The sequence below is a fragment of the Hemiscyllium ocellatum genome, chromosome 34 (assembly GCF_020745735.1).
Source record: "Hemiscyllium ocellatum isolate sHemOce1 chromosome 34, sHemOce1.pat.X.cur, whole genome shotgun sequence".
Lineage (NCBI taxonomy): Eukaryota > Metazoa > Chordata > Chondrichthyes > Orectolobiformes > Hemiscylliidae > Hemiscyllium > Hemiscyllium ocellatum.
The window spans coordinates 11,457,710-11,601,888 of record NC_083434.1 but is presented as its reverse complement, the minus strand read 5'-3'; the positions used below and the strand labels follow the sequence as shown (position 1 = coordinate 11,601,888).

The 144,179-nt window shown below is 42.4% G+C and overlaps 1 protein-coding gene across 1 annotated transcript; it reads right to left on the bottom strand.

The window, feature by feature from the left end:
* Nucleotides 1-50,078: 50,078 nt before the first annotated feature.
* LOC132832186 (E3 ubiquitin-protein ligase RNF144B-like) lies at nt 50,079-138,849 on the bottom strand. Its single transcript, XM_060849952.1, has 8 exons — nt 138,544-138,849; nt 89,677-89,889; nt 86,789-86,893; nt 71,251-71,311; nt 65,676-65,880; nt 60,844-60,988; nt 59,800-59,889; nt 50,079-55,394 (listed from the first exon to the last, which is right to left on the bottom strand). The coding sequence occupies exons 2-8, from the start codon at nt 89,842-89,844 to the stop codon at nt 55,254-55,256; spliced, it is 915 nt and encodes a 304-aa protein (XP_060705935.1). The 5' UTR covers nt 89,845-89,889; nt 138,544-138,849; the 3' UTR covers nt 50,079-55,253.
* Between the last annotated feature and the right edge of the window lie 5,330 nt (nt 138,850-144,179).

Sequence of the window (144,179 nt, the reverse complement as noted above, 5' to 3'; positions counted from 1 at the left end):
TGGTGGAGGCAGAGGAATTGGCAATACGGAATAGCATTTTTGTAGGAGGTAGGGTGGGAAGAGGTGTAATCCAGGTGGCTGTGGGAGTCAGTGGGTTTGTAAAGAATGTCAGTGTTAAATTGGTCGTCATTGGTGAAGATGGAGAGGTCCAGTAAGGGGAGGGAGGTGTCCGAGATGGTCCAGGTGAATATAAGATCGAGGTGGAATATGTTGGTGAAGTTGATGAATTGCTCAACCTCCTCGCGGGAGCACGAGGTGGCTCCAATGCAGTCATCAATGTAGCGGAAGAAGAGGTGGGGAGTAGTGCCAGTGTAACCGTGGAAGATGGACTGTTCCATATAGCCAACAAAGAGACAGGCATAGCTGGGGTCAATTGCTACTCGTTTCATCTGGAGGAAGTGGAAGGATGCGAAGGAGAAATTAAGGGTGAGGACCAGTTCAGCCTAATGAATGAGAGTGTCAGTGGAAGGATACTGGTAGGGACGTAGGAAGAGAAAGAAGCGGAGGGCTTGGAGGCCCTGGTCATGGTGGGTGGAGGTGTAGAGGGATTGGATGTCCATGGTGAAGATGAGGCGTTGGGTGCTGGGGAAACTGAAGTCTTGGAAGAGGTGGTGGGCGTGGCTGGTGTTTTGAATGTATGTGGGGAGATCCTGGACGAGGGGGGATGGGACACCTGCCAATCTTCCTTCCCACCTATCCGCTCCACCCTCCTCTCCAACTATTACCTTCATCCTCACCTCCATCCACCTATTGTGCTCTTAGCTACCTTCTCCCCAGCCCCACCCCCCTCCCATTTATCTCTCCACCCTGGAGGCTCCCTGCCTCATTCCTGATGAAGAGCTTTTGCCCAAAACGTTGATTTTCCTGATCCTCAGATGCTGCCTGACCTGCTGTGCTTTTCCAGCACCACTCTAGAGACTGAAATTGGAGGGTGCTCCGTCGCTGTCTGGAACCAACATGCCACTGGTCAAAAAATAAATGTAAGTGCTTTACTCAGTTACTGGAATGGTCAGTTATATACTTTAGTTATATTAGATTTTGGAATAAAAACATTCATCAATAGATTCCTTTAATAATAAACAAAATTATTAATTTATTATAAAAATAGGATTTATACAATAAGGATGTAAAGCTGATGAACAGTTTGAAATCTGAAAATATAGACATATGCCTTCCTAAATACCTCAACACATACTTACAAATTAAAGGGAAAAGATTAATAACAAAAGAATTTCAGCTTGAACGAAAAAAGGAAACAGCATGAAATGATGAAGATGGTTTTCAGTCAGCATTCTGGCACTAGTTGCAGGTGTCATTGCATCTTTGAAAACACAGTACAGTCAGGAAAAACTGGGAGGAACACCTTCAGAGACTTTTCAGGGGAATGGCTGAATCACAAAAGACCTACAAAGTGGTTTTGTCACAAAGGAAGGGGATGAATTTGATGACTCTGCCCTCACAGCTGGCTGCACCCCAACTGGACTCTTTAATATTCAAATCAAAGTCTAACTCCTGGTAGCTATAAACCCAGATATGTGATTTCTATTAAATCAGTCAAAGCAACTAATTTAAGGTATGTGGCTTCCAAGAGGTGTTTTAAAAGATATCCCAATGTCCTTTAATGACTCCTATTAGAAAAAGCCAGTTCACAAATTCTCAGTCCTGTCAAATGAGCCACACCCACAGTTCTTTAATCCACTAATCATCAAACAAAACATTTAAATGCCTTCATAAATTATTTTAGCCCATTTCCTTAACTGGTTAGGATTATGTTGAATGTTAGTTTTCTCAGCTATAGCTGTCAAAAAAAAATTTGCATCCATTTACTTCCATTTACAACTTAAGACTTCCCAATGCTTCTTTATTACCCGAAGTAATTTTAAAGTAGTCCCTGTTGTAATGTCAGAAACCAGTTTTCCACACAGCAAGATCCCACAAAGAGCAACAAAATGTTTTATGTTCTAAACTTTCTATGAAATATGAAATATTTCATATGAAATATGAAATATTTCATATGAAATATTTGCTAAACTTTCATAATCTGAGGTGGTATGTGGGATCTTGGTTTAATACAACATTTCACAAAGCTGCACTTTTGAAAACTCGAGCACATAACTTGGGTTACGATATTGATAGGGAAGTTACATAGATAGAAAACAGGCTCCAAGGTCTGAATTGTCCTTTCTTGATTTTCCATCTTTTCATGTGCATTAATTGGCTGATTGATTGATTTATTGTTGTCACACGTACCGAGATAAGGTGAAAAGTGTTGTTTTACTTGTTACACAGGCAGATTATACCATACAAAGTGAATCAGGTAGCAAAACAGAGTGCAGAATACAGTGTTATAGCCAGAGAGAAGGTACAGAGAGAGAGAGAGAGAGAGATCAGGATTAACATTTGAGCGGTCCATTAAAGAGTCTGTTAACAGCGAGGAAAAAGCCATTCTTGAATGTGTTCATATGTCAATACAAACGTGAATATCTTCTGCCCAACAGAAGAGGGTGGAAGAAAGTGTAAGCAGGGTGGGAGGAGTCTTTGATTTTGTTGGTTGCTTTCCTAAGGCACTGGGAAGTATACTTGGAGTCAATGGATAGAAGATTAGGTTAGTTTGCGTGATGGAATGGGCTGTCATGACTCTGCAGCTTTACATTGTAACATTACAATCCGCTAGAATGTGAACTCATATGGCAGGGGTGAAAATGGAAGGGTCACTCACACAATTCAGCAGCAAAAGATAGAGTTGCGTCACTAAAATCTGACTCAACTGCCTAAAATCAGCCTGATATTCCTTGATTTGAAATTCCTTCACAGATTGTTTCCCAAATTAAAGTGTACAATTCAACATTTCAGTCAAACATCTCAGTCTGCCAGCCCCAATAATATAGACACTGCAGCCCCAATACTTGCTTAGGCCCCTGATGGATGATCACGCGCCCAGCTTTGGACATCGAAGGAAGGAGGGCAGAATCCGACTTAAATAAAACTTTGACTCTCTGTCCTTGCACTAAGTAAAATTCTCGTGAGTTCATGAGTGGCCAAAAGTGGTTGTAATTTAAAGCAGATTAAGCTGATCGGGCGAGTGCCGATCCAGTGACCTCAGAAAATGGCTGAATGAATATTTATCATCATTAGCATCATTACACAGCACAGAGCTCCAACGGTCGAGGGCAGCTGTACTACCAACGGCTGTGCTGCTGTGGGGGAGGGCTGATTTTATTTTCCCTTCTTCTTCTTCGAGAACCTTGTTTTCAACAATAACCTCTCTGTCCTGAGGCACATTCCACCACCACACAAGTGTTTTGTCCCCACAGAATGGGAGTCAGTAGCGTGTACGTGGGATCTTTCTTCTTTGTATCCAGGACAAGGGACCGAAAAAATTCTTGCCTTTTCATAATGGGCCTGACTCATCTTTTCACTAAACTATATTAACATTCCCTTGATTGCATGCTGCAGGACATCTGGCATATCAATGCAAACAACTAGGCTCTCTTTAGTCCAATTTTCAGTGGAAGAGAGAACACTTCTCTCGATTTTTTTTCCTCCCTGCAGAAGCCAATAATTGCTGTATGATTAAAACTATTATGATCTAATGGCAGTCCCAAAGCATTAGTCACTTTGATGTCTCCTGAAAACAACACATGGACTTCTTGTCTCTTGATGGCACAGATGAGGCTGATGGCACAGTTCAGCAGTGGAGTGGGGGGGGCGGGGGGGATGTCCGGCCTGTTAAATCTTCAAGCTGCTCCTTTTCCACTACCATTTACTGTCAGAATTGGCATAAAAGCGCAAACTCAGACTTTAAATGGTCTCCAGCATCAGAGAAGTCAGCTGCAGTCATTCAGATTACTCAAGGACCAAGGAACAGCAGCAGTTCAGTTGGTGATGATTCAGCTTCAGCTAATTGTGGCAGGCCATTGATTATTTTGACTGGATTAACCCTTGAGGACTACTCATATTCATTGATACAAATATATAAATTGATGGTCCAACTTTAAATTTCCTCAGAAAATATGGTCAATCAAGAGACACTTGCTATTATTTGGTAAGGATGCCTATGAAGAAGAATTTTCAAAGTGATATATTTGAAGTTCTGACTGCTGAACCATTAAAACTGTAAGGTACAGCAAAAAGGCTTTTTGATTTACAATCATTGGTGAGAAATGGATTTTCTTTCCCCCAAAGGGTATAGGAAATGACATTGTAATAGGCTTAAGTTGATAACTGCTTCAGAGAGTCAAACCAGGTGTGATGGGTTAAATGACCAGATCGTGTACTGTAAGAACCCAATGATATAGAGATATTGGGTATCTCTATATACCCAATATAGAGATATTGGGTATAGTAGTGCAGTAACCATTATACTTGGTTTGCAGTGGGCCAATGTAATCCTGAATCCCTAATTGCTGCCTGTTGTAAATAATCAATGTTGGGCTGAAAGGATGGAAACTGTCTGACAACTCTTCAGTGAACTTTGTACATACAATATTTGTATCAAATCAAGAAGTCTTTTGACAGCTTTGAGCGTAGGTTGACCTCTAGTGGCTATTCAGTGAATTACATTCAGTAGGTATCAATGTGCTGTGATAATGGGATAAGCCCTTGATGGAAATAGGACAGTCAACTGTATCAATGTCACAAAATGATTTTGTAGCATGACACATTTCTAAAACTACAACAAGGTTATGATTTAAGGATCATTACCTGGTTTTGTATATGTTTTCTTATGATTTTAGTCTCTTTGGGAAGGTGTGGTTATGAAGGGTAATAAATGTAATCAGGCCATAGGAGGCTGTTTTGGAGATGGGAGCATGAAAATTTGATGGTGGGAAGGTCAACAGAGTTTTACCTAGATGTCGGTTTGCTCGGTGAGCTGGAAGGTTCATTCCCAGATGTTTCGTCACCCTACTAGGTAACATCTTCAGTGGAGATGGTACCTAGCATGGTGACGAAACATTTGGAAATGAACCTTCCAGCTCACCAAGTAAACTTACACCCAGAACATCAACTTGAGCTACAAATCTTCTCAAAACTCGCTAAGAATTCCATTAGATCAGTATCCTCAGGTGATCCCATGTACTTCTGGCTTTCCTGGTGGGGAGGGGCATTGCTGGAGCAGGCAACAAACCTTATGGTTCAAGCAGAAAGGCAAATAAACTCATGAAGGGGAAACTTAAGAGGGAATTTCTGGGTCAAAGCCGTCCTCTTTTTCTGCCTTTCTATGAGCTCACAACTCTCAGGTTGACTTCCAGTTGAAAGTGAGAGATTTTGGGGGCCATATGGTCTGCTGTCTTCACTGTTTGCAGACAATACGAAGACTGGTGGAGTTGTGGATAGTGAGGAGGGCTGTTGTTGGCTGCAAAGGGACTTAGATATGATGCAGAGCTGGGCTGAGGAGTGGCAGATGGAGTTCAACCCTGTCAAGTGTGAGGTTGTCCATTTTGGAAGGACAAATAAGAATGCGGAATACAGAGTTAACGGTAGGATTCTTAGTAAGGTGGAGGAGCAGAGGGATCTTGGGGTCTATGTTCATAGCTGTTTGAAAGTTGGCACTCAGGTGGATAGAGCTTATAAGAAGGCCTATGGTGTATTAGCGTTCATTAGCAGAGGGATTGAATTCAAGAGTCGTGAAGTGATGTTGCAGCTGTACAGGACCTTGGTAAGGCCACATTTGGAGTACTGTGTGCAGTTCTGGTCGCCTCAGGAAAGATGTGGAAGCTTTGGAGAGGGTGCAGAGGAGATTTACCAGGATGTTGCCTGGAATGGAGAATAGGTCGTATAAGGATAGGTTGAGAGTGCTAGGCCTTTTCTCATTGGAATGGCGATGGATGAGAGGTGACTTGATAGAGGTTTATAAGATGATCAGGGGAATAGATAGAGTAGGCAGTCAGAGACTTTTTCCCTGGGTACAACAGAGTGTTACAAGGGAACATAAATTTAAGGTGAAGGGTGGAAAGTATAGGGGGGATGTCAGGGGTAGGTTCTTTACCCAGAGAGTGGGAGCATGGAATGCGCTGCCCGTGGGAGTGGCAGAGTCAGAATCATTGGTGACCTTTTAAGCGGCAATTGGATAGGTACATGGATAGGTGCTTAAGTTAGGACAAATGTTTGGCACAACATCGTGGGCTGAAGGGCCTGTTCTGTGCTGTATTGTTCTATGTTCTATGTTCCAGTGAGTGTGCTGACTAAAACATCAATGATCCTCAGAAACAGGCAATGGTCCCTTTCAGCACAGTATTTCCTACGACAAAGTGGCAGTGTTGTCCCTGCCACCTTCCAGTATGCTGAGAAACCAGGATGTGGGCCTTTAATTAGTTTGTTCTGGAAAAGAATGTCCTGAAAATATCTGTCCAGAAAATAAACTAAGTGAATATGATTCCATTAGTCCTATACCTCTATCCTCATTACTATGCAAAGTCATTTTGTAAAAAAATTATTAATTCAATTAGCAATATTTATATTACTAACACTGACAGATCTTCCTTAATGTCGCTCAAAGTGAGTCTCACAGTGTGGTCTACAAGTGATGGCTGTCAAATTTACACTCACTTCCTGAGATGTGAACATATGAATCCACCCTGATACGTGTACAACACTTGGGATCCCCCGAGGTTGTGATGTGTGCTGTATAAATGTTGTTTTGCCGAATAAGTGTTGCACTGCCAATGTTCAGATGAGACACTAAACTGAGATCTTTCTGGTATCACATCATTTCCTGTACAAGTTAGCTCAATTGACAGCTGAAAATGTGTTGCTGGTTAAAGCACAGCAGGTTAGGCAGCATCCAAGGAATAGGAAATTCGACGTTTCGGGCATAAGCCCTTCATCAGGAATGAAGCTTATGCCCGAAATGTCGAAGTTCCTATTCCTTAGATGCTGCCTAACCTGCTGTGCTTTAACCAGCAACACATTTTCAGCTGTGATCTCCAGCATCTGCAGACCTCATTTTTTACCCCCAGCTCAATTGACAGAACAGGGTTTTGTTTGACACTGGGGGATCTCCACCTCCCCCCCCCACTTTGAAATATTACATTGGACTCTTCTACATCAACCTGAGTGAGCCTCAGTGAAATGTGGTTTCTGAAAGCCAGTATCGCTCATGATGCACTATCTCCTCGAATCTGCACAGAAGTGTTAGCCTGGATTCCATACTTTGGATAGTGGACTGTTGTGATCCAATGGCATATGGAATCAGTTTTATTGGTTGCTTTTGGACTTGTTTTCATTTCTTAAAAATAAAATGAAACCTGCAGCTGCGTTTTACTGAGATAGTATAGTCTTGTCAGCAGGGTTGAAAGTGGGATGTAACTCCACTTTGACAGAGGGAGATCCAGGATTCATACAACCAATTAAGGACTCAAAATCCACCAGAACAATTAATGTAAGTGACCATTGCTGAGGCTGCAGCTACAGGGAGAGATTTCTTCAATAGGGTTCCCCCATAGAGGGGTAGACGGGGTCAAGACAGGCTCCAGAAAATAGAAGGGTCCCAGTCACAGTGTACGAATGGTACATGGATGAGGGGATGGTTATTGTTGCAGGAGGTGAGGTGAGGGGTGGGGGACAGTGGTGCTCAATGAGCCATTGAGTGCACTAAAGCAGCCACTAGCATTCACTGGGCGGTCTCTCCATACGAAGACAGACCTCCCTAGCCTCCACCAACCCTTCCCTGACACAGGCAAAGTTCTCCAAGAGGTGGGAAGGTGCCTCTGAATTGATCTGCCAACTTTATGACCTCTGACAAAATGGCGTGACAGCAGGAAGATCTTGGGCACCTATGAAAATTCCGATACTTAGGGCCTGATCAGCTGCATTCCTGATGAAGGGCTTGTGCCCAAAACGATGATTCTCCTACTCCTTAGATGCTGCCTGACCTGCTGTGCTTTTCCAGCACCACACCTTTTGACTCTGGTTAGCTAGAAGAATAACTATTAATTAATTAAGCATTTTCTCTAGTAATGATATTAACCAGGAAACTTGGTGATCTCACATCCCCTTCTCATAGGAATGTTGTGGGATCCACCTGCTACAAGAAGTAGGCAGGACCTCCATTGAACATGTCATTATAAAGATGCCATGTCTTGATTGCTGAGAACTCTTTCAGTGTTACACTGAGTCCAAGTCCATATTGTAACCTAAACCTACAAGCTTCTGTCTTTCAGGTGACAGGAATTCCAATTAAGTCGATCTGTCCAACATTCTTAATGATCAATGGACCAACTCCCAGGACTGTATTCACTCCAGGCCAGATTGCTTAAAGGGTTTGATAAACAGCCCCTAGACATGACAAACCAGACCCCTGACTGCTGCCCATGCAGCTCCCAAGAAGCTGATTTATTCCCCTGACTGCAGCTGCAAGTCCAATAAGACTGAACATTGCCCACTCCCTGGACTGTAGTCAGACTGGTACCCTGACCACGAGCATGCCAAGTGGGTGACTGACTGTAGCCGAGCCCCTGGACAATGTGTGGACTGTGTCCATGACTGATCGGGATTCCTTGACTGACAACAGCGCCCCACCTTAACGAGACTGAGGACTAATCCCAACCCATTTTCCAACATGGCCATTTGCTTGAATAGATGTGCAGTTGCTTTGCTGTGCTTTTGCTGGCATAAGCTGTAGGGATTGGGTTGACAGCTCAATTGCCGTGGAGGATGACGTGATCGCCTCCCCCCACCCTCAACATGGACAAATCCCTACTGACAAGCAGCAACACTTAAGTATAGCAATACTGACAGCCTTTGACTCTGCCTGAAGCAGTGAGCAACACCAGGCAAGCTATATCAAGGCATGGAGATTGCGAGCATGCAAGAGAGCAAACATGAGATGCAGCTTTGTCTAGTCATGGGCTGAGTGCCTGTTCCTGTGCAAATTGTCCTTGCTGCAGCCTTTCTGTTCGAGTTGCTGATGTACCCTACAATGCAGCTCTGATTCCTATGTGGCCTACAGATGGATCAGAGAGGGGTCGTGATATTTCTGAGGGATTGGCAGATGTTGGATGCCATTCTCTATGAATGAGGGGGTGCATGCGGCAGGTACTCCTGGATCATATTCTGCATGATGGTGGTCAACATGGAGGTTCCTTACAGCAAGCAGTGAGCTGAGGTATCTGCTTTGACGACCATGTTGAGAATTGTCAACGTTAGCTTTATTGGCACATTTGGTAAGAGACACAGCTAAATATTAAGACATTTAACAAACTATAATCTCCCTGAATTGACAACTTGCTGCTGCCTAGTGAGAAACTCTCATCACCACGTGGCAAAAAAATCAAAGGTATAAAGACTTGCTCCCAATGTCAAGATAAGTCTTGTCAGATTACTCACTCAATTCTGCCTCAAATCTTGCCATATTCCATGTTGCTCAAGCTCCTATAAAGTACAATTCTGCGGAACAATTCTTTACGTTAAATATACTGTATGAATCCATGTTGCTTTTCCTATTGAAGTAATGAGAGGTTAAATCCACCAACATCAAGCTTGCAGTTTGGGGTTGCACACTAAGGAGAATGAAGGTTGGAGATAGTGTGTACAGTGCCAGGGTATTATAGATAGGCAAAAGTGAGGACTGCAGATACTGGAAACCAGAGTTTGGATTAGAGTGGTGCTGGAAAAACACAGCAGGTCATAGCAGGTCCCCATTCCCGATGAAGAGCTTTTGCCTAAAACGTTGATTTTCCTGCTCCTTGGATGCTGCCCCATTCCTGATGAAGGGCTTTTAGCTGAAACGTCGATTTTCTTGCTCCAGGGTATTATAGATGCCAGTATCATCATTGTCACCATATAACCAGAAGTCCAGGATAGTATTGAGGGACTGCAACTCAATAAGCGGTACCATCATATTGTATGACTATTTGTGGAATCTTTCTGTGCACAATTTGGCATGTGTTTCCAAATTGTGCACAGAAAGATTCCACAAATAGTCATACAATATGATGGTACCACTTATTGAGTATACTAGTATACTAGCAGGGAGTATACTAGTTCTATCTGTTCATTGGATTTCATTGATTCTGACATACTCTACAATGTACAGAGTTGATTAAAGGTGCTTTATAAATAAAGGCTCTTTTTTACAACATGTTGATGATTTCCTGACCTACATCCCTTTCATGCCTATGTGTCCAGAGGGGGGAGAATCCACTTTTAGCCAGTCGTGCACCTCTACAATCACATGGCTTGCAGGTCATTGTGATCACGCAACAGGAACGTAAGTTTTCGTTTGTGAAAGCTGTGACTTTAGGATCTTAGTCTCTGACTCACAAATGCAACGTCAGTTCTGATTCTGGTTGTGAGCTGCCATTGTGACCCTGCAAGGGGGAAAAAGCAGAAGGTGTGATATACTTTGGGCTGGAAGGAATGTCGAGTTTGGTATGAGGGGGTTGCTTTCAGGTAATTCTGAATTCTTCTAAACTCTGCTGCCCTTATCCTAACTGGCACCAACTCCTCGTCAGGCCTTCATTAATTGATCTACAGTAACTCTTTGTCCATCAAATCAAGACTTCGATCCTTACGTTCAAACCCACTCATTGCTCATTGTTATGTTCTGTAACCTCCTCTATCCCTACAACCATGTAAGAACTTTACATTGATCTAATCATGGTCCCTTATGCACCCTACTTTCACCATACTATTTGATAGCCATACCTTCAGCTGTGTAGGCTTTAAGCTCTGAAATTCCCACCTGATATTTGGATGTCTTTCCACCTCTCTCTCCTCATGTTACTTAACTCATTGATCGTGTTTATGATCTACTATAGTATCTCCTTAGAGGGTTACATGTCAAATACTGCTTGTCAATATTCCTCTCGAACGTTTTACTAATTTCTAAGTGCTATCTAATTGCGAGTTGATGTTTGCAGACTGTATTCATTTGGTGCATGTATTAGGGTAGTGCTGCAGATGTTAATGTTGCCAAGAGATGCTGGGTGGAATGGGCCCCTCGACTCTGCCACCTGCAAGATTCCAAAATTGTTTTTGGGCATTTTGAGTCGAATGTGTGGATCCTGTGAGACTTTCTCCAGTTGCTGTCGAGAACTTGGAACAGCCCTGGGAACCTATGTGGAGAGATGCAGCTGTTGCCGGGAACGGTAGTCCTGACAGTAGCTCCAGGCATCTTGAGGCCTGCATGATAAATGCCTGTTATCACACATGTGGGCAAGAACAGGAATCTGTCATAGCCAATTTCTCCCTGCACTTTCAACAGAAACTTGGAGCTTGGTTTAATTGTGTGTCAAAATGGATGCCAAATGAATCCTCTCGTGCAAATTTCCTTATTAATTTTATGCCAGCAGATATGTTTCAGTGACAGAGGCGCTACTGTTTGTACATCTGATCTTGTGACTATTTCCAGTGAATTCCAAAAAACTCTAAGCTTGTCCTTTTCACTAGGCATTTACTTCTCTGTAGCTGTAACACTACATTCCACATGGTGTTCTCTTACCCTGATATACTTATGTAAGGTATGATTTACCTGGACAGCACACAAAACAATGCTTTTCACTTTATCACAGTACATGTGGCAATAATCAAATTGTCAAAACTGAAAATTAGACTGTGAACAAAACAAATCAACTGCCTAATATTTTGTTCTGTTTAGCACTTGACCAGCAATTTTCTTTTGATTTTGAAATATTATTGGTACACAGCATTGACCGTTGTTATTCAGAGGTCTCCTGAAAGCTTTGTGTGATTACAATGGGTAAGACTTCACTTTTATCAATCAATTTATCTCTCCACCCTTCAGGCACTGCCTGTATTCGTGATGAAGGGCTTTTGCCTGAAATGTCGATTTTTGCTGCTCCTCAGATGCTGCCTGAACTGCTGTGCTTTTCCAGCACCACTCTAATGTAGAACTTTTATCAATCAATGTCAGTCAACAGAGGTTGCAAGTGTCATCCATGTTCTGTGGTCAAAGTCACAGGCAGAGGTAGAAGATCCCCTGGTATTACTTTGAAGAAACGTGGTAGCACCATACTGGGTATTCTGACCTAATCTTATTCCACAACCAACATCACTAGACAAATTTGTTTCATTAATGTTTGTGAGATTGAGATGTGTGTAAATAGACTGTTGTCTTTCTTGCGTTACATCAGTGATTTCATCACAAATTTACTTCATTGCATTTACAAATCATTGAGGCAGTTTGAGGCTTTGAAAGCTATAATATAAATACAAGATTCTTTTATTTACAATACTTTTTTTTCATATTTGTGAATGGTGAAGCACAGTATTGCTCAAATTCAGTGCCCTGCTGCAAGTGTACAGCGCTGTGACTTGTTTAAGAATGCATTTAGGATTAAAGGTAAATTTAGATTAGAGTAGGTTACTTTTAGATTAGATTAGATTACTTAGTGTGGAAACAGGCCCTTCGGCCCAACAAGTCCACACCGACCCGACAAAGCGCAACCCACCCATTCCCCTACATTTACCCCTTTTACCTAACACTACGGGCAATTTAGCATGGCCAATTCACCTGACCCGCACATCTTTGGACTGTGGGAGGAAACCGGAGCACCCGGAGGAAGCCCACGCAGACACGGGGAGAATGTAAAAACTCCACACAGTCAGTCGCCTGAGTCGGGAAAGATTTAGTAAAGATTTTAGAAACAGAAGTTATTTTCATTTCCAGTGGATCCAGTTATTCTAAAGGGCTAATATTTGAATGGAACAAAGTTACAGACAGTGGGGGTTAAATTGGGTACAGGATTAACATTCACTCATTTCATTATTTTGCAGGTAGTTGGTCAAATTTGTGAAACCTGCTGTTTTGAATGAATGCTCCGTGTGACCAATTTGTTGCTGTTCATTCACTTCAAGCAGCAGCAGAGAATCTGATGTCACAGGTGGATAGGATACTTTAAAGGTAACTGCATCTCTTAAAGGGGTAGACCACTGTGACTGCAAGACGTGACAGGAGATATTTGCAAACTAAATCTGTACCGTGAAGATCGAAGAATGGTTGTGCAAACACGAAAACCGTGCATCATGATTTCACAAGAATGCGTTGAAAGCCTTGGTAGAAGAGATGGAAAGGAGGCGTGGTATCCTTTATTCCATGCACAGGAGACAACTGGAATAAAGAACTGGAGCCATCAATGTTATGAGTGCCACTACAAGAACGTGGATATAAAGTTGGAGAGTTTTAATAATTTCATGAGTGTCAACAAGGTCAATAAGTTCATCTTTAAGAGGTATGCCTCACCTAATGTACCACTCACCTGCTGTTCAATTTATTACACCTCATCACCATCAACCAGCAATCTCCATCACTGAATACTCAACCTGAACATTTCTCTGCTTTACTTCACGTCCACACACTTTGCACACCTCACTCATGGAATTCGCAACCCTCATATAATAATAGAAACAAAATACTTCCATTGCTGAAGATCTGAAATAAAAACACAAAGTGCAAGGGAAACTCATCTGGCCTGATGACATCCATGGAGAGAGAAACCAGGCCTAAATCTTGTGGGTTTTTTTGGCTTGGTACAAGTTCTGTTGAGTTTTTGATGAGGTACTTTTGCCATGAGAACTAGTAAGATTTCTTGCCAGACCTGAGCTCACTAACAGCCTATTCCAGCTTTATTATGTCCCTCCTATGCAATGCTATCCCAATCTCACAATACACCATTTCCAGAAGAATTTACCACTCACCAGATATCTACCAAAAGATCAGCATCCCTTGTATCCACACCATTATTGAGAAGCCATTGTCCACATGGACAAGTGTTGGCAATCTGGTGTTGCCCTTCACCAGCATTATGATGGTATACCATACAATGCTACTCATAGCATTTAGAAGCATGACTGACTCACCCTCACACATATGACCTCACTCTCACCCTAGTTGCTGTTTAACCACCAGATCACACAATTTACCTTATACTTTGATACATTGTGTCTAAACATTCTGCCTGAGTCCTCAATACCCTTTCTCCAATAACCAGTGGGGAACACTGGCCCTGAACTCTGACCTTACATCTTAATGCTTCCACCTGCTCCTCTGTGCTTCCTCTGTGGAGGCCACAATGATGGTCACTGCCAAAGACACCCATCCTGTAGCCTATCATGCCCTGTGTAGACATAGCCCCGTAGACCCTGCCTTCTCAACTAGCACTGTTCTTGTTCCCACCTCCACAAATGCATCTGACTTCCTCCTAAGGGCTTGACTTGCCCTCCCCTTCTGGCAGTGATCTCCTCACTACCCTTCCAGGTCCCCTTTATACCCTCCTGAGCTATCAACGATGGATGCTTAGGTCAGCATTCACCTCAGACTTCTGACTTCGATGAGTAGCCCCAGACTTGATTAGTCAGACCCTCGACCACAATCTTTGCTGTTTCCTGACTGATGATACACAACTCCCTTGACTGATGCTACTGGCACTACAGGAAGGAGCCATTGCCCACTCCCCAGCATGTAGCCAGACAGATCCCCTGACAGTGAGCATCTCTGGCTGACAACTGACATGTCCGTGTCCCTGGACTGTGTGCAGACAATGTCCATGGCTGACAGTACTTACTGCTCATCTGCACCCCCTCCCTGACTGGACTGGGGATGAGCCCCTACCCAGTTTCCAAAATGGCCACTTGGTTGAATGAGTGTGCAGCGTGTATGCTGTGCAGGCCGTAGGCACGTGCTGTATGTGTTACATTGACATCTCAACATCATGATGTTCCCCATGCCAGGCTGGCATGACTTTGTGCAACTGTGTAAAACACCACAGTAATACGGCAGTACTGAGAGACATTAGTTCCGATTGTAGCACCAAACTGCTAACTGGCATGGCGTGGCAGACAGGGCAAGTCATAGTATGGACGCTGCATGCTTACAGGGAGGCACCAAGTGAGTGAGCACTAAGAAAGCAAGCGAGCAGCCCTCAGGTACAACTTGGTCCATTCCAAGAGCTGGGTAACTGTCCCTGCGCATAAAGTGCCCTTATTATAACCTTTCAGTGCTAGTTACCATTGTGCTCAGCAAAGCAAGTCTCTACCTGCAGCCTGCAGGTGGATCAGAGAGGTGGCATGATGGCCATTGGAAAATGTCTGATGCCAATGTCTGTGGATGAGGCATGTGTGTATACCTGTGGGCTGTGCCCTGGTCTAGTTGTAATTCATCAAGACAACTCTTCAAATGAAGATCATATTTTAAGGTACATGGGTATTAGTAAACACACTGTTAAAACATTTGGAATATTGTTCAATTTACTGAGAAACTGACATCCATGAAGCTAGCAAATGGTTTAGTACAGACTTTGTTTTATCATTTTCCCTTACTTAAAGTCAAATTACTCATAGGGAGTGAACTTGACACTTACTAAAATTGCTTATGTTAGTAATAAACCAATTTTAATTGTATTAATAAAATTATACTGAGTGACCACTGTTAAGGGTATCAGTAATTTGTTTTAAACCCAAGATGAAGTAAACAATTATGTTCGATTATGTCACCCAGTGGAAAACTCCAGATATTCTAATTGTGTAATTGTGTTTGACTGTAAATTTGAACCATAGTTTCATATCAAAAATCCAACGTAATTTTCAATTGCAACTAAAATGAAAACTCCAACTCTGCGTTGCTCATGCAATGGTTTGGAAAAACGCCGAGTACTCAACACAAAATAATCTGGAGGTTCAGTTAACTTGGAAACTGTTTAAAGTATTTTAAAAATCTCATATCTTATTGTACTAAAGAAAATCTCCAGGTTGGCTGTGAGAAGAGGCAATTTATTAAATAATCCCTTTCAGTTATGAAGTTGTTGATTTGTTAATCTCTCTCTGTGCAGCTGCAATGCTTTTCTTTGCATACTTTGCACCCTCGAGAGTAGTGTCAACTAGTGGAAGGATTCATAGGATGGACAAGAGGCTGCTTCATGGTTGTAATCATCTCTACAGCAGCCAATGTATGGTTTGACGTGCACAGTGTGAAAATTTCTTGAGCTCTCACCGTCCATGTGTTGAAGAGGGGAGGGAGGAACCACCCAGACTCACACATTATCAATCGCCCACTGGAAACCAGCACAGTCCATTCATTGGAACTGTCTGGAACAGAATTTGAACAACGTACCTTCATTGGTAGAAATACAATCATTTAACTAAAGTCCAAAGTGATTTGATAAAGGTTTTTAACATTATAAAGGAATGCTAGAGACAAAGAGAGAATAGTTTGAATCATTGAAAAACTCTAGAATAAAGTGGCATTGTTATAAAGTGAATTGTAAGAGGTTTAGTTCAGACAGCAGAAGAAACACATTTGTTTACTACAGAGAGCTGAGAGGTTCTGAGATTTGATTTGATTTATCATTGTCACATGTACCTATGTACAGTGAAAAGTGTTGTTTTGTGTGCAGTACAGGCGGATCATATCATGCAATGTGCATAGGGCAATTGAACACAGTGAGGCATACAAAGTTGTGGCTGCACAGAGGTGTGGAAAAAGCAAGGCAGACCTAGGAATGAGGTTTAGAAGTGCAGAACGATGGTAAGAAATGTGAGGGTAAGATCTGCTGTGGAAAGCTCACAAATCACCCTGTCTCAGCACCATCTTGAAATTTTCACTACAAGACAGCAATTGGAGCAGACACCATGTCAGTTTTAAAGATTTAGTTTGATCAATAATTGAAGGTAAAACGAATAAAAAGTCAAGAAACAAAAACAGAAAATGCCAGAGAAACTCAGCAGGTCTGGAAGCTTATATGGAGAGAGAAACAGAGTCATTGTTTCAATCCAGTAACTCTGAGACAGACACAGTCATAAAGATGTTTCTTAATTCATTCATGGAATGAGGATGTCTCTAGCTAGGCCAGCATTTATTTTCCATCCCTAATTACCCAGCAGGAAGTTAAGAGTCAACCACATTGGTGGGGTCTGGAGTCACACGTAGGCCAGACCAGGTAAGGATGGGAATTGCTTTCTCTAAAGGTCGTTGGTGAACCGGATGAGTTTTTCCTACAATTGACAACGGATCCATGGTCATCGTTAGACTCTTCATTCCAGATTTTTATTGAATTCAGATTCTGCCATGGCGGGATTCAAACCTGGATCCTGAGATTATTACCTGGTTCTCTGAATTAACAGTCCATTGCCTTCCCATAGCGTAGGACAGAAAAAGGCCCTTCGCCCCATCATGTTTGTGCAAGAGAAAAACAAGCACCTAACTATTCTAACCCCATATTCCAGCACGTGGCTCATCCCGTTTTAAGGTTTGGCATTGCAGGTGCTCATCCAAACACCTTCTCAATGTTATGAAGCTTTCTGTCTCTACTGTCCTTATAGCAGTGAGTTCCAGATTCCAACCACCCTCTGAGTGAAAAAAACTGAAAGAGTTCAATCTGTTTTAATGAAGTGTTGGACTGGATTTGGAACAATACCTGTTTCTCTCTCCACAGATGCTAGCAGACCTGCTGAGTTTCTCCAGTATTTTCTGTGTTTGTGTCTGTTTTCCAGCTTCTGCAATATTTCATTTTTGTTAAAGGGATAATGAAACTAGAGTGAACACATGGGATTGGGGTTCCTGCTTTTGTTGAGAGCATGTTGTGTTGAAGAGGGGCACTTCAACACAACCTACTAGTAGATCAGAAGTAATAATCATCAAGGAACTTACTAGCACAAGTCTCAACCTATTTTCACAGGTTCCAATTTTGACCTGGTCATCTGAGCACAAAGGGACATCAGCTGAAAAATGATCCTTTACATTTGCAGGTCCAGCTCCAATAGCATTATTCCAGCCCAATAGTTATCTTATTCAGAGGGCTGGATACAGAAACAATTATGAATTTACTATTACCCATTCTATCAGAAAGCAGGATTAAGACTAATTTCATTTTACTGTCCTTGTTGTAGGGTCAGGAAGAGGAAGAGTGCTCCTCTCTGCCCTGTAAGTAATGTTTAGACCTCCCTTTGTTCAGTGTTTACCGACTTTCCTGATCTGAAGGCTCTTCCAAGTCTTTGGTCACTTAAGTGAATGCTGGGGCAACTGTTCTTACAATCCCTACAACATGGAAATAGGCCACTCAGCCACACTGCTCCTCCAAACAGCATCCCACCCAGATCCAATCCCCCACCTATCCCTGTAAGCCTGCATTTCCCAAAGCATATCCACCTAACCTACACATCCCAGTACACTATGGGCAATTTAGTGTGGCTAATCCACCTAACCTGCACATCTTTGGACTGTGGGAGGAAACCAGAGCATCTGGGGAAAACCCACACAGACACAGCGAGAACATGCAAACTCCCCATAGTCACCCAAGAGTGGAATCAAACCCAGGTATCTGGCTTTGTGAGGCAGCAGTGCTAACCACTGAGCCACAACGTCACCCTGTTCCTTTCTTTTATTCACATTTACTGAACCAGCTCCTCCTTCCTCTTGGACTTCACTATGCAGCTGAGGGTTAGGGGCTTTCCATCTTGGCCAGCCCCTCACCCTCATGTCTGCCTGACCATGGTTAAAATCAGGTTATGTTGTATGTGAATCTTTGCATTTTGTTTCCAAGTACACAATACGATTGCATTTGTAGCATCAAAATGCAAAATGGTATCGCTGGCACCTAGATGTAGGCAAATTGGCAGCCCGTTTTATCTTTAGTTAAGCTTAAAACAGTGACTCAATGGCCAACCAAGGTTGCGAGGGTATTCAGATCCTTCCCACTTGTCCTTCATACCTGCCCTCAAGGACACTTCTTCAAACAACACTATCGAGGTCAGTATTGACCAGAAATGCAAATGGAACCAGCTACATACCTATCATGGATGCTCGAGGAGGTCAGAGGCTGGGTCCTCTGCATAAAGTGATTCCCCTCCTGATGTCTCAAAGCCCCTCAACCACCTACAAACACAAGTCAGAAAGTGATGACATTTCTTTCATTTGCCTGGATGGCTGCAGCTACAACCATTCATAAGCTCAATACCACCCAGTCAAAACAGTACACCTGATCAGCGCCTAGTTCATATAAAATAAGCATTGTTCCCCCATTGTTGGAATATGAAATTGCAGTGTCTCACCCAGATTTCTTGGACACTCTTACTCTTGAGATGGAAGGTTGTGGGTTAAAGTTCCACCCAGTAACTTGAAATCAGAAATCACTGGCTGACCCTTCAGTGTAGCACTGAAGGATATTTGCACTGTCAAAAGTGCTGTCCTTTGGACAAAGTGTTAGACCATTTTCCTAGCATCCCGCTAAGATGAATCTGCAGTTCAAAGGTCCATACTTTCCATATTAACCCCATTGTAACTAAACCAATAATTTAAGTTCAAATATTAGTCTCAGTATCTAACTAAAACAATTTCAAGCAGCCATTTCCATCTCTTCTGCATATATCTGAAACAAATAACTCAAAACTTAGAATCACCACAAACTTACTGAAGATGTCACCCTGGTTTTACCAATAAACATTGTTTGTTGTAATTCAAGAAGATTCCAGTGAATTGGGTTCTGTTTGGTATAAGTCATGCCACAAATTATGAACAGCTTCCGACTCACTCATACCACAGTGACATCAAAGAAAAATCTTTCGTTTAAACTTATTTATTGCTTTACATTTAACTGTTTTTATCCACTGCCTCTTCATTTGTGAAGCTTGTTTAAAATTGCTATTTTATCTGGTGGCAATGGAGCAGGATGTTGGCAAAGCGAGTGGTTGCTTTTACAGGTGCCCAGCAGTATTGTATAAGATCCCCCTCCCTTACTTCACCACCAACCCCCCTTCCATCCGCTCCCTCTCCTGCCCCCCCACCCCCACAACCGACAACAGTGCCACACTCTCCTAAATCAATCACTAATGACTTGCAGCTGCCACCAGCCTTTGGGGCAGTGCCATGCATTATTAATATTGGTGAGTAGCCAAATGCCAGGTGTTGGCACTGTTAGTTCCAGTGTGAGGGAAAGGCCCACGATTGCGCGCTTGTACAAAATGTAACGTCATTTTATGCAGAGTTGTGCCTTGATATTTGGCTTTGAGTGGGCGGGCAGGAAAGTGAGGGAGGAATTTTGTCTTTCAGATTAGATTTTTTAAAATTGTCTGATTGTTGTATTTCTATCCTTGAAACCCAAGCCACTGTAATCTATGCTTGTTATCTGATGGCCTGCTAACAGCATAGTTACTGGTTAACCACAGAAGTGCCATTGTTAAATGAAAAGTACTTCATTTTATTTTCAGTCCCACAATGGCAGACAGGATAGAGTGGCAGACTGTTATTCATGAGCCCTTCACAACTCATTGTCTTCACTGAAATGTTCTTTCATTACAACAAGCTGTGGTTGTTGTTGAGCTCTTGTTTGAAGTCCGCCTTTTTCTTTCTCTCTCGTGTGATTTGACTTCTTTTAATTTCAATTCAATTCATTCTTTTGCTCAAATTGTTTCTGTTTCGCAGAGTCAAAGTGCAGACCTGACCGCCTACTTATTGCCCCAGATATAGAGGACAGCACTCCTCATTAGTAAGTACGTGCTTGTCTGACTGTCAGCTTTTCAGAAAGTTTAGCATATCAATACTTCCAAAAGGCACGGTGGGAATGATATCATTCCTGACTGGAACTGTGGGAAATAATTTTAAAATGCTGTAAAACATCTATTTGCCCATTTTCAATTTGAAGCAGTCTTTAGATAATAGAACAGAACTCTAATCTCCAAACCACCCACTCGACAGAGTGGGTTTAAACTCCAGCACAGATGACTGAGGGTGGAAAGATCTGTTCACTGGCATCAGGACAGAAAATACTGGCAATACTCAGCAGACATGGAGAGAACAGGTTGTGACCTTTCAGCACCATTCTGCAGATTAGCAGAGATTGGATTTCAGCCCTAATAACACAGTCCGAGCACAACCGGCCAGCCATTTGGCACGAGAGATAGAAAGGACGCACTTAGCCATAGTCTTACCAGACCATAGGGGCTGCTCTCTTGTTAGAGAGAAGCAACTGGTGGTGATTTAACCTGAGGGCCACCAGACTTCAGGCAAGAGAAACAGAGCCCTTCACGGTAACCTCAAACCACTGATGGGAATTGAACCCATACTGTTGGTATCACGCTGATCTGTAAATCAGCCATCCAGCCAACTGAGCTAAACCAATTCCCACCTGGGCTCAGGGTATACTGTAGCATCAGAGAGTCTTTTGACATTGGAGGAGGCTAGTCAGCTCATTGTAGTCTTTGGAAGTGCTGTCTAATTATACAGTAAGACAGTGAGACCTTGATCATTGAGCCCATTAAGTTTGCTCTGCCAGTCAATGGCTGATCTGGTATTCCTCAACTCCACTTTCCTGCCTTTTTCCCTATAAATCTCGATTCTCTTACTGATTAAAAATTTATCTATCTCAGTCAAGCTCTCTTCCTCCCTCTACAAGGATTTCAGTGAGTCCCTCTCTCACTGTACACCCCAGGTCATCTCCTCTGCACAGAAGCTCTTCAGCCAAGTTCTCAAACAGACTCGCTATCATAGCCACATCTCCTTCCTCCCCCAAGTCCCTCCTCCGTACCTTTTATCTTAGCCTGCTGGACACACTTTCCTCATTCCTGAAGACGGGCTTATGCCCGAAACGTCGAATCTCCTGTTCCTTGGATGCTGCCTGACCTGCTGCGCTTTTCCAGCAACACATTTTCAGCAATATACTTAAGGGGCCAGCCTCTACAACTCTCTGAGAGAAGAAATTCCTCTTCACCCCTGTCTTAAACACCTTAGTGTTTCTTCTTTCTCTATTTCTTTGTAGTCCCACCATTGTTTCCTTTACGAGGAAATTTTTAATTCCATTGTGAAAGTTACCATCAAATCTACTTTCATTATCTTTCAGGCAAATTGCATTCTGGATCAGAACAATTCACTGTCAATTACCTTGAATGTGTGTCCTCTGATCACCATCACTGAACCTCCTGCCATTCAATGGTGAATCTTACATTTTCATTCGGTTAGATGCCAGTTTTGTTGAGGTTCATGGAGAGTTTTTGTCTTTGGGGCCCGGCAGATTTTCTTACCAAATTCACCTCATTGGCAATCTATCCTGGACCCCCCCTCTTGCCCAGTTCAAGCCCCATTCTACCACCCATCTTACCCAGGACAACTCACCACTGCTGAGATACCCTGGAATGGACTGCCATTGGTACCATCTTTAAGAGGCTAATGTGTACCCAGACAAGCACGGTCAGTCCAAAGCCGCTTTGCATGGTTCCTAATATTTGTCCTGCCTATGACAGAGATGGGAATACTGTAGCATTGCTTTGTGGCCAGGGATGGAGCTGGCCTGCTGGACAGGGTGATACAGATAAGCATGTCCTCTTACCTCAGGATCAGCAAAGGAGGCCACAACACCAGACCCTGACAAACTGACCTGAGGTTGCCACCCCAAGCTGAAGGAGAAATGTCCAGTACCATTAGAAGACAATCACTCCAAGTGTCTATGCGACCAGCTTCTCTCTGAAACCACACACACAATCTATCTCTGTGACTACGCCATAGCTCATGCTCCACCACTCTCACTATTACCTGTGACAACTTCCCTCACTCATCTTCACCCAACCAACCCCAAAGATTGCTCACCTTGCAATGTCCTCTGGGTTTGCCTACTCACTTGCTCAGGACATCTCCAAAAGTAGCAGAATGCCAACCACTTTCATCTCCCTTAATACTGGTCTCTCTCTCTCTCTCTCTCTCTCTCTCTCTCTCTCTCTTCAGAGGAAAACAGCCCACAAAAGGGCAGGAGACTCAGGATGGGTGGTGGGCTGCCTGACCTTTGACTCCTCAGCTTCTAAAGAGGAGAGGATCCTAACTCTGACTACCCTGACTGAGCCAAGCCCCTAGACTGGCATCACAGGATTACTGTGTGTGAAGGGATCCTCCTGATCAAAGCCTATCTCCCTTAACTTAATTTAACTGAGGACTGCTGACAACCATGACAAATGTCCTGGCTTTGTGCTGTGCTGAACAGCAAAGCAATACAGCAGCACTCTGACCCTGGTATCTTCGGCTGAGGGAGCAACTGTGAAAAGACGAGGCAAGGCAGCGATACAGTGAACAAGGAGGTTGAGAGTGAGTAAGCACTAGGAAAGCAGGTGAGCAGCCCTGAGATGCAGCCTGGTCCAATCCACGAACTGGTTACTTGTCCCCGAGTGCACAATGTTCTTGCTGCTGCTTTACAATGATAGTTGCCCGAGATGCAGCACTGAAGCACAGAAGCTTACTGACAGTGGATGGAGATGTGCCCATGAGGGTTGTTAGAGGTTGGCACCTGTTGGATGCCAATACTCTTGGAACTGTGGTGCATGGCTGGTGTCATGGAGTGTGCCTGAAAAGATTAGTGCAGGTTATCCAATGTGGAATTCCTTGGCAGCAACAGTGAGGTGAAGTTATGGAATCATACAGCATAGAAACAGGCCCTATGGTCCAACCCGTCCATGCCATCCAGGTATCCTAAATGGAACCAGTTCCATTTGTCTGTGTTTTAGCCCATATCCCTCAAAACCTTTCCTATTTATGCCAGATTCCCGTCCTGACTTCCACATCAACAATCCTTAGAGTGCAGTTTATTAATGGCAGGTGATAGGATAGCAAGCTGCATATTGATAAGTTGAGATGTGAAGTGAATAAGGTCGTTATCAAGCACCAATCTCCCTTTATATAGAACTCACTGCTGCCTGGCAAAAGCTTTCCCTTGAGGCCTGGAACTTAGTTAAAAGGTGCAGCAAACTGTTCCCAATACTGATATAGGCATCACTGGTCTTCTCCTGCAATTAGAATCCCTAAAGTGTAGAAACAGGCCCTTCGGCCCAACAAGTCCACACCGACCCTCTGAAAAATGACCCACCCAGACCTGTTCCCCTACCCTATATTTGTCTAATGCCCTAACCTGCACATCCCTGAACACTACAGGCAATTTAGCATGGGCAATTCATCTAACCTGCACATTTTTGGACTGTGGGATGAAACCAGAGCGCACCCACTCAGAGAATTTGCAAACTCCACACATTGTTGCCCAAGGCCGGGATCAAACCTGGGACCCTGCTGCTGTGAGGCAGGAGTGCTAACCACTGAGCCACCATGTTGCCCATGTCATTCAGGCCTCCTATAAGTTTCCCAGCCTCTCTGTTGACTCTTGCTCATAATTTTGAATGTGCCTGTTAAATTTCATCCTAACCTTCCCTGGTTTAAGAAAAACAATCTCTGCTTCTTTAGACTCATCACATCACTGCTGACGTTAGAGCAGTAGGAACTTTACTAGGCATTTAACCTAGTTCCACTTTATTCTTGCAGCATTGAGCTTTTTCTTAACCTAATCCTTCTTTTACTATCCATTGTTTCCTGAACCAAATTAATTTTAAAAAGCTTCCAATATCATCTTCTTCCAGTCTGGAACTAGAAACCATTTGAGTGTTCCACCTTCACCTGTTTGCTGTGCATCTTACAGGGATGACACTTGTTCTAAATTTATTACAGTTAGGACACAGGCAGGAATTTCTATATACATCCAGTCACTGCCACAACCTGTGGCCTTTTCCTGCTAGTTTTCAGGCTCCCTGATAAAGTGCAGAAAGAGGCCATTTAACCCATTGATTCTGCATCAATCCTCCAGACCACCCCACCCTGACCCAGCCTCCTACTCTATCCCTGTAACCCTACATTTCCCATGGCTGATCAAACTAATCTGCACATCCCTGGACACTGTGGGACAATTGAGCAGGGCCAGTCCACCTGATCTTTGAACTATGTGAGGAAACTGGAGCACCCAGAGGAAACCCACACAGAAAGGGGGAGAATGTGCAATCTCCACACAGTCACCCAAGGCCAGAATCGATCTAGGCGCTTGACATTGTGAGGTAGCAATGCTAACCACTGAGTCACCCAAGGCCAGGAACCACTAACATAATCAAGCACAGATTAATCAAACTCTTGGGTGCAAGAGGAAAAAAAATATTTTGAATGGTTGTAAACATTGCATTGTTTGAGACACAGATTTTTCTTAATCAATTGAAAGAACAAAGTGTAAGAATGATCATAGCCATGAAGGAGTTATAGCCCAACTTTTCTAAAACACATTTAATCACAGCTGTCTCTGGTTGATACAACATGCCCTGTTGCTGCATTTGGGGGAGTTATGATTTGGAGATGCCGGTGTTGCATTGGGGTGGACTAAGTTAAAAATCACACAACACCAGGTTATGATCCAACAGGTTAATTTGGAAGCACTAGCTGCTCCTTCATCAGGTAATTGTGGAAAATAAGATTGTAAGACACAGAATTTAAAGGAAAAGTTTCCAGTGTAATGTAACTGAAATTACATACTGAGAAAGACCCGATTGTTTGTTAAGTCTCTCATCTTTTAGAATGACCATGTTGGTAATGGTTCTTTCATATGTAAACTTTTTTAAAAAAGTTACATTCTCAAGTGCACCTTAACAATTGGTCCTTTTTAACTTTGAAGGAGTTCTCCCTCTATCCTGGCCAATACTTATGCCTCAAGCAACTCCACAAAAAACATTTTTTTTTTAATTTACCTCATTTCTATTTGTGGAACCTTACCATTCTATTTCCTTACCAAAGAAAGTTTAATTATATAGTGCCTTTTCTTTCCCACAGGACATTCTGAAGTGCTTTACACTCAATACACGAAGTAACATCAGTAATTACAGCTAAAAAGTATTTAGATTACTTACAGTGTGGAAACAGGCCCTTCGGCCCAACAAGTCCACACCGACCCACCGAAGCGCAATCCACCCATACCCCTACATATACCCCTTACCTAACACTATGGGCAATTTAGCATGGCCAATTCACCTGACCCACACATCTTTGGACTGTGGGAGGAAACCAGAGCACCCGGAGGAAACCCACGCAGACACGGGGAGAACGTGCAAACTCCACACAGACAGTCGCCTGAGGCGGGAATTGAACCCAGGTCCCTGGCGCTGTGAGGCAGCAGTGCTAACCACTGTGCCACCGTGCCACCCTTAATCAGCTATGAAACAATTTGTAACATCCTGAGAATGTGAAAGGTAACATACTGATGCAAGTTTTCTTTTCATTTAAATTTAATTTCAACTATGAATATACAACACTCTCAAATCATATGGTATACACAAAGTCAGCAAGCTCCCCACCTAGTGGAGCAAATGTGCTATAACACTTTTTTTAAAACGTCCCTTATTTCAGGCCCACAATGGATCCTAACCATAAGGGAAAATAACATAATAATAGATAACGCTGGCGCTTGTAATGTCTACATTACAGCATGATCACCGTTCAAAAAGCACTTCTTGGTGGTAAAGCACTTTGGGAATATCAGAGGTTGGAAAAGGTGTCGTACAAATGCAAATCCTTTTCTCAATATCACACTGCGATTCTCATCTTTTTAAAGAACTTCGTGCAGGGACTTAGCATGAAGTGAGTTTACTAAAGTATGTTGGCAAATACAGCAGTCATAGCTTTGAGATGAACAGGGACAGGTAAGAGCTAGGTACATTCAAACTAAGGGAATCAAAATCAGGGCACCTTGGATGACAAGGGAGTTGGAGAATATGATGAAACAATAACATCTTATATATCAAGATAAATTTTCAGTTGAAAAACTGACAAATGCAGAAAATTGAGAAGGAAACAGAGGACAAAAATAAAACTTAGTCGAAGTAAAAGGAAACCCAAAAATCTTTTACTTTCAGTTAAATAGTAAGTAACGTGATTTTTTTTTGTCTTTGTTCTGTAAGTTAGCCATTCGTGGAGAGTGACAGTTAGTTGATTGGATCTTGTATCATTTGAAACACCAAATGTTCCAATGGTTAATACATTTGAATCTACCTACAAAAGGAATGGGTCTTTGTTGGGGGTTTTAAAAAGCAGATGGATCAGTTTAAGGGCCATTGAACAGCAGAGGAAGTTAAAAACATTCGGTTCCATACACCTCAATGTTGTTGTTAGCTCTGGACGAATGTGGTCTTAGTGAGGCCTAGAAGCCATTTGGTATCTCCTTGCAGTTGGAGCTCAGAAAAGCCTGTCAGATGCTGAAAAGTTGATGGAAGATAGCAGGCTGCTCTCCAGGGATCCACGTGGCTGAACAACCAGGGCTCAAGGAATCCCTGCAGCATAAATGTTGCTGTCTGTCAGAGAGTGAGACTTTGAGCAAAGGAAATCCTAGAAGCAGTGATTTTCTGTCAGTGAAGCTGGCAGCTTCAAAGCAACACCTGGGAGCAGTGAGGCTTGACTCCGAGCAGCTGGACAGCAAGAACTGTCCCAGCGTTTAGATGATGGAGTGCAGGCTAATGAATCCTGTAGGACACAGTCTCGGGAGAAGACACAGTGCACACTAATGGGTGAACGGTCACTGAGTCAGTCCAAGTTGAAGATACACTGAGGGAAACGAGAGGCCACATCTTCAGAAGAGAAGAACTGACATCCCTCGTGAGAGGATTGTGTTGGGTTACCCGGAAATTTATGCGATACATCTTGGTGGTCTGTACTAGTTAAAAGGTAGTTTTGGATGTGTTAAACTAAAGTTTGCCTATTAACTCAGTTTCTCTCATGTTAAGTCTGGATGTTAGAGTATAAGATATATACTCTTGCTTGTTTGCTTTGCTGACTTGCATATCGTAATAATCTCATGTCATTTTATGTTGAAACTTGGAGCTGTTTTCACTTAGTAATAAACTGGGATTTAAAATTTCATCTACTTTAAACAAAAGGTTATGATGCAGATTGTAACCAAATTTAGGGATCTCCTCAGTGGGTAGTTAAAGGTATGGATTAAGTCTCTCCAGGGGCAAAGAGGGTGATATATACTTACAGGCACAGAGCATACTTGACAAGTGGTTTGTATTACTGTTTACTAAGAAAGAGAAAATGGCAAAAATATCAGTAAAAGTTGAACAGGGTAGTGCTGGAAAAGCACAGCAGGTCAGGCAGCATCCAAGGAGCAGGAAGAATCAACATTTCGGGCATGAGCCCTTCATCAGGAATGTGGAGTGGGAAGGGGGATGAGAGATAATTAGAGGGTGGGGGTGGGGTTGGTGGAAACTAGGTTGAATGGTGATAGGGTGGATGCAGATGGGAGGGGGGTAATTGCGATAGGTTGGTGGGGAGGGTGGAATGGATAGGTGGGAAGGAAAATGGGCAGTCAAGAGGGCTGTGCTGAGTTGGAGGTTTGATCTGGGATGAGGTGGGTGCCAAGGCGAAAGATGAGGTGTTCTTCCTCCGGTTGTTGGGTGGCTTGGCTTTGATGGTGGAGGAGGCCCAGGACTTGCATGTCCTTGGTGGATTGGGAGGGGGGGTTGAAGTGGTTGGCCACGGGCTGGTGGGGTTTTTGGTGTGTGTGTCCCAAGGATGTTTCCTGAAACGCTCTGTGAGTTGGCGTCCTGTCTCCCTGATGTAGAGGAGACCACATCGAGAGCAATGGATGCAGTAGATGAGATAGGTAGATGTGTAGGAAAATCTCTGCTGGATGTGTAAAGATCTTTTGTGGCCTTGAATGGAGGTGAGGGGTGAGGTGTAGGTGCAGGTTTTACATTTCGTGCAGTGAAGGTGCCAGGTGTGGAAAGTGGGTTGGTGGGCCGAATGGAAGGAACACAGATAGGGGTGGGAAGAGAAATATATCCTTGGGGTTGGAGTCTGACTGAAGGTGGCAGCAAAGGACAATGCACTGTATCCTGAGATTAGTAGAGTGGAACGTGAGGGATAGACAGTAGAAGTAATGGGTGAGGTGCAAATTGAGAGGGATCATATATAGGTCAGATTGAGTTCTGCTTCTAATGGTGTGGATGGCTTAAGTCTCATCATTATTTTCCAATCTCCCCTAGACAAAGGAGTGATGCTAAAGGATGGTGAAGTGACAATCATGACACCGTTATTCAAGAAAGGATTTCAGGACAGTTCCAATTATGCAGGCCAGTTAGTTTAACGCAACGGATGGGTACGGTTTTAGAAATTCTGGAGTTAAACAATGACAGGAACTTGGAGAGGTTTGAGCTAATTATGAAAAATCAGCACAGATTTTTCAAAAGCAGATCACAGCTGACTAATCTAAGGCAGATTATGTTAAAGTAACAGAGAACATCGAATGTTGTCTGTCTGAATTTTAGGAGAACGTGAGGACTGCAGATGCTGGAGATCAGAGCTGAAAATGTGTTGCTGGAAAAGTGCAGCAGGTCAGGCAGCATCTAAGGAGCAGGAGAGTCGACGTTTCGGGCATGAGCCCTTCTTCAGGAATGAGGAAGGGGTGCCAAGCAGGCTAAGATAAAAGGTAGGGAGGAGGGACTTGGGGGAGGGCCGTTGGACCTATCGCATTTTCAACGCCCCTTCCCCAAGTCCCTCCTCTCTACCTTTTATCTTAGCCTGCTGGACATACTTTCCTCATTCCTGAGGAAGGGCTCATGCCCGAAACGTCGATTCTCCTGTTCCTTGGATGCTGCCTGACCTGCTGCGCTTCTCCAGCAACACATTTTCAGCTCTGTGTGAATTTTAAACAAGCAATAAACAAAGACCCATATCGAAGGCTGGTTTACAATTGAGCCTCAAGAAATAGTGACAAAGTGAATTAAAAATGAGCTTGTGCAAAGAAAACATTAAGTTGTGGTGAATAGTTATTTTTCAGTTTCAGAGATGATCAATGTTCAGACTTCAGTTTATAACTTTGCCAATGACACACCAAACTTGGAAAGGTGGCAAATAATAATGATGATACTAATTGAAGGAAATAATAATGAATAGTAAAATAAGCACACAAATTTAATACAGATAAGAGTGAACTGATGCATTTTCACAGAAGCAATAAGGAATAGCAATATAAAGTATTGTGGACCAGGCCAGGCCCCCTCAAAGTATTTCAGGAAGGTAACCAAACCCTAACCCTTCGAGCAGTTTTGAGCAGTTCCAGGACTGATGTAGTTGGTCAAAACCCCTCGGTTTTAAACAAAACAGAATTTATTTACAGAGTACAGGATGAAAACAAACAAAAGAGAACAGAATACACAATAACTTAGCCTATCCGAAAACCCAGTAGATTATTCCAACTTAACGATGCTGCTCCAAATACTTGCAACATCCCTATAAAAACACCCCCTTGGCAAAAAAAAAGGAAAATCAAACACAGGGTCTTACAGGAGAGCTGAAAAATGAGGAAGGTGTGCCAAGCAGGCTAAGATAAAAGGTAGGGAAGAGGGACTTGGGGGAGGGGCGATGGAGATGCGACAGGTGGAAGGAGGTCAAGGTGAGGGTGATAGGCCGGAGTGGGGGTGGGGACGGAGAGGTCAGGAAGAAGATTGCAGGTTAGGAAGGTGGTGCTGAGTTCGAGAGTTGGGGCTGAGACAAGGTGGGGGGAGGGGAAATGAGGAAACTGGAGAAATCTGAGTTCATCCCTTGTGGTTGGAGGGTTCCTAGGTGGAAGATGAGTTGCTGTTCCTCCAGCCGTCGTATTGCTATGGTCTGGCGATGGAGGAGGCCAAGGACCTGCATGTCCTTGGCGGTGTGGGAGGGGGAGGTAAAGTGTTCAGCCACAGGGTGGTTGGGTTGGTTGGTGCGGGTGTCCCAGAGGTGTTCCCTGAAACGTTCCGCAAGTAGGCAGCCTGTCTCCCCAATGTAGAGGAGGCCACATCGGGTGCAGTGGATACAGTAAATGATGTGTGTGGAGGTGCAGGTGAATTTGTGACGGATATGGAAGGATCCCTTGGGGCCTTGGAGGGAAGTGAGGGTGGAGGTGTGGGTGCAAGTTTTGCATTTCCTGCGGTTGCAGGGGAAGGTGCCAGGAGTGGAGGTTGGGTTGGTGGGGTTGGCACACCTTTTCCAGCAATACATTTTCCAACTCTGTTCTCCACTTTCTCCTCACTTTCTCCTTACAGGAGAGCTGTCAGAAAGAGAGATGGCAAAGAGATTCAGCATGGAACACCTTCTTCCATGCAGCTGTTTCTTTGACTAGCAGGTTCCAAAAAAAGACTGCTTGCCCTGAACAGCTAGACTGCTAAAACCAAACCAAACCAGAGAAAAGCTGAGCTGGGAGAACTGGCCACTCCCCTTTCATTGTACAGGGTTTTTTTTTAAGACTCTTCAAGTAGATAAACACAGGAGCCTCTGTTTTTATGACCCCCTCTAACCTTGTTAAAGGAGCAACATCGTCACAACAGATACAATGACACAATTTGAAAGAGAATGTGACAAAAGTGGAACATAGAGGTACAAATATGTATCAATCTCGGAAGGTGGTAAGTCATATTTACAGTGTGGTTAGCAAGGCCTATGAGATCTTACAATTCATCAACAGAGGCATTAAGTACTATGTAGGGATGCAATGATGAATCGTTATAAAGGTGTGGTTCAAGCACAGCTAAACTATTGCATCCAATTCTGCTTACCAGATATTATGAAGAATGATCAGTTGATTATTTTTTGTAGGTATTTAGTTAAGGGAAATATGTTACTAAAGCAGGGAATCTTCCTGTTCCGCATTGATCCTTCTATTTATGCTTTTCACACAATGTCTGTGCAACAGACATCTTACACAGCACCCATATGTTGTTGTGGAAAATGATGATTAGTTGTGGCATAGTTCTTGCAGCATTATAAGTTAAAGAATTACAGAAGGTTTTAATACTGATGGAGGCCATTCAGGTTAGCGAATCTGAGCCTGTACTTATCACCATCAGTTCAAAATTAATCCCACTTTCTCTGCATATTTCTGTATTATTATTCTCTAAAGATGAAATCACGTCAATTCCATAGCAAAGACATGATCCCACTGGGGAAAAAAAGTATGGGCACTGTTATGCTGCAGAGAATGGACTAGTTAAGTTTGAGTTCTGAAGTAAGGTCACTGGACCCAAAACGTTTACTCGGGTTTCTCTCCACACATTCTGCCAGACCTGCTGAATTTTTTTTCCAGCAATTTCTGTTATTGTAACTTTTGGAGAAGCTGAATTTGATACTTTTGTGAGACAAGCACTTCCAACTCAAGCGAAGACCTCGGTCCAACTGACCAGCTCGTCAATTGAGGATTTGTCCATAGAATCCCTACAGTGCAGAGAGAGGCCATTCAGCCCAATGGGTCTACACTGGAGAGCTATCAATCCAGACCCAGGCCTATCACCCTATCCCTTTAACCCCACATTTATCATGACCAATCCACCTAGCCTGAGCCTTCCTGGGCACTAGGGGGCAATTTCGCATGGCCAATCCACCTAACCTGCACGTCTTGGACTGTGAGAGGAAACCAGAGCACCCAGCAGAAACCCACACAGACATCAGGAGAACATGCAAACTCCACACAGCCTATCACCCAAGGATGGAACTGAACTCAGGCCCCTGGCACCGTGAGGCAGCAGTGCTAACCCCAATGTGCTAACCATTCTTTACTGTCGACAACATAGTATTGTTGCTAAAAACCAAAAGACCATTAAGACAGTCACCCATTCTTGTGGTTTGGACTCTTGATCCACAGAATTTGCTTCTTTTTGCCTAAGCTTTCAACCCATAAAATTTCTACAGAATTCTCTGTGTCTCTGCTGTTTTTGTGAATGAATGTGTGGGTGCTCAGGTTTAAAGACAACAGCTAAAGCCAGCAAGTTGATTGGTCATTTCTACATTTGCGATAGCTCATGAATTTCTGAGACGTGATTTTCAGTGCACAGTTCCCATCAGTGTCACAACAATTGTGTCAATGTTAATATGATCATTTATAATATTGACTAACTAACAGAAAGACTAGCTTTTCTCTGTTCATTCTATCAGCATGTCATCAGTTTAAAGATGGCTTCGGGTGGCACAGTGGTCAGCACTGCTGCCTCACAGCCCCAGAGACCCGGTTTCAATTCCCACCTCAGGCAACTGACTGTGTGGAGTTTGCACATTCTCCCCGTGTTTGTGTGGGTTTCCTCTGGGTGCTCCGGTTTCCTCCCAAAAATGTGAAGGTCAGGTGAATTGGCCATGCTAAATTGCCCGTAGTGTTAGGTGAATGGGTAAATATAGAGGAATGGGTCTGGATGGGTGGGCTTCAGCGGGTCGGTGTGGACTTGTTGGGCCGAAGGGCCTGTTTCCAACTGAATCTAATCTAAGATCGTCTTGCCTTATCAATTGTGCAGAAATAGTATGAGCTTTATAGAGTCAAACAGCACAAAAACAGACCCTTCAGCCCAACTTGTCTATACCAACCAGGTTTCCTAAACTGAACTTTAGTCCATGTCCATCTAAACCTTTCCTCTCCACGTCTCTGTCCAAATGTCTTTTAAATGTGGTAATTGTGCCCACTTCCAATGGCTGTTCATTCCATATACACACCACCCTCTGTGTGGAAAAGCTGCCTCTCAGTTTCCTTTCAAATCTTTCCCCTCTCACTTTAAACCTATGCCCTCTAGTTTAGGGCACCCCCTACCCTGAGGATAAGACCTTGGCTATTCCCCTTATCTTGCCCCTCATGACTTTATAAACCTCTACAAGGTCACCACTCAGCTTCCTACGCTCTAGTCTTCAAAAGTTTAATTACTCCTGATACCAGCTTTTTCAAAGGACGACTTCAAGATGAATCCTTAATGGAAACAAGTGCTTCCTGATCTAACTGGTCCAATTTGAATTTTAAGATTGCAGCCTTTTGTTCTGAAGCCTTCCACAAGGGAAAGTATTTCAGCTGGGTCTACACTCTTCAGTCACTCAACTTTCTAAACTTAAAAAGCCATGTTTATTCCAATGTTACCATTTTAGGAAAATCCTATTGAATCCTTAATACCCATGTCTTCAAATAATGCATTTAAAAATTAAAGTACTTTTTAATAAAATTATATATAAATATATATTTTAAAATTAGCTTAAAAATATCTAAATGCCGATTTTCTATAAACACAAGAACAAGGGTTAACCAAATCTGCAACAAACTATGTTGTTAACTGGAGTTTATTTATTAGCCACTAGAGGGTAGACTGGGTCCATTTATAGATCAACAGCCAATTAGTGCTGTGGCTGGTTTTTGGGCAGCTGTTACTAGATCATGTCCTATGAATCATGTCATGTAAATTATTAAAAATAGATATTTGCAATCACAAATACATCACTATTTTTAAAGTGAAGGGCAAGGGTGTCAATGCTGTCAAGTGTAAAGGCATTTTGGGGCACAGAGTCACTGGAACTGAAAACTCTTAAGTTAAAGTCCATAAATTACACTGATATATAAAAAGGATAATAGCTTGATGGTTGGTTTGTAATGCAGAGTGATGCCAACAGCATTCAATTCCTGCCACTGGCTGCGGTTACCATGAAGGAGTCTCCTTTTCAAATTCCACCCTCACCTGAGATGTGATGACCCTCAGGTTAAACCACCATCAGAGTCAGTCTTATTAGAAGCAGGCCTACGGCCTAGCTAGGATAATCGTGACTTTACATAAAAAGAGAGGAGAAACAAAAGTACTGCGACAATAATGTGTGTGAATAGGTTGAATGACGTATGTCCTGCCTAAAGAATTGTGATTTGTTTTAAAACTTATTCTTAATTTTCGTGGCCCCTGCTTGGAAGATCGGTGTTGGGTTATCTCACCCTTGCTGAGCTGACTGGTTTATGGGGTCATTTAAGGGAATAGCAAAGATGATGGCATGAGTCTGGAGTTACAGCAGGCCCCAGGCTGGGTTTCCTCTTCGACAGGACTGGAGAGAAGCTGGTGAGTTTTTACAACAACCCAATAGCTTTGTGGCTACTTTTACTGATCAGTTTTTTTATTTCTAGATTTTTAAAATGGAATTCAGTTCTCAAACCCAATTATCAAAATGACATATATAGTTGAATATATTTTTTATGAAATTAACTTATCCACTAAGTTATTGGTGACAACAACCCTTTAGAAATTGGTGGTTAAATGTGTGGGTTTTTTTAAGAAAGACTGGAGTTGCAGATATTTCAGATGTCCGTACACCAATTCCAACTAGCATGACTCTTTATTTTTAATGAAGTGCATTTTCTTCCTACATTACAGCAATTACCATACTTGGAGACTGCTTATTAGCTGCAAAGCGCTTTGGAATTTGCCAAGGTTGTGAAAGTTGCTGTGGAAATGTAGAATTTAGCTTTTCTAAGCTGAATAGGCATCTCACAATGTGTGTTATAATAGAATTAATTTAAAACAAAAAGTAATTTTAAATCCCTCTATAAATGTGCATTTTCTATTTGCACACACCCCACAGTACTGCATTCTCCAATGGAAAATTGTGCTCCCATCATTTGGATTTCAGATGAGAAGCTGAAAGTCAACTATCAGAAAATCCACTTAATAGTTCAAGCAGCACAGTTTTGCTGTGCATTTGGTGCTTGAATATTATAAACCCAGAGTCCTAGACGTTTTGTAAAAAATCTAATTTATAGGGAAATCCTGATTGAGAAAAATTGTTAGATTTGAGAGCCCTTTATTAAGAAATAATTGGCAACCACTTGCTAAAAATGTTACAGACCAGTTCACAGACACAAATGGTTTCATATGTTTGGTTGCCCAACCTCCTAGCTAGTTGGAGCACTTGGCCAGACTGTGGCCATTGACGTCATGTGTTTGGTATTCAGGAAAATGTGGGAAGCCTCTTAAAAATTGGTTGTCTTGTAAGTACCATAACTGGGTTTAAATGGGCTGTTTTAAATTTGACGAATATTAAAGGTACTAACATGTTTTCTGGAGCTTTGAAAAGTGAGAGGTGATCGAATTGAAATGTAAAAGGTTTTGCAAGAACGATGTTAGGGAGACATGTGAAGAAACTGGAATTACAGGCCATAAGTTCAGAATAAGATCAGGGATGGGGAGAGATTCCTTTATACAGGGGGTTTGTGAAATTTCAGAATTCATTTCCACAGAGGATTTTGGACACTCCGTTGACAAGTAAAGTAAAAGTAGTGACTGAGAGGTTTTGAGCCATTAAGAGAATCAAGAAAAATTGAATATAAAGTGGGAAATTGAAGTCAATGGAAACGTTCAGTCATGCCTGTTTTGAAAGATAGAATTGCTTCAAATTCATATATTGTAATTTCTTCCAATTTCTCAAATCCTGTGGATGATTGCTTTATTAGCATGGTAAAATTTGGCTCTCGGATAGGAGTGGCAATGTTTTATGATTCACAACACAATGAAGCAGTTGGACTTCTAATCACATCATGGGATTGTCATATGATAAGCTAAAGTCCTCACAAAGCAATAGAAGGAAGAATGAAGTCTTGTAAATCTCACCACATCCACCACAAACTTCAAATCCTTTTAAATAGTATTATTTCAAAATGATAACCCAATGGAAGAGTTAAGATTGTGGAGAAATAGAATCATGCGTCCTCAGCATTACCAAGGAGTCGTATATGTGTACTGGAAACGAGGAGGTTTCTCTATCAGACATAAGAGATTACAATACCCAGAATAGGAAGAGGGTGGGGGAAGATTTGACTCATAGGGCAAGTGCAGGGAGAGAAACAGTAAAAGAGTTGGACACGAGGTCCTGAACATGACTGTAAATATGGCTACTTTGTATTTGTAGGTGTAATTAGAAGGTGGTGTTTGAGGGCATTATTGATGCAGAAAAATCAGTGTGATACTTCATTTCCAGGATGACCCTGAAGTATGCTGGCTTTAGAAAATCAATATGAAGCTTGGTAGCCATTTGAACCTGAAGATGGATAGCTAAATCGCATGTTGAAAGGAACATTTGACCATATGCAAGCAGTGTAATTGGAGAGAAGACTAAGAACCCAAATGACTGCGGAAATCCAAAATAAAAACAGAAATTGCTGGAAAAGCTCAGAAGGTCTGGCAGCATCTGTGGAGAGAAATCCGAGTTAATGTTTCGGGTTCAGTGACCTTCCTGTTTTGTGGATGGGTCACTGGACCCAAAATATTAACTCTGATTTCTCTCCACAGATGCTGCCAGACCTGCTGAAATTTTCCAGCAATTACTGTTTTTGTTTGTAATTTGAAAGTAAACGTGACTCTGCGAGTACCTTTGAGGAGATGATCCATCTCTTATCAATGTGTAACCAAGAATCAGTCAAACCCTGTCAGTAATAGCCAGCACACAATCATTAATTACTGATAAACGCAGCACAAAATGGGACTATTGGAGCAGTGTTTTTTATTGGCAGTAGGAGTAGAGAACTGTACAGATGTGCCTTTCACAGGGAAAGGTCACAGGTGAAAACCAAACACTGTTGAACCAGATTGATAAGGACAGAGTTATATGGACATCAGTAAGACATTCGATAGGGTTCCTCACGGTGGACTGGTTAGCAAAGTTAGATCACATGGCATACAAGGAGAACTGATTCCTGATGAAGGGCTTATGCCCAAAATGTCGAATTTCCTATTACTTGGATGCTGCCTAACCTGCTGTGCTTTAACCAGCAACACATTTTCAACTGTGATCTCCAGCATCTGCAGACCTCATTGTTTACTCATACAAGGAGAACTAGCCATTTGGATACAAAACTGGTCGAAGGTAGAAGACAGAGGGTGGTGGTAGAGGGTTGCTTATCAGACTGGAGGCCTGTGACCAGTGGTGTACCACAAGGATCGGTGCTGTGTCCACTGCTTTGTGTCATTAATATGAATGATTTGGATATGAACATAGGAGGTATTGTTAGTAAGTTTGTAGATGACACCAAAATTGGAGGTGGAGTAGACAGCTAAGAAGATTAGAGCTAAAAAAATGTGTTGCTGGAAAAGCGCAGCAGGTCAGGCAGCATCCAAGGAGCAGGAGAATCGACGTTTCGGGCATAAGCCCTTCTTCCTGAAGAAGAGCTTATGCCTGAAATGTCGATTCACCTGCTCCTTGGATGCTGCCTGACCTGCTGTGCTTTTCCAGCAACACATTTTTCAGCTCTGATCTCCAGCATCTGCAGTCCTGACTTTCTCCTATCTAAGAAGATTACCTTGGAATATCACGGGATCTTGATCAGATGGGCCAATGGGCTGAGGAGTAGCAGATGGAATTTAATTTAGATAAATGTGAGGTCTTACATTTTGGAAAATCAAATCAGAGCAGGACTTACACATTTAATGGGAAGGTCATGGGGAGTGTTGCTGAACAAAGAGGCCTTGGAGTGTAGGTTCATAGCTCCTTGAAAGTGGTGTCATGGGTAGATATGATAGTGAAGAAGGCATTTGGTATGCTTCCCTTTATTGGTCAGAGCATTGGGTGTCGGAGCTGGGAGGTCATATTGCGGCTGTACAAGACATTGGTTAGGCCACTTTTGGAATATTGCATGCAATTCTGGTCTCCCTCCGATCGGAAAGATGTTGTGAAAGCGTTCAGAAATTATTTACAAAGATGTTGCCAAAGTTGGAGGGTTTGAGCTATAGGGAGAGGCTGAATAGGCTGGGGCTGTTTTCTCTATAGTATCGGAGGCTGCTGGGTGACATTATAAAGGTTATGAAATCATGAGGGGCATTGATACAATAAATAGACAAGACTATTCCCTGTGATGGGGGAATCCAAAACTAGAGGACATAGGTTTAGGGTGAGAGGGAGTAACTTTTTCATACGGGGGTGGTGCGTGTATGGAATGAGCTGCCAGAGGAAGTGGTGGAGGCTGGTGCAATTATAACATTTAAAAGCCATTTGGATGGGCTTATGAATAGGAAGGGTTTAGAGGGATATGGCCCAAGTTCTGGCAAATGGGTCTAAATTAGGTTAGGATATCTGGTCAGCATGGACAAGTTGGACCAAATGGCCTGTTTCCATGCTGTGCATCTCCATGACTCCATGTTATTGAAAGCAGTATGAAGAATCTAATGTATGAAGTCCATCTTTTGAGCGATGATGTCAATGCCATAGCAACCTGTGTGTCCTTGAGCTCAGCCAGTGAAAAAGGAGACAGTAGACAACAAAGGTTGGATGTTTTCAGCAGAAGACAGTATCAGTCGGTCTTTTGTACAAATAACAAAGCAGGTTGTTTTTTTAAACGAATATCTGAAAGCCTTAGAATTAAGTTTGTATCTTAACCCTTTCCCTTACAGATGATGCATGCCAAAGGACAACCAGAAGTAAAATCACAAGCACGGCTTCACAAAAATGGATAGTTTGAAATGTGAAATGAGACCATAAGACATAGGAGCAGAAATTAGGCCATTCAGCCCATCGAGCTCGCTCCACCAGTCAATCATGGCTGACAAGTTTCTCAACCCCATTCTCCCGCTTTCTCTCTATAACCCTTGATCCCTTTGTTATCCAAGAACCTATCTATCTCAATCTTAAATATACTCAGTGACCTGGCCACCACAGCCTTCTGTGGCAATGAATTCCATCGATTCACCATTCTCTGGCTAAAATGGGCACTGTGACTCCTCCATCCTATAGGGTTAGGATTGTAGTCCTGAGGGACAATTACATTTTCAAGATAGTGATAGATTTTTATTCAGGAAAAGGTATGAAGGAGTTTGGAAAAATTGTAGTCAAACGAAGTTGAACCACTGACCAGCAACAATCTACTTGAACAGCAGAACACAGTGACCTATTTCTACTCCTAGGTCAAAAATTATCATAGAGCAAAGAAATTGAAAATATGTTCCTTAATTCTTCTTAAAGATCATTTTACCTCAAATGTTGCCAAATGATTACATGTCAGAGTTGGGTTGTATGTCCAGCAAAGGGTTCCCTGTGAAGTAACTGAGATACAGTATGAAACTACTACAGCCAAAGTTACGTCCACTAGAGATCATGGAGACTCCATCATAATCAGTCAAGAACCTTAAACTTATAAACAAATTGCCCCAAGACCCAATTAACATAGGATAAGTTGAAGGGAAGGTTAAGGTAACAGCAGTTTTGTTTGATTGGAGGTGCAGAGGAGGGGATAAGGGCCGTGGTGGGGATTGGGGAAAGTGGGGAAGGATCTGAAGCCAGGGGATGTGAATAACTGATTGATCCGTGGAGTGGTGACCAGATGTTGACAAAAAGTTCCTCCTGCCTACCAATAGCAATGCGCTGCTCTCCCAGGTGGCTGAAGAGCCTGAAAGTGAACAATATGAGGAGAAACCTTCAGGCCTGTAAAAAAAAGATGATGTCTCTCCTTTCTCAGCAGTAAAACAATACCTAAAGCAAGCTATTTATTTACTCTCAGTTGGTGTAAACTGTTGTTTTTAAACCATAACAAAGACAATAAACGGTTAGAAACTGTGAATCAGTCACTCTGTGCCTCCTATGAGCAAATAAAAGGTACCTGGAGAAGAGAGATTGAGAAATAGCAAGTCTTTGCAAAACAAAAGAATCATTTTGGTGAACCCCCTTATCAGGGACTACAATTGCCTGACCAGTTATTTCTTTTTCCCTCCACCCAGAACACTAATGCTTTTTATCTCTTTGTGGGAGAAAAGGGGATTAGAGTTTTAGCTAACAGAGGTATTTGTCTATGGTTCATAATTGTTACTTGTGAAAAGTCTATTCATTTGTATTAAATGTTCTTGATAAGAACCAAAACCTGGTCTATACTTTGTCAACCTGCATCCAACAAGATACAAAGTGGGGAATTTTGTGCATTTTTATAAAATCTTTGACTATCGCGCCAACTCCAGGAATCATGGGGCTATATTTCCAGCACACTATTCCAGTGAGATGTGGAAATCTCTGCTCTTCTGGCATAGGAATCATATTGGTAACTTGCAACTGTGTTCACTATAAATGATGCAAGTAATACCTCAGAAGTAACCGTAGACCAGGCTATAGAAGGTCTTACATGCATTTTAAAAGTATGGACTGGGCAGTGTTAACATAAATAATGGGGAAATAAAAGTTGGTGAGAGCCAACTTTGGATTAATTTAAGTTTTGGAGGACAGACGATCAGCTAGAACATGCACTAGGGGGACAGTCAAAAAGAGAAGATAAATGAAAGGGGGAAAATATAGTAAGAAAACCAGACCAACATCACAACAAACACAATTGAAAAGCAGAAGACTGCAGAAGCTAGACATCTGAAATAAAAACAGAGAATGCTGGAAACACTCAGCAATTCAGACTGTAGATGTGAAGACAGAAGCAGAGTTACTGTTTCATGTTGATGACTCTCCATTAGCGCTCACCAACGTTAGCAAAACAGTTATAGATTTGCACCGGTCCCGGATGCAACAAAGACCAAAGGAAGGTCTGTGATGGGATGGAAGACAGGGGGAAATATAATGATAGAAATATTAACTCTGCAGGGCCAAAGTGAGTAGCAATGGAGGAAAGAAAAACAAAGAAAGAAAAGATATCCTAGCCATCCAATCCTCAAAGGCAATTGAATTTGGACTACCAGTGGCTTTGTCATTAGAATATGCAGGAAGTGGAGTATATGAGTTTCAAGGTGTATTGTTGGAAGGGGACACCCTCGCCAGGCCCTACTTAGCTTGGGGGACATCACTTGAGTGAAGGCAATTGCATAACCTCACTCAAGACGTGGCCTGAATAGTGGGACTCTAGGTCAACCCACAGCAAAACCCTAAGACAAAGCCAAACTCTCGGCCAAACGGTTAATGTTTCTTTCAGGATCCAGGCCAGCAAGCCACTGTAGTTGCTGCTGCTGCGATGTGGATTCAAGGCAAGAAGAGTCCCTCTAGCCTCAAATGAGTAAGAGAACTGATAGGCCAGTGTCCAGGTGAACGCACACCCTGCAAAACCTGCCTACAGCTGGCTTGGAACAATTAAGTTGCTCAGCAACATCCGAATCAGAACCAATCATTTGGTTAAATGGTCACCCAGTTCAAATGGAGGTTGATATCAGTGCAGCTGCATCAGTAATTACAGTCTTTAACAAAATTCACTCTGGACTCCAACCCTTAAGTTTGCATAAGATCTTGGCTCGACTGAGCACCTAGACTGGGGTACCTTACAGATTACCGATACAACTTCGGTTCTGGTCTTATATGAGGAGGAGCTGGTTCAGTTCCCACTGATTGTATTAAAAGGCTTGAGCTCAAGCCTGATGGGGTGAAATTGGTCGGGGGAAGTTTACCTATTTTTTGGTTCAACATTTTTTGATTAGAAAATGGATGCCTGAGTGAAGTCCTAATTCAATACCCGGAAGTCTTTCAGGAAGGTCAAAGCAGCCAAAGCCACCTTGCAATTGACCAGAAAGTAATTCCATGACTCTGTAAGGCCTGCCCAGTGCCATTTGCCTTACGGGCAAAAGTAGGTGCAGAAATCAGAAGGCGAAGAAATCATCAAAACAGTACACTTTGTAGAATGGGCAGCGCCAGTCATAGTGATTGTGAAGCCTGATGGGTCAGTTCGCCCTTGTGGACACAGCCTGAGAATTAGAGGGGGTCAATTCAGAACAGAAATGCAGAGACATTTCTTCAGCCAGAGAGTGGTGGGCCTGTGGAATTCATTGCCGCAGAGTGCAGTGGAGGCCAGGACGCTAAATGTCTTCAAGGCAGAGATTGATAGATTTTTGATGTCTCGAGGAATTAAGGGCTACGGGGAGAATGCTGGTAAGTGGAGTTGAAATGCCCATCAGCCATGATTGAATGGCGGAGTGGACTCGATGGGCCGAATGGCCTTACTTCCACTACTATGTCTTATGGTCTTATAAACAAACAGTAAACAGTTTCTTGCCATTGGATAAATAACCAATCCTTCACAGAGAGGACTTGAATGAAAAGCTGGCAAGGGAAAGGGTGGGCTGTCCTTCATGAAACTAGCCATGAGCCATGCAAACTTGCAATTGCAGTTCGATGAAGATTCCCAGAAGTATACTACAATTAATACCCAAAAGGGTTTGTACCAATATACAAGACTGCCATTTGTGGTATCAGCAGCCTATGCCATTTTTCAGCAGATGATGGAGAATATTTTATTAAAGTCTATCTATACCAGGTCGTCATTTATCTGGTTGACATGCTAATAACATGGAAGACCAAATAAAAAGCACTTAGAGAACTTGGACATAGTCCTAGGACCTTGCTACAAGGTGGGTGTACACCTTATAAGAGAAAAATGTGGTTCCAGGAACTCTAAATGACCTACTTGGATGACAAAGTCAACAAGATCGGGTTACACTCATTGTAAGATAAAATCTAGGGCAATCAAGAGTGCCCCAGCTCCCATGTCCATATTGGAACTCAGGTGTTTCATTAGATTGGTGAATTATTACAGACTGTTCATATGTAACCTGGCCTCCCTCCTGGAGAAGGGCTTATGCCCGAAACGTCAAATCTCCTGTTCCTTGGATGCTGCCTGACCTGCTGCGCTTTTCCAGCAACACATTTTCAGCTCCCTCCTGGCACCCTAACATCTGTTATTGGAAAAGGGTCAGCCTTGAAAATGGTTTCATAACCAAGATGTAGCCTTTAGGGAAGTGAAGAAACCGCTGTCATTGTCTAAGATATTGGCACACTGTGATTCCAAGTGAATTCAGTTACTAACATGTGATGCCCCCATATCCAGTATAGATAGCGTTGACGCACAGATGGCCCAATGAAGAGGACTACCCAATAGCATATGTTTCCTGGACTTTGGCTGATGCAGAGTATAAATACACTTGGTTAGAAAAGGAAAGCTTGGCAGCCATCTTTGGTGTGAGAACGTTCCCACAATATCTTTATGTTTGTAAATTTGTATTAGTAATGGACCACAAGCCCTGCTAGGGCTACTCCGAGGACAAGGCATGTCACCCATAGCTTCAGGTTAAATTCAGTAGAGAGCTCTCATCTTAAGTGTGTACAATTACACATTGGAACATCATCTAGGAGATCAAGTAGCAAATGCAGGCGCCTTGAGCCACCACCAGTTGTGTCATCACTGGAAGAGTTCTTTCTGGTTTTAAACTTTCTGGACACCTTTTCGGTCACCACTGACAACATCAGACTGTGGACACAAGAGGAACCGATCCTGGCAAACAGCTGGTGGTAATGGAGGAACCAAAAGGGCTATTCACAAACAGATTTGAAACCTTCCTGGACCTGCAAGGCCTGATCGCCATAGAGGTCGGCCTATGAGGAGCAGGGGTGATTGTCCCCTGAGCAAAGGTTGCTGCCAGATATTGGCTGCATCCCACCAGTATCATCCAGGGGTGTCCAAAATGAAGATGGCAGTGAGAATTACGTCTGGTGGCCAGGACACAGCTGTATTGGTGGCAGCACCTTGAGTGCCAGCAAGATCAGAAATTACCACCAGCAGTTCCCCAACATTCATGGGAACGGTTGGACTCAGTTGTATGTCAACTATGCCAGCCCTTCTATGGGACCAATGTTCTTAGTCACTGGATGCCCCCACAAATTGATTGGACATGCACAGAGTTCATTGGTCAAACGTGGGGACAAAAATAAAAAAAACTGCAAGCATCTTTTGCAATACACAAGCTCCTGGAAGTTTTGGTCACAGACAGTTTGTGGCGGCATGGTGGCACAGTGGTTAGCACTGCTGCCTCACAGCGCCAGAGACCCAGGTTCAATTCCCACCTCAGGCGACTAACTGACTATGTGGAGTTTGCACATTCTCCCCGTGTCTGCTCCGGTTTCCTCCCACAGTCCAAAGATGTGCAGGTCAGGTGAATTGGCCATGCTAAATTGCCCGTAGTGTTAGGTTAGGGATACGGGTGGGTTGCGGGTTGGTGTGGACATGTTGGGCCGAAGGGCCTGTTTCCACACTGTAAGTAATCTAATTATTTACCAGCAAGGAATTTGAGTATTTCCTGAAGTTGTTGAATGGCATTCGGTATACAAGGACAGCTTCATGCCATCTATTGTCTAATGGTCTAACAGAAAGAGCAACCAAGGCTTAAAAAAAAACAGCCGACAGTTTCACAGGATACCAAATTATCCCGGTTCTTATTTGATTATTCAATGATTACCCTTCATACAACAACAGGGATACCCCAGAAGAGCTGCTAAGGGGGTGAAGACTCTTCACCAGATTAGATCTGATCTTTCCAGACCTGACAACAGGAACGTCAATGCCAGACACAACACTTCTCTTAGTGAGAGACCCCGTTTACTTCAGGGGCTGAGGTTTAGTGTCGAAACCACAGAAATGGCCCTGCGTATGTAAGAGGCATGGTCAACACAAGGTCAGGACCCACAATGTACAAAGTTTGGCGAGATGAGGCAGTTCGATGGACCAATAAAAAGCTGCAAACTTGCAAATGGTGCAAGAGCAAACTCGCAACTGATGCCCAACTCCGAAGTCTTTCTGACTGTTGCAGAACCCCGAGGTTCTCCCGGTCTGCTTAGTGATGAAACCACAGAATCTGAAATTGACAATGGTAGATGTCGCAGCCTCAACACCCTTACCACCTGAAGAGAATGAATTTCTTAGGAGATTCATTTTTTTCAGTTATTCAATATCTCTTGGCAATTTAGAGCAGAGGGAATGGAGGCCAGGGCAGTTGCATGCTCCTCTTGCAGGATGTGGGAGGTAAGGGTCACCACTAGTGTCCCTGCTGACTTCACCTGTGAGAAGCGCACCCAACTCCTGCTCCTTACAGACCGCATTAGGGAGCGGGAACTGGAGCTGGATGAACATCGGATCATTTGGGAAGCTGAGGGGGTGATAGAGAGGAGTTACAGGGAGGCAGTCACACCTAAGTTACGGGATAAAGGTAACTGGGTGACTGTCAGGAGGGGGAAAGGGAATAGGCAGATAGTACAGGAACCCTTGCTGGCCGTTCCCTTCAATAATAAAATTGTTTTGGATTCTTTTGTCAGGTGGGACCCTACCAGGGGAAAGCCACAGCGGCCTGATTTCTGACACTGAGCCTGACTCAGAAAGGAAGAGGGAGGAATAGGAGAGCAATAGCGATAAGAGATTCAATCGTGAGAGGAAGAGACAGGAGATTGTGGTCGCGAGCAAGACTCCCGTATGGTATATTGCCTCCCAGCTGCCAGGGTCAGGGATGTCTCAGATCGCGTCTCCAGGATTCTTAAGGAGGTGGGAGAGCAACCAGAAGTCATGGTACACATTGGTGACATAGATATGGAAAGGGAGGAGGATCTGAAAAGAGAATATAGGGAGTTAGGTTGGTGGTAAATGGAAAGTATTCAGCCTGGAACTCGGTGGCCAGTGGTGTTCTGCAGAGACTGATTCTGGGACTTCTGCTCTTTATGATTTTGATAAATTCTGTAGATGAGGAAGTGGAAGGGTGGGTTACTAAGTTTGCTGATAACATGAAGGTTGGAGGAGTTGTGGATAGTGAAGGTTATATACTGTTGTAGGTTACAATGCGACATTGACAAGATGCAGAACTGGGGTGATAAGTAGCAGATGGAGTTCAACCTAGAAAAATGTGAAGTCATTCACTTTGGAAGGTTGAATTCGAATGCAGAATGGGTTAAAGGCAGGATTCTTGGCAGTGTTGGAACAGTTGGATCTTGTGGTCCATGTCCATAGACCCCTCAAAGTTGCCACCCAAATTGTTAGGATTGTTAAGGCGTACAATGTGTTGGCTTTCATTAGCAGGGGGATTGAGTTTAAGAGCCACTAGATTATTCTGCAGCTCTATAGAGCCCTGGTTAGACCACACTTAGAATATTGTGTTCAGTTCTGGTCGCCTCATTATAGGAAGATGTGGAAGCTTTAGGGAGGGTGCAGAGGAAATTTACTCTGAGGCTGCCTGGACTGGAGGGCATGTCTTATGAAGCAAGGTTGAGAGAGCTAGGTCTTTTCTCATTGAAGTGAAGAAGGATGAGAGATGACTTTGTAGAGGTATACAAGATGTTGAGAAGCATCAATAGAATGGAGAGCCAGAGACTTTTCCCCACGGCAGAAATGTCCATTATGTGGGGTCTTAATTTTAAGGTATTTGGAGGAAGGTTTCGGGGAGATAACAGAGGTCAGCTCTTTACACAGCGAGTGGTGAGTGCATGGAATGCACTGCCAGCAGTGGTAGAGAGTCAGATACATTAGGGACATTTAAGCGACTCTTGGATAGGCACGTGGTAGATAGTATAATGAAGGGTATGTAGGTTAGTCTGATCTTAGAGTAGGCCAGCACAAATTTGAGAACTGTTCTATGTTCTATTTTCTGGGCACAAGAGGCAGGTTATGTTCTGGTACACACCACACATATCCAAGGCTGAGTCAGAGGAACCAGACCTGGTGCAAAAATGCTCCAGGACAGGCTACACGAAAAAGAACAGGCCGATGTGCCCAAACATAGAGGGGGAGGAATGCAGTGATTGCAACAAGGTCAGCCAGGTCACCCTCAGAATACGAGTTCCCTTATTGGGGGTGTCCAATCTGGTCCATTCAGCACCCCTGGCTGACTGTTATAAACAGGAGAGTTAGAGGTTCTGTTCACTCTGAGGAAGCTGGACCAGTTCAAGTATGATGCATGTGTAAATAAAGGGGGACTTGATGATAGGACACTGGCCTCAATTTCAGAGATTGAATGACTCCTCACAGCTACACCTCTTTCAATGACTCTGACTCTGATAATCAACATGGTTTACCTACCAATGTCAATAAAAGACACTAGGCAAGTGATGGCCTTAGTGGTATTATTACCAGACCTGGCTTTGAACCTTGCCACAGCAGCTGGTGGAATTGGAATTTAATACAGCATTTGGAATTAAGAATCTAATAATGACCAGGAATCCATTGTCGATTGTCAGGAACACCCATCCAGTTCACTAGTGATCTTTAGGGAAGGATATCTGCCATCCTTACCTGATCTGGCCTACATGTGATTGCAGACCCAAAGCAATGTGGTTGACTCTTTACCGCCCTCTGGGCAATTCAGATGGGCAATAAATGGTGGTCTCACCACTGATGTCAACATCCCATGAATGAATAAAAAAAATTACACAAGGATAAGTAATATTATTTATTTTAATATCAAACAAAAATATACATAAGCTTCCAAACTATTATTTTCTTAAATTTTGAATATTTAGCAATATGGCACAGTTATGTAGAGAACTACATTTATAGGTACAGCAATAAAGTGCATGGATTTACAATGCTGCTCTTATGATATTACAACAATGTGACATAGGCTTGGGCACAGAGTTTAATAACTGGGACTACAAGTGTAAAACTCAAATCAGTTTTAAGTAGCACATAAATACAAGAATAAAACGGACTGGCCTTGGGTTTCTAATTTTGCAGAACTGTCTTGCTGTCTTCAGAAATTGAACAGTAACATTTTTGTCACAGTATAACATATTGGGGGGGGGGGGGGGGAGAAAAAAAATCTAGACAGTGAAAGTTTTTGCCCCCATTTTCTTTTGCCTCTATTTCCAAAAAAATTATTGGAAGCTGAGGACAAGGGCTGTTAGAAGGATGTCATACGCTGGAACCTACAGAAAGAGCTCCAACTAGAATTGGCAAGCTTATTGCACTGTATTATGCTCTAGAAGGCATCTACATCCCTTTGTGTAAATTGCATGCTCCAAAAACAAGTTCATCTGCCAACTCTTCTTGGGTTAAGTTTGTCTGCTTCAGCAGGATAAGCATGGAGACACCAGATCCACAACCTTAGCCCTGTCAGGACGGTTTGTAAATCCTGGTTGTGTGACTCTACCTTATGAGTAACATAAAAAATATTAAATAAATTGTCAAAGAATATAATAAGAGCCGACCATGTTACCTCTCGCCAGGCAATGGATTAGCTTCTCTACATACCAGCACAAGGGTGTCACATGATTCACAAAAGGATTTAAGTCTATTCAAATAAGGACACTTTTTGAGACCACCTGCAATTCTCCACCACCACCTACTCCAGTCTCGAAAATAGAACAAAGTGCAGCAAAAACTAGTAGCTGGGTGGGAGAGAATTTCAGCACAAGAAGGTGCGTCTCTCCAGCAGCACCAAATATACTCACAAATTCCTCCTCTTTACATCTTGCACTAAATGAGAGTCTTTTCAGGTCAGTTATAATGGATACATTTCCACAGTGTATCTCCATGATATCAAAGAACCAGAGAGGAGAGGATGATGCATTTTATTACACCACAAACTACTATTGGCTACAATGTACTTCCCAACACATAGTAAAGGAACTTTCAAGAGGAAATGTCGTATACTTGAATACGGAAACTTGCAGGGCTATGAGGGAAGGGCATAGGAAAAACTGAATAACTTCCAAAAAGAGTCAGCACAACAGGCTGAAAGTTTTTAAGCACTGATTCCTTTTATATTATATAACAAAACAAAACTCATTTAACAATCCAGTTCAACCTCAATGCTGGCTGCTGGGAGATTGTAAAATTTGGGAGTAACAGTAAAAGATAATGTAGATTGGAATGTGTTTGAAGAGTTAGGCATGTTGAAGTTCATACTTGCAACAATCCAGATTGCCATCTAAAATCTATAGTATTAATCCAATATAACCTTCTAGTCTATATGTTATCCAATATTTCATTATACAATTCAGCTGATCAACAGGAGTTTGCACGTTCTCCCCGTGTCTGCGTGGGTTTCCTCCGGGTGCTCCGGTTTCCTCCCACAGTCCAAAGACGTGCGGGTCAGGTGAATTGGCCATGCTAAATTGCCCATAGTGTTAGGTAAGGGGTATGGGTGGGTTGCGCTTTGGCGGGTCGGTGTGGACTTGTTGGGCCGAAGGGCCTGTTTCCACACTGTAAGTAATCTAATCTAATCTATAAAAAAAACAGTCCATATGATCCCATTCTTCTAGACCATGAACCTTAGTACTCTACCCATTGCAGAATTTAGGTGTTTGGTAAGTTAGTCTGGTGCCCTGGCTTCAGCCAACTGCTGTGTAACTTGCTCCAGACACTGATAAATCTCTGGTGTAAAGATACATGTACCATCCTCTGCCTCAAATTCTCTCCTGACCTCATGTCCTCATGTTGCTGCTCCAGGCATAGACAAAGTAAGCAAACTGCTTTAATCCAGGAGCTAAGACCATTTCTCAGTTCAGCCACTATGCAGCTCTCCCATCAGTTAATGGACAATGGTCACAATTTTAGAAAGGCAAATTAAATAATGTCCTTGGAAAGTCCAGCATCATTTCTATTTCACATTATAATAAGTCAGAAACACCTCTGGCAAAGGTAACATTTCACTGTAAAAAGTGAGGTCTGCAGATGCTGGAGACCACAGCTGAAAATGTGTTGCTGGTTAAAGCACAGCAGGTTAGGCAGCATCCAAGGAACAGGAAATTCGACATTTCGGGCCAGAGCCTAATTCCTGATGAAGGGCTCTGGCCCCAAACCTTGAATTTCCTGTTCCTTGGATGCTGCCTAACCTGCTGTGCTTTAACCAGCAACACATTTTCAACGTCACTGTAAGCTTGCTAACATTGTCTAATTGTACTAAATATGCCTCCACAATTCATTGTACAAAATAAGGGATACAAGCACAGTGAGCTGTTCCCAGAACACACAGAGATTTAGTTGTTATCTTGTACAGAACTGGCGTATTGTTGAAGTAAAGACAGACACATGATTAAAACTTTCTGTTTTGCACTATCAAGATAGAATCACACGAAAACCAGACAATGTATCGCAGGAAGTGGTAGATCATATCAAACAGCGTTTTCCGATGGCTATTCAAAACAGGCAGCATACTGACCATACTCAATAAGCCCATGATTGTAAAACTCAGAAAATAAAGTTCCACCATTGGATGGAATTTCCCCAAATATACAACACTTGGTAAACAATCACAAATATGCTAACAGTTGCATTAACAACTCCCTTGTGTTTGCTAGGAGCTACACATATTTACATATGGTGCTTTGTCTTTCAATGAACACAAAGAACATAGCCTAGTGTTGTTCCTTTTCACTTAAACAAAAGCTTGGGGGATAACTATTCCCTGGTGCATTCCTCCAGGCAATGATTTAGCCAAATCAGCGTTGACTTGCTTGGTCTGAATTTAAGTAAAAGCATGGAAGTTAACTATTCCTTGGTGCATTCCCCATGGTAACACCTCTATCAAAGCCCACCTGTCAACTAATCAGTACCCTCTTCTCCTGCAGTATGTTGTTCTGAGAGATTTGGTTTTCTTGTGATTTTGTCCTGATGAATGCAAGATGAAAAAACTTCAACATGTCTCTCTTTTCAGAAATATTTCTAAATATGATAAATGTACACTATTAACACTTTGAAAACAAAAATAATTGAGAGGTTTAAAAAAAACCTAAAAAGATGCAGAAGTGCAATAAGTCAGCTCAGTACATGACAAAAAAGAATCTGCATTTTCACAAGTCCTAATAAAAAAAAACATTAAAACATCAGCTGCAAAAGTCAGGACAAATCCCAAGTTTTGACTTCCTTTCCTTTTTAAGGGTGGTGCAGTGGCTCAGTGGTTAGCATTGCTGCCTCACTGCGTTAGGGACCCGGGTTTGATTCCAACTTCAGTGATTGTCTGTGTGGAGTTTGCACATTCTCCCCGTATCTATGTGGGTTTCCTCCAGGTGCTCCAGTTTCCTCCCACAGTCCAAACATGTACAGGTTAAGTGAATCGGCCATGCACAATTTGCCCAGAGTGTTCAGGGATGTATAGGTTAAGTACATTAGTCAGAGGTCAATACAGGTTCGGGGAATTGGTCTGGGCGGGCTACTCTTCAGAGGTTCAGTATGGACCTGTTAGGCCAAAGGACCTGTGTCCATACTATGGATTTTAAGATTGCTTTTATAAATGCATGAGATACCGTGTGAGTACTTAGAAAGGAAGCTCACAGAAAGCTCAGATACTACAATGCTGTTTGCAAACAGTACATTTTAAAGGCAAAGCAAATCATCCATGATCTTATGATGGAACACTCTCTATCCTCACACATTTTCCTCCACCCTCTGCTCTAATGCTTTAAGTAATAAAACTGATCAGGGACGGCCTACGTGCAGTTTGTGTGGCCTCTTCAGGTGACTTTCTGTGCCATTTCAAGTTGAAAGTGCTGCCCAGAAATCTTCCATCCCTTCTCAATAACTTCAATGCAGGCTCCCATCACAGCACAATCACTCAATCAGAAAAAACTGGTCTGGCAGCAAGAGCACATGCAAAGTCTGATTACAGTATCAATTCCATGCCTGCTGGGAGCAAAACAAAATCTGGCAAACCTTGGGCCTGGTCTCCAGTAAATGTTTAGACTTCCTCTTCGTCCTTGAGGAATACATTTACTTTTCAAGGGGTTTTCTAGGCTTTACAGTGTCATAAACTACCACTTGACAAATATGGTTCAAGCCCAAAATCACTCTCTTCCTTGGATGGACCAAGTCAAGGAGTAGTTGGGAGATTTAGCATCATTGTGGTTCAATGATTCCATCCTTGTCTGAATCAGCGAGCCACAAGTTCAACGTCATCTGATAAGATGCGAGAAGATAATTTAGGTTAAGTGTGATAGGTTTCATTTGAAATAATAATCTGAGGCTTTATGTACTCTCTCAGACTAGCAATCAAAGACATCATGACACTATTCCATACACTCAATGGGGAAGGAAAATTCACAAGGGATGATTACATATCCATGAGGTCAACATTTAGGGAATCCCAAAAGGAAAATATCCTGGAAAATATCATGTTAAAAAGTAGGCTCTTTGATGCAATTATTGTGCAGTATTAGCAATATCACAACTAAATGTTGTAGTTATAAGTTTACAGATTTGTGCTCCTGACAACCTTTGACTACTGGAGATAATAATCTACGAATCCTGCACACAGTTAACCCACTGCCTCATTCAACTTTCTAATATTTTCTCCCACAAGATATATCTTTGCACTGTGAAGACAATTCCTTAAAATCTATACCTTTACCAAATGTGCATTTCGTCATATTTTTCCAATCTCAATCAAATTTTTGCTGTTTCTTTTTTAAAACACACACCTAACAGTAAAATAAAAATGGTATTATAACTTTTAATAATGCAAAAATAACTCGTACATTCATCAAAAGGATTTGTTATCCTCACAAAATGGATGTTGAGATTTTTTTGTCATATGTTCCCTCATTCCTATGATAACCTCAAATTTTCTAAGAAAACTTTAGCTCAAATGTCACCAATAAGATATTCCACCGTAAACGGGAAAACATGAGCAGATTCAAGTCTAGCCAAACGACCAAGTTTAAATTGGGATCATTTCTTCTCAAGAAAATTGACCAAATTATGGGTCGCCAAAGCTCACCATGTTGTTTTATCTTTCAACTTCTGTTATCAAAAGGTGGATAGAATATTTACTTCCTAGTCTCTGAGTATCCCTTTTCAATCTATAGATTACAGAATAGGACAGTATTGTTGCTGGAGTCGCATTGGAAATGGAATATTTTTTAACTGATAATATTCAAAACTTACTTTCATTTGTTTCTCCTCATTGTCTCTCTCATTCTCATGAATCTGTTGTTAAAAGAGTATAAAAGAGACTAAGAAATACCATTACATCTGCAGCAATAGTACAGATGGAAGCATATACCTTCTTATATGGAGACAAGATATGCTGAAAATCCAAATAAATAAATGGCGGGTTAAAAGCCAGTTTCAGCTTCTGTATGCAGGTTGGGCATCTCCTTTTAGAAAGTGATCAGGCCATACAAGTAGCAGAAGGGATTAATTAGGATAATCAGTGATGAGAGCATTAGTTATAATATGAGACTAAGAAAGTGGACCTCTTCTAATTAGATGCAATAACAGCAATTTTTAATTATATAGTACTTTTTAAACAGCAAAACAAATGTCAATAGTACTTAATAGGAATATAATCAGGCAAAACTTTGACACTGAACCAAATGCGACATTGGGTCAGGTATCCAAAAACTTGGGACTGATTTTTTTCTGGTTGGGTCACAATGCTGATGTCACTTTCAAATCTGTTCATGAACCTGGAGATAGTGGTTCAAGATGCTGGCTGCGATCTTCCAAGGGGAATCACGATGCCCTGTCCAACTAAGGATGGTGGGTAGACAATGGAAGTGTGAGGACAAATATTAGGGCTAGCAATTTCTCCAGGAGAAATGAACTGAGGTCATGAGAGACTATAGGGGGACCTCAATATGGAGGGGCTCTGTATAACTACTGGAAATAATTTTAAAAATCACACATGGCCACAGCTATCAGGCCACGATTATAAAAAGGAAATTTCTCTATGGATGCCATGAGATATCCCAGTGGGTCCATGCTGAGGTAATAAGAGTGGACAACATCCATGGCACACTGATTTGCCACTCGAGTTGCCAGTCAAGCTCTGGACTCACTTGAGGAGCCCATCCACCATTGGAAAGACAGCAATATCACAATCAGAATCTCCCCTATTGGGCCATTCATCGATCTAATCATTGCCTATTGGTGCTGGATCCATAGCCTCTGTTACGTTGGCCCTGTCTCTGGCAAGATACAGCTGCACTGGGGAACCAGCTTGATGCATTGTTTTGTAACTTCAATCCTGATTCTGAGTCTTGACCTGCTTCCAACAGACTGAAAAAAAAATCAACCCCTTGATGGGAATTGTCTGGCTATTACTTCAACACCCAAAATTAACCCACTTTCTCGAAAGCTGATTTTCCCAATCCATGGTAGACAGTTGTCTAAACTTAATGCCAATGGTATTTGTAAATGTGCTTATATATTAAGAATTCACTTCACATTCATAGTCATGCTAGATATTCGCCTCCATTCACAACAAACCTTAAAGCACTAAAAGAAAAGAGAACGTCATGATCGGTTTCTTGCGATTCGCCGTTTGCAGCCTTGATGATGGGAGATAAGTTTCATAAGATTTGGTACCAAATGCACATTTCGTGCTTCTGCACATAAGCTTGACATTAACAAGTACGTTAGTGTGAAAACGGAAATGAAACAACACAACCATCATAGTCTAAATATCAGAATAACAATCCGGTGGTAAAGCAATGCAGTTTCTCATTGAAGGGGCTTAGATGGCTTTGAGTTTGAGTCTTATATTGCCCCGTTCAAGTGAATTTCAATGAATTTTTTTCATATATGGTAGTAGGTAAAGGATTTTTGTGGATGTCAAACACTGCCTTGTCCAAGTGATGGAAAATGATATAATTGAGAATCTTATTCTGTCCCAAGCTGGATAAAACATATAAATAAGAAACCTGCTAAAGCACAATGGGTCTGTTATGGGAGAGCAGGCAAAGGGAGAAATGTTAAGGGTGGGCAGAATATTTAACTGAAAGCACACAGTCATCCTCATTGAGAAAATTAGGGTGCAGCAGCATGCTGTTGAGACACCTGAGCAATGCTATATTCACCGATTGCACTTTAGTGTGACCTGATTCTTTCGGTCACTACAACGACACCTCCCAAATCAAAGCTACCACCAACTTCCCCTTCCCCCATAGTCTATACTATATATATTTTCACAGCACTGATCCAGTAGGCACTTCAAGAAGAAGATGGTCCAGGTGGAGTGAGGAAGGCTTGGCACCCAGAGAACATTGGTGCACTGGTTTCCTCAGCTTATGTAGATGAAGGGCCATGGTGTTTCCTCTTACTCCTACAGGACTTACAGGCACAGCAAATGATGCAGGGAGAGGCCAGGAGGAGAAGTGGAGATGTGACTAGCACAATAAGGCCTAATCCAAAGAGGATCCCGACAACCTGCAGGGAAAGGGAAAAAGGAAAATTAAAATTTTAGTAATACACAGAATAATCAGATATCAAGGCATGGATATTTGCCAAGACTGCACGATTCAGGAGCCCTTTTAAAATGGCAGGCAAATGGCAGAGGCAGCACAGTGGCACAGTAGTTAGCGCTGCTGCCTCACAGCACCAGGGTCTAGGTTCAATTCCAGCCTCGGGCGACAGTCCATATGGAGTTTGCACATTCTCCCTGTGTCTGTGCGGGTTTCCTCCAGGTACTCCGGTTTCCTCCCACATGCAGGTCAGGGGTATTGGCCATGCTAAATTACATCGTCCAGCAGGCTAAGATAAAAGGTAGGGAGGAGGGACTTGGGGGAGTCCCTAACCACCCCGTGGCTCAACACTTCAACTCCCCCTCCCACTCCACCAAGGACATGCAGGTCCTTGGACTCCTCCATCACCAGACCATAGCAACACGACGGCTGGAGGAAGAGCACCTTATCTTCTGCCTAGAAACCCTCCAACCACAAGGGATGAACTCAGATTTCTCCAGTTTCCTCATTTCCCCATCCCCCGCCTTGTCTCAGTCAAATCCCTCGAACTCAGCACCTCCTTCCTGACCTCTCCGCCCCCACCCACCCCCACTCCGGCCTATCACCCTCATCTTGACCTCCTTCCGCCTATCGCATTTCCAACGCCCCTCCTCCCTACCTTTTATCTTAGCCTGCTGGACACACTTTCCTCATTCCTGAAGAAGGGCTCATGCCCGAAACGTCGAATCTCCTGCTCTTTGGATGCTGCCTGACCTGCTGCGCTTTTCCAGCAACACATTTTCAGCTCTGATCTCCAGCATCTGCAGTCCTCACTTTCTCCTCGAAGACATTTATGAAAGGCAAGTTTGGAAAGGGCTTCCTCATGCTCCCTATTGCTGAACATTATCCATTTGCCCACCATTCCATAGCTCCTCATGCCAATCTATGTCACGCCAATTCCCACTCACCACTCTAACATGTATCTATAGCAATTAACGCTATAGTGACATAGAATATTAAATAACAGCTTTAGAATATTATTGTTCACTTTCCAAATTAAGAAATAAACCTCTTTCAGTAAAAGTACCATCCATCCAGACCCTTTTAATATCACTAGCTGAATCTGCAAGGGCTTTGTAGAAGAGGCAGATGGAATACAATGTGGGAAAGTGACAGATTGACTGAGTTAGCCTTTATTGTCACATATACTTGATGAGTATAGTCAAAAAGTGTATATGTCAGCATTTACAGCACTACTTAGGTACCTAAGTACAGCTTCTTTGGTTACAAGATCTTAGAGAATAGAGAAATATAATATCCTGCATTGCAGAAATACAACAGTCTTCCAACCCAGACCACAATAATATTGAGCCTCCAGTTCACACCAGGCCCTGGCTCCAGACTGCGCCCAGGCTTCACTCTGAGGATCATGAGGCGGAGAGATTGCTTCAGACTGCCACCCAGGGAGGCCACTACAATAGGTGTGGAGGCCACTACATCAGGCTGGTAGGTTGCCACGCCATGCCAGGAAGCTGCCACAGGAGGCCACTGCACCAGGCTGGGAGATCGCCAGCCATCGGACGCCAGGAGTCAGCTGGAGGTCGTCACTGAAAGCCGGGATTTGTCGTTGGAAGTCGGAGGGAAGTAGGGGGAAAAAAGCATTAACGGGAAACAGAAAGAGAAGAAAAACAAGCAGAGAGACGTGGTCCAGCTGGAGCATCTTACTCTGCCAGCATTTTGGATCGGAAGGTTATGCACTTCATTACAAGAAGAGATGCATAGACTATTTTCTAACTGGGGAAAGACTTCAGAAATCTGAAGCACAAAGAGACTGGAGAATCCTAGTTCAGGATTCTCTTCAGGTTATCATGCTGATTCAGTTAGCAGTTAGGAAGGCAAATACAACATCAGCATTCAGTTAGCCATAGAATCATAGAGATGTACAGCATGGAAACAGACCCTTCGGTCCAATCCTTCCATGCCGACCAGATATTCCAACCCAATCTAGTCCCACCTGCCGGCACCCAGCCCATATCCCTCCCAATCCTTCCTATTCATATACCCATCCAGATGCCTTGTAAATGTAACAATTGTACCAGCCTCCACCACATCCTCTGGCAGCCCATTCCATACACGTACCACCCTCTGTGTGACAAAGTGGCCCCGTAGGTCTCTTTTATATCTTTCCCCTCTCACCCTAAATCTATGCCCGATAGATATGGATTCCCCCACCCCAGGAAAAAGACCTTGTCCATTTACCCTATCCATGCCCCTTATGATTTTATAAACCTCTATAAGGCCACCCCTCAGCCTCTGACACTCCAGGGAAAACAGCCCCAGCCTTTTCAACCTCTCCCTATAGCTCAAATCTTCCAACCCTGGCAACATCCTTAGACCATAGAGTCATAGAGATGTACAGCATGAAAACAGACCCTTTGGTCCAATGCGTCCGTGCTGATCATTTATCCTGAACCAATCTAGTCCCACCTGTCAGCACCCGGCCGATATCCCTCCAGACCCTTCCTATTCATATACCATCCAGATGACTTAAATATTGCAATTGTACCAGCCTCACCTTCTGCATGAAAAAGTTGCCCCTTAGGTCTTTTTTATATCTTTCCCTTCTCACCCTAAACCTATGCCCCTCTAGTTCTGGACTCCCCCACCCCAGGAAAAAATCTTTGTCTATTTATCCTATTCATGTCCCTCATGATTTTATAAACCTCTATAAGGTCACCACTTAGCCTCCGATGCTCCAGGGAAAACAGCCCCACCCTGTTCAGCCTCTCCCTATAGCTCAATTCCTCCAACCCTTGTAAATCTTTTCTGAACCCTTTCAAGTTTCACAACACCTTTCCGACTGGAAGGGGATCAGAATTGCACGCAATATTCCAGCAGTGGCTCAACCAATGTCCTGTACAGCTGCAACATGACTTCCCAACTCCTGTACTCAATACTCTGACCAATAATGGAAAGCATACCAAACGCAGCCTTCACTATCCTATCTACCTGCGAGCATAAAAGGTACTGGTGAGGCGGCATAAGGCTCTGGTCCAACCACATTCGGAACACTGTGAGCAGTTTTGGGCCCGCTATTTAAGGAAGGATGTGCTGGCCTTGAGAGATCCAGAGGAGGTTTACAAGAATGATCCTGGGAATGAGGAGTTTGTTGCATGAGCTGTTGAGGACTCTGGGTCTGTACTTGATGGAGTTTAGAAGGATGAGGGGGAATCTGATTGAAAGTTACTGAATACTGAGGGGCCTGGATAGAATGGATGTGGAGAAGATGTTCCTACTTGTAGGAGTGACACAGACTCAGACTGAAGGGACCACCACTTAGAACGGAGATGAGGAGGAACTTCTTCAGTCAGACAGTAGGTGATCTGTGTAACTCATTGCTGCAGAAAATTGTGGAGGCTAAGTAATTGAGTGTAATTAAGAAAGATAGGTTCTTGATCGGTAAGGGGATCCCCAGTTACAGGGTAAAGGCAGGCCAATGGGTTTGAGGAACATATCAGCATGATCAAATGATGGAGCAGGCTTGATAGGCCAAATGGGCTTATTTCTGCTCCTATGTCTAATGGTCTAAACCTTAATATTACCTAAAGGTGCACAAACACAGTACTGTTCGCATTAGTTTGAGGACCAAGTGCACCTCCAGATGAAATAGGACTAGAAGATGCGAGATAATTGGAAAAAGCTATACAGTCCCAGCTAAAAGGTTATGCTGTTCCAAATATCCCTCCAAGTACTTCGTAACTGTATTTCTGACCAATATCTCTACATAACATATGCACGGAATTTAACTGCTTCCATCTTCCCCCTTAGGCTAGGAATGAAGCAGCAAGGAATTGACCTCCTGTCTCCTCCAAAGCTTGTCCATCATCGAGGGATAAGTCAGGAGTGTGAGGTGATCCTCTCCACTTGCCTGGATGGGCATAACTCCAACAACAAGCAGGTGGGACCAGTTCAATTTGGGATTATGTTCAGCATAAACTAGTTGGACCGAAGGGTCTGTTTCCGTGCTTTTTGACTCTCAGAACCTTGGCATCATCCAGGACAAAGCATCCTGCTTCATTAGCACCACATCCACTCCCTCCATCACTGACTTTCAGTAGCAGCATTGTGTATTCTCAACAAGATGTACTGCAGAGATTCAAAAATCCTTAGAGAGTGCCTTCCAAACTTGCAACTCACAATCCTGATGTGCCATTCTTTCATTCTGTTACAAGTTCAAACATCCTGGAATTTCCCGCTTAACAGTATTAGGGGTCTATCTGCAGCACATGGCCTGCAGTGTTTCAATAAGGCAGCTCACCGCCACCTTCTCAAGGGCAACTAAGGATGGCCAGCCACATCCCAGGAGAGAATTTTTAAAAATGGCTACTCACCTGGGTTCTGTTCCAAATAACTGAGGCTCTAGAGTGGCCAAGTTTGTTGCGACATGGACCTCTGTCATAATGTCTCAAGAAAATGTCATTCTGAAAAATACAAATAGCCAATATCTGAATAAACTACACAGAATTGTCATATTGTACTAAATGTATTCCATACCTTATTTATCAAAATCAATAAGTTATAACAGGTGAGGATTAACATGCAATTTTACATAGGTCTGTTTGTTGTTCTAAAGATGAGGTTTGAAACACTGCACTTTTTGAATAAGATCTCCTATTGCTCCCATAACAATTTGAATTTCTATAGCATAACTAACAGGAAACATCGTATGATGCTTCACAGATGTTTCAACAAAATGAAAACATAGAAAAGCCAAACAGACATTGGGGTGGAGGGGGGGGGGGGGGGGGAGTTGTGGAAGGAATGATCTAAAGCTTGGTCATACAGGAAAAGATGATAAAGTAGTAGAGGAGTTTCTGGACATGGAACGAAAAGAAGCTGAGCTTGCTCTCCTGAGAGGAAGGGAAAATAAAGACAGATTTTACAGAAGTGTTCAAAATTGAGAGATTTCAACAGAATAACATGCAAAATCTGTTCCCACTAGCAAGGGAGTCAGTAAATTTAAGATAATTAGCAAGAGAATGCTGACCATTTAAACTAGCTAACCCCATAATCTGTTGAAATACCTTTAAGGATTTATTGTGGAGTTCTGAAAATGAGTTGATAAATTCTTCGATGGAAGTTTTAGCTTTTTAACCCTCACTGACAGCCGAGGACATGCTTTTAAAATTTGTAATGGCGTCCACAAGGAAGAGCCAGTCAATTAATTAAGTACATTTTATATGGACCAGTTGAGTGGCTACCTCAGTGCAGTAGGGTGATCAAGGAACAGAAACAACGCACAAGATCAGTCACTTCATCGGTGAGTACATCTGTCCTGATCAGAATATCTGTCCAGATCACAACTTCCAAACAAATTAAAAGAATGCAAATTCGTGTAATCTGAATGTCAAACAGCATTTTGATGATCCACTTACATCCAGATTGTGAAGACAATACCAGCAAAAGGTGTGTTTGCAGTTTTTACACATCATTTGAGCACAACCTTCATTTCGTTCTATGAAGATATGACACACTGGACACTGTTTAATGGGAGCATCAGGGTCAAAGCTGGTGGAATCACTACAGAAAGAGGCAAAGGCAAAGAGATTAGTTAACATTTATTAACATGCATATTTAGCCTCACAAACTTGGCCAAAATAAACAGTCTAAGGCTGATCTCAAAACAACCCACAATGTATACTAGAAGGTGTCACAATCAATTTACAATTTAAGCAATGATTTCATTATCAACAGCAATATTCCTTCATTTGAAATTTTCACATACGCATAAATAATGAGAACTATTGATTAAAATCCATTTTAGACAAAATCTGAACTAGTTCTCGTTTGTAGACTCCATGACCTAGATTGGACTTTCCAAAAATTATAGGTGTAATGGGAGTGTGGAAGTTTGTTGCTATTTCCAATTTCTGTCTGATGGAAAGGGAGTGAGGTATGATTCACACATAAGGGAAACCCAAAATCAGCCTTACCATTTTAACTCAGTGCTGCATGCAAACAGGCTAATTTGGCTGCAATGAGCAATTTGACGCATAACATGGCAGTCACAAATAAACAAAGGTTTTTGAACAATAAAGTCTATTTAACTGCCATGATCTGAAGGTTATTAAATCACCTCCAACTTCAAATCTTACACATGATGTGGAGGTGCCAGTATTGGACTGAGGTGGACAAAGTTAAAAATCACACAACACCAGGTTATAGTCCAACAGGTTTATTTGGAAGTACGAGCTTTTGGAGTGCTGCTACTTCATCTGGTAACTGATAAAGGAGCAGCGCTCCGAAAGCTAGTACTTCCAAATAAACCCGTTGGACTATAACCTGGTGTTGTGTGATTTTTAACTCAAATCTTAAAAGCATGCCCACAGTTGTCAGTAAAAGTTTAAAAAACATGTCAGCTACTATATGCTGCAGCATCTTCCCAGCAGTTTTAAAAATCATTTGATGACATTTCCCGAAGGGGTATTTATGAATGTTTGACTGACTTACAACAGCTACAATTGTCTCAGCAGGAGTTCGAAGCTCTTAGTTTTATTGACAACTTAAATGGCCTATTAAGGGTTCTGCTTCCTTTAATGTGGTGAGAACATAGAAGTAATTATTTTTATAAGGGAATAAATGTGAAATCTAAAACCTTAAACAGACTTTCAAGAGTGAACTTTTTTTTATTAGAAATATAGTGAAGACTGTACTTATTTTTGAGAACTTTATTTCATATCAATCCAACATAGCTCTGGAAGTTTGCCCAGAGTGGATACTGGACAAGTTGGCAAGGAGGGTATAACAAGGTAAAAACAATGACTGCAGATGTTGGAAACCAGATTCTGGATCAGTGGTGCTGGAAGAGCACAGCCATTCAGGCAGCATCCAACGAGCAGCGAAATCGACGTTTCGGGCACTTTTGGATGCAGCCTGAACTGCTGTGCTCTTCCAGCACCACTGATCCAGAGAATGGAGGGTATAACAGCCAAGGTGGAAGGTGCACAGGTTGAGTCCCTGTAGTTTAGGCAGGAGTGCAGGGAGGCTGGTCGCTTACACTGCTGAATGGAATGATCATAGCATCAGTCTTCAGCATCGCAGCACCAGTGGGGAAATTTCCAGCGGTTGCACTGACTACGTGATGCAGGAGCAACACTAACTGCAGGGAATTCCTGTAGGATTGCTACAGAGGGAAAAAAAAGGAGGAAGGACCAATGAAAGGTCACTTGAGAGGTGGTTCCCATCAACATTATCTTGGTCTCACCCTTTCAATGAATGTATGCAATGCCCAATAGAACAAGCAGCCAAGTGGGGATTTTAGTACCATCTCAGCCCCATCAACCCATCTGACCATTCGACGCAACAGAATGCAACATGCATTCTGTACAACTCAGTGTGATGGCTTTCCAGGAGGTTGGCCACTGTTTGAATCAAAGAGTTCATGCACTTGAATGTCTGAAACACTGTAGAACAGATGTCATGAGTGATCTGCTCCAGGCTCCACACTGCCTCCAGGAAGTCCAACATTTGGGGACACATTGCTGTTCCTCAAACCTTCACCTCACAAATTAAAACAAAATTGCTTCCTGACATATAATTTCAGATCACACTCATGTAAACAAAAGGTGGGGGGTAATCAAAGAGGTTTTGTAGAATACTCCTTCAATGTGGTGTCCATTAATAAGGAGATGAATTTCAAAGTTAGGGAATAAAATCTACTAAATCATTCCATTACATAGAATTCCTCTCCTTTTTAAAGAAAGGGCAAGTTCAACAGCCTAAATTTAAGATCCACTCAAGTAGTTCAGCACTTATTCTAGGAAAATCTCAATACCAAATGAATATTTGACTTCAGAGTAACAGAGTTATACAGCACAGTAACAGAGCAGAGTCAGAGTTATACAGCACAGTAACAAAGCAGAGTCAGAGTTATACAGCATTGTAACAGAGCAGAGTCATAGTGTTAGACAGCACAGTAACAGAGCAGTGCCTGAATTATACAGCACAGTAACAAAGCAGAGTTAGAGTCAGACAGCACAGTAACAGAGCAGAGTTATAGTGTTATACAGCACAGTAACAGAGCAGGTATCCTAAACTGATCTAGTCCCATTTGCCATCATTTGGCCCACATTCCTCTAAACCCTTCCTATTCATATACCCATCCAGATGTCTTTTAAATGTTGTCATTGTATCCACCTCTACTACTGCTTCTGGCAGCCATACATGCACCATTCTCTGTGTGAATATGTTGCCCCTTTTCACTCTTTTCCCTCTCACCTTAATCTATGCCCTCTAGCTTTGGGCTCCCCTACTATGGGGAAAAGACCTTGGCTGTTTATCCTGTCCATGCCCCTTATGATTTCATAAACCTCTATAAAACCCCCAGACTCCAATGCTCCAGAGAAAATAGTCTAAGTCTACTCAGCCAGCCTCCCTATCGCTCAAACTCTCCAGTCTTGGCAACATCCTTGTAAATCTTTTCCGAACCCTTTCAAGTTTCACAAGATCCTTCCTATAGCAGGGAGACCAGAATTGAATGCAGTATTTGAAAGGTGGTCTAACCAATGTTCTGTACAACTGCAACATGACATCCCAACTCCTTTACTCAATGCATTGACCAATGAAGGCAAGCGTGCCAAATGCTTTCTTTTTCACCCTGTATACCTGCAACTCCACTTTCAAGGAACTACACACCTACACTCCTAGGTCCTCTTCTTCGGATAATACTCCCCAGGTTCCTACCATTAACTTTATAAGTCTCATCCTGATCTTATAGTAAGACGGAGGCAGAGTAGGATGCTCCACCCAGAGCTCCTTTGCTCTGCCTGTTCTTCTTTTTCTCTGTTTCTAGTAGTCCCTAAGCAGCATTAGGGGAAATGGGTCTTGGAACATTGTGCATGGAAGCACTCCCTGAGCAGCACAAGAGGAACGAGACCTGGTGCAGCGTGAGGGCAAGCAAGTCCCAGATCAGTGCAACTTACCTTGTTGCAGCTGAGTAGCTGTATGGATCAGTATGGAGGCTGGAGCGGAGCGGGACAGGTGTTGGGCTGGGCTATCGCACCGGCAGTCAGACCACATGCTGTGCGAAACTCTTTACCAGAATGTAATGTCAATCCTTTAACTATGTTATAACTCTCTTATTTCTAACTTATTTTTCAGAAACTAGATTATGCTACTACTTCTCCTTTTATTTATTTTATTCCTCTTTGTATCCGAGATTTGTACCTACGTACTTTTACTTACGATGGTGCCTTCAGAGGCATCCACTGTGAATGCTTCTCACTGGACTCCTGTATTGGAGTACACGTGACAATAAAGGATATTCTATTCTAACTATTCTGATTTGCCTTACCAAAATGCAACACCTCACATTTATCTAAATTAAACTCCATTTGCCACTCCTCAGTCCATTGGCTCATTTAAGCAAGAAACATTAAACAATACTCTGAGTATCCCAGTAGGCAAGAAATGTCTTACTATTAAAAGAACAAATCTTTTACCTCAGCCTGACAACATTCCTTTCTCAAGCAATCAGATTAGCTTAACTTGACATCAGCTCAATGACGTTAATGGAAGCTTGCCACAATCAAAATAACTACTGCTCATCCCTACGCAGTCACAATGACCACATTTCAGCAAAGATTGTGATACATCTGATTAGGATTAACAATTGTGTGGAAATTCACCAATATGAACAGGTTAGACAACATCTATTTAATTGCTCCCTTTAGAATAAGGTTAAAAATCACACAACACCAGGTTATAGTCCAACAGGTTTAATTGGAAGCACACTAGCTTTCGGAGCGACGCTCCTTCATCAGGTGGTTGTCTCCGAAAGCTCGTGTGCTTCCAATTAAACCTGTTGGACTATAACCTGGTGTTATGTGATTTTTAACTTTGTACATTCCAGTCCAACACCGGCATCTCCAAATCATCCCTTCGGGATGCCCTTTCGACATTTCTTTGGACAATATTAAAACTGAACAAGGCCAAAATATCAATATTTTGACACTAATTTAGCACTTGCGCAGTTGTCTTTTATATCCCAATAAACATATCAAAAAACCCAAAGTTGGATATCTAAAATGATAAAGGACTAATACCGGAATAAAACACTTATTCGCATTTCATAATGGTTTCCATTGGTGTCGATCTCTTTTAGGCACTTCTGATTCTGACGACAAAAGGGAAGAAAGTGATCAAATTCACCCAAAGTTCTGTTCAGTCCAAGAGCAAAGGTTATTGATTCATGCCTCATAATTCTTACCTTGCACCATTTGCTTTTGAGGGCATTAAGGGCTGGCTCTCTTGACATGCCCGCCCTGGATGCCAACTGGCCTTGCAAATGGAGCAAAACTCCTCCTGGCAGGAGGGACATTGGACTGACACAGCCTGGTGAGAATCAGCTACCTGGCATACAGCCTGACATTGGACCCTGGGGCACCATGTCCTGAAAGGATCCAGATGGACTTCTAAAAACAAAACAAAGAAACGTCAAACAAATTTGCAATCCCACTGGTTCATTAAATCCTAAAATTATTTTCAATTCTAGCCTCAACATTACACAAATTAGATTTTATAACCAGTTGAGTTTTCTCTCTATTTAATGTATCACTGTGGGTTTTATGTTTTAAAGTTCCACTGTGTGACATGGGTAGCCTTCTTCCCAAAGGTTTAAAAATGAATGTTAGAAGTCAACCTTAGTGAAACAATTACTAAAATGTTTGATTTTGAATCAACTGCTGTGCATTTTAATCGATGGAGATTTTCCTGGATGTCAGATAAGGAGAAAGTCAGGTTTGGAAGGAAAAATTTCTGTGGAATGAGTTTACATGACCTCTGGTACTAATCTTTTATTAAACATTCAATTTAATTTTCTTGTACATCACCTATTTCATCATCTGCAAAGTGTTTCAGCTCTCACATTCATATGGGTTGGTGTGATTGACAATCGTCTCACAATGCCAATGACGTAAAGGGCAGAGAAAATTGAAACAGGAGTGATTTCATTTTTATATATAGTCGAGACTCTTAGTGTCATGACATTCGTTGATGCTGCCATTAAATAGCGACTAACTTTAACAGCTCTGAACAATTTTACTTAACCTACATGTCCTCTTCCATCAAATACCCCTCGAGAAGTTATGAAATATTAACACAACCCCTAGATGTTATCTCAGTTCCTCACTAAATTGTTTCACTGAGGCACAAGCAAATCATCCTGCTCAATAGGTTCAAAATTTCGAATATTATTCCTCTTGAAATGGTTGTTGACAGCGACACCATTTGCTAAATACTTTAAAAATAAATGAATACTGCCAGAGAGACCAACCACATGGAAATTACAGCAGAGAAATTGGTACCATCCTCCCCTTGATCGACTTCATCGAATTAAAGTTGTCAGGTTATCTTTCTCTGCATTTGTCCCTCACTTATTCCCTTCCCTTAAAGGGACAATTCCTACCCTTAAATGCTATAATCCTCAACTAGACTATATGTCATAACGATCTATTTTTGAACAACTTTCTGGTTAAAGCAGTTTCTCCTGGATTCATCTATTCAGTCATGGCCATCTTGTGTTGACTATCCCTAATTTTGGACAACCCAGAATTAGAAGCATTGTTTCTATATTTACCTCCATCAAGATCCATCGTGTTTAACATTTTAAAGAACCCTTTCAAGCCAACTCAGAAAATGCTATTCAGTTAATGTTTTGCTTTTTCCTGGGTTCCCCATAGGAATTACCTCCATAACCGAAATCCTGATTTGCACTCCAGTGCTCCAAATAAAACTAACCTCATTTGCATTTGGATTATGAAACAAAATGACCACAACTTAATGACCAACAAGCGATAAATTGGAAGTAGAATATATATTATTGAATATTTTTCCATTCTTCTGGATGAACATAGAGCAGACATCAGCATGCGATATTATTAGGTTAGGTTAGTTAAGCGGTTACAGGAAACAAGAATAAAGAAATCGAGAGTGATCACAACTCATTGTGTTCATGTGGAGCAGAAACATCAACATTGAAAGACATCAGGTTCATGTTTTAAGTTCCAGAATTTTATTGTTTTAGGGCAGTTTTGTTCCCCAATTTACTGCATGATTTTGTTTTGGTTATGTTTGTATGAATGATAAAGTGGGGATGAGGATACTGTAGCAGGTCATTAACTTTCTGCTAAAAAGTCTAAAAACGGTCACATCCAGGAGCTTTGTTGGGTTACTACTATCTACAAGAGACTCAGATGAAAGTACAAACTAAGAGTGTCACCAGGCCAAATTCTACACAATATCTGAAAACTTAGGTTGCGTGGTGCAACTATTTAGAATTTTTTTTATAAGCTTGCATTTCCAAAGTTCCAACAGGACTTTCCTGGAAATGAGTGATATTTTAGATTAGATTAGATTAGACTTACAGTGTGGAAACAGGCCCTTCGGCCCAACAAGTCCACACCGACCCGCCGAAGCGAAACCCACCCATACCCCCACATTTACCCCTTACCTAACACTACGGGCAATTTAGCATGGCCAATTCACCTGACCCGCACATCTTTGGACTGTGGGAGGAAACCGGAGCACCCGGAGGAAACCCACGCAGACACGGGGAGAACGTGCAAACTCCACACAGTCAGTCACCTGAGTCGGGAATTGAACCTGGGTCTCAGGTGCTGTGAGGCAGTAGTGCTAACCACTGTGCCACCGTGCCGCCCACTTGAAAATGGTGAATGCAAGTAGTTGTAAGTTTCAATCCAAAATAACCCCAATACGGAGAAGGACATTTCACACTTGTACTATAACTCAACTGGGGCAGGCAATTTGATCAAACTATGAAGTTGGTGTGGTTTACGCAATTATCTGAATCATTGTCTCACAAAGAGAATCTTCTATTCCTTCCAAGCATTAGCTATTGTCAATATAAAAGGTTATGTGAAGTAGGGTAACATTTCTGTCATATCGTTAAAACTGTTACCAAATATATGAGGTCTACTCTATCCAGGAAGTTCGAAAAGGAGAGTGTAACAAAAAATGTGATACTTACAGGAAGCAAATGGTACTCATAAGACTTTGAGTATTTTAAAGGATTTCTTTCCTTCAATTGTTTTAGGCCTTCGCTTGTTTTGGTAATAGCAGATATAACAACAACAACAACCTGTATACTCTGTAGTCCACAAAGACAGTGTAAGGATTGGGACAGGAACATTGACTTTCACCATCAACAAACATTTCAAGAGGAATAATATTAGAAATGTTGAATCCAATGGAACAGATCATTCATTTCTGCTCCAGTCAAAACAATTTCAGGAACATTGTGATAATGAACATTGAGTGTTTTTTAAATATTTGATAATAATCTCTCAGGGATATTTGATGGAGGAGGACATGTAGATTTAAAACAAAATTCCAGAGCAGTTAAAAATAATTAATATTTACTGGCAGCATCAAAAAATCTCATGGGTTTCTATTTTATGTTGGAGTGGGGTCAGGGGAAGGGGTGGACAGAGAAATACAACAGCCCTAGCAAGAAAATAAAAAGTAAGATTCTCAACCCTCAGGGAGAGAAAATCTGACTCTTTAAGAGTGTAGGGCCACAAGGATGCCTAGCAGTGCGAGAATTTAGTACAGGGTGTCGCTGAGATTCAAGCAGTGTATTTTAGGACAGCAGGGAATTGTGGATCCAAGGTACTGAGGGAGGAGGTGGGTAGACCTCAATGTGCACAGAGTGCCCACCCAAAACACTCTCTTCCCAACTCTTCTCAGCTTTTCAACACAGAAAAAGAAAATACAAATGGTTTCCCTTTTGTGGTGCATTCCACATCATGCTATGGTGGGAGAAGTGGAATTAGTTCTGAATTGCACACTAATTGGACAGGAGCAGACATGATATATTATTGAATCCAAACTTTAAACAAAAAAAGGACAATTTTATTCAGATGTAGAGTAGCACTGGCTTATTCTTCCTCTATTTCCAATAATACTTTATAGCTTCTCCAGCATTCATTGTTATCTCCATCAACGGAAAAGCAGTGACTACATACTTTAATAGTCTTTGAAAGCAGTAACATCTTCACCCTAGACTACTAAAAGCAATGATCACTCCCTCTCACTGGGCACAACTCCTTGACCTGGAGTGCTTTGCTGAATTGATATCCACATGGAAGGATAGATATTCCACATCAGCAGTTTTCGGTTGTCAATCAAAAAGTGAAGCCAATCTGTCCTCACCCAAGAGTATCATACCACATGCTGTCAGCTTATTTAAAAGCTAGATTAAGTATCCTAGTTGGCAGGGAAATTGGATTGCTCAGTAAGATGCTCAGCTTTTTCGGAATCTAGTTCCTCAAGAATGTAGGAAGCAGTCTAAACAGACATAATCAAAAGGCAATATGGAGGGGTAAATTCCATGATCCAGAGTTGCTGAAAAGGCAAATCACAATACTGCAAATGATGACATTTTCCAACCATTAATCATAATTTAAGATAGAGTCATAGAGATGTATAGCATAGAAGCAGACCCTTTGGTCCAACCCGTCCATGCCAACCAGATATCCCAACCCAATCTAGTCCCACCTGCCAGCACCTGGCCCATATCACTCCAAATCCTTCCTATGCATGTACCCATCCTAATGCCTTTTAAATGTTGCAATTGTACCAACTTCCACCACTTCCTCTGGCAGCTCATTCCATACACATACCAACCTCCGCATGAAAAAGTGGCCCGTCAGGTCTCTTTCATATCTTTCCCCTCTCACACTAAACCTATGCCTTCTGGACTCCCCACTCCAGGGAAAAGACTTTGTCTATTTACCCTATCCATTCCCCTCATGATTTTATAAACCTCTATAAGGTCAGCCCTCAGCCTCACGACACTCCAGGGAAAACAGCCCCAGCCTGTTCAGCCTCTCTCTGTAACTCAAATCCTCCAACCAGCAAGTAAATCCATCCCCCTTCTTGCTAGTATCTCCAAGGTCAACTGTAACCATTGTATTCTATTTGCAATCGCAGGCCTCTTGACTGCAATTATCATTGTGATTGTTTCCTGTGTTCAGACAGCATTGTTAGTAAATGCAAATAGCTATGGTTAAATTGGTGGAAACCATTGGGGATGAATGAGTGTGCCGCAGTTTCATTATTGGCACCAGGGAGCAATTGCAAAGAATGGTCCCTCAGCGGATTAAGTATTTGGTACAGCATTTATTATACAGCTGGATGTAAATAGACTGGGGAGGACTAAGCAGTCAGGAAGATTTCCATTATAAGATCGCTTATACGTAGATTTGAGAAGGCCATTAAGTAGTTGGGGTAGAGTTTGTGATAATACCAGTTGTGCACAAGACTGTGGAAAAAAAATATTTAGGTTGATAAATGTCTTTTCTCATTTTATAGTTCCATTCATTCTTCTGATTGAAGTAGAAACTTGGTAAGAATTATTTTAGAATTAAATCATGTCTTAACTCAAACAACCAAACAAACAATTTTCACACATTTTACCTTGTATCTGGGACTGAAGAGGAAATGAGTCTGCATTATCCTATTGAGCAGTATGCAATGTACTTGAGAAGGTAACAAAGCAAGTGCAGAAAAATGTCTGAAGCAGCAGAAGTCAAGCAAAATTTAGGTGCGACAAGGCAAAGCACAATTAAGCTAGTTGTTGAAGATATTAAAGATATGAAAGATTTGCATCTGTAACCATGTACAACACAAAAGCACATTGACATCTCCAGCTGATGCACTGATTATGCGAATATTGCTTTGCAATAGTTGAGAGTCAGATGCAAAAGCAGCCCCAGTGGAGAATACCAATACATCATGCTGCTGCATATAAAAACGCTGCACACCTTGTTCAAATTTCAGTTGCTGGTACAGCTGAAGCACATCAGCTGGAACCAAACATGCAATCTGAAACAAATATAAAACAAAACAAGTTAAACAAAACCGGAATTTTTCTTCTGAAAATAACAAAAATCATAAATATTTACTTACACAGATAAACACCCAAAATACGCCTTTGTACTTTACTTCTGCCAATTGTTGTTAGTGACTGAGAACACTGTTGAGCAATGAAACCATTTCTGTTGCTGCTGTGTCCAAACACTAGCCGTTAGGAGATAAAACTGGGCAGCAGGGAAGGGGAACAGACAAGCACATCATAAAATGATCTCGAGACGTACTTCCCTGAGCACCTGCATTTCTAATCCAGACCCTCACTGATCTCGGATGCATGCGTATTCGTTGCCCTGCTACACCTTAACTAAGTACCAAATCTTCATGTCTGAAGTATAACAGTGATCCTCAACAGACTGTTTAATATGTGCAGACAGAAACTGTGAAAGAAAGCAGCAGTTATTTGCCACTGGAGGAATTAAAATCCCCAATAGTATCATCACTCTGGCTGAGACCAGTCAGCTTGGTGTGTGACCCTGAATCACAGCTGGACCTCTGTAGCTTTACTGTCATTTGGCTACTCACTGAATTACTCAGCAAAGCCAATGATGCAGCTGCTTTGTAGCACTGTATTTGCATTTAGCATTGACAAATTTAAAACCAGCTGAAAACATCATAGATTTCTTAAGAATTACAGAATCCCTACAGCGGGGAAATGGGCCATTTGGTCCAACAAGTCCACACCGTCCCTCCGAAGAACAATCCACCCAGACCCATTCCCCTAACCTATTACTCTGACATTTCCCCTGACTAATGCACCTAACCTACACATCCCTGAAAACTATGGGCAATTTAGCATGGCCAATTAACCTAACCTGCACAGCTTTGGACTGTGGGAGGAAACAAGAGTACCTGGAGGAAACCCACACAGACACTGGGAGAATGTCCACACAGACAGTCGCTGAAAGCTGGAATCGAACCCGGATCCCTGACGCTGTCAAGAACATCTGAGGATAAGCACACTCCCACTTGATGGGAAAATCTGACTTTTTGCTAATATCTATTTTCCTTTTAGTAATCCCATCTCTGCCCACATAAGAAGAATAAATTGCATAATACGTATTTGGAACATTTTCCACAATGGCAGATGTTAGTTACAAATCACTATAGTCCATTTCGATTAAAATGAACGAGTGAATCAAATTTAATAATCTCAAGGTTCTTTCTCTCCTGCTCCACTGTGTTCACCTCAGTTTAGTGCATACTCCCAGATTTAAGTTTGTGACCTTTACAAACCAGAAAGACAAAAGGAACAGATGCAAGTTTCCCAGTAAGTCACAAATCGCGGCTTCAAAATATATCGCTAATCCTTCATTGTCGTTGGATCAAAATCATGGAAGTGCCTATCTAGTGAAAGCTCCTTCACCACACTGATTGTAGAAAGCTCACTGACATCTTCTCAACAGTAGCTAGTTGTAGGCAATAGAAGCTGATTTTCTAAGTTATAACCACATCCTAGCAAGGCAACAAGTAGCTTTTACCTCATGCATTTCTTCAAATAAATAGGCTTAATTTGTCAGCAATTATCAAGCATTAGAAAGATATACCTGTTTGTTTATCCCCCAGCAACCATGTGACTTCATCATATTTACCTCACCACCTTCCAAGGTTGCATTCCAAGTCAGTAGTTAACCGAAAGAGACAGGCAGAGAAACGAGTGATGCTGACCTTTACTCCAAAATTCACAGCAGATGACCAAACCCTAGCTAATTCTTGCGAAAAGACAATAACGAGAATTGATTCACATCTTCAAACTAACAAAAAAAAACCTGCTTTTGACAACTTTTCTCTGTTTAAAATAGCTGAAGGAAGTCACCAGAAAGTAAAAAAAAGTGATTCATTATGGTAGGAAAAACCAATATAAAATATGAAGTATAAGACACAATATAAAATAAAGGAGTTACCCTAAAGAGGGTACAAAAGCAGAAACACCTGTATATTTTCAGAAGTTATGCCTGTGGATGGTATCTCCACATTGTGACATGACAGATCGAGAGCAATTGATAAAACCTACAGCATCTTGGGCTTTATCAATTGAGTTATAGAATACAAAAGCAATGAAGTCATACTTGTATGCTTGGCCTCAACTGGAATATTGCACCTAGTTCCAGACATCACATTTAGGAAGGATGTGAAGGCACCAGATAGGGTGCAGAAAATATTCGTGGAGAATGGTTCCAGTGAAGAGGAATTTTATTAAGTAGACAGATCGGAGAAGTGGGACTATTTTTCCTTGGAGAAGGGAAGGTTAAGAGGAGATTGATAGAGGTAATTCAAATCATGAAGGTCCTCAGTGGAGTAGTGAAAGAGAAACTCATTATACAGTACTTACAGAAGGATCAAGGATCAGAGGGCACAGATCTATGGTAATTTTGCAAAAGAAGCAACAGTGACAGGAAATTTTCTTTCTCCCCACCTCCCCCACAGCAAGCATTTTGATATCTAGAATGCACAACCTGAGACTGAGTGTGGTGGAATCAGAGACAATTAAGATATTCAAAAGGGAATTGAATTATTATCTGAAAAATAACTAAAGGTCTACAGTGAGAAGGCAGGGGAATGGAACGAGGTGAACTGCTCATTTAAAGAGCCTATACAGGCATGGCAGCCTAAGTGCCTTCTTCATTGTTATGATTCTTTGACCAGAGAGTAATAGCTGGTTCCTAATGAAGGACATATAGATAAAACATCCATTCTTCTGCTCCTTGGATGCTGCCTGACCTGTTGTGCTTTTCCAGCGCCACACTTTTTGACTGTTAACATATGCAGAACTAGCAGCCCCAGGTTCAATTGCTGGCTTGTACTTAGTTTGCTGAGTTGAGCCAGTGTAGTTATACTAATAGCATTGGCTTCAGTGTCCTTGGACTAAGGACAGGAAAAAGTTTCTCACACAGAACCACTGTTCAATGTATCCTTACTTAGGTTGGAATCAAAGTAAGGAATGTGAAGAACTCAACAGCTTTGGGCCAGGGGTTAAAATATTTCTATGGGAATCTATAATTCAATATTAAAACTAGAGTTAGTCTTCTTCAAACAATTCTTGCTCTGAAATAATATACTGAATTTACATACTGTACTGCGTGATTGCAACACTGTGCATTCCTAGCTCAAATAACTTGTGCAATAAGATCTCACAGTATGCAAGGAACATCATAGAGTTAAACTTCAGGGCCTTTCTCAGCAGAGAAATAAACTTTCAACTTTCAAAAGCATGAAATTAAAATGGTGTACATTTTTAAAATGTCTACATTCATAAATAAAAAGACATCCAGATCAATTTTTAATTGAAATGTAATCAAAAAGCACATACAAAAATCATTAATATTATATTGGTCTGATGATGGTAAATTGACCAGGCTATATCTAATAGCAGACCTTCTGATGAAGGAGATAGAAGACAGGGACAGGAACTGTAGGAAGGCTAAGGGAATGGCAGGACTGTACAATAGTTGAAGCATGAGTCAAAGGTCCTAGAAATCACAGGCCACAGAACAGGAAGTCTGTGACAAAACAACAGCAAACAAACTCCCAGTATTAATGTCTTTTAATAAACTAATGCCAATATTTTTGTTTAAAATGATTCAAAATTAACTGAATTGACTTTGAATAGAGAGTTCCTGTATTAAAGTAATATTGCATTTGCAATGATTTGATTTTCATTCACAGGAGGTGGCCATGCTGGTTCAACCAATATTCACTGCCCATTCCCACTGTCCGGGAGAGGTCGTGGTGAGCTGGTGTTTTGAACCACTGCACCTCTGGGGTGAATAAACACCAGTGTTGGCCCAGAGGAAATTCCAGGACTTTGACACAGCTAAATAACAGTAATATATTTCCAAGTTAAGTTGGTGAGTAGCTTGGAAGGAGATTTGTAAGTAGTGAGGCTCCCATGTGTCTCCTACCTTTGTCCTGCTAGATGTTTGAAGCCATGAGTTCAAAAGGCACGGTTTAAGAAGTGTTGGTATATGTATATGTTGCAATACATCTTGTAATGGTATAAACTGCTACCATTGTATTTAGAGGGAGGGAATATTGAAGATGTTAGATGCGGTGTCAAATCTTTCAGGCTGCTTTGCGCTGGATGGTATCAATACTCAAGACGCTTATGGAGATGAACTCGTCCAGGTTAAAAAAAGCATTTTGCCAAATTACAGGGGCTTATACCTTGTAAATGGTGTTTAAGCTTTGAGGAGACAGAGGGTGAGCTACTCACCACAGAACCTCATGCCTCTGACCTTCTCTTATAGTCATATTATTTATGTGGCTGGTCCAAATCAGTTTCTGGTCAATGGTAACCCCTAGGATGGTGACAGCGGAGGATTCAGAACAAGAAATGCTATTGAATAGCCTTTGTTTCTATCTTGTTGGAGGTAATCATTGCTTGGTATTTGTATGGTGCGTCTGTGTTATTTATCAATTGTTAGCCGAACCTGAATGTGGTTGAAAATGTGTTGCTGGTTAAAGCACAGCAGGTCAGGCAGCATCCAAGGAACAGGAAATTCGACGTTTCGGGCCAGAGCCCTTCATCAGGAATGAGGAGAGAGTGCCAGGCAGGCTAAGATAAAAGGTAGGGAGGAGGGACTTGGGGGAGGGGCGATGGAGATGTGATAGGTGGAAGGAGGTAAGGTGAGGGTGATAGGCCGGAGTGGGGTGGGGGCGGAGAGGTTAGGAAGAAGATTGCAGGTTGGGAGGGCGGTGCTGAGTTGAGGGAACCGACTGAGACAAGGTGGGGGGAGGGGAAATGAGGAAACTGGAGAAATCCGAGTTCATCCCTTGTGGTTGGAGGGTTCCCAGGCGGAAGATGAGGCGTTCTTCCTCCAACCGTCGTGTTGTTATGTTTTGCCAGTGGAGGAGTCCAAGGACCTGCATGTCCTCGGTGGAGTGGGAGGGAGAGTTAAAGTCTTGAGCCACGGGGTGGTTGGGTTGGTTGGTCCGGGCGTCCCAGAGGTGTTCTCTGAAGCGTTCTGCAAGTAAGCGGCCCGTCTCCCCAATGTAGAAGAGGCCACATCGGGTGTAGCGGATGCAATAGATGATGTGTGTGGAGGTACAGGTGAACTTGTGGCAGATATGGAAGGATCCCTTGGGGCCTTGGAGGGAAGTGAGGGAGGAGGTGCGGGCGCAAGTTTTACATTTCCTGCGGTTGCAGGGGAAGGTGCCGGGAGTGGAGGTTGGGTTGGTGGTGGGTGTGGACCTGACGAGGGAGTCACGAAGGGAGTGGTCTTTGCGGAACGCTGATAGGGGAGGGGAGGGAAATATATCCCTGGTGGTGGGGTCCGTTTGGAGGTGGCGGAAATGACGGCAGATGATACGCTGTATACGGAGGTTGGTGGGGTGGTAGGTGAGAACCAGTGGGGTTCTGTCTTGGTGGCGGTTGGAGGGGCAGGGCTCAAGGGCGGAGGAGCGGGAAGTGGAGGAGATGCGGTGGAGGGCATCGTCGATCACGTTTGGGGGGAATCTGCGGTCCTTGAAGAAGGAGGCCATCTGGGCTGTGCGGTGTTGGAACTGGTCCTCCTGGGAGCAGATGCGGCGGAGACGAAGGAATTGGGAATATGGGATGGAGTTTTTACAGGGGGCAGGGTGGGAGGAGGTGTAATCCAGATAGCTGTGGGAGTCAGTCGGTTTATAGTAGATGTCTGTGTTGAGTCGGTCGCCTGAGATAGAAATGGAAAGGTCTAGGAAGGGGAGGGAGGAGTCTGAGACAGTCCAGGTGAATTTGAGGTCGGGATGGAAGGTGTTAGTAAAGTTGATGAACTGTTCAACCTCCTCGTGGGAGCATGAGGCAGCGCCGATACAGTCATCGATGTAGCGGAGGAAAAGGTGGGGGGTGGTGCCAGTGTAGTTGCGGAAGATGGACTGTTCCACATATACTACGAAGAGACAGGCATAGCTGGGGCCCATGCGGGTGCCCATGGCAACTCCTTTAGTTTGGAGGAAGTGGGAGGATTGAAAAGAGAAGTTATTCAGGGTGAGGACCAGTTCAGTCAGTCGAAGGAGGGTGTCAGTGGAAGGGTACTGGTTGGTGCGGCGGGAAAGGAAGAAGCGGAGGGCTTTGCGTCCTTCGTGATGGGGGATGGAGGTGTACAGGGACTGGATGTCCATTGTGAAAATAAGGCGTTGGGGACCGGGGAAGCGAAAATCCTGGAGGAGGTGGAGGGCGTGGGTGGTGTCCCGAACGTAGGTGGGGAGTTCTTGGACTAAAGGGGACAGAACCGTGTCAAGGTATGCGGAGATGAGTTCGGTGGGGCAGGAGCAGGCTGAGACAATGGGTCGGCCGGGGCATTCAGGTTTGTGGATTTTGGGCAGGAGGTAGAAACGGGCGGTGCGGGGTTGTGGGACTATGAGGTTGGAGGCGGTGGATGGGAGATCCCCTGAGGTGATGAGGTTATGGATGGTCTGGGAGATGATGGTTTGGTGGTGGGAGGTGGGGTCGTGGTCAAGGGGGCGATAAGAGGAGGTGTCCGCGAGTTGGCGTTTGGCCTCAGCGGTATAGAGGTCGGTGCGCCAAACTACTACCGCGCCTCCCTTGTCTGCCGGTTTGATGGTGAGGTTGGGATTGGAGCGGAGGGAGTGGAGGTCTGCACGTTCCGAGGGTGAGAGGTTGGAGTGGGTAAGAGGGGTGGACAGGTTGAGTCGGTTAATGTCGCGGCGGCAGTTGGCTATAAATAGATCGAGGGCGGGTAAGAGGCCAGCACGGGGTGTCCAGGTGGATGGGGTGCGTTGGAGGCGGGAGAAGGGGTCGTCAGAGGGTGGGCGGGAGTCTTGGTTGTGAAAGTAGGCACGGAGGCAAAGGCGGCGGAAGAATTGTTCAATATCTCACCGCGTGTTGAACTCATTGATTCGAGGGCATAGGGGAATGAAGGTGAGGCCTCTGCTGAGGACTGATCTTTCATCCTCAGAGAGGGGGAGGTCTGGAGGGATGGTGAAAACATGGCAGGGCTGGGAGCTAGGACCTGGTGTGGGACTGGAGCTGGGAGTGGGGGTGGGGTTAGGGGCGGGGACAGAGATCGATGTAGGGGCGGAGTTAGACGTGGTGACGTTGCTCGGTGTGGGGGCGGGGTCAAATGTGGGGGCGGGGTCATGCGTCGTGACGGAAATAAGCGTGGGAGCGGGGTTATGTGTGGTGGCAAAAGTCGGCGTGGGGGCGGGGTTATGCGTGGTGACGAAGGTTTGCGTGAGGGCGGGGTTACGTGTAGTGACGTAAGACGGCGTGGGGGCGGAGAAACCTGAGGCGTTGTGGTCCTGCAGGTTAGTGATGTCAGTGGGGGCGGAAGTGGCTGCGGCGACGGCAACCGAAGGGGCGGAAATGGCTGTGGCGACGGAAGAACCGCAGTCATTCCCGGCAGCCGCGGGGGTCGCGAGTCTGTCGGCGATCGTGGAAGCGGTTGTCTGTGTGGTGATCGCCGGGGCGGCCGCCTGGGCGGTTCGGACTCCGAACCTGAATGTGGTCTAGATTATGTTGCATGTGAATTATGGACTGCTTCAATAACTGGAGGAATTGTGCTACAAGCAGCAAACACCCACACCTTTGACCACATGGTGCAGATAAGGTCACTGATGAAGCAGCTACAGGAAGAAATGCAATGATGCCCTGAAGCTGAAATGATCGATCAACATGTATGACCATCTTCCTTTGTGCTCAGCATGATTTCAAAAGACAGTGTTTCCTCCTCAACTCCCATCTATTCCAGTTTTGTTAGGCCATTTTGATACTGTACCTAGTCAAATGTTGCCTTGATGTCAACAGCAATCACCCTCACTTTCCCGCTGGAGTTCAGCACTTTTGAGCATCTTTGGAATAGGCCATATTGAGTTCAACAACTGAGCAGGCTTGGAGTAGACCTAAAAGTAGACATCAAGAGCAAAGGACATAGTAGATGAGGTGTTTGGATATATAAGAAAATCTCTGCCAGATGTGGAAGGATCCTTTGGAGCCATGAATAGAGGTGAGGGGAGAGCTATGGGGGTAAGTTTTCCATCTCTTCCTGTGGCAAGGGAAGGTGCCGGGAGTGGAGGGTGGAGGGAGAACAGTTTCTGGAGGTTTTGGATTTTCCATAGGTAGTGGTTGTCCTGATCAGGTCCTAACTATGATGGTCTGAGTGTAGTCTTGAGTCCATGCGGACAAGTCGCTTGCGTAGGCAGACGCTGAGGAAGGTGACATGGCTCCAGTAGCGGGTCTGTTCCACCCTCCACTCCCAGCACCTTCCCTTGCCACCGCAAACAGTGTAAAACTTGCACCCACACCTCCCACCTCATCTTCATGCAAGGCTCCAAATGATCCTTCCACATCTGGCAAAGATTTTCCTGCTTGTCCAAACACCTCACCTACTGTGTCCTTTGCACTTGATGTCGTCTCCTCTACTTTGGGGATACAGGACGCCAACTCATGGAACGTTTCATGGGAAACATGCATCAAACAACCCCACCACCCTGTGGCTGACCACTTCAACTGCCCCTCCCACTCCACCAAAGACATGCAAGTCCTGGGCCTCCTCCATCACCAAATCCTAGCCACTTGACGTCTGGAGGAAGAACGTCTTATCTTCCACCTTGGGACCGTCCAACCACATGGCATCAACATCAATTTCACCAGTTTCCTTATCTCCCCTCCCTCCACCTCATCCCAGTTCCCGCCCTCCAACTCGCTCTGCCCTCTTGAACTGTCCCACCAGTCAATCTTCCTTCCCACCTATCTGCTCCAACCTATCACCATCACCCTCCACCTGGATCTACCTATTACCTTCCAAACTACCTTCCTCCCAGCTCCAAACCCCTCCTATATATCTCTCAGCTCCCTTCCGCCACCACCCCCTAACCCACATTCCTGATGAAAGGCTAATGTACAAAACATCGACTCTCATGCTCCTTGGATGCTGCCTGATCTGCTTTGCTTTCCCAGCACCACACTGACCAGCTATATAACACTTGATCAAATGCCTTTTGTCCATATAGACAACCATCACACTTCATCTATCAATTCTATTACCTCATCAAACAAGTTGATTAAACACAGTTTCCCTCTTAACAAATCTGAGAGGCTTTCATTAATTAATCTACTTTCGCCACAATAACTAAAATAAACCAAAGAACTGTGAATGCTTGACATCGGGAGGGCACTGGACTTGAAACATTAACTCTGCTTTCTATCCGAAGACATTGCTAAAATTGTTGTTTAGTTTGCCCCAAAATTATGATTTCTAAAAGCTTTCTCACTATTGAAGAAGTGTATAACAAAGCAAAAATGAGTCAGCATTGCGACAGCAGAGGGACTAATTGAATAGCTCTCTTCTCGACACAACAGGATGAATAATCAACTATGCTGCATCATTCTATCATTTTATACATATGCCAATCCTTTTCAACAATTGTTTTTTAGTATGCTATTCTAAAACAGAGGAAAACAAAAAGTTCGGCTTCCATTCAGAAGTAGAATCTAACATCCATGTAATATATGAAATTCTGATGTCAAATTATTGAGGAATGACTCCCAATAACTAGCTGCAACTGGGAAATGCGTGCCATCAAAGGACAAGAATATGGCTGTTAAACTATTTACTACAAGCTTTGAAAAGAGCAATGTTACATTCAGGCTTTACCAGGCAAAAGAGTAAGAACAATCCAGTTAGTTTCAGAGCCAGTGGAGACTATGTTTCTATAGCAAGTGCCCTTTTGTTTTACACTTCTGGCTGGTTGAAAGTCTGGGTATGATTTTTTAATATAAAAGTAAAAAGATTGCTGATTTCATAGAAGTAAAATATCTCTTATCAATATGGGCTCTCTAGCAGCTGGCATTTAACTATTGCCAACATAAATTGGCCTTTCATTTTATATGTGCTCCTCAGTAGTCTAACTTCCAAGCAATCTCATATTCAGAAGCAATACTCAGATTGGAAGTTCAACTAGATGCAGCACAACGACTCACTAACAATTTTTAAAAAATCAGAAAAACATCTGAAGTCATATCAACATTCATCAAGTTTTCTGCTGCTTAAGGAATTCATCCCATATTTGTTTAAGCCAGTTTCCTAGTTGACAGATTGAAGAGCTTGGGAACAGGGTGGGTCTGAGACAGTACAGAAGTTGGCAGAAACCTATGGGAGCACTGAGTCATACCATCTCCAGTAATACACACAAGCAAAATACTGGAAATCCAAACTAAAGACATGAAATGTGGAAAATACAGAGGTCAGGGGCATGCATTTCTCTCATCACAGATTCTACCTGACCTGCAAGATATTGACAACATTTCCATTTCCAAGCCCAGTAATGTCTAGTCAAGTATGATGGAAGTGAGCCTTTATTCGACTGCTAAGAACCAAGACAGCTCGTATTACATTTTCTTATAATTTGGGAAAAATATTAAGTAAAAGTAAATTTCAACCCTCAGTAGCTGAAAAGCCCATGAAAATTTCAAAGCATATGTTTGTTATAATTGACAACATGTACCACAACCAAGAAAATTAGATCACTGTCACACCATATTGTTCTGCATCAGAGTTGCACCAAGTACCATTTTGAGTCAGGGACCAGCACAGCTGACAGAAATTATGTAGTGATCTATTTAGTAAACAAGTGCAAGACCTCCATTTTGCACTGTGGACTCAACTGCCATTTTCAAAATCTCTAGCATGCTACTGATCAGCTCTACAATGATTATAAATTATTAATCGGAGAATATAACTTCCAGTTGATTTTCAGAATGCAACTAATTTCAGGTACCTCAGTAGTGTGTTAATGTTGGTGTTTGCGTGTGGCTTTAGGTGTCTTAGCTAGCCATGAAACACTCTGAAAGGTTATCTGTCTGTGCCTACTGAAGAATCTTAACTAGAGCTTCTGGCAAGCTTCTAGCTGTCTTTGTTAGTATGCCAGTATGCCTACAAGAAAGAGGAGGAGGAAGACGTCAGGTTCTGGGATGTCAGCATTGCTCAAATTCCAGCCACATAGAGTCAAAGACAAGTACAGCATAGAAACAGACCCTTCGGTCCATTCCTAAATAAATCTAGTCTCATTTGCCAGCACTTGGCCCATATCCCTCTAAACCCGTCCTATTCATGTACCCATCCAGATGTCTTTTGAATGGTGGAATTGTACCAGCCTCCACTGGCAGCTCATTCCATACAAGCACCACCCTCTGCGTGCAAAGGTTGCCCCTCAGATCCCTTTAAATCTTTCCCCTTTCACCTTAAGCCTATGCCCTCTGGTTTTAGATTCCCTTGCTGATCTTTAAGGGGCCCTATTCTCTCCCTAGTTACTCTTTTGGATTCTCCTTAACCCTATTTGCCAAAGCTCTCTCATGTTCCTTTTTTGACCTCTTGATTTCCCTCTTAAGTATACTTCTGATGCCTTTATACTGTTCTAGGGATTCACTCTATCCCTGCTGTCTATTGCTGACATATGCTTCCTACCTTTTTTAGACCAAAAACCTCAATTTTTCTAGTCATCCAGTATTCCCCATACTTACTAGCCTTGCCTTTCACCATAATAGGAATATACTATCTCTGGACTCTCATTATCTCATTTTTGAAGGCTTCCCATTTACCTGCAAATATTCACACCAATCAACTTTTGAAAGTTCTTGCCTAATGCTGTCAAAGTTAGCCTCCCCCCAATTTAGAGCTTTAACTTTTGGAACCGGCCTCCTTTTCCAGCTAATAGAATAGCTAAAACTTATAGAATTATGGTCACTGGCCCCAAAGTGCTCCCTCACTGACACCTCAGTCACCTGCCCTGTCTTATTTCCCAAGAGTAGGTCATGTTTTGCACCTTCTCTAGTAGGTACATCCACATACTGAATCAACAAATTTTCTCGTGCACACCTAAATCCATCTCCATCCTTTAACACTCTGACAGTCCCAGTCAATGTTTGGAAAGGTAAAATGCCCCACCATTATCAATCCATTATTTTTTACAGATAATGGAGATCTCCTTACAAATTTGTTTCACAATTTCCCACTGTCTACTGGTGGAGGTGGGGCAAGGATATCTACAGTACAATCCCAATTAAGTGATCACTTCTTTCTTATTTCTCAGTTTCACCCAAATGACTTCCCCAGACGTACTTCCAGGAATACCCTCACCAAGTAGAGTGGCAATGTGATCCCTAATCAAAACATCACTCCCCCTCCTCTCCTCCCTCTTCTTCTATTCTTTCTTCAGTATCTATACCCTGGAACATTACACTGCCACTCCTGAACCACGTCTCTGTAATTACAATGATCTTCTAGTACCGTGTTCCTAACCATGCCCTGAGTTCATCTATCTTCCCTGTTAGGCCTCTTGCATTGACATAAAGGTCGTTTAATTTCTCAGTTCTACCTCATTCTCTGCTTTGTTCCTGCCTGCCCTGACTGTTTGACATGCTCCTTTTCCCAACTGCACCAGTCTCAGATTGATCTCTTTTCTCACTATCTCCCTGGATTCACTACTAGGAATTAAAACTTTCAAAAGATCCAACAAAAAAAAATAATAAATTATCATGAGGTGAAAAGGGAAAGATTAGCAAAGACAAATATGGGCCCATTACAAGCAGGAGTTTGGAGAATTAATAATGTGAAATAAGGAAATTGGAGTGAAACTAAACAACTTTGTTTCTGTTGTCACAGAGGAAGTTGAAAGAAAAGCTCCCAGGGATACTACAGAACCAAGGTACGAGCAAGAATGAGGAACCGAAAAATATTAGTGTTATTAACAAAGCAATACTGCAGAGGTTATCAGAGCTGAACGCTGATAATTCTTTCGGGCCGAACAGTCTATGTCCCAGTGTGATGAAAGAAGTAACTGTAGGGAGGGTGGATCTGTTGGTGGTCTGCTTCTAAAATTCTATAGATTCTGGAAATGTTCCTACAGACTGAAAAGTTGCACTGTAACCCCAGTATTCCAGAAAGGAGGGAGGAAGAAAACGGAAGTACAGACCAGTTAGCCTAACATTAGGGAAAATGGTAAAGTCTATTACAAAGAATGTGATGACTGGACACGAGGATCAGGCTCGTCCAATATGGATTATGAAGACAAAATCATGTTAACATGTAAGCTTTTGAGGATATAATAGCTAAGTTGTTACCATTGGATATAATGTATCTGTATCTTCCAGAATATTTCAATAAAAAAACAGTCCCACACAGGCAATTAATAAGGAAAACTGTAGGACATGGCATCTGGTCTAATACATGGAACCATTAGCTCAGGGGGCAATGAGGTGGTTTGAATGGGCGTCTGGAAGTGAGGACCGGAAGACCTTACTAATTTTATTATAACTGGGAAACAAATTCCAAAGCACAGAGTTGGACCATCTAACCAACTCACCTCAGCACTTGGAAGCTCCTGTGACTGACTCCAGAGTTCTGCAGGCCTCACACCACTCTTCCACTCCCCCAGTTGAGCATAAATCTGGTGGTTTCAGGGCAGTTTCTCCTGAATGGAGGTCAGTGTCAGGATTGGGATTTTTCCAGACAATGCCTTTTTATCTCAGGAGCAAAATGGAAGAAAATCTGCCTTCCAATAGGGCTCAGAATTCCAGCAGACTAACAAATGGATATTGCTCCCTTAACGTTTCAAATGCTAGTCATCAACCATGCATTTCCTTTTTTGATTCTAACATTTTTTCTTTATTGAATTCAAAACGTTCTTGTTCTTTGATAGGTTGTAAAGACATGAGACGAAACCTTCAGAAGCTAATAAATGGACAGACCAGTATTGCGAGGCCCCTTCCCCGCACACCAACATGAAGCAAGATTTTGGCATTAGTTAATTGGAAGCACAACCAATGGCACCAATCTGATATGAAAATTCTGACATAACACAAAATAGTTGGCTATCAAAGTAGCCAAAAATGAAAATAACAGGGCAAGTCAAATAGTCTATCGCAGCAGCCTTGGTTCAGAGTACACTCAGTGAATTTATCAGATTCTTCATCAGGCTAAAAGAAATGGAGTATCCAGCAATTAACCAAATGCTCTGCAAGCACTCAGATATGGAACACATTCTACCCTTTTCTGAAGACTCATGTTTGATCCCATGAATGAAGGTTCATGTATAGTAATAACAGGACCTTCTTTTCAGAGTCTGGTAGCAAACATCACATTAGTGGTGGAATACCGAAATTAGCCCCAAAAACATTTATTTCAAACCAACTTTTTATTCTGAATCTCTTACCAAGCTATAAACAGGCAAACAGCTTCCCAGAAAGCAAGCATGATTTAACTCAAGCATGACACTAGGAAGCACATGGTTGTGTCCATATGATTCCACCCCCAGATTTCCTTCTCCTTGTCCAAAAAAAAAGAAATTATTCTATTGCAATCAGTTGGGTAGCTCAAGAATCCAACTCACAATAAAGTGGAACAGACTTGGTGACATGTCACCACTCATGTAGGTCTTTCAACATTCAAAGGGGACAAGATAATAAAAAAAAATTGGTTTATTCCCAACAGATAAATTTCCCCAAGGCTGGGTGGACAGCAGATGCTGGTGGGGGAAGTGAAGTGAACTTTCCCACCTCTAACTAGGAGGCTTGGTCTGAGCTCATGTGCTGATCCAAAATGTTCATGGGGCCAGGTGGTCATTACAGCTCTCTTAAAATGACCCACACCAATCTGATGGGAATATGGATGGCAGTAATGCATCATTCAATACAGAAAATGTGAACATTTGGACTAAAAGAGTCGTGAAATGTAGTAACATTTGAGTAATCATCCTTTTCCTACACCAGTTGGCTCTCTCTCTCTCTCTCTCTCTCTCTCTACATACCTACTTACCTACCTAAATATTGAGGGAGCAGCCCTTTGGTCCAGTAAGACTATGGCAACTTCACCTCTTACCTACCCTATCTTTGGTTTGAACTCACTATTTGCACTAGTTACTCAACATGAAGATCCTCTTTCTTTAACCAAAAGAAAAAGCACCACATGCAGAACACAGCCACAGTGAAGGCTGTTAATTCAGGCCAGAACGTGGCTCACTTCCCACCTCCCCATGGTCCACCAACTAGGGAGTTTCTTGAGTCACTAAAATCCTGCCCGCTGACACTCACATCAGCAGTGAACTCCTGAACCCCAAATCCTCCCACTTTCCAATTCTAATGTGCAAATTTGACTCCAGGTCTCAAAGGAGTGGGTAAGATTTCATCCGAGTGCCACTTCTATTTTCCATTGGAATCATGTCAGCGCATTTTCCTTACGGAAAACATTGCTCAAAACTGGAGAAATGGGCAAGGTGCTGAGAGCAATTAAAAACCTAGACAGAAGAGAAAAATATTGCTTGGAACATCAGAACTTTTGCGCATTCTAAGTTTGTTAAAAGTTGGTTGTAGGCTTTTTGTGATAGTTCTGAAAACTATATATATTGCAAATTTAAAATCAGTTTAAAAAAAATTATGTCAGAAGCAGGTTGTTAGGAAGAATGGATTCTGTTAAACTATAATGTTGAAAGCATTTTTACCTCTGTATCCTGCAAGACCCCATTTTTAGGACATCCAAGCTCTGGGCATGTGATAGGAGATCCACAACCTTCTTTGATCATCAGTTCCACGTAGCGCATTAAGCACTGATGAATCAAATCAGAATTTGAAAAAAAACACAAGTACACCTGTTACTTGGTGTCATAGAGCACCAACATGTTTATTCACTTAGTGAACACTAGACTTTATCGTTCAATGTGATATTCTAATGAAATCCAAAGTTAGCTGAAGGCAATACTTAAAGATATTGTATCACAATCTCTGGATTGGGTCGTACTGAATACAGCATTAAAATACTCATAATCAGAATGTCAATTTGCAACTTCTTCAGCAGAATATTATTAAACAACTCAACTTTCCTCAAACGTAATGGTCATTTTATTTCGTCTGATAAGGATTCTAAAGGAGGGTTCAAACATTCACAGATGCTGAGTCAATTACTGCACATTTACTGCATTTTCTGCAGATTATTTATGGTTAATCCCCAGTGCTCAAAGGGAAACCAAATCGAAATCTAGGAGTGAAAGTGAGGAAATCTTGTGCTGTTTTAGTTTCTCAACAACGAAGCAAAACTTTATCCAAAACACCTCACAGGAACTAAATGAAATAATAACTGACACCAAGCCAAAGGAAGAGACGTTATAGGACAGGTTAGCAAGCATATGATCAAAACAGACCGGTTTTTATTCAAATTTTAAAGAGAGAGGAACACAATGCTTTGGATAGGGAGTTTCTGGAATTAAGACTAGATAATTGAATGCATGTTGACTTAAAGTCGAATGAAGGAATTGGGGATTGCATATGTTGGAGGATGATAGCACTCTTGGGTCTGGTGTCTGGCTATGGAACAATTTTTTTTTAAATCCACTCACAGGCATGTTGTTAGGGCCCATAGCCTTTGCAACATTCAGTGCCTTCAACTGTTTCTTGATATTACATGAAATGAAATGAATTGAATTGGCTGAATACTGGTGACTGAAATGTTGGGGACCATTGCAGATGGATCATCCACTTGACAGTTCTGGCTGAAGACTGAAGTGAATGCTTCAACTTTATCTTTTGCAATGATGTTTGGGCATTTCCATAATTGAGGATGGGGTATTTGTGCATCCTCCTCTTCCAGTGCCCACCACCATTCATGAATGATGTGGCAGGACTGCAGAGCTTGAATTTGTGGGATCATTTACTTCTATCTACCTATGAAGTTTGGTATGCAAATAGTCCTATTTGGTAGCTTTACCAGGTTGACACCTCGCTTATAGGTGTGCCGGGTGCTGCTCCTGCATACTCTACTGAGCCAGGGTTGATCCTCTGGCTTGATGGTAATAGTTGAGTGGGGAGGGGGAAATACACCAAGTCATGAGGTTACAAATTGTGCTGGAGTGCAATTCTGCTGCTGTTGATCACCCACAGCACTTCATGGACGTCCCGTCTTGAGACGCTAGATCTGTTCAAAGTCTGTCCCATTTGTCACGATAATAATGCCAGACAACATAATGGAGATTATTCTCAATGTGAAGGTGAGAAGGACTGCGTGGTGGCCACTTTTATCTTGTTATGTACAAATACACCTTCAGCGGGCAGATTGATAAGAATGAGGTCACGTATGCTCTTCCCTTTCAATTACTTCATCACCCCCACTGCAGACCCCGTCTAGCAGAACGTCCTTTAGGACCTGACCAGCTCAGTGATGCTGCCACCAAACCATTCTTGGTGACAGGCATTGAAATTCTCCACTCAGAGTATATCTTGCGCTCTTACCACCCTCAATGTCACCTCCAAGCATTGTTCAACATGGAGGAGTACTGATTTATCAGCCAAGGGAGGATGGTCCATGGTAATTAGCAGAAGGTTTCCTTGCCCACATTTAACCAGAAGCCTTGAGACTTCATGGGGTCCCGAATCGATGTCCAGGACTCCAAGGGCAATTCCCTTCTGACTGTATACTGCTGTGCCGCCACCTCCACTGGGACTGTCCTGCTGGTGGGACAGGACATTTCTGAGTCTGAGACATTATCTGTCAGGTATGATTCAGTGAGTATGTCTATGTCAGGCTCTTGTTCTTCCAATGTTGGCACTTGCCCCAAGAAGGGGGACTTTGCAGGATTAACACAGCTGTTTCTGCCATTGTCTTTTCTTGTGCCTAAGCCGATGCCAGGTGGTCAGTCCAGTTTCATTTCTCTGCTGAGATTTTGTAGCGATTGATACAACTGAGAGGCTTGCTAGGCCATTTCAGAGGGCAGATGAGAACCAACATTGCTGTGGGTCTGGAGTCACATGTAAGCGAGGATGACAGATTTCCTTTCCTGAAGGACATTAGTGAGCCAGAATAATTTTTCTGACAATTGATAGTGGTTTCATGGTCATCAGCAGATTCCTAATTCTAGATATTCTTTATTGAATTCAAATTCCACCCAATGCCATGGCAGGATTCAAACCCAAGTCCCCAGAACATTAGCTGAGTTTCTGGATTTATAATCTAGTGATAACACCACTAGGCCATCGATTCTCCATTTAAATGGGTGAACCTAAATGAGAATCTCTTTAAAATTAAATGCAACTTCAGTTGATCAGGAGCGTAGTTATGATGAGTGCCTGTATTTTAACTTGCACCAGTATCTGCTTGGAGTTTGAGATGCATCTAATAAGTTTGGAATATGGAAGCTCAGCCAAGACAGCACAAAAATATTAAGCCTCAGGAATACAAGTGTGGACATGTGTGGTATTATTGAAGACCTACTGTTTAAAAGATAAACTTGAATCTTTCCAACCAAATCAAAATTATAGGGATATCACTTAAAGCTTCCACTTAGTTTCAACCACTAGTTAATAAAACCACTAGTTACAAAGCCTTGCTGAGCATACTCACCATGGTGCAGAAGAAACAGTTGCATTGCTCCAGAGTGGTCATTCCATCAAGAGGGTATTCACAAAGGCAGAGCTTGCACGTCACCAGTGGGTCCACAGCCAATTGCGCATCCACAGACAAACCTGTTGTAATCACTGGGTGTTGGTGGACCTTACTGGGAGACTCCATTTTTCTACTGAATTCGGTCACTGGATTTGGCCTGAGGTACAGTGCCTGTCAGAAAACACAAAGAATTTTGAAGGTTCTTCCATAGCATGATAGCGTTTTTTAATCAATCAACAATTTTCTCCCTCGCATAACTGCAGAAAACCAAGGTATGAACTTGAACCCAGAACACCTGTTTTGGCAGAACACCAAAGACTAAACCTAACTGAATGATCATGTGTGCGACCCACCCAGCTTAGTTTCATCTGGCTTTACATCTTGAATGTGCACGTTTTTGGTTCCTGGATTTTAAGTTAGCCAGTTATGCCAACTGACAACCTATTTTGCAACTCAAAAGTACAATATAGTCACACTGAACTAAAGTTAATGTAACACCTTTTTAATTCTTTTTTTTGAATCAGAAAAAGATTTCTCCACAACAATTACAACAGTTCACTTCATAATTCTTAACAATTATTATAAAGGTAAGATTCTTCTTTTATGGGCTGTCTGACCATCTGACCAGCAATAAGAGATAGTATACAGTTAGGAAACTCTTAATTAAGGTTAACATTTTGGTGACAAAATAGATAAAGTAAAAAAGTTAAATCTAAATTGTTATAACTAATATCAAGCCATACATTACAATATATTAGTCTCCTTGAAACAACTATATTCTGCGCAAAATTGAAAGTCGTCAGTGCGGTTAAGTGAGAAATTTGTCTTCCGATTCAGAAGGTTATGAAGTCAAATTGTATACAGTTTATCAAATTGGGACTCCAATCTTAGCCAAGTGTCTTGTTAGAGTTAAAAAAAAAGTCTGTTGCATTTTGTTCAGGAAAAGCAGGGCGTTCTCCCATCCTGTACCATCACTCATCACATAATCAGTACCTCTCAAACCTTTTATCTCTTTTAGTACTTGAACAGCCTTGTTAGAGGCACATTTCTTTCAGGGTTTTCCCAACAACAAACAAATTATCGAATACAAGATAAAATGTGATACAGATACAAAGCTTCCTATTGAAGCAAATAGCTTACTTAGAAGAAAACACTGAATTCAAGTAAAACTTTGGATTATCTTCACTTGTCAGTTTTTTTCTCCATCCTTCAAGGGATCACCAAAGTTTGCATCATTGGCAGGTTCAGCAGATGGTAGAGCAACAGAATCCCCAGTCAAAATTAGATGCACGTGAACCCAGAGATATCAACACTTGCTTGCTTCCTTCTTTGTAGGAAACAGTTTATCGTTTTCACCTATGTTCCAATTAAGTTCAGAAATTCAGTACATAGAAACCATTGATCTGAATCCAACTGCCCTGTGGTGTAACAGGTTGATATACCAGCTCAGTGTTGCGAGATATTCAACCAGTGTTAATCTCCGCAACAGGCTTCATTAAGTATAGACTGTAACTATAGTGATTAAGCTCCCATCTAAACAAAGCCCAGTAAAACGTGACCCACAAAACATTTTAAAAATTTTGATCGGGATTCAGAAAACACGAACCATCCAAAAAGATAATCCTTTTCTTTCCAGAAAACCTTACTGGTAATATTCTGTCACCAAATGCCAGCAGTAAAACAAATGCACTAATCCTTTATCCTATTTCTGTCAGTGGGAACTTGCTGAGCACAAGTCGGCTACTGTATTTGGCCACTTTACAATAACAATTATACTTTAAAAAGTACTTCAGTAAATGCGATACCCTTTACGACAGCCCAACACGAAAATCACAACACACGAACATTCATTTAAAAAACATCTGGATGGGTATATGAATAGGAAGGGCTCACAGGGATACAGACCAAATGCTGGCAAATGGGACTAGGTCAGATTGGGATATCTGGTCAGCATGGATGAGCTAGACAAAAGGGTCTGTTTCCGTGCTGAATGACTCTATACGAAATAGAAACAGAAATGGACTATTCAGCCCTTTGAACCTGCTGTACCATTCAATAAGATCATGGTTAGTGTTTCAAATTCCACATTCCGAGCTACTCCTGATAAAACTATTCCTCTGCCTAACAAAAATGTATTCACCTAGTCTTCTAAATACTTAATGACACCATCTCCACCACCTTCTAAAGGCACAGAGTTCAAAAGTCACACCCCACTCAGTGAAAAAATATTTCTCCTCACCTCTGTCCTGGAAGGGTGAATCTCTTATTTTAAAATGGTGTCCCTTGGTTCTGAACTAATCCGGATGAGGAATAATCATTTCCTCGACTACTTTTATTTTCAGGGTATTATACACTTCTGTCAAGTCACCTCTCTCTAACTTCCAGGGCAAGCAGGTCCAGTCTGTCCTCAAAAGCCAACCCATTCATTCGGTATCAATCTAATAAACCTCTTTTGAATCACTTCCAATTGACCTACAACCTTCCTTAAATAAAAACATCAAAAAAATTGAGAGATGTGGTCTCATCTCGGCTTTGTAAAAGCAAAGCATAACACCCTCACTTAAGTTCAATTTCCCTTATAATAAGGAGGGAATCCATTAGCCTTCTTGATGGCGTGCTATACCAGAGACTAATCTTTTGTGGTACTTGCATGAGAATGCACCTCAGAATTCTGCAGTCATTTCCCATTTAAGTAATTGTCTGCTTTCTCATTCTTCCTGCCAAAATGAATTGCACATTTTCACACATAGTCCAACTGAAAGAATGTTTGCTCAGTCACTCAGTCTGCAACTTCCTGGCCTTTTCACAACTTAGAACCACCGTGGTGCTGTCTGTATATTTAGCCATTGTGCCTTTGCACCCCTCGAAGTCATTGACTAAATTGTAAAATACTGATGCCCCAGCATCGCCCCCTATGGGATTCCATCCATCATATCCTGCCAATCATTTATGCAGACACTGCTTTCTGCTAGCCAGACGACATTGTATCCATGGTGATATGCTACCCTTTACAGCATCAGCTTTTATTTTCTGCATCTTATCAAATACTTTCTGAAATCCAAGTACATCCACAAGCACCTCTTTATCTATTAGTACATCACTCCTTCAAAAGAAGACCAATTTCTTTTTTAATAGGTTCACCATAGAAAGCATTGATCTGGATGCGTCACAACTTAGTATAGCAACTGCTCTTCCCAAGAATGCAAGGAAATACAGGGATTTGTGAACACAGCAGAGTCCATCACGAAACCAGCCTTCCTTCCACTGACTTTGTCTACGATTGCTGCTGAAAATGTGTTGCTGGTTAAAGCACAGCAGGTCAGGCAGCATCCAAGGAACAGGAAATTCGACGTTTCGGGCCAGAGCCCTTCATCCTGATGAAGGACTCTGGCCCGAAACGTCGAATTTCCTGTTCCTTGGATACTGCCTGACCTGCTGTGCTTTAACCAGCAACACATTTTCAGCTCTGATCTCCAGCATCTGCAGACCTCACTTTTCACTCTATGATTGCTGCTGCCTTGGGAAAATGGCTAATAGAATCAAAAACCCCTCCCGCCCCAATTATACTCTCTTCCAGATTTTTCCATCAGACAGAAGATACAAAAATTTGAAAACACTTACCAGATTCAAAAAACAACCTGTTCTCCATTTTTATCAGATTTATGAATCATCCCGTCATATAGTGGAGTTGATCTTTCCCTGCACCCTCTCTGTAACTGTAACACTATATTCTGCATTCTGTTCTAATACTCTAATGCACTTATGTTCAATATGACTTGTCTGGATTGAAGAAGTGAGGAGCTGGAAAAAGCACAGCAGGTCAAGCAGCATCAGACAAACAGGGGAGTCAACATTTCAGGTCAGAGCTGTTCATCGGTCCTGACATTCTAGTATCTGCAGTACTCACCATCTCCATGATTTGGCTGGATAGCACGCAAAACAATACTTTTCACTATCTCGGTAAGCCCAGCTGACTTCCCCAATTACCTTGAATGTTTCTAAGTGCCCAGCCATAAGCCCCTTTAACGATTGATTCAAACACCTTCCTGTGACAAATGTCAAGCTTACTGGCCTAGAGTTTCCATTTTCTGCCTCCCTTCTTGAATAGAGTGCTTACATATGCCAGTCTGACAGAACTGAATCAAGAGAATGTTGGAAAATTAACACCAACACATCTACTCCTTCCTTATCAACTTGTTGTAAGAGCCTAAGAAGTTCATTTGAACCTGACAATTTTCCACCACATTCCTCGTGATTGTAATTTCACCAAGATCCCCACCTCCCAATTCCACACCCGAAATTACAGCTCTGCCAGGAACATTTTTTAATCTCCACAGTGAAAACGGAAGCAAAATATTTGTTTATTATCTCATTCATTTTCTTACTATCCAATACTAACACCCCATTCTCACTCTTTAGATACCCAATGCTCTAATTGCTTACTCCTTTCCTGTAGAAATTCTTGCTTTCCCAATTTTACATTTCTAGCTTGCTTCCACTCTAAAAGATTAATCAGGAGGAAGGAATTAATCATTTACTGCTGTTCTTTATGTTCTGACAAATCATTTGATATGCACTCACCTTTGTGCAGTTGTCTGTTTTTTCCTCAAATTAAATTATTTACCTAATATCTTTAGTTGACCATGATGATAATTAGAATTTAGAGTTCCCTTTTGATTTTCTTTCTACATGTCGATAAGAACTTATACTAAAATGCTTCCTTATTAGATCTACCACTATATCTCTATTGATCTATCAATAGCCTATTTACCAGTCCATTTAAGCCAGCTCAGCTTTCATGGCCCTTTGGTTTCTCTTACTTATGTTTAAAGTAATAATCCTGGATCTTCCTTCTCCCTGCACTTTCTAAGGGCTTATGCTCGAAACGTCGAATTCCCTATTCCTGAGATGCTGCCTGGCCTGCTGTGCTTTGACCAGCAACACATTTTCAGCTGTGATCTCCAGCATCTGCAGACCTCATTTTTTACTCTTCCTTCTCCCTTCCAAACTGATTGTAGCCATTGTTACCTACAGATGCCTTGACTTGGAGGCTATTACTTAACCTTGTCACATTGCACAATATCAAATCTAATATAATTTGCTCCCAAAATATGCTCCTCTAAGAAACTCTCTTAAACATTCTATGAAATTTTCATCTCAGCTACAACTGTCAAGTTTATATGTAGCTTAAAGTCACCGATGTTATTTACTGCCCTTTATCACAAGTATCCAATATTTCTTCTTGTATGTTTTGTCCTCCATTATGGCTACTGTTAAAGCCTTGTAGACCAGTCCCACAATGATTCTTTAACCTAGTATTGCTGATCTCCGCCCAATACCAAATTCTATATTCTGATCTCCTGAACCAAGCTAATCTCCAACTTTTGCACAAATGCATCCTCGAGTTAACAGTGCTCAAAGTTTATCTAGCTTTCTATTTCTCTTGAATGTCATATACCCTTCAATATTCAGGACCTGACCCTTAACACCCTGTAGCTATGTCTCCATAATGGCTATCAGATTGTATTTATTTACATCAATGTGAACTATCAATTCATTCACTTTACTCTATTACATATGCAATGCATAGACAGGAGCCTTAAGCTTTGTCCTTTAGCTATCTCTGTAACATTGCCGTTAATACTGATGTATTTTTCAGTTTTTTCCCCCATCCTCACTGCCCCATTCCGCTGACCCTTCTTTCCCATATAGCTATTTTTCTTTCTGTCTTACCTTGACTTGACTCCTTGATTTATCAGATCTTTCCACAATTGATACCTTGTGACTACTATTTAGATTAAAATCCTTTCCACATCCAGAGTTATGCGTTTCACAAAAAAATTGATCCTAGCACGTTTCAGGTATAGATCATCCCAACAGTATAGCATCTACTTTTCTCCATACTGCCTTCAATGGCCCACGATCAGGAATCCACTTCTCCCACAATGTTTGAGCCATTATGAACTAAAATGTCAGCTTGCATGCAACTCAAGTTATTATATAACCTTTGAGTTTCCGCTTTTTAAATTTCATCCCTGTTTCTTCATATCCTCTCTGTACAGAATCTACTTCCTGGTTCTCCCTAGGTCGTGAGCTCCAACGTTGACCACCCTTCACCTCTCACTACACATTCCTTTCCAGCCCTAATCAAAATATTCCAAACCCTGACACTGGGCAGGAAACACAGCTACCTGATCTCTCACTCTTTGCTACAGAAAACAGCATTAAGTCTCCTTCACTATATTATCTATTATGAATACTATACTCCTTGTTACTCTCCTCACTTGAATGGTTTCTTGTATCATGGTACCACAGTCATAGAGTCATAGAGATGTACAGCACGGAAATAGACCCTATGGTCCAACTTGTCCATGCCGACCAGATACGCCAAGCCAATTTAGTCCCACCTGCCAGCACCTGGCCTATATCCCTCCAAACTCTTCCTATTCATATACCCATCCAAATGCCTCTTAAAATGTTGCAATTGTACCAGCCTCCACCACATCCTCAGACAGCTCATTCCATACACGTACCACCCTCTGGGCTGCTCATTCATTTGTAGTCCCCCAAACAGGCTGTAGAACCTTAAAAGCTGACAATGCTGTACTCTGTTCCCCCCACCCCCACCCCTAACCTGCCTCCAATTCAGAAGTATTTATCCCAAATAAAATGACTACCTCCTCACACAAAAGAATCCAAGTAACCTTCCCTGTATCTGATGCATGGCAGTATTTATGGTTCAGCCTCCTGTTCAAACTCTGAGCCAGAGTTGCTCAGCTTGAAAAGCTACTTGAAACAGTCACTGCAGAAGTGCTTGCTGTCAATCACAACAGTATACAGGAGCTCCTACATACTATAACACCATCTCAACTGCCATCCTTAGCCAGTGACTTTTAATTATTCATTTACGTTCACTTCATTATATTTGGTTAATTGTACCACCATTATGCATACTGAAAAAAGACCTTAAATGTGTACAAGAGACTCACCAAACAGCTTGTTTCTCTGTAGTACAGTGAGAACAAATTCCAGTCAACTTCAATGAATCCATCTCTGCCTGCCACAGGATGTTCATGTCACCCCATCCTGGCCAAGTGCCTGCTGTGTTCCCTTAGCTTAGTGTTAATGTGTACATTGCATAAATTTTCTATTGAGCATATATTCAGTTGACAGCTAGCTCAGATGGTCCCCAAACTTATTTACATAAGCCTTACAATCACTAATCAAACTTGAGTCCCAGAAGTGAAAGGGTGATGCTCTAACATGTATTACTATTTAGAGGGAGAAGGGCAATGTAACAGTACAACATGTTGACCAATTGCTCATTCATTCTAATGTGCAATTCCAGATCTCACTTGCTCACATTCCATTACCCTGCCTCCATCACCACCACCACCGAGTGTATGTGCTTTAAAGATTCAGTTTAAACAATGAAGATATTTGTTCTTTAGTCTATGTTCTTCTCCAAGGTTATTGACAACAGAAACCATGTAATAAAAGATCCATATTTTGTTTGAAGTACTGTAACCCAAAACTTCTGGCTAAACAAAAACATTGAATGATATGATTTCTCGCTTCAGAATTAGTCAAGTGGACTTCCATGATCAAATATACTATACAGGATGTACAAATGAACCACACAGACCTCATGAGTTTCAAATTAAACTCTGACTAGAACTGGCAGATCTCAGCTAGGCAGTAATGAATAACAAGTTTCATTTATACAGCTGCAACAATATAACATCCCTCTCAAACATGTGGGATGTTAAACAAAAGTGAACATTGAGACACATAGGAAAATTGTATAACAGGCAACCAAACATTTGTCTTAAGACCTCGGTTTGAAATGATGCTTTAAAAATGGAGAAGGCAGTGGAGGGATGGAGTGTGCTTAAAGAGAGAATTCTAAAGTTTAGAGTCTAACTAGCAATAGACAAAATTTCCGATGTTGCAATTGATAAAAATCTTAGTTTATGCAAGAACACTGATTTGGAGGAGCACAGAAATCTTGGAAGTTTGGACACAGGACTGGCTCAAAGGTAGAAGGCAGAGGGTGGTGGAGGAGGGTTGTTTTTCAGACTGGAGGCTTGAGACCAGTGGAGTGCCACAAGTATAAGTGCTGTGTCCATTCCTTTTCATCATTTATATAAATGATTTGGATGTGAGCATAAGAGGTAGAGTTAGTAAGTTTGCAGATGACTCCAAAATTGGAGGTGTACTGGACAGCAAAGAAGTTTATCTCAGATTATAACAGGATCTTGATCAGATGGGCCAATGGGCTGAGTAGTTGTAGATGGAGCTTAATTTAGATAAATGTGAGGTGTTGCATTTTGGGAAAGCAAATCTTAGCAGGACTTATACACTTAATGGTAAGGTCCTAGGGAGTGTTGCTGAACAAAGAGACCTTGGAGTACAGGTTCAAAGCTCCTTGAAAGTGAAGTCACAGTTAGTTAGGATAGTGAAGGTGGTGTTTGATATGATTTCTTTTATTTGTCAGAGTATTGAGTACAGGAGTTGGGAGGTCATGTTGCAGCTGCACAGGACATTGGTTAGGCCACTGTTGGAATATTGCATGCAATTCTGGTCTCATTCCTATCGGTAAGATGTTGTGAAACTTGGAAGGGTTCAGAAAAGATTTACAAGGATGTTGCTAGGGTTGGAGGATCTGAGCTACAGGGAGAGGCTGAACAGGCTGGGGCTGTTTTCCCTGGAGCATCGGAGGCTGAGAGGTTACCTTATAGGGGTTTATAAAATCATGAGGGACATGGATAGGATAAATAGACAAAGTCTTTTCCCTAGGGTGGGGGAGTCCAGAACTAGAGGACATAGGTTTAGGGTGAGAGGGAAAAGATATAAAAGCAACCTAAGGGGCAACCTTTTCACACAGAGGGTGGTACGTGTATGGAATGATTTGCCAAAGGAAGTGGTGGAGACTGGTACAATTGCAACATTTAAGAGGCATTTGGATGGGTATATGAATAGGAAGGGTTTGGAGGGAAATGGGCCATGTGCTGGCAGGAGGACTAGATTGGGTTGGGATATCTGATCAGCATGGACAGGTTGGACCGAAGGGTCTGTTTCCAAGCAGTAAATCTCTATGACTCTATGACTGCAGTTGATTACAGGGAGGGAGGGCCAAGTCATAAAGGAACTTTTAAAGATAAGAATTTAAAATCAATGCAAGGCAAGCCCAGTCAATATAGGTCAAGGAGCACAAGGCTGATAATTGAAAGGGATTTGATGAGAATTAGTATCCAGGCAAGAGAGCGTTTGGTCAGTTCAAGTTTACAGACAATTCAGCAGCAGCACCTATACTGAGGTAAGAGAGATTACCAATGTTGCAATGCTGGAAGTAAATAGTCTTGACACTATAATTATCTTCAAAAGAGAAGAAGCAGCAAGAGTTCTTGATTATGTCACAGAAGATAAGGATCAGAATCACCATTCATTTTACTTCCCTCTCTATTATAATTACTCACTAACCAACAAAACTAAAGAATCATGGCAGAAAATTGTTCCCAGAGAATTAATGATGCATACATTCAAGAGAGAAAAAAAATTGAAAAACATTATAACTTTTTAAAAGCTCTACATGTTCCATTACCATCTCTTGGTCAGTGAAGATTTAAAACATACACTGAGAATGCTGGAGAAACTCAGCAACTATGGCAACATCTTTGGAGAGAGTCTGGTATGACTCTTCTTCAGAGTAGTTTCTGAAGTAGGGTCACTGGACTTTAAAGTTAAATCTGTTTTCCTCTTCACAGCTTATGCCAGATCTGCTGAGTTTCTCCATCGTTGTGTTGTTTGTTTCACAACTTTCAAGCATCTGCAGTATGTTGCTTTGAAATGAGGATCATGACAATTAATTTTACACTCAGTATTTAACTAGGAGAAAGTGAGGACTGCAGATGCTGGAGATCAGAGCTTAAAAATGTGTTGCTGGAAAAGCAGGCAGCATCCAAGGAGCAGGAGAATCGACGTTTCGGGCATAATTCCTGAAGAAGGGTTTATACCTGAAACGTCGATTCTCCTGCTCCTTGGATGCACTCAGTATTTAACGTCAATTAACCTTTTGTGGTTTCTGTTCTGCTTAAGGAATTTGCCTACAGACACTTGTATAGTGTTGATGGAGTTGAAATGCAGAGCAGCAAATTTATTGAAATTAGAGGAGTTAACCACCAACCCATCAAGTTTCACAATGGAAGGGTGTATTGCAATGCAATCTCTTCTCTGATCATCAGTTTGAAGGATTCATTTGCCACTAGCTTTTCTCAACATTTTGTTCAGAATTTTCATGTTTGAGTTTTCTACCTATGGTTCACAAAATGTTATTTACTATTCATTCGCTATCAGTCCATTTTCAATCAAGCTATTGCTGGAGGTTGGGTGTACTTCTAAGAGCATCACTTCAGGGTCAGGATAGAACCATCAGTCCACCAACCATTCCTAGGTTAAATGTCCTAGGTCAGAGTCATTATGTATTTATAGCAGGACTTCCAAAGGCAAGGTGAACACCCTTCACAATCTAAGACATTATGGACAATAATGCTGCAGGACTGCCATTGTGGCACTATAAAACTTAGCAATTGGAAAATAAGACTGAAAGATGTAGTTTACTCAAAGCTTCAGCCAATAAGCAAATTCGTGGGAGATGGAGCTTCTACTGGCCACAATCAGGGCCAAATTTGTCCTTAGGGTCAATCACCAGTCTTCAGCAGGTTGTCCCTGTAAGAAGCACAAACAGAGGCATCCGAATCCCAGCCCCTGCAGGCCCAGCATCATTTACAGGAGGTGGTGGTGGTGGAGTGTCCAGTGACAGGATTATTGGGAGAGGGAAGTTAGGTCAGTGAGGTAAGAGTTGGCCACAATGCCAGTTTTGTCCCTTTTCTGTTGCACTTTTGCACAATTTCAAATGTCTTACACCTGAGAATAATAGGAAAACATGCTGTATGATCTCATCTGCAAATACAACTAATTTGCCTATGTTTCTTTGATATTTATTTCTTCAGTTACTTCAATATGTTTTTCCTTTGTTCCTTACGTTCTATCCTTTTGAAACTTTCAATTCTCCAATCAGTGCAAGGGGAGCAACAACAGCAATAGAAAACTAGAAAAAAAACCTCAAGTATACTAACATATTTCACCTCAGTAGCTGAAGATAACAAAACATATTCGTAAAAGGAAAGGCGCAAAAGAAAAAAAACGCAACCTGGAATTAAATCCCCATGGCCTCCTAACAATCTTTAATGGATGAGGCTCTGGCAGGAACATGGCTTAGCAAATATTTACTTATATAGGTATGCCCTCTAGTAATTAGACATATCTCAGTAACTTGAGATTACAATAACCTTTGTAATTGATTCTAAACAAAGTTTTTTTTGAGAGGAGATGGCCAGCAATTATTTCTATATGTACTTCTGCAGTTATATTACTGAATGAAATATGGTGCAAAGGTCTGGAGTTGTATTCTCCCCAACTGTACAATTGGTCAATAAATCCATTAGTCATCTGGAAAAATGACAAAGTATATAGGTAGGCATAAAATACCAAATTGATCTTTCTAACGTCCTCAAGAAATGGAAATTTCCACCCTACCAAATTTGGCTTGTACGTTATTTCAGTCCTTCACACAGAGTGCTTGTCTCGTAATGCCTCAAGGATGGTCAATATTACATTGGTTAGAACTCGGCTAGTGTATTGTGTACAGTTCTGATCACCACAACATAGGATGGCTGTGAATGAAGGCAGAAAAGTTTTACAGTAATGGTTCTGGGGTGCGATACTTCAGTTATATGAGGAAAGATTAGGTAGTTGGGACTGTTTTCCTCAGAGAAGACAAGGTTAAGAGAATCTTTAAATAGTTTTCAAAATCATGATGGTCTGGCAAAAGTGGAGAGAAATTGCTTCCACCCTTAAACCAAATCAAGGGTATGGTTTTAACGTGCTTTGACAAAGAGGCAAGGTGAGAAAAAGCTTTTACACACTGAGTACTTAAGATATCAACTGCCTGGCAAAGTATTGGATGCAGGTTCAATTAAACATTCAAGACAGCATTGTTTCTATTTAAATAATCAACCAATATGCAGAATTGTTAGCAAAGGATTAGCACCAAGTTAAAATGCTGACGTGATTGTTTCCCGTGCAGAAAGCAGCCAGTTGGCCAATCTTGTTAGTCTGTTGAAAATGTGTTGCTGGTTAAAGCACAGCAGGTTAGGCAGCATCCAAGGAATAGGAAATTCGACGTTTCGGGCATAAGCCCTTCATCAGGAATGAGGAGAGTGTGCCAAGCAGGCTAAGATAAAAGGTAGGGAGGAGGGACTTGGGGGAGGGGCGATGGAGATGTGATAGGTGGAAGGAGGTCAAGGTGAGGGTGATAGGCCGGAGTGGGGTGGGGGCGGAGAGGTTAGGAAGAAGATTGCAGGTTAGGAGGGCGGTGCTGAGTTGAGGGAACCGACTGAGACAAGGTGGGGGGAGGGGAAATGAGGAAACTGGAGAAATCTGAGTTCATCCCTTGTGGTTGGAGGGTTCCCAGGCAGAAGATGAGGCGCTCCTCCTCCAGCCGTCGTGTTGTTATGCTCTGCCGGTGGAGGAGTCCAAGGACCTGCATGTCCTCGGTGGAGTGGGAGGGAGAGTTAAAGTGTTGAGCCACGGGGTGGTTGGGTTGGTTGGTCCAGGCGTCCCTGAGGTGTTCTCTGAAGCGTTCCGCAAGTAAGCGGCCCGTCTCCCCAATGTAGAGGAGGCCACATCGGGTGCAGCGGATGCAATGGATGATGTGTGTGGAGGTACAGGTGAATTTGTGGTGGATATGGAAAGATCCCTTGGGGCCTTGGAGGGAAGTGAGGGAGGAGGTGTGGGCGCAAGTTTTACATTTCCTGCGGTTGCAGGGGAAGGTGCCGGGAGTGGAGGTTGGGTTGGTGGGGGGTGTGGACCTGATGAGGGAGTCACGAAGGGAGTGGTCTTTGCGGAACGCTGATAGGGGAGGGGAGGGAAATATATCCCTGGTGGTGGGGTCCATTTGGAGGTGGCGGAAATGACCGCGGATGATACATTGTATGCGGAGGTTGGTGGGGTGGTAGGTGAGAACCAGTGGGGTTCTGTCTTGGTGGCGGTTGGAGGAGCGGGGCTCAAGGGCGGAGGAGCGGGAAGTGGAGAAGATGCGGTGGAGGGCATCGTCGATCACGTTTGGGGGAATCTGCAGTCCTTGAAGAAGGAGGCCATCTGGGCTGTGCGGTGTTGGAACTGGTCCTCCTGGGAGCAGATGCGGCGGAGACGAAGGAATTGGGAATATGGAATGGCGTTTTTCCTCTTGGGAGCAGATGGGAGCAATCTTGTTAGTCTGCCCTATCTCCAATATACCAGGACAATGAAAAGTACATCCTAATCAGGTGCAAGTACCTTTAGCACTGTAATACATGTTGTTCTGATAGAACATGCACTTGGTTATATACAAATTGGCTATAAAGCAGTTGATGAATTGTGTAAGCTGTTTGGATAATGCAAACTTTCTACTGAACGGGTATAGCAATTTTCTATCGCGATCTTGTACAGCGTGATTTTCTATAGTGGTTTTCTATAATGCATGGTGGCAGAGGAATGCAACTATCATGTTATCGCAGAATGACCTGTAGCTGACGATTACGATGGATTGAAGTGGCAACATTTCATTCAAACATGGCTGACTCATGGATAGAAGAATGGAAATGGATTTTTATGAGATGTGGTTTCCTGATAGATTTTGTATCAAACAATGTACCTCCCTTTGTGAAAGAGGATTTCAGGATTTCACTAGGGAGACCAGAATCCAATCAGATGACAGGTTTTCATTCCGTCCTCAGTCATATGGAAAAATAGAGTGAACAGTCAAGCCTGGTGAATTCACCGACACTTGAGAATCTAGACTGGGAATTCACTCCATTTACAGAGCACCACAAGAATTATGGATACTTACTAGTGTTAATAGGGCAGAGGTTAAAAAAACTGGTGTACCAGTTTCAGAACACAAAACCAAAGCTATATCGAGCCAAACATAGACTCTAATGACCACAAGAAGGTAAAACCACAAGAGAAACGCCTCTGCAAAATGCAGGAGGTGCTATAATGTCAGGCACAGACCAAAAACTACTGACATTTAAGCCGGAAACAAAGTCTGCTGAAGAGGCAGGAAGTCAAAAGCTACACTCATCAGAAAAACCAATCAAATGAGATCTTATACTATCAGAACATCCGAAGGGATGCTCAGGAGAATCAAAAAGATATTGATTTAGCTCGACCTAAGACGTGATATTGAGTATGATTATGACAAGAAGTGGGACAGTCTTGCCTTTCGTGCATCACATAGTGGGCAGAGAGGAACAACACCAGCACCTTACTGTTGAACTGAAGAAACTTTGCTCAGGTCATCTAGTCTAATTTCCCTCAACTGTAAGATTCAGACTCTGCGTGGGTAAAGGGAGATGGTGATCACGTTGATAGCAGCAATAATGGTATTAACGATGCTAATGATTGCAAAATTGAATTAAATAGCAGTAAACTACTGGAATAATGAAGATCAAGTAGAGAAAAAAAACTGTGGGGGAACATAATTTAATCATGATATATATCAATCTCGTTATACTAACTGATGACATGACTCAGACAGAAAGACACCAGTCTAGAATGAGCATGTGAAGGGAGGTATCTTAAATGTAACACGAGCGTGCTGAATTTGATAACCTGCCATCTAAAGGTGCAGATAAGAGTGTTGCAGTATATTAAGATTGAACAGCCTTCTGTAGAGACATGGAGCAAGCAGCCTTAGAGACAGTGCATGTGCAGGCATCCACAACCTTAGATTCTCAAGATCAGTATCTCAATGTACAAATAGTATGCATGTGACGTTAAACATGAATTCCTTCAATTTATTTTCTAGAGCTACATATGTATACTAACCTTAATTGGGCATAATAGACCATGCAATTATTAATACAGAACCACCCACCGACCCACCTTTCTGTCGAGTTAAATTTACTCTTTAGTACATCCTGTTAGAAGACTCATGTACATGAAGGGCAGATGAGAGAAAGGTAAGGTTTGGTTATGATTCTGCCAGAGTGATGTGCTCACTAACTCTTATTGCTTGGCTTTAAATATTAAGAAGGGCAACTAAGGTAGTGTTTGGAGGTCTGCCATGAAAATAATCCTAATGCTACGGTGTAAATTGAAAAAATTAAAGCAGAGAAATTCCATGTAGGCGACAATGAATTTATGTACTCATTTGATTTGCTTTTCCGATCTATGGCTAATCCACTGTACCAATTTTCCACCCCTGCAGATATGGAATTCAAAACCCAGGACATGTAGTTCTCCAATAACGCACATTTATTAAACGCGATTAGATTGTAACGCGATCGGTGAATTGTAGACCTTTCTTTGATACAGCGATCACCTGTTGTGCAATTCCATCCTGGGCACTAGCTGAAGAGCAAATCCCAGTCTCAGAATCCTCTGCGTGCAAAATGCAAATTCAGTGTGTTCAGCTAAAACAGAAAAGAAATCAGCTCTGCAAGCTTTGAAACTTAGCTTGAAACTGGGAATTGTAGTCTAAATTTAGAAGAAACTGCATTCCAAATTGGGTGAGAATCTTGAGGAGTACTGGACTTCCATGTGGCATCATGTGGTCAGTCAGCTCATGCACTTTCTGATGAAGGCCTTCATGAAAAGGTACAGTGCTCTAGTCAGCGATTTTGGTGTTAAATTTACATATTATTTCATTAAAATATATGCTTTAAAGATTTACTTAGGTAGTGCTAATGTTTGTGTTAGGCTAACTAGTATTTTCGTTTTGATTTTTAGTAGTTCGCCCCAACCCAGTTTTTCCCATAGACCCTGTTATTTATATTGGGCAATTTTCTTTAACTCTATGTCGCTCGGGAACACAACTACCACGTTATAGGAGAACTACCTGTAATAGTGCTCTTTTAAGCATCAAAGCTGCTCCATCTGATCAAAGAGGAAAATCAGGAGAAAATTGCATGCCTAAGGCAAATTTCATTATTTTAAAATGATGCTTCATGGTAATTTGTCACCATGAGCTTCACAAGACAAATCTATTCTCCAGTTAGCCTCCCTACTCCCCAGCAGTAATATTTCTCTTTCAAACGGCTACATGCTGCTCTTTCAAACAATAAAAGGTGGGCCCTTGTGTACAGTTTAGTGTCCCAGCCTTGAGGCCAGCTTGGATTCAAATCCCACCTGCCACAGATGTGCCATAACTTATCCAAATATAAAATTTTATAACATTTCTTGAAAATTCTCTGAAGTGAATTCAGTCTTAAAATGAGAAGAACATTTTTAGCTCAATTTTAATTTCAATAATTGGTTCAATGTCCTAACTGCCTATAAATATGGTTTGATTTACAGATTATAACCAGTGAAAAATGCAAGTAAACGAACAGTTGGCCTTCTCCAAAAGCTCTGGGGTTCTGAGGATGCATCCAGTCACTGGAGGGCACTCCTGTACAGGTAAATATTTGTGAAGCTGAATCCATGCCACAGCCTCACCCATCAAAAATTCAAGTCAGGAAGTCACAAGCTTAGGATTCTCAAAATAATGAACAGAGAATTGTGGACTGTGCAAGCACGATTTCTCAACATACACTTACGCTATTGTACAATTGGAAAACGACATTTTTCAAACTCACCACATTAGAGGGAGGGTGTAAACAACTAGTAGGAAGGGCAAGAATTAAAGCTACATTTACACAGTAGAGAAGTTTGCTGAGGATTTAAACTCATTGAAAAGTTGCATGCTGGAAGAGAGAAGTCCCATAATTTGATTGCAGCATCTGGAAATTAGCTGGGAGAGAATTTTAGCTCCAGCTCTGCACAGAAGGAACAGGGTAAGCAAACAATTCAAGTGTAGCAACTCCATTTTCATCTTGGCAAGTGAGCTGTTACATCATTCCTAAATTTGCTAATGACAGATACATAGGAAAATAATATGCAAATGACGTCTGGATATCAAACCTACAGCTCAGCGAGCAAACCTACACCCTAAATGTAAATAACCCATAGCCTAACCAAATCCCTTTACAGACTCCATAAGCAAGTGGGTGAAAGTGAGGACTGCAGATGCTGGAAAAGAGACGAAAAGTTTGGCGCTGGAAAAGCACAGCAGGTCAGACAGCATCCGAGGAGCAGGAAACTCAACATAAGCCCTTCATCAGGAATGTGGAGAGGTAACGGGGCTGAGAGATAAATGGGGGGGGTGGGGTGGATCTGGGGAGGTGGGAGGGGGTAGTTAGGAAGGCAAATGTGGATGCAGCTGGGGGATACTACTGATAGGTCGCTGAGAGGGCGGAGCGGAAGGTGGGAAGGAAGATGGACAGGTAGGACAGGATAAGAGAGTAGTGCCAAGTTGGAGGGTTGGATCTGGGATGGGGTTGCGGGTGGGGATATTTGGAAACTGGTGAAATCAACATTGATCCCGTGTGGTTGAAGGGCCCCAAGACTGAAGATGAGGTGTCCTTCCTCCAGGTGTCAGGTGACTTTGATTCGGCAGTGGAGGAGGCCCAGGATTTGCATCTCCTTGGGGAAGTGGGAAGGGGAATTGGATGTTGTCGGCCACAAGGTGGTGGAGTGGTTTGGTGCGTGTGTCCCAGACATGTTCCCTGAAAAGCTCTACGAGTTGGCGTCCTATCTCCCCGGTTTGGGTGTGCGTGAAAATATCTGCTGGATGTGAAAAAAATCCTTTGGGGCCTTGGACAGAGGTGAGGATGCAGCTTTTATACCTCCTGCAGCAGTAAGGGAAGGTGTCGGGTGTGGAGGGTGGGGTCGTGGACCTAACGAGGAAGTCACGGAGGTAATGGTCTCTCTGGAATGCGTATAGGGGTGGGGAGGCAAATATATTTTTGGTGGTGGAGCCCTGGGCCTCCTCCACTGTCAAATCAAAGCCACCTGACAACTGGAGGAAGAACGCCTCATCATCCATCTCGGGACTTTTCAACCACATGACATCAACATCGACTTCACCAGTTACCAAATCTCCCATCACCCCCTACCTCATCCCAGATCCAACTCTCCAACTTGGCACCACCCTATTGACTTGTCCATCTTCCTTCCCACCTTATCCACTTCACCCTACCCACCGACCAACTTATCACTAGTATCCCCATCCACCTATCGCCTTCTCAGCCACCTTCCCCCCACCCCAACTCCCCTACGTATCTCTCTGCCCCCTCCTCCCACCATATTCCTGCTGAAGGGCTCATGACTGAAACCTTGACTCTCCTGCTCCTCAGATGCTGCCTGACCTGCTGTACTTTTACAGTGCCAAACGTTTCATGTCTCACTCTCCAGTATCTGCAGTCCTCACTTTTTCCCCCACTCGCTTTTTGTGACGGTAGTGATTTTTTTTTAAGAAAATCAGAAAAAAAAGTCAAATACATCAAATCCAAGAAGGCATGTGATATCGGGAAGCGCCTGGCAGTACACCTGTAAACTTAATGCTGGCACATTTATGTTGCTAAATGTAGGAGAAAAAAATAGACCGAAAGGTCATCAGTGCCAAAAAGTACTGTTAGTTCGTAGAGTTGCTAAATTGAACAGAGCTTGCTCAGAAGTCTTCAAATTGTTAGAATGGAGAAAGTTTAGATCATCAAAATTGTGACAGGTTCATACCAGCTTACTCAGAAAGGTATCAGAAAACTGCTTCCACAGTCCAAGAACAAAAATTGGGAAGAATCAGTTAAGTAATATTTAAAGAGTTGAGAAAGGAATGATATTTCTCTGGAATCGAGTATCCGTGAAAGGATAGAGTTCAGAAACCGGGTAAAACTTTGTTTTGTTATTTGTATAAAGCAATTTCTAATTCAACAGTTGCACAATTGCCCCCACCTCCCCCGGCCCCGTGTGTAACAAACATATGTCAGTTGTGAAAGAATATCTGCAGCCTCGTCTGAATATCTTTCAGTAACTAAACAACATGGTAACCAAGTGCAACAATTAACCATATGATCTATCAAGCTGGGTATCATTCTGCAATCTGGCTTGTCCAGTATTACCATCAGCTGGGATCATACCAAGTAATGCAGGTCAGCAGCCAGATGAAGGGCAAAGTGGACCTTAAATAAACAAATGACCTATTTTTGTTCCTGATGAAGGGCTTTTGCCCGAAAATTCGATTTTCCTGCTCCTCGGATACAGCCTGACTTGTTGTGCTTTTCCAGCACTTTACTCTAAATCTATTTTTGTTTGAGGTCAGGAGCAGAGGTGCTCCCCTGAACTTCACAAGCAAAGGCTGTCCATGCCCAGGTAATCTCTCTCCCCTGTTATAAGACCCCTAAGAAAATACTTTCACATTTTCTCTCAAAACCCCTGGACAACACAGAGTAAAACAACCAAGCTCTCTGCTCCCTTTGCTGGGGCCTCCCTGTCTGTACCTAGTCAACCTGTCCCACTAACCTGAAACCTGGGACTCTATCAATTGGTGACGTTGGCCACACCGCGGTGGTCATCATGGTAGGTACTTGGGAGCTGCCAGCCTCTGGTTGATCAGAACCTCTCTAAAGCAGTACATGCCATCACATCAGGCTTTTCAGGATGAAATTCTATTCACAACAGTTGGAAAGCCCAAGGGCAGACAAGCAAGTGTCTGAGAAGAATTTGATCTCAATGCGCTTCCAGCAAATGCCCTAAAATGTGGAGGCGACACGATATTCCTTGTGCTCCCTGCTGTGTCGATTAAGTTCTGACCAACTTCAAATAAATAGGGACTGGAAATATTATAAAAATTTGACAAGAAATGTGGGTGTGTATGTAGCAATGCAAAGTAAAGATGACAGCTATACTAAAGCAAATGCTTAGGAAGCAAGGTCAGTTTTGTTTCCCAGCTGCGAGGAAACAAATTTGTGCATGTTAGAGACATGTCTGAATTTCTGGAAACAATCTGTTCATCAAATTTTGGTATAATTAACACACAAATGGGAAGATCTTAAAAGATATTATCTTAGCACAAAAGGCATCGCAATCATGAAATGATTAACAGCAGAGAAAGCTGGAACATTACTAAGAGTACAGCAGAAAAGCATATTGTTTTTTTTTAGGTTTGGTGACTACGAACTGGATCAGCAGCCAGAATAATAAATTGGAGGGAGTTGCTCTAATATTTACATAGGGTTTTCTGCTTGCATGCAGGTTGTGTGAAAGGGGTGGGGTGGGGTAGAGAGAAGTGTGGAAAAAAAAGAGGGGACAGAAAAAAGGAAGAGAGAGAGAGAGAGAGAGGAAAAAGTGAGAGACAAATAAAAAGACAAAAAATATTGTCAAGATGGAGACAAGACCATGAGTAATTGCTCAAGTTTGAAAGCTAATAAATTAGTTTTTTTTTAGATTGGCGTGCACCAGATGATCAAAGCCTTGAACACATTCTCTGAACGAATCAGGTTTTACCCTCTTGAACTAAGAGGTTTAGCATTGAAAGTAGTATTTATTGATTCAGAATTTTGAAATCCAATAATAAATCCCATTTTTCAAGTCACATTGAGTAATCTATTTGATTACTATATTAAAATGATGATAGTTGGAATCTGACCAACGGTTAAAAATCAGTCATGCCACCTTTCTTGTTGACATATCCAGCAGTGCAAATGTTTATTTGCCAATTATAGATACTTTTTAAAATCAAACTGTTCAGACAGGTTATGACACACCTTTGGAGTCGGTAGAATTTGAATACAGAGTCCTGGCTCAAAGACATAGACACTACCACTACACCACAACAGCTCTGTGGGTGCCAATTATATTGAAAAATCCATTATCCATATTTAAATATCTATCCAGCCAAAAGGTATTAAAACATCCTTAATTCCAGGCTGTTGCTGCTTATGTTTGGTAACCCTACAATTCAAACATCAAATTTTGGTTACTGGAATCTACCTAAGATCCCAACTCCATGCCTATTTTGAACACTTTTTTTAAGTGAAGTAAAGGACAAAACTTAGATATCGGACTTAAATCAAAATAACACTCATAGCACTCCTGCAGTCATATTACAGTCATAGAGATAAACAGCATGGAAACAGGCTCTTTGGTCCAAATCGTCCATGCCGACCAGATATCCTAAATAAATCTAGTCCCATTTGCCAGCATTTGGCCCAGATCCCTCTAAATCCTTCTCATTCATATACTCATCCAGATGCCTTTTAAGGGCTGTAATTACACCAGCCTCCACCCCTTCCTCTGCCAGCTCATTCCATATACATGTGAAAAGGTTGCCTCTTAGGTTCCTTTTAAATCTTTCCCCCCCTCGCCTTATACCTGTGCCCTTTAGTTTTAGGATCTCCTATCTTGGGAAAAGACATTGGCTATTCATCCTATCCATGCCCCTCATGATTTATAAACCTTTATAAGATCACCCCTCAGCCTCCAATGCTCCAGGGAAAATACCCTCAACCTATTCAGCCTCTCCCTATAGATAGTAGTGGCTTGAAGATTTAGTTCTGCCATGCAAAAACTGCTTTATGCCAGTATTTGTATGTGACGCTACAATGAAAGTGAGACGGTCCATTTGGGATGGAAATTTACTTACATCTGGGAAGGAACCATTTCTGGGTCCAGATTCCAAGTTCAACCCACCTGTCCAATCATTCCAGAGGAGTCCAATTCCCACGCCTATTAATTGGCTGCCTCCAGGAGCCCTATTTAATTAAAGGGAGGGAGGAGGGCCAATAGGCTTGCCACTTGGCAGCCCCACGAGAGGACCGAGAGGTTGCTTCAAGATGGATTGATTGCCCAAATACTTCTGAACACAAAAAGAAACATACAATGGCCTATTGCTACAGTTGTGTAATTCTGGCAACCATAGCTCTGGGGATGGGTTGGGGGAGGAAATGGAAGACAGCCTGATCGCTCCCCTGCTTTGTCATCAGAAGACCAGCCCCAGTCAGCTGACAGCTTTGCCCTCACCACTGATGGATGGGCCCAGGATCCAGCAGTAGCACCAAATTTGCCCCCAAGTGGGCAATTAATTGCAGATAATTAACCATCCATTAGTACTGGACAGGTAGCTATTGCTGGTCTCACCCCTTCTGCAGTAATTTTACTCAGCGGTGGCCTTGGGTCAAAAACCTGCAGCACAACTCAAAGGTGTCCGTGACCCTCTGCTTCAAATCTGCCTCCATACAATTGATCAGTGCAGTTAATGAAAGAAAACATCCTTATTCTCCTGATGAAGGAGCAGCGCTCCGAAAGCTAGTGCTTCCAAATAAACCTGTTGGACTATAACCGGGTGTTGTGTGATTTTTAACTCAGCTAACTTGCACATGGTCAGGTACCATACACAACAAATAGCCAGATAATCTGACTTAGTAATGTTTGAGGGATAAATAATGGCATGGACTCCAGTACAATCACCCCTGCTCTTCTTCAAAATAAAGCCAGAGGATTTAAATGTCACCTGGAGAGAACAGAGTTCAGGGATAAACATTTCATCTGAAAGACGGATTTCTTTTGCTTCACATCATAAACGAAATGGCCCGTTCACTGGAACCCCGGGATTGATTCCATTTTGGTTTGAAATGTAACCTCTATTCCCACTGAGCGGATTTAAAAAGGTAGCAGCTGTCAACTCTGATGAAAGGTGTAACGGTTCACTTGACCTACTGAGCAGCAATAAAAAACCTTTTAATAATCCTCATCATGGATTTACTTGAATGGATTTAACCGTGTGCTTTCAAGTAGAAGGAAGAGAATGTTAGCAAGGATTGCGCAATGAATGGTTACAAATGCAACAAAACAGCTGTCACCAAGAACCCTTTTCCAAATTTAATTTTGTGTTTCACATTTCTTTGGTTCTCGGGCCAGCACAGTGGCTCATTGGTTAGCATTGCTGCCTTGCAGCGCTAGGGACCCCAGTTTGATTCCAGCCTCAAGCGACTATCTGAGTGGAGTTTGCACATTCTCCCTGTGTCTGCGTGGGATTCCCCCGCGTGCTCCGGTTTCCTCCCACAGTCCAAAGGATTTGCAGGTCAGGTGGATTGGCCATGCTAAATTGCCCATAGTGTTAGGTGCATTAGTCAGAGGGAAATTGGTCTGGGTGGGTTACTCTTCGGAGGGTCGGTGTGGACTTGTTGGGCCGAAGGGTTTGTTTCCACACTGTAGGGGAATCTAATCTAAATAAAGGCTGTAAATTGAAAGCTCAAAGTAACATTTTTCCATCTGCATGGAGGGTTATTAACTTATGGGAGTCTGACAGTGTCGGAATCAAATTCACGAATTCCAAATTGACCGGGGTTTTTGTGGCAGTAGATGGGACTTAAGGATGGTGTGTTGCCTTCCTGGTGCCAGGGTTAAAGACATCACAGACAGAGTGCAGGAAATCCTCAAGGACGAAGGTGAAGAGCCAGAGGTGGTGGTACATGTCGGCACAGATGATGTCGGGAAGAAGAGGAGGAACACACTACAATGGGACTTTGGAGAACTAGGAAGAAGGTTGAAAAGCAGGACGTCCAGGGTGGTTATCTCCAGTTTGCTTCCAGTTCCTCGGGCTGGTGAGGCCAGAAACAGGGAGATAATGGACTTGAACGTGTGGCTGGGGAACTGGTGCAGGAAGCAAGGATTTAAATTCTTGGATCACAGGGGTATGTTTTGTGGTAAGCAGAAATTCTACAAGAGAGATGATTTGCACCTTAATAGGTTGGGGACCAGCATTCTGGCAGGCAGATTTGCTACTGCAACACAGCTATGTTTAAACTAAGTAGCGGGGGGGTGGGCAGGGGACAAACTGGATGTTTAAGAAGGAAATTGGAGGGAAAGTTAGAACAGGGGAAGTCAAGAAAGACAACTGTATCAATGAGGCAGAAAACTCAGAAAGGGATCATGCTATAAGGTTGAGTGAAATAGGAGTTGATGGGAAGGGTGAGGGCAGTAACAAATTAAAAATACTATACATGAATGCACGAAGCATAAGAAATAAGATGGATGAGCTTGAGGCTCTTTTGGAAATTGGCAGATATGATATTGTGGGGATAACTGAGAGGTGGCTTCAAGTGGACAGGGCCTAGGAAATGAATATTCAAGGCAACACGTGCTATCGTAAGGACAGTCTGACGGGCAGAGGGGGTGGGGTGGCAATGTTGGTAAGGGATGATATTCAGTCCCTTGCGCAGAGGGACCTAGAATCAGGGGATGTAGAGTCAGTGTGGATAGAGCTGAGAAATACGAAGGGTAAAAAGACCCTCTTGTGAGTTATCTACAGGCCCCCAAACAGTAATCTGGATGTCGGATGTAAGTTCAATCAGGAGCTGAAATTGGCCTGTCGCAAAGATGTTACTACAGTTGTTATGGGGGATTTCAACATGCAGGTAGACTGGGAGAATCAGGATGGTATTGGACCTCAAGAAAGAGACTTTGTGGAGTGCCTCAGAGATGGATTCTTAGAACAGCTGGTGCTGGAGCCGACCAGGGAGAAGGCAATTCTGGATATGGCATTGTGCAACGAACCAGAATTGGTCAAGTTCAAAGGTGCAATACCTTAGCAGGGGTGACAGTGGAGGAACAATGGCGGATATTTCTGTGTATAATGCAGAAGTTGCAGGATCAGTTCATTCCAAAAAGGAAGAAAGATCCTAGGAGGAGGCATGAATGGCTATAGCTGACGAGGGAAGTTAAGAAAGAAAGTTAAAAGAGAAAAAGTATAACATAGCAAAGGTAAGTGGGAAAACGGAGGACTGGGAAGCTTTTGAAGAACAACAGAGGATTACTAAGAAGGAAATATGCAGAGAAAAAATGAGGTACGAAGGTAAACCGGCCAAAAATATAAAGGATGATAGTAAAAGTATTTTTAGGTATGTGAAAGGCAAAAAAATGGTTAAGACTAAAATTGGGCCCTTGAAGACAGAAACAGGGGAATATATTACGGGGAACAAAGAAATGGCAGAAGAATTGGTACTTCAGATCTGTGTTCATTGGGGAAGACACAAGCAATCTCCCTGAGGTAACAGTGACTGAAGGACCTGAATTGAAGGGAATTTATATTTGCCAGGAATTGGTGTTGGAGAGACTGTTAGGTCTGAAGTTTGATAAGTCCCCGGGGCCTGATGGTCTACATCCCAGGGTACTGAAGGAGGTGGCTCGAGTAATCGTGGATGCGTTGGTGATTATTTTCCATAGTTCGATAGATTCGGGATCAGTTCCTGTGGATTGGAGGGTAGTTAACATTATATCACTTTTTAAGAAAGATGGGAGAGAGAAAGCAGGAAATTATAGACCAGTTAGTCTGACCTCAGTGGTGGGAAAGATGCTGGAGTCTATTATAAAGGATGAAATTACGACACATCTGGATAGTAGTAACAGGATAGGTCAGAGCCAGCATGGATTTATGAAGGGGCAATCATGCTTGACTAATCTTCTGGAATTTTTTGAGTGAACTGTAACTCTGAAGATGGACGAGGAAGATCCAGTAGATGTAGTGTACTTGGACTTTCAGAAAGCTTTTGATAAAGTCCCACATAGGAGGTTAGTGAGCAAAATTAGGGCGCATGCTATTGGGGGCAAAGTACTAACTTGGATTGAAAGTTGGTTGGCTGATAGGAAAAAAAGAGTAGTGATAAATGGCTCTATTTCGGAATGGCAGGCAGTGACCAGTGGGGTACCACAGGGATCAGTACTGGGACCGCAGCTTTTTACAATATATGTTAATGATATAGAAGATGGTATTAGTAATAATATTAGCAAATTTGCTGATGATACTAAACTGGGTGGCAGGATGAAATGTGAGGAAGATGTTAGGAGATTACAGGGTGACCTGGACAGATTAGATGAGTGGTCAGATGCATGGCAGATGCAGTTTAATGTGGATAAATGTATGGTTATCTACTTTGGTGACAAGAACAGGAAGGCAGATTACTACCTAAATGGAATCAATTTAGGTAAAGGGGCAGTACAGAGAGATCTGGGTGTTCTTGTACACCAGTCAATAAAGGTAAGCATGCAGGTACAGCAGATAGTGAAGAAAGCTAATAGCATGCTGGTCTTCATAACAAGAGGGATAGAGTATAGAAGCAAAGACGTTCTTCTGCAACTGTAGAGGGCCCTGGTGAGACATCACCTGGAGTACTGTGTGCACTTCTGGTCTCCAAATTTGAGGAAAGACATTCTGGCTATTGAAGGAGTGCAGCGTAGGTTCACGAGCTCAATTCCTAGAATGGCGGGATTACCATACACTGAAAGACTAGAGTGACCGGGCTTGTATACCCTTGAGTTTAGAAGACTGAGAGAGGATATGATTGAGACATATAAGATTATTAAAGGATTAGACACTCTGGAGGCAGGAAACATGTTTCCGCTGATGGGTGAGTGCCGAACCAGAGGACACAGCTTAAAAATAAGATGAGGAGAAACTTCTTCACCCAGAGAGTGGTGGCTGTGTGGAATGCTCTGCCCCAGAGGGCAGTGGAGGCCCAGTCTCTGGATTCATTTAAGAAAGAGTTGTATAGAGCTCTCAAGGATTGTGGAATCAAGGGTTATGGAGATAAGGCAGGAACAGGATACTGATTAAGGATGATCAGCCATGATCATATTGAATGGTGGTGCAGGCTCGAAGGGCAGAATGGCCTACTCCTGCACCTATTGTCTATTGTCACACCAGTTTTCAAACAGCCACATGAATAAATGTTTGAAAAAGAAAAATAAATTGAATTCGACAGAAGTACAACTCAAGTATTGGCTTCCAGCCTACATCTCTACTCTAAAATTCTATGAACATAATTAGCGTAAAGAATTTGATACATGTTTATATGAAGTGCTGTGATTAAGATGATGTCGAAAGGTACATTTTGGAGAAAGTCGGCAATATCGGTGTATGTTGTTAGCAGTGAATTACACTACCAAACAACATTCAAAACTAACAGTACAAACATGGAAAGGGAATTTTATACATTAAATTGTACAAAGTCAAACTAATTAAGACAAAAATTTGGACAGGATGTTGTGTTTATCACATGACGACAAACATGTCACAGAATGATAATGCTAGTTTTGGATAATTGCCTCTGACCATAGTACACAAGCTTTCATAAGACTGTAAAACTGGAGAATTAACCAAAGTTCAGTTGGATTTTACGATACAAAAAACCCCAAAAATCAATATTTCCATTAAGGACTTAAAATAAAGGTTTGCAGCATTAGAAAAGTTGCTTTCTTCAGTGAGAACCAATAATCACGGAGACAGATAATTAAACATGGGTTATGTCTGTCACCATTTTGTCATTTTACACATCTTCAGCAAAGTATCACCTACATCTAGGGCAGCACGGTGGCTCAGTGGTTAGGACTGCTGCCTCATAGCACCAGGGTCTCAGGTTCAATTCCAACCTCAGGCAACTGTCTGTGTGGAGTTTTACACATTCTCCCAGTGTCTGCGTGGGTTTCCTCCGGGTGCTCTGGTTTCTCCCACGTTCCAAAGATGTGCAGGTTAGGTGAATTGGCCATGCTAAATTGCCCATAGTGCTAGGTGCATTAGTCAGAGGGAAATGGGTCTGGGTGGGTTACTCTTTGGAGAGTTGGTGTGGATTTGTTGGACTGAAGGGCCTGTTTCCACACTGTAAGGAATCTAATCTAATCCTGCTCCAATGACCATTACTGATTCTAACTTGTTTAATTAATTCATGGGTTCCAAACAACCACTTCCAAAGCCAACATTGGCTGTTCATCCCCAATGCCTTTGAAAGATGATAGTGAGTCAACTTCTTGAACTGCTACAATTCATGGATGGTAGGTATACCCACAGTGGAAGAGAATGACAGGGTTTTAACTTAGAGACTGTGAAGAAATGGCAAAATTGTATCCAGTCAGGACAGCATGTGGTGGCGTTCCCAAAAGTCTCCTGTGCTTCTGGTGGTCAAAGGTCACACAGTTAGACGGTTCAGTCAATGGAGGATTCATGAGTTCCTACAGTGAATCTTGTAGAGTCCACAGATTGCTGCCTGTGTATTAGTGGTGGATATTGTGTTTATAAAGACAGAGTTTTGTCCTGGAAGGTGAATGAAGCTTTGAACATTATTGCTTCTGCACTCTTCCAGACTAGTGCAGGGAATTCCATCACACTCGTGACTTGTGCTTTTAGGAAGCAGACCTGCTTTGGGAAGTTAGGAGGAGACTTGGTGCTGAAGACCCAGCTGGTCTTAGCAGCTCTTGTAGCCGTTGTATATAATGTTGGTCCAGTCAACTTTCCAATCAATGGTCACAATGGAGGTGTTGATGGTGGGAGATTCAGCAATTATTATTATATTGACTATCATGCAGAGATTCCCTCTTACTGCAGGTACCATTCTCTGGCATGTGTGGGGGCAAAAGTTACCTGCCATTTTTCAGCCCAGGACTTGGTGTTGTCCAGGCAGAGTATGTAATGCACACAGTCCGGGACTTCAGTATTTGAGGCAGCAAGACTAGCATGAAACACTGCAGACATTAGCAAACATTCAAACTTCTATCCTTTTGATAGAGGGAAGGTTGTCAATCAAGATGATTGGACCTAGGACATTATTCTGAGGAACTCCTGCAGTGAAATTCCATTCTTCACAGCATTTTAATATCTTTGTCTGCATCATCAAATCCATCCAAGAGCACTCTGTGATATTGGAGCCTGTCTGAACAGCATTGGGTAGAGAGGGTAGAAGAGAACTTTGCTGGAGTTTACCGGCGAAGTAAAGGATGATAGGCAAGTTATAATATACCTGAAATGGGCAGGTTCAGCACATTAGCTCTAAATTTCTTACATTTCAAGTATGTTTGAGTCACCTCACCCCCTCACTAATATTGCAACTTACAGATCCATGCCCCACTCATTCCGGTCATCTCTTGCAATATCTCTTACTGTAATCTAATCTGTTTGATGATTTTCAATTCCTCAAGTCCAGAAGTGGTCAAGCATTCAATCATGTTGTCACATACTTTACAAATTCCTGTCCAAATCCCTTCATCTTGTTACATTTCTCCCCTTTAGAGTCATAGAGATGTACAGCACAGAAACAGACCCTTCGGTCCAACCTGTCCATGCCGACCAGATAACCCAACCCAATCTAGTCCCACCTGCCAGCACCCGGCCCATATCCTTCCAAACCCTTCCTATTCATATACCCATCCAAATGCCTTTTAAATTTTGCAATTGTACTAACCTCCACCACATCCTCTGGCAGCTTATTCCATAGATGTACCACCCTCAATGAAAAAGTTGCCCCTTAGGTTTAGGATGAGAGGGGAAGATATAAAAGGGACCTATGCCCTCTACTTCTGGACTCCCCCGCCACAGGGAAAAAACCTTGTCTATTCATCCTATCCATGTCCCTCATGATTTTATAAACCTCCATAAGGTCACCAGTCAGCTTTTGACGCTCCAGGGAAAACAGCCCCAGCCTTTTCAGCCTCACCCTATTGCTCAAATCCTCCAACCCTGGCAACATCCTTGTAAATCTTTTCTGAACCCTTTCAGGTTTCCCAACATCCTTCCAATAGAAAGGAGACCCGAATTGCACGCAAATATTCCAACAGTGGCCTAACCAATGTCCTGTACAGCCGTAACATGACCTCCCAACTCCTGTACTCAATACTCTGACCAATAAAGAAAAGCATACCAAACACCTCCTTCACTATTCTATCTACCTGTGACTACACTTTCAAGGAGCTATGAACCTGCACTCCAAGGTCTCTTTGTTCAGCAACACTCCCTAAGACCCTACATTAAGTCCTGGATTTTGGAAAAGCAAATCAGACCATCACCTCACATTTATCTCCATCTGCCACTCCTCAGCCCATTGGCCCACCTGATCAAGATCCTGTTGTAATCTGAGGTAACCTTCTTCGCTATCAACTACAGCTCCAATTTTGATGTCACCTGCAAACTTACTAACTGTACCTCTTATGCTCACATGCAAATCATTTATATAAATGACAAAACATAGTAGACCCAGCACCGATCCTTGTGGTTTATTTGAAACAAAACACATAACTCTCAGCACTGTCCTGTGCCACCTCCGTTCCTACACCTACTCCACCCAACTCTTAACATGAAATGCCTGGAGATATTTTGCTAGGCTGATTGTTGCACAAGTGATACATTACAGCAATACCTATAATTTAATACTTCTGTTGTTTTAATGAAAAAGTCAAGTAATTCTCACTTTAGGTAGTCATTGTTTGCAATTGTCAAATTTTCAAACACTGCTCAGTGCTGATAATCTCTTGTAGAAGTAGCCAAGTTTAAAACTAATGCAAATTTTTTTCAGAGGAAGCTCATTTCATTACTGAGCTGAATCAGAAAGCTATGGACACTTGGATGCAAAATTTGAGTTAACTCTCCAGTGCATAATAAAGAGTGCTGTCAAATCAAAGACCTGCAGAAGATGGCTATCCAGGCCACAGTGTTTGTATCACCTTCGATCATTTTGGTTTAATTAGTGTAAAATTATTCTCCTGTCCCCACCCACGCCCCCCATACCCTTAATGTATCAACTTATTTAGATACATTAAATACGTATCTAATGCCCATTTGAACCTGTCTCCATCACACTTTCAGACAGTGGATTAGAGACATCAACTACTGAACATGGAAAAAGGCTCTCTCACATCTCACATTTACTTATTTTGTAAAAGATGCTGCTTTTAGAATGAGGAATTAATCAAAGACCCCCAGATGTGCCTTCTAAGGCAGGTGTGAAAAGTCCCGTCGTAGTCTCTTCAGTGCCCAGGCCAATATTAACATACAAGGACCACTTTGCTATCTGTGAGACTTTACTGTGCAACCTACATTACAAAACTGACAAAATTTTGAAATACTTAATTGGCTGCAAATAGCTTTGAGGCATTGTGAACGATTATATATATCGTACGTACACACACACCCCTAAATCAATAACGGCTCATCCCTTGTGAGTGGTGGAGTGGTAGTGACCTCACTTCTGGGTCAGAACACACTTATCCAAGACTCAACATCCCTAAAGGTGTGTGCTTTAATAGCTTGATTTAAAAAGTCTATAAACATGAATCTTCTTTTCTTTTACCTTTGAAAATCCTGTTAAGGATAGACCATTAGTGATCCAAACTGATGTTTACCACCACCTTCCAAAAATGTTGTTTGCCAGCTTGCAATAATCCTTTCATCATGACATGCTGTATCCATTTTATAGGTTCATGCAAATCACATCTCAAAGTACTTGGTTTTAAGCCGCAGTCATTAAATAAAAAAACAACTCACAGGGACCTCATTTAAACAACTTCATTGGCAACTACTTCTCTTAGTAACGTAACTACACTTGTAGTTATTTGGCAAAGGGTTGCTTTGAAATATTCAATTTTTGAGATCACAACGTTGTTGGCATTGAGACTTGTCACCAGAAAATGGCTGTTTATGTTCCCATGTTGTCAATAATAGAATAAAAGAGGAATGTGGATGAACATTTGAAGCCAAGAATACTATACAGTGATGGGTATACAGCCACAAGTATGTGGGCTGGGGTTGGTTTTATTTTGGTTAGAGTGGTGCTGATGAAGGGCTCCTGCCCAAAACATCGATTTTCCTGCTCCTGGGATGTTGCCTGACCTGCTGTGCTTTTCCAACACCACTTTAATCTTGACTCTGATCTCCAGCATCTGCAGTCCTCACTTTCGCTTTGGATTTATTCTGGTGTTACTCAATAAAAAGTGTCAACACGGGCAGAAGGGTCAGATGGCCTCTCTCTGTGTTTTAACCTATTTAGAAGGTTATAAATAACTGCAGAGTAAATCGTTCAGGATTGGCGTTGTTCTGACATTAATAGGGTCCTAGAATTTTTACAGCATGGAAAGAAACCCTTTAGCCATTGTGAGCACATCAATCTATTCCAATCTCATTTTCCAGCACTTAGCTGGTAGCTTTGTATGTTACGGCATCTAAGTAGTTCTTAAAATGTCTCACGAGTTCCCACCTCCACCAACCTTTCAGGCAGTATTTCAAATCCTCACTAGGCCTCATGCCCATTGTGTTGAAACTGTCTCTCCTGATTAATGATGCCCCAATGGTAAAACATTTCTCCCTAACTCCTGTGTAAGATTAAAATAAAAAGGATTAGAAAACATCCAGGGTTGCACTGTTTATAGTACAATGCAACCGGTGTTACAAACAAGCCAGATGAACTGAGGGCACAAATAGTCACAGACAGCACGATGTCTTTACTATAACAAAAATTGGTTAAAGGAGGAAAAACTGGCAACTTATAACATGCAGAATTTTCAGGCAGGAGAGAGTGAGTGACAAAACAAGAAGGGATTAGCATTATTGGTTAAAAAAAAATCAGTTACAGTTGTGAAAACAGATGATACACTAAATGAGTTAACAAATGAGGTTTTATGGGTTGAACGTAGGAATAAAAAAGATGCAGTCACACTACTAGGAGTATATTACAGACCCCCAAATAGGAAAAAAGGGAGATAGAAGATCACATATGTAAGTAAATCTCTGCCAACAGAAATAAGAGAAGGAGACGTTAACTATCCCAATATCAACTGGGTTTCAAAGGGTGAAAAATTCATCTCCTGTGTCCTGGAATTTTTAAAAAAAATGTGACAAGCCCAAAGACAGGAGATGCAATTCTGGATTTAGTTTTGGGAAATGAACATGGGCAAGTGGGTGAAGTGATAGTGGACGACCAAATTGAGAATCGTGATACAATTTGGTTAGATTTAGTATAATTATGGAAAATAAAAGATAAATCAGGAATAAAATGTTTTCGACTGGATAAAGACAAATTTTACAAAACTGAAGTCATTTAGCAATCTTGTCCAGTTCACCCCAACCAAAGGATAAATTAATGGTAAACCACTGGGAGGCACTAAAACGTGAGAACCTTAGGACACAAAACTGTCGTGTTCTCTCCAAAAATAAGAAGGTACTTCCAAATCTAGACTCATGGCTTCTAGAAAAATATACAGGGAAGATTAAATATAAAAGAAAGCTTGTGATAGTCACAAAAAAAATCAACCTAAAAAGAAATAAGGAAATCAAAGACAGGGCATGAAAAAAAAATTAGCAAGTAAGATAAAGGAAAATCCAAAAGACGTTTCACTAGTATGTAAACTGCAAAAGTATTTTTAAGAGAAGTGGGACCTATCAGAGATGAAGAAGGGAACTTGTATGGAAATGCAGCGGATATGGGAAGATTTCAAATGAATTTTTCATCTCCATATTCACAAAGGAACGGGATGATATGATACAGTAAACCGAGAGGTGCAGTGTGAAATATTGGACAAAAATAATCAGGAAAGGAAGTGTTAAAGGAGTTGGAATTCTTGGAAGTGGATTGTTTCCTCAGATGGTGAAGGAGGTCAGGGAGGAAATAACAGATGCTCTGAGGATTATTATCCAATCTTCACTAGATTTAGGCAAGGTGCCAGAGGATTGGAGGAACGCAAATATGGTTCTGTTGTTTAAAAAGGATACAAAGAAAATGTGGGTAAATTGTTAGAATCAATCGCGGGAAATCAGATAAACTGTCACTTAGAAAAGCATGGACTACAGGTATAGTCAGCATAGCATTATTAAGGGAAGGTCATACCTTATTACTGCAGGTTACAACGGGATCTTAAATCAGATGGGCTAATGGGCTGAGGAGTGATAGATGGAGTTTAATTTAGATAAATGTGAGGTGATGCATTTTGGGAAAGCAAATCAGACCAGGACTTATACACTTTATGGTAAGGTCCCAGGGAGTGTTGCTGAACAAAGAGACCTTGGAGTGCAGGTTCATAGCTTCTTGAAAGTAGTCACAGGTAGATAGGATAGTGAAGAAGGCGTTTGGTATGCATCTCTTTATTGGTCAGTCCATTGAGTATACAAGTTGGGGAGTAATGTTGCAGCTGTACACGACACCGGTTAGGCCATTTTTGGAATATTGCATACAATTCTGATCTCTTTCCTAAAGGGAATATGTTGTGAAACTTGAAAGGGTTCAGAAAAGATTTACAAGGATGTTGCCAGGGTTGGAGGATTTGAGCTATAAGGAGAGGCTGAATAGGCTGAAGCTGTTTTCCCTGGAACGTCAGAGGCTCAGAGGTGACCTTATAGAGGTTTATAAAATCATGATGGGCATGGATTGGATAACAGACAAGTGTGGGGGAGTCTAGAACTGGAGGGCATAGGTTCAGGGTGAGAGGGGAAAGATATAAAAGAGACCTAAAGGGCAACTTTTTCATGCAGAGGGTGGTGCATGAATGGAATGAGCTGCCAGAGGAACTGGTGGAGACTGGTACAATTACAGCATTTAAAAAGCATCTGGATGAGTATATGAATAGGAAGGGTGTAGAGGGATATGTGCCAAGTGCTGCAAATGGGACTAGATTAGGTTCGGATATCTGGTCGGCCTGGATGAGTTGGACCGAAGGGCCTGTTTCTCATGCTGTGTATCTCGATGATTCTATAAATTTGAGGAAATGACAAGGAGGATCAATGAGTGTATGCAGGGCATGTTGTCTACATGGACTTTAGTAAGGCATTTGACAAGGCCACACATGGCAGACCAGTCAAAAAAAGTAAAAGCCCATGGGATATGAGATAACGATCAAATTTAGATGAAAGTTGGCTTAGTAACAGGAAACAACAAGTCATGGTCGATGGCTGCCCTTGTAAATGGAAAGCTGATTCAAATGATTTTCCACAGGGCTCGGTGTTGGAATCCCCATTGTTGTTTATATATTAACAATTTGGACTCAACATGTTGGACACAGTTGGGAAATTTGTAGATGACAAGAATTAGCCATGTAGTGGGTAATGTGGAGAACAGGTGTAAGCTCCAAGATGATGGGTTGGTGGAGTGGGCAGGTGAGCGATAAGTGGAGCTCAGTTCTGATATGTGTAAGGTAATGCATCAAGGGAGGTCAAACAGTTAAAGGGAATTCACAATAATTAGGAATATACTGAGAGGAATAGGTGAAGTGAGAGATCTTAGCATGCAAGTGCACAGTTCCCAAAGACAGCAGTATGTATAGATAAGGTAATAAAGGCGGCAAATGGAATTCACTGCCTTCATTGGCAGAGGTACAGAATACAAAAATAGGGATACAATGATGAAACTGTACAAGACGGTGATGAGGCCACAGCTGCAATATTGTATGCAGTTCCGGTCACCCCACTACAGGAAGGAGAGTGCCTTGGAGACAGTGCAGGGATTTACTGGAATATTGCCTGGGCTGGATAACTGTAGCTGCAATGAGAGATTGGAGAGATGATTAGATTCCTTACAGTGTGGAAACAGGTCCTGCAGCCAACAAGTCCACACCAACCCTCCGAAGAGCAAACCACTCATTCCCCTACATTTATCCATGACTAATCCACCTAACAATATGGGCAATTTAGCATGGCCAATTCACCTGACCTGCACATCTTTGGACTGTGGGAGGAAACCGGAGCACCCAGAGGAAACCCACGCAGACACAGGGAGAATGTGCAAACTCCACACAGACAGTTGCCCGAGCTGGGAATCAAACCCGGGTCCCTGGCGCTGTGAGGCAGCACTGCTAACCACTGAGCCACCGTACTCCCAAAGATTGGTGTTGTTTTCCTTGGAACAGAAAGGCTGAGGGGCAACATGATAGAGATATACAAAATTGCGAGGGGGGAGAGAAAGAGTAGACAGGAGAAACTTGTTTCACTTGGCAGAGAATTCAAAAGCCATGGTTTTGTAAGATCATGTCAACAAACTTGATTGAATTTTCAAAAAAGATAACTTGGTGTGTAGGTGGGGGTGATGCAGAAATTTGGACGACATGGACTTCAGTAAGGTTTTTGATAGCTTTTTAAGCAGGCTGCCTTGCAAGAACCTATCAGCCTACGGGGATCCAAGGCAATTTCACAACTTAGATTCAAAATTTGCTTAACAGCAGGAAGCAAAGGGTGACGGTCGAACGGTTTTTTTTGTGACTGGAAGCCTGTGTCCACTGGCATAGCACAACACACCACCCTCTGCATGGAAAAGTTGCCCCGAGGTCCCTTTTATATCTTTGCCCTCTCACCCTAAACCTATGCCCTCTAGTTCTGGACTCCCCCAATTCAGGAATAAGATCTTGTCTAATTATCTTATCTGTGCCTACATGATTTTATAAACCTCTATAAAAGGTCACCCCTCAGCCCGTGAAGCTCCAGGGAAAAGAGCACCAGTTTTGAGGTTGACTGCTTCAAAGGCATCCCTCGGAACTCTGAGACTTTATCGCAGTTACAATTTTTAAAAAAACACAAAGATCTCAAGCCCTCAATTCCCTCACACGCTGCTTATGGGCCATCCAGCTCATACACCGTTCATAATCCCCTGTCTCTCATGACTCCTAATAACTTTCATGCCACCCCATGATTCATTTCTTTATAGTCCCACATCAAGTTAGCACCAAATCATGTCTCCATCAAGCCTTTACCCTTACTCTCTCCCTGCCAATTCACCTAGCGTCCACCATGTAAAGACTTTAGCAACCAGGCTGAAATCAAATACAGACCACTATAAAAACTCATTAATAAAAGCCAATTCAACACATTTGAATCTCATCCAGTACAGAATTCCAGACCCAGAACCTGAAACATTGCCCTCCTCCCTCAAAATAGTCCTACAAATAAACTGTGCTCATACCATTCAGTGCTACCTGAGCTCAAACTCAATGGATAAGTTTTTATTGTTTGTGAAAATGAATAATTAAGTACCAGGGCTGAATACATGCTTCAGTAAAAGATTCAACTTGTAACTGAGTGAGGTCACATCATCATTTTAACTTACTCCCCAAGTCTCCCAAAAATAGATCTTGTTAGACAGTCATTTCAAAAAGAAAGAACATTTGAATAGGTTTATGAAGTACTTGTTAATTTGCATTTAGCAGTGACTAAATTTGGTACATGCTAAAAAATAAAATCAAAGTTTAACCTTTTAAAGTTCATTTCTAAAATACACGATGCCTTAGATCTACTTTCAAATCAAAAAAGTGTACTTGATTACCTAAGCCCTGTACTCATACCATGTGACTAAGACATGGGCAGCAAACTGTGGCTCAACATTCTGGTCTCATTCTGGGGTGAGTGGGTACATGTGGAATCTCATGTCATAAGTCAGTCATTGTGCCATTTTGCCTGCAGCATTCTGCTCCTTGGTCATTTTCCTCAAGGTAAGGTGGGTGCCTTCTTGCAAACAATGGTAGCCAATAAAAAAAACTTTAAAAGGCCTATTAAAGTCAGATTGTCAATATATGATAATGCAGCTGCTAAGGCAATTTTTTTTAAATAAATAAGGCAGTAGGCACTTAAAATAAAAATGGAGTGGCCCTCTATCTTTCCTGAAAAGGACATCTGCTGTTTTTTTCAATGCTGAAAGTAGTTTGAAGAGGTCACTGGAATGTATGCCCAAACTCTGGTCACTAATTTGCCAATTTCTGAAAAATCAGAGTGAGTTTCTGACCCCTGATAAAAATCAGCGGGAAACACAATTTGCCCCTGACCTCTAACATGTAAAGTAACTAATAATATGGTCCTGCCTCAAATGTCAACTATCCTATCATTCTCCGATTATTTTATCTGTCGTAATTCGCAATGCAAAATGTGGGAGATTAATAACGTTGAACAATTCTAGGACTATCACACATATGCAGAAGTTGTCCAGATGGGCTGGCTTGAGGCCAGAGTTGTTGAGTTTGAAAATGGAACCAATGAGCTGCTTCTTGCTACCAAGGCAGATAGCTCACATGAGCAAACTCTTCAACCTTGCAAAGCTGTCTCATCTGACCCAAGTTTCACTTCACTACGGTGGGCATAGGATCCATCTGCTGTCCCCAGAAGAGCAGTATTAAGGTGAGCCAATTGAAAGGCGGCATGATGGCCCAGTGGTTAACTAGCACTGTTGCCTCACAGTGCCAGGGACTCGGGTTCGATTCCAGCCTCGGGTGATTGTCTGTGTGGAGTTTGCACATTCTCCCAGTGTCTGAGTGGGTTTCCTCCGGGTGCTCCAGTTTCCTCCCACAATCCAATGATGTGCAGGTATGGTGAACTGACCATGCTACATTGCCAGGAGTGTTCGGGGATGTGTAGGTTAGGTGCATTAGTCAGGGGTAAATATAGGATGGTAGGGGTATAGGTCTGGGTGGGTTGCTTTCGGAGAATCGAAGTGGACTTGTTTCAGAGAACACCTCTGGGACACCCGCACCAACCAACCCAATCGCCCCATTGCTGAACACTTTAAATCTCCTTCTCCCACTCCACCAAGGGCATGCAGGTCTTTGGCCTCCTCCATCGCCAGACCATTGCAACATGACGCCTGGAGGAAGAGCGCCTCATCTTCCACCTAGGAACCCTCCAACCACAAGGGATGAATGCAGATTTCTCCAGCTTCCTCATTTCCCCTCCCCCCACCTTTTCTCAGTCCCAACCCTCGGACTCAGCACCGCCTTCCTAACCTGCAATCTTCTTCCCAACCTCTTCGCCCCCACCCCCTCTCCGGCCTATCACCTTCACCTTAACCTCCTTCCACCTAACGCATTCCCAACGCCCCTCCCCCAAGTCCCTCCTCCCTACCTTCTATCTTAGCCTGCTTGGCACACCCTCCTCATTCCTGTAGAAGGGTTTATGCCCGAAATGCCGATTCTCCTGCTCCTTTGATGCTACCTGACCTGCTGTGCTTTTCCAGCAACACATTTTTCAGCTCTGATCTCCAGCAACGGCAGTCCTCACTTTCTCCTTGCTGGGCTGAAGGGCCTGTTTCCACACTGTAGGGATTCTAAGGCCAGTCTTGCTGATCTGAGAATTCACTTCAGTAGTTCGCTTGTATTTTCAGCCCTCAGATCTCTCTTACCAACTCATGCTTTCCACCCATGCCTGTTCTCCAAGTACACACACAGCACAGAACTAATGAACCTCATAAACCAAAAGAGAAAATGCTGGAAAATCCCAGCAAGTCTGGCAGCATCTGTAAGGAGAGAAAAGAGCTGACGTTTCGAGTTTAACTGACCCTTTGTCAAAGCTGCTTTGACAAAGGGTCAGTTAGACTCGAAATGTCAGCTCTTTTCTCTCCTTACAGATGCTGCCAGACCTGCTGAGATTTTCCAGCATTTTCTCTTTTGGTTTCGGATTCCAGCATCTGCAGTAATTTGCTTTTAATGAGCCTCATAGTTAGAATGGTACTTGTGGAAGGGCTTAGAAACATCCATTCATGATTTTATTTTTTTTTAAAAAGCTGTTGAAACAACCAAACCTTTAAAGCTTCAATATTGAAGTTTTAAGAACTTAACTCCTCTTTAATTTGGTGCAATTCAAAATTATTAATCGCTCATAAAAAAAGTCATAACATCAAAAAGATATTCATCAAGCAAAATTTTCCCTTCTGCACCTGTGTCAACAAAATTGATTCTTGTAATGGAAGTCTGGACAAGTCTTTGTGAATGTGATCTCTATCAAGGGCTTTGTATTTTCTGTAGACTTAAATCAGATAAAAGTCAAAAAGAGGGAAGTTTTTAGATTGCATCCCAGACCATTTCTTTATGTTTATATGCTGAATGTCTCTCCAACAAAGAGGGATCTGGGTGACAACACTAAAGAACGTTTTGAAAGTAATTACAACAAACCAAGTTGGGTTTCTTTTAAACAAAGGTAGGACAAAGCTTTTTTTTAAAAGTATTATTTTATCAAGGTGCTGCTATAAATCAAATTGCCTATTTTCTTGGACTGGAAGGATAACTAATTCAAATTAAATGGTTGAGAAAGAAACTGTCAGATCACATACAGCACAAATGGGAGATGTTCAAGTAGAAAATAAGAGATATAGATTAAAAGGTATTCCAAATAGGATTCTGAGGAATTCCTTCAAGAGATGGACTTCCATAGTATATGTAATTTTTAAAAAGGAAACTCAAAAGGGATAGGGAAAGGAAATTCAAAAGAAAGGAATTATGGTCACGCGTAAAGGCATTGAGCATAAACTAAAGAGATATTAGGAATAATACAGAAGAAAATTCAGGAAAGATGGAAAGTCCCAAGAACATTTTTTATTAAATTCACTGTGGAATATGGAAGTCACTGGCTGATTGTTCTAGGATTCCTTGATGCCACACTCCGTCAAATGTGGCCTTGTGGTTAAAGGCAGTCACTTTCACCTCACCTCTGGAAGTCAGCTCTTTTATCCAAGGCTGTAATGTGGGTAGAAGCTGAATGGCCATGGGGGAGCCCAAACTGAGCTATAACCTGCTCATTGGCGCTAACTAAGTGTTACCTGATAGCGCGCTAATTGGCCAAGTTGGATTTGTTCTGCCTTTTGTGTACAGGACATACTTGGACATTTGCTGAAAATGTGTTGCTGGTTAAAGCACAGCAGGTTAGGCAGCATCCAAGGAACAGGAAATTCGACGTTTCGGGCCAGAGCCCTTCATCAGGAATGAGGAGAGGGTGCCAGGCAGGCTAAGATAAAAGGTAGGGGGGAGGAACTTGGGGGAGGGGCGATGGAGATGTGATAGGTGGAAGGAGGTCAAGGTGAGGGTGATAGGCCGGAGAGGGGGTGGGGGCGGAGAGGTCAGGAAGAAGATTGCAGGTTAGGAAGGCGGTGCTGAGTCCAAGGGAATCGACTGAGACAAGGTGGGGGGAGGGGAAATGAGGAAACTGGAGAAATCCGAGTTCATTCCTTGTGGCTGGAGGGTTCCCAGGCGGAAGATGAGGCGCTCTACCTCCAACCGTCGTGTTGTTATGTTCTGGCGATGGAGGAGTCCAAGGACCTGCATGTCTTCGGTGGAGTGGGAGGAAGAGTTAAAGTGTTGAGCCACGGGGTGGTTGGGTTGGTTGGTTCGGGCGTCCCAGAGGTGTTCCCTGAAGTGTTCTGCAAGTAGGCGGCCTGTCTCCCCAATATAGAGGAGGCCACATCGGGTGCAGCGGATGCAATAGATGATGTGTGTGGAGGTGCAGGTGAATTTGTGGCGGATTTGGAAGGATCCCTTGGGGACTTGGAGAGAAGTAAGGGAGGAGGTGTGGGCGCAAGTTTTGCATTTCCTGCGGTTGCAGGGGAAGGTGCCGGGAGTGGAGGTTGGGTTGGTGGGGAGGTGTGGACCTGACGAGGGAGTGGTGGGGGGTGTGGACCTGACGAGGCAGTATATATCCACCAGGGCTATATTTCCCTCCCCTCCCCTATCAGCTTTCTGCAAAGATTCCTCAGCACTTTATACTAGGACATTTTTCCACATTGTTGGGTAGGTGCCAGTGTTAATGCTTTGTTGTTGGAACATCTTAGCTAGGGGCGCACCAAGCTCTGGAGCACAGGATTTCTGTATTATTGCTACAATTTGCAGTGTCTTGTGCCTCCAATTTCTGATATTATGCCAAGTGACCTGAATTGGCTGGAGACTGGAATCTGTGATGCTGAAGATCATTGTGGGAGGCTAAGATGGATCATGTACTCAGCATCCCACACTTAAAATTGTTGTAAATGCTCTAACCTTATCCTTAGCATGATCTGCTGGGCTCCCCATCATCGAGGATGGAGATATTTGTGAAGTTTCCTTCAATAAGGAGTTGTTGTTTAATCAGCCACCACCATTCATGTTTGGATGTGGCAAGACTACAGTGCTTATGTCTGATGCCTTGTTTGTCGAAAGAGACCTGGGAGTGCAGATTAATAGTTCCTAGAATGTGGTGTCACAGGTGGATAGGATAGTGAAGAAGGTGGTTCCTTTATTGGTCAGAGCACTGAGTACAGGTGCTGGGAGATCATGTTGCAGCTGTACAGGATATTGCTTAGGCCACGTTTGGAATATTATATGCAATTCTGGTCTCCCTTCTATCGAAAGGTTGAAAGAAAGGGTTCAGAACTTGAAAGGGTTCAGAAATGATTTACAAGAATATTGCCAGGGTTTGAGGATTTCAGCTCTAGGGAGAGTCTGAATAGGCTGGAGCTGTTTTCCCTGGAGCATCGGAGGCTGATCTTATACAGGTTTGTAAAATCAAGAGGGGCATGAATAGGATAAATAGACAAGGCCTTTTCCCTGGGTTGGGGGGAGTCCAGAACTAGAGGGCATAAGTTTAGGTTGAGAGAGGAAACATTTAAAAGGGACCTAAAGGGCAACTGGTGCGTGCATAGAATGAGTTGCCAGAAGAAGTGGTGGAGGCTGGTACATTTACAATATTTAAAAGGCATCTGGATGGATATACAAATACAAATGGTTTAGGGGGATATGGGCAAAGTGGTGGCATATGGGATTAGATTAAGTTAAAAATCACAACACCAGGTAATAGTCCAACAGGTTTAATTGGAAGCACACCAGCTTTCACACTAGCACAGGCTCCACCCCCACCTGATGAAGGAGCGACGTTCCGAAAGCTAGTGTGCTTCCAATTAAACCTGTTGGACTATAATCTGGTGTTGTGTGATTTTTAACTTCGTACACCCTAGTCCAACACCGGCATCTCCAAATCGGTATTAGATTAGGTTAGAATATCTGGTCGGCATGGACGAGTTGGAGCAAAAGGTCTGTTTCTGTGCTGTACATCCTTATGACTCTATGAATTGTAGAACTCGGTCTGTCTCAGTTGCTGTATAGCATGGAAGTAGTCCTGTTTTGTAGATTCACAAGGTTGACACCCCATTTTTAGATATGTTTAATCCACATCACGATTTTGAAGAGCAGGGGACTTATCCCCATCAATATTTTTCACTCAACATCATAATATCAATTTACTACATGTCGGAGCTGACTGTGCTTAAACTGGCTGCTTGTTTCCACATTACTCCAAATGATGAATGCTTCAAAGTTACTTCATTAGTTTAACATACCTTGAGACACTGGGAAAGGTACTAATAATGTCTGCTTTTCTTCCCTTCATCTCATCCTAACGTTTTGATAAATGTCAAATCTAACTGAATTTCTGCTAATAATTACATCTATGAATGGATGATTAAAGTTGGGCCTGAATAGTATGAATAACAAACTAGCCAAATTTTCACACCCTATTAATACTGTGCACATTTATTAATGCTGGTATATATTTTAGAACAGTCAACTAACAAAACACAAGCAGGAAACAATTTGAGTCACTATCAGGACTCACTGTATATTGTCTGGATGGTGCTTCAGAAGTTGAGGTTCCACTTTGTATCATTTTACAGGGGTGTGAATACCTGGATACAATGAGATGGGCAGCATAGTGCTCAGCGGTTAGCACTGCTGCCTCACAGCGTCAGGAACCTTCGTTTGGTTTCAGCCTCAGGTGACTGTGTGTGTGTGGAAGTTTGCACACATTTCCTCTGGATGCTCTAGGTTCCTCCCACATCCAAAGAGTGCAGGTTAGGTGGATTGGCCATGTTAAACTTCCCTTTAGAGTCCAGGGATGTGCAGGCTAGGCAGGTTAGCCATGGGAAAGGGTTAGAGGTTTAGGATAAAGGGGTGGGTCTGATGCTCTTCAGAGGGGCAGTGTGGACTTGATGGACCGAATGGCCTGCTTCCACACTGTAGTATTTTTATACAAGTGGATAAATTATTTTGTTGATTGTTTTGCTGTCTGGAGGCAATTGCTGTTTGTGATGTGACTTGCACTGTGCCAAACCTTTTACTGAAGTAATTATTACAGTGTCGAATCTTTATTATTGAGACAATGTACATGATCCTGTTGTTACTTGTTCAGTATGTAAATTACCCATATATAATATTTCTCCACACCCTCATGGTGGTTTTTATGGCATAAGAATGCATGTGACAAGAATCTGAGTGCTAGAAATTTCAGCATAAAAGGTGGTGATTTGCCCATCACTGTGCCAATTCTTCAAAAAGAATTGTTTTACTTAAACAACTGATAGCTATTCTTGCATAACTTTTAAATCATTTTTCTATTTCACATTAATTTATTCTTAATATATAATGTGAATTTTAATAATATTATTGTACTTGGATATCATGACATCTATTTCTAAGACATTCGTGTGAATATTTTCCTGATTCCATATCCTTTCAGAACATCATAAATTTCTGGCTTCCTCACTTGTCTTATTGGTTATCTTGAAATTATATTTCCTTTTTGTTACTAGCTTACCAACCAGTAGAAACAATCATTTTCTGTTGGCCATCTCAAAAATCTTGATTATTTTGAAAGCCTTTATTGGATTCTTTCATTTTGCGAAGAAAGAACTCTCAATTCCATCGATTCATAAAAGTAGCCTAAGGTTATCCATAACAACTTCTGGCTTGTCATTTTCCCCTCTATCACAGATGTAAAATTTGCCTTCTTCTGCTTCGTGGGAATTATTGCCATTACCAAAGATTTGGTAAAGGTTTGATAAGGTATGGCTTGCATCTTCTACTTTCTTCTTCCCACCTGCTTCAGACTTCTGAAATGTATACTATCCAGACCTTTACCAATGATAGTTGCATTTTTTCCCCCAAATACGATGTCCTGTTGAACACGCATCACCCACAGAGTGTTTTGTTCATCTTTGAGATATTCAACAGCCCCATCTTCACCTCTTCCTGTCAAAACTGAATCAAAGTCTATATTTAACAGCTTACCCGACACCTTTTGAAATGAGTAAAGATTTTGTAGATTTTACTTGATGTCAATTGTTGCAACTTAAGTAAACTGTACTTAAAACTGGAGTCAATGGGAATCAGAGAAACATTTGTTGGAGTCATACCTATCAAATAGCAAGATGGCTGTGCTTGTTGGAAGTCAGCCATCTCAGCTCCAGGATATCTCTGCAAGAGTTCCTAAGGCAGTGTCCTAGATCCAACCATCTTCAGTTACTTCATCAATGACCTTCCTTCCATCATTAGGTCACAAATAGGGATGTTCGCTGATGACTGTACAATGTTCAAAACCATTCATGACTCCTTAGATACTGAAGCAGTTCATGTCAAACACAAGACTTGGACTGAAAACATTTGCAACACACAAACCATGTCCAATAAGAGACAATCTAATTACCATCCCTTGACATTCAAAGACCTTACCAGCACAGAAATCCCCCATTATTAATATCATGGGGTTTGCTGTTGACCAGAAGTTGTACTGGACCAGCTAAAACCATGGCTATTAGAGTTGGTCAGAGGATAGGCATCTGAAGAAAGTATTTCACCTCCTGACTCCACTATCTACAAGGCACGAGTCAGGCGTGTGATGGGATACACCCTACTTGCAACTCCAACAATATTCTGACACCACTCAGGACAAACAGCCCACTTTATTGACACAACATCCACAAATATTTATTCTCATCACCACCAAGCTCAGTATCAGCTATTTGTCATCTGCAAGATGCACTACAGAAATTCATTAAGGCTACTTAGACAGCACCTTCTAGATGGTAATGGTTGTAGAAGAATAAGCAAATACATGGGAACACCATAACATGAAAGTTCCCCTCCAAGCTACTCAGCATCCTGACTTGGAAATATATCACTGCTAGTTCAGTATCACTGGGTAAGAATCCAAGGCAATAATGATATTGGGATCTACAGACTACGGCGTTCAAAGAGGCAGCTCACAACCATCTTTAAAGGGATGGACAATAAGAGTGCTGGCTTAGCCAGAAATGTCCACATCCCATGAATGGAGAAAATAAATCCACCTGAAGTGGCAAAGGAGGCTCCAGTTCAATGAATTAAAAGATAGCCATCCAAGAAGAAAAACAGATAGCCCCTCCAAAATGGAAAAGAAGACAGGCACCTCTCAGTACTGCATTGATGTGTCAAACCATATATGATCAAGAGTGCAATCAGACTTGGCTTCTGACTCTTCAGCAAGAGCACTAGCGACTGAACCAACTGAACTACCGCTTAACATTGAACACACGGACCATAAACATGAAGATACCAAGACAAGTTGTCACAATCAATTCCATTTCAATGATGAGTCAGCTAATTATAAAAAAAGGTGCAGCAAGTGACATCATTCTTAGCTAGGATCTCATAACTTCATCACTATCCAGTCATTCTGACTGGAAGACCTTGGATTTGGCATCAGCTGAACCAGTATGGCTCTACAGTATCCCAAAACCAAATATATCATTCACAATTACTACCCAGACTTGCATATGAAGAATGACTGTACAGGGGAAGATAGCAGATGACCCAACCCCAACTGAGACAAAATAAGGATTAAAAAATTCGAACACAATGAGAAATAAGAAAAAGGATTGAAAATTTTGGATTCTGAATTTGCTACACTTCCTGACTAATAGAACATGAGTGTGATGTCAGTGGCAGCAATATTCACAACTCCTCATCAGGAACAGTAAGATTCTGAAACTTTCATTACTCTTGTGTGTTAAAGGTAGGCTTTGGGGAGAAAAGCCAAAAGGGGGTAATCCTGTAGAATCACTCATGTGATCACCCATAAATCATCATTTAACAGGGATATGACTGATCACTAATGTGGTTAGTTAAAAGCTAGATTCAGCCCAGTTACTAATTTAGTACCTATCGCAAAATGTTTCTTCCAATAGAATCTTAATTCCTGTTCCTGATTGGGTTAGAAATCAAGATCAAAATAAGTTTCCTCAGCTTCACTTCAATCAAATTCAATCATTCAATCCATTCTAGTGGCATGCCATGTTCATAATCTGAACATTCTTACCATCTGTCAAGTCAATTGAAACCCAGCCTTCACAGTCTTAAATAACATTGCACACAGTGGATTCAATAGACTTGAACATTTCTATGCCAGTTTGACCATATGCTGAATTTGCTCCATGCAAAATCTATCCAAATTTATCAGTTCTCTTCCATCAATATAGAGAAGACATTAGTTTAAGGAATTATATTTATATTTTTCCCTGAACCGAATAAGGAAGACTTTTGGTGGACATCCCCTTGAGGATGACAGCACTGCACTTTTTGTGCAACTAATCTTTATTTTCATTTGGACTCAACAGCCTATTGGTTAAACTTTGAGAGTCAATAACCAGCACTTTTTTATAGTAATCCAGCAGTATAATATCATAAAGGACAGAAGATAACCATTTGGTTCATCACAACGGTGCTCCAAAAGACGCTACCCAAATTAGTCATACATCTCTGCTCTTTCACAAAGTTAAGCAAATCTTTCATTCAAGTATTTATTCACTCCTTTTGAAAGTAACTATTGTCTCTGGCTCCACAATCTGTTTTTCAGAGAGCGCATTTGAACCCATTAAATTGCCACACTAAAAGTTTCTCACCTTCCCTTCTATACTGCAGCAGTTCAAAAAGACAGCTCATCATAACCTTCAAGGGGAGTTCGGGATGGACAATACATGTTGGCCAGCCAGATAGTGACACCCACATTCCCCAAATGAGTGAAAAGCAAAAGTTAGAAGTAACTACACTTCACAAGTTTTTCATTGACTAGAAAATGCTTTTGGACATCATGAAGTTATGAGAAGTGCTAAATAAAAGCAAGTCTCTTTCTGGTTCATTTGTTAATTACCTTATGCAAGGTGATCAAAAATAGCAATAACTCACTTTTGCCTTTTCTCTTTCTGATGGCAGGATATTTCTCAGACTTGGAAAAGGTAGAAACTGTCTGACAGGCAAGATCATGGAACTACTGGAGTTTATAGTAATAGAATCGTCTGGTAAAAGGGGCAGAAGAGTCAAGTCATTTTCTCATTAGATTGACCTCTTCTCATTGTGGCAACAAAACCAGATGCAGGACAGTTATTTGTCAGCCACAGTTTTATAAAGGAACAGTTAGTGCTCTTCTTTGAAATTGTTTGAATCTCATAAGCACCAACAACCTCTACCTGTGCCTTCTAATTTCAGACAGCATGGCCACTACCCAAAAGGTTACCCATTTTAAAACTGAAATCAGGCCATGTTCACAATGATAGGATACTGTTTTCCTAAGTCCCACTATCCACCATCTTGCCTCTTTTTGTGGCCTTCTGTCAAGACCCAGTCATAGCCTGTCACCAGCAAGTCTCCCTATTCTGTCAGCAAAGAGACACAGTGCATATCTCTGGTTTACCATCATAAGGGTCACATTTTCAAGTTGAAGCCAAATTATAGCAGCACAAGGTAAGCTGTCGAGGGATGAAGCAGAAGACTATTCTTTCCACACAGGGTGCACGATAACTCCACATCAAATTGACAGTAAATCAAAGCAGAACCAAACAGCCACCAAAGGCTACACAACATCATGTGCTGGAACTCAGGTCCCAATTAGTCTTGAAAACAATCCGGTTGTTTTAAATCATGTTTGCATATAACACTGACCCCAAAAAAGTACAGATGTCGCCACTAAATTACTTTATTGACCTTACTGAAATTTTAGTGGAAAGCATTTAAACCCACTGCTACAAGGAACATATAATTAATCACAGGGAAGAGCAGAAGCACAAATCCAGGGGCAAGAAAGTGACAATATTTGGAGTGTTTGATCTATTATTTTGGTTGGAAGTAGAGGCACCAATGGGTTACCCCCATCCACAAAATACTTTGGCTTTGAAACCAGTAAGGAACATGGTTAGATCTGATAAAAGCATCATTTTCATTTCCAGACTAAACAGATGATAAAACAAAAACAGTGGTATTTGAAAAATCACTTTAGTTTTGCCAAAACACTTCGTGTTCCAAAAGTGGTTACGTGACAAGGTTGTTTTAAATGTTATCAAAAGAACTCCTGGTTGTATGCACGTATGACTGCTGTATATAGGAGTTACTTATTGAGAAAGGCATCTCTAAATAATTATGTTGTTACTTTCTATAAATTCTATGCCTAAGTTATGCCACAAACAAAGGATAAACATCATATAAAAATACCCAGCTCCATACCAACCAAATACGAGTTCTATAACAATCTTACACCCAAAGTAAAATTAAAACGGGTCAAACATTTGTTTTCACATTTCATACCTTGGGAGGAGAAAATTCCAGCCCCGAAGGAAAGAAGCTGAGATCAGTAGAAGTTGTTTATCTGCTGAAGTTATTGGACAGCCTGGTACGACAGCCGACCCACGCCTGGGAAAACACACACACAGAGGCGGGCACACGATGCAACTTTTCAGCTGCTGCAGCTTTCTAAGTAGCTCTGCTGATTCGATCGGCTTCACAACCAACAGACACGTCCCAGCCAGAGACAGCCTCACACCAGAAACAGACACTTCAGTTTTTGGTAGCTTTGCTTTCACGGTGAGCTGGCATGACTGGTTTCGTGAATGACTGATTTCAAAACACAACAGCTTTCTTTTTTACAGCAAGTTACCTCAGCAGACAACCACGTCATAAGCTGTCTCCACCCATGGTTAAACAGGAAACTGAACACAGAACTTCCTCCTTTCTCTGTGAACAGTTTGAGTATTGATAAAGAAGACTTCAGTTTTGCGAACAACTACTCAATGCGGGAGCTAATCCATAGATTCCAGTCAACAATTCTTCTTTGGGACGATCAACATCCTGAAAAAAGGTTAATGGTAATTAAAGAAAAATATATATCAAAGACACAGTGGCTCAGTGGTTAACGTTGCTGCTGCCTCACAGCGCCAGGTACCTGGGTTCGATCCCAGTATCGGGTGACTGTGTGGAGCTTGCCCATTACCCCCGTGTTTCTGCGTGAGTTTCCTCCCAAAATCCAAAGATGTGTAGGTCAGGTGAATTGGCCATGCTAAATTGCCCAGATTAGTCAGGGGAATGGGTCTAGGTGGATTATTCCCTGGAGGGTTGAACCAACCCTGAAACTTGGCACTGCCCTCTTGACCTGACATATCTGTCCATCTTGCTTTCCACCTCTATCCACTCCACCCTCCCCAACAACCTATCACAAACAACTTCTACCCATCACCATCCCACCTATCTTGCTCCCCAGCCCAATCCACGTATTTATCTCTCAGTCCCCTTCCCCCTCAGCTAATGTCTGAAATGTCAACTCTCCAGCTCCTCAGATGCTGCCTGCCCTGCTGAGCTTCTTCCAGTGCCACACTTTATGATCCCGCTTCATCGATGAGAAAATCTTCAAGCTAGCTATAGAGGACATGGACTGCTCATGTGAGCTTGCTGAGACTTTAATATTGAGGCAATCAAGGAAGTTTTATTGTGCTGAGGCTGCACTGCTGTCCCATTATCACTGCGGTGAATGTGTTCTTAACATGCTGAAACTTGTACCACTACTGTGAAACCAATGGCCTCTCTTCTCCAATGCAGGCATCAAAAGCACTCTTACCCACCCCAACCAACTCCAAAGAGGCCAGACCCTCACCCATCCAGAATACTGCAGCTGAAATCTCATCAGTGTCCCATATAAGTTCAATATAAACTCCCTGATTTTTTACTCCATGTCCCTACTAATGAAACATAGAATACTAAGTGCTTTATTAACAACTCTCCCTACGTGTCCTGCTTCCTTTAACAATTTGTACCCCAGATGCACACAGGTCACTGTACTTCTGCACACCCTTCAGAATTGTTTTATACTGTCTCTCAGTACAAACACCCTTTGTTTTATACTGTCTCTCCTTGTTCTCTGTACCAAAATGGAATACTTCACAGTTTTCCACATTGAACTTCACCTTCTACCTATCCACACGAGCCACCAGTTTGTCCACGTATCTCTATGAACTTCTCCAGTGTTCACCGTTTATAAGATTTCCATGTTATGGATTGTCTGCAAACTTTGAAAATTATTCCATGGTTTTGGCTGTGATTTACTTTGTGCAAATGCAGAGACAGTCAGTAGTAGAGTTGTAGAGATGTACAGCACGGAAACAGACCCTTTGGTCCAACTTGTCCATGCCGACCAGATATCCTAAATTAATCTAGTCCCATTTGCCAGCACTTGGCCCATATCCTTCTAAACCTTTTTCTATTCATGTATCCATCCAGATGCCTTTTAAATGTTTTAATTGTGCTAGCCTCCACCACTTCCTCTGGCAGCTGATTCCATACACGCATTACCCTCTTCATGAAAAAGTTGCCCCTTAGATCCCTTTCCCCTCTCAACTTAAATCTATGCCCTATAGTTCTGGACTCCCTCAACTCAAGGGAAATACCTTGTCTCGTTACCCTATCCATTCCCCTCATAATTTTATAAACCTCTATAAGGTCACTCCTCAGCCTCCAACACTTCAGGAAAACACCCTGGGCCTATTCAGCCTCTCCCTATAACTCCTACCGACCAGCCCTGGCAACATCCTTGTAAATCTTTTCTGAGCTCTTTCAAGTTTCACAACGTGTTCTGATAGGAAGGAGACCAGAATTATACGCAATTTTCCAAAAGTAACAAGCACATTCATCAGAGACACTTGATAAACTGGACCAAAAATTGCAGTGGCCCACCAATATCTTCAGTTTTTGTACTGGCTTTTGCATGTGCGCATCTGGTAGTCACCATGGACAGATTGGCAGGTGGCTGGAAGAAGACAGCAAGCCAGGCAGCATCAGCAGGTGCAGAAGTCGACGTTTCGGGTGTAACCCTTCTTCAGGACTCTGGACGGATTGGCAGCTATCACAGAAATCTGGGTTCAGCAAAACGTTTAGTGGCAGCCAAAAGTACATGAGGACCAGCACTCCATAATTGAGTCAAGGTGTTCAGCATCAACAGCAGGACGAGAGGGAGCCAAGGAACCTTGACCTTACTCCAGGTCCCCTTTCCTCTGAAGAAGACAAGGTGGTGGCAGCAGACACCCAGACAAAGGAGGAACGACCGACATGTCTCCCATAGGTTTCCTCCCAGGACAATATCCAAATGCCATACCTTCACACTGCTTGTGACCCCTAACACTGTGAATGTTGTAGCTGGGGGTGAGCCAACATCAAGATAGGACACTCTCAGCATGTCTGAATGAATGAATAATTTTATTGTCACAGATATTTGGGAAGATACCGTGAAAAATGTTTTGTTGCCACAACCCAACGCCATTTTTGATTGCAAAATTAATAAAAAGACATTACTTAAATGAAACTTTATCTTCTCATCAACTGACAGAAAAATATAAAGGCAGAAAAATAAGAAATAATGTTCAACTTTACAGTCCTTCTTGTCAAATTGTCTCCCTTCTGGAACAAGTACTTCAAGCACTTTATAGACTCTTTGGATCTTTTCTTCTTCCTCCTCCTTGAGAATTCCCTTCAGATCAAGATCCCTGAATGGGTTTGGACATGACTAGTCAGTCTCATGGCAATCTGTCGATTCTGCAGGTGCATCATCAGGTTAACCAAGCATTCCAGATTTTCCAAGATCATGCTGTAATTTGGCTTCCCATCCCATATTTGGATTTGTGAGGATGACATTTCTTCCAGATTCCTCCAGGCAGTGATTGAGGAGTTTGCTTGTTACCTCCTCTTGCTGCTGTCTATGCATCACAGTACACATTTAGCCATAAGGAAGCAGGAGCAATCGCTGAAGTTGTCCTCTCTAAAGTTGTCTGACTTTGACAGAATTGATTAGAATTAGAGTTAAAACACAAGGTGTCCAGCACGCAAGTATCTGAGGTGGAAGATGGGGCAAGGGTGGAGGAGTTTTATCTGTATGTGGAGGGATGGAATGTGTCTGACTCCAGTGGGAAATCAAGATGGGGGCCCTCGGCTAGCGCTGTTAGGAGTGGGGTCCAGTCAGGCCTAATGGAGGCATCTGGGGAGAGGATTTCTGAGTGATTGAGAGGGGCGGCATGGTGGCTGAGTAGTTAGCTCTGGGTGCCTCATGGCGCCAGGAACCTGGGTTCGATTCCAGCCTCGGGTGACTGTCTGTGTGGAGATTGCACATTCTCCCTGTGTCTGTGTGAGTTTCCTGCAGGGGTTCCACTTTCTTCCCACAGTCCAAAGATATGCAGGTTAGGTGGATCGGCCATGGGAAATGCAGAGGATGGGGTAGAGGGCTGCGTCTGGGTAGGATGCTCTTCAGAGGGCCGTATGGTCTTGACGGGCTGAATTGCCTGCTTCCACCCTGCAGGGATTCTATGATGTAGTATTTGGGTAGAGAGTCTTCTGAGTGAGCAGATGAGAGCTTGGGGAAGGTATGCTATTTTTCACCTCTCTTGATCAGCACAGTGCTTTGAGGGAGTAGCACATGAGCATTTACAGATCTAGGAAGCAGACTAGATGTTAAGAATTTTACACGTACTCTATTATAATGGACAAAATGTTTTGTCTGAGCCCCTGATCTGGGCCCCGTCATCCCCACTGATACAATGCATATTCTTCCCTTGAAGTTTCACCCTGGGTTTCTGGTTCACTCTCACTTGCCAGCCCTTTATCTCCCTCCCATTCCACTACTAAGTTACTGTCAACAACCGTCTCTTAAGATATTATCAGATAGCCACCCCATCCCCCTCAACCCTTCATTCTTATCAGCACCCTTTATCTGCTCCTCCAGCAAAGTAACTCTCTCGATACCCTCAGAGTTGTTCACTTTGACCATCATGTTCTCTGTTGCCCTGTTCTCAGCTCTGCATGTTCCAATGAACCCTCCCAATGTATTCAGTACCTTCCGATGTAAACATTTGACATTTTGGTCATCACAAGATGTTTGTCCCTTTTTAGGGATCTTTCAGAACATCCCTAAAGCCTCTGCTGTCCTCCTGGGAGTCTCTTGCTATCACCAAATTCTGACCTGAGAGGTTGCTTCAGGATTTTGGTGTCTTGACTAGTGCAACTGGTTTTGAATGAATGGCACTTCAGTGGTGGGCATGATTCAGCACTTTAAAAGGCTGGTTCAGTGGATCAGCAGGCTCTGAAGATACCTGGAAAAAAGACCCGGAAAAATATACCCTCATGCAATCAGCTCCTCTCCACGATCATGGTGACCCGTGGCAACACCAAGTCACAGATTCGAACAACCTCTGGTCTGCCCTCGAGGCCACCATCAACAATACCTGAAAAAACTCAGTCAGTTACTTAACCAGGAAACACAAGACTGGTTTGACAAGAATGATCAGGAGATCCAAGAACTGATAAACCGGAAGCGCTTGGAAGAGAAAAGGCAGACCTATAGGCGACTGAAGGCTGAGGTCGGACAATAAACCCACAACATGGGTAGAAAAAGCATTGGAGGCCCAACAAATGGATGACTATCATGAGTGGGATTTCATCTGTGTTGTCAAGACCACCTACAGTCCAAATACCCAAGGCCCCACCCCATGCTGGCCAGGGATAGGGTGACTCTTACCAAAGACAATTCATCAAACTACTCTGGGGGCAGCACTTCAGAAAATTTCCCAACCATGACCCTGTCACCAACCCAAGCGTCCTTGTGGGCGGCACGGTGGCACAGTGGTTAGCACTGCTGCCTCACAGCGCCTGTAGACCCGGGTTCAATTCCCGACTCAGGCGACTGACTGTGTGGAGTTTGCACGTTCTCCCCGTGTCTGCGTGGGTTTCCTCCGGGTGCTCCGGTTTCCTCCCACAGTCCAAAGATGTGCGGGTCAGGTGAATTGGCCATGCTAAATTGCCCGTAGTGTTAGGTAAGGGGTAAATGTAGGGGTATGGGTGGGTTGCGCTTCGGCGGGTCGGTGTGGACTTGTTGGGCCGAAGGGCCTGTTTCCACACTGTAAGTCTAATCT

Excerpts from the sequence above, each read along its gene's own strand:
- LOC132832186 (XM_060849952.1), bottom strand. The coding sequence starts at position 89,844 with ATGGAGTCTCCCAGTAAGGTCCACCAACACCCAGTGATTACAACAGGT. Across the intron at positions 60,989-65,675 it reads TCAAAAGCAAATGGTGCAAG|TGATTCCACCAGCTTTGACC; the intron begins GTAAGAATTATG and ends CTCTTTCTGTAG. Across the intron at positions 55,395-59,799 it reads TTATTTGGAACAGAACCCAG|GTTGTCGGGATCCTCTTTGG; the intron begins GTGAGTAGCCAT and ends CTTTCCCTGCAG.